Source organism: Convolutriloba macropyga, chromosome 3 (assembly GCF_964194025.1).
Source record: "Convolutriloba macropyga chromosome 3, txConMacr16.3, whole genome shotgun sequence".
NCBI lineage: Eukaryota > Metazoa > Xenacoelomorpha > Acoela > Convolutidae > Convolutriloba > Convolutriloba macropyga.
This window is the reverse complement of record NC_134470.1, coordinates 72506771-72647549: the sequence shown is the minus strand read 5'-3', so window position 1 is coordinate 72647549 and position 140779 is coordinate 72506771. Positions and strand designations below refer to the sequence as shown.

General features: G+C 33.4%; 1 protein-coding gene across 8 annotated transcripts; it reads right to left on the bottom strand.

The window, feature by feature from the left end:
• Nucleotides 1–19124: 19124 nt before the first annotated feature.
• Nucleotides 19125–124557, bottom strand: LOC142337273 (neo-calmodulin-like). 8 transcript variants are annotated; one of them, XM_075386446.1, is made up of 7 exons: nucleotides 124504–124557; nucleotides 106372–106510; nucleotides 100602–100809; nucleotides 78383–78526; nucleotides 23525–23635; nucleotides 22671–22808; nucleotides 19125–19341 (listed from the first exon to the last, which is right to left on the bottom strand). In XM_075386446.1, the coding sequence occupies exons 2-7, from the start codon at nucleotides 106477–106479 to the stop codon at nucleotides 19277–19279; spliced, it is 774 nt and encodes a 257-aa protein (XP_075242561.1). In that variant the 5' UTR covers nucleotides 106480–106510; nucleotides 124504–124557; the 3' UTR covers nucleotides 19125–19276. The 8 variants fall into 8 exon arrangements, with proteins under 8 accessions (XP_075242561.1, XP_075242555.1, XP_075242558.1 ...); XM_075386440.1 differs by lacking the exon at nucleotides 124504–124557 and adding an exon at nucleotides 114851–115082 and having other exon boundaries at nucleotides 106372–106533; XM_075386443.1 differs by lacking the exon at nucleotides 124504–124557 and adding an exon at nucleotides 114851–115082.
• Between the last annotated feature and the right edge of the window lie 16222 nt (nucleotides 124558–140779).

Sequence of the window (140779 nt, the reverse complement as noted above, 5' to 3'; positions counted from 1 at the left end):
AAAAAACTCTGGAGAAATTGATTGGAGTGAAAAAAGCTTCGAATCCGGAGTTCTATGGAACTTCAATCGGCAGATCTCTTCCGTTTTGCCCTCCCCCCAAGTTATGCTTACCTCAGTTAGAGAGCAAGTGTCATTACATAGTAAAGATTGTAACGAGTGTCACGTGTCATTACATTGTTAAGAAGGAGAGTAAGAAACGAAGAATTCAAATTGCCAGCTTAATCACTAGTAGTTATATTATTACTGATAGAAAACTATCTACAAGAAGCAATATTTGAGTAAAATTAGTTGAAAAAAATTGCAAGCTTTTCGTTGTTGCTGCTATCTCTGTCACGATTAGTCAATCAATATCATTTTTGGGGCTTTGTCCTAGCTCGAAATTATTCTTAATTCTTCAAAAAAACATTGTTTTGTATTCAGTATCGGTTAAAAGTGTAAATCGATTCACACAATAATACTTTTTTTCCTCGCAACAACTGTACAAACAGTCCTGCATAGGCTTATGAAGCCGTCAACAAATTTTACCCAATTTCACGACCCCATTAAGGGAGTATTTGTTTTATAACAGCATTCTTCACAATATCATCAATCCCAGGAGGTATACTTGTATTGACCCTGAGATCTTTTAGGACAGTATAGTTTTCGATAAAAGCACTAAATGAAAGCTAAATGACAGTACTAAATGAAAGTAAATGAAAGCTTCAATATGATTGTTTACAACACCAAGCAACATGAAATGCATAACATCTGATTCTCTTATTTTGTTTTCAATGTCTACAAAAGTTTTGCAACTCTTAACACGTTTAAATTTAGTCTCATTCATAAAATGCAGTTTTTTGGTTATTGCATAGTAGGTCAAAATTGTTTAAAAATTACATTACAGACTGCAGATGTGTACAAATTTTGCCAAACCTGATCAAGAACTGTGTTGATGTATCACCTACGCGCATTGGAGAAATAAAAAAACAGTGAACGTTTGAAATTTGTTCATAGAGGGCTTTGAGATCGTCTCGCTTCAAAAAATTAATTTTCAGCAAATACAGTTTATCATTGATTGATACTGTGAAACTTTTTCTAGGAGAGAATTAAGCGCACAAAAGAAATCAATTTGGGAATTCGGTCATAAATTGTAAAGGCATCCTTCATAAAATGTGCTACAAAAAACATGCTACCAAACTACTGCTGCACACTCGGTTAGCAATATTTTAAGTGTTATTTTAACATCGGTCACTACAAAAATTGGGGATTCGTGTACCGAAGCAATGGCGTTTGTTCGCATTTAACTTAGGAAACAATACCTACTTTTCTGTACCGAAGAGACTAGCATTCATTAGACTGGCCAACTTTGTTTCATTGAGACATACAATGGAGTAAATAAAGGAGCTAGATAGGATAAGAAACCTCAACTCTACAAAGTTTTTATCAATGACTTGATGTTCAAGTGCAACACATGACAACCGGCAAAATCAATGTAAACTTAAGCCGTAGGCTCACATAAGTTATAAGATGAGTGGAGATCCTTCGACAAGAATGACTATACGATTGAATCATATCTCCCTTTGTCTAGGATAAACATTTTACATTGCATACAAGTTTTTAAACACAGTCTTTTGTTCATTCAACTGAGACAAAACTAATTTGCTTAGGGGATTCAATTTTCAGCTACTTTCTGACTTTCTGAAGGCTTTCGTTAGTTTAGCACGAAGAGTGTTGACAAACTAATTCTACAACATTACATTTGCGATCCTTAACTTGCGGACATTTTCACGTTCGACTTGAAAAAACTTATATGTAGCCAGCACACTAGACTTCGCAGATAAGAAGTATCAGCGCTGTCAAAGAAAAGCTGATATTTGTACAAATCATTTTTATCCTCTACAACTATGAAAACATCAAAAACTGTCTATTGATGCGGCAGATGATTTTCATAAAGTACAAACGGCAAGGGTTCTCAAAATGTATCTCCGAGCAACGCTGCATTTGATTGGTTGATATCTTGATTGGACCCTATTGCCTTGAACTAACTGTTTTTATTTCCGATATAGCCCGAAAACCAATTGATTACTACCCACTGACTTCCATCTGTTCTGTTTTCAACAAATATTTTCTGTAAGATATTGTACCGAAAGCTTTACACTGCTCTGTTGGGAGAATCTTTCGTATTTTTTCGTCATCTCAACTATGACAGATATAATGTTTACATTTTTTACTCATTTTCGGATCAGTCATCAACACTTTTTTCTGAAAACGTTTCAGCAAAAAAACCACCTGGAAAAACCGCACCTGGTAAATACTTTTGAGACACTGCGTGTTTGCTGCAAACAAGGTTTCTGACCATTCAGCTCATAAGTTCAAATAATCATTAGAAAACGTTCCATTAATAGAAAAGAGTGTGAATTAATATTATACAGCTCAACATTGTAGTTTTTACATTAGTCCACTCACGAATAAGAAAAATCTTGAGAGCACTGCTCTCTCAAACAACTTGCTGACGACAAGCTGAATTGAGATTGTTCTATATTTATGCAGCACATATCATGATCCTCCTTTAAAAATAGGAGAGACTTAGTCACTTCTAAACAACCATAGAGAGACCTACTCTCAATTGACAGCTTAAATATGGAAGCCAACATTTTAAGAATAATCGGAGCCATCATCTGAAGAACTTTAGCAGTGATTCCATCTAAGCCCTGCGCTTTTTTGGAGCTCAAGGCATACAACAATCCTTAGAAGTTTTCATCTATGACGGGATTAAGAAACATAGAGTCCAATTCGCCAGAATCATTATCAGTTGTATTAGTACTAATAGAAAACTCTCTTACAGTAGCAAAGTTTGTGTTAAAGAAATTGGCAACCTTTGCTGGCTTTTCGTTGTTGTTGCTATCTTTGTCAAGATTGTTCAATCTATATCATTTTTGGGGCTTTGACCAAGCTCAAAGTTATTCTTAATTCGTCAAAAAAACTTTGTTGTGTAATCAGTATCGGTTAGGAAAAAAAATCGAATCGCATAATAATAATTTTCTTCTTCGCAACAAGTGTACGAACAGTCCTGCGTTGGTTTCTGAAGCCGTCAACGAATTCTACGCAATTTCACGACCCCATGAAGGTGATTGTTTGTTTTATAATAGTTTTCTTTACAATATCATCAAACTGATGAGGGATACTTGTATTGACTCTGAAATTTTTTGGAACAGTATAGTTCTCGATGAATGCACTAATTGAAAGCTAAATGACAGTACTAAATGAAAGTAAATTAAAGCTTCAATATCACAGTTTAGAACACCATGCAACATGAGATGCATATCATAGTCAGAAAGAATAAAACTATTTCTCTTATTTTGTTTCAATGTCTATAAAAGGTTTTACGATTTTTGACACGTTTAGTTTTTGTCTCAATCATAAAAGGCAGTTTTCTGGTTATTGCATGGTAATCCAAAATTGTTTGAAAAGTAAATTACAGGCTGAAGATGTGTAAAAATTTCGCAAAACATGAGCAAGTATTTTGGTTGAGGTATCACCGGCACGCGTTGGAGAAACAATAAATAAAAAAACAGCGAATATTTGAAAATTTTTAATAGAGGGCTTCAGTTTCGTCTCGCTTCAAAAAGTAAATTTATGTTTTGTAGCAAATACAGTTTATCATTGATACTATGAAACTCTTCTAGGAGAGAATCAAGCGCACAAAAGAAATCAATTTGGGAATTCGATCATAAATTGTAAAGGCATCCTTCATAAAACCGCAAAACACTTGCCACCAAAATACTGCTCTACACTCGGTTAGCAATGTTTCGAGTTTGAATGTTTGCAAATTTGCAAATTGGAAAATTTTCAATTACTGGTTTGTAAGACACGCGCTTGCAGCAGTCGTGGGCCAAAAAAATTATTTTACCAACCAGTATAAAGGGTTTTGGACGTAAAGGGTCAAGATTAGATGGATATTTATCATTTGATGAAGCATTCATGGAGATTGTGAGTTGCAATTGGAACTACACTGCATGTTTCCCCTTTAATAACAGTGCTTGTTTCAATGGGAACTACAGTGCAAAACCTTGATAATGAATTCCCGTACAATAGAAATCAGCGGGAGACAGGAGAAGCGCAACATGACAAACTCGCCACTTATTTAGCTTGCTCATAGCATACTTAAAATTGATTTGAAATGCTGCAAATCAGATGTACTAAAATAGGTTGACGATTTAGTATTAGGGAGCCATAGCCACAATCTCCGACAACAAGGTTTAAATACTTTAGACAATTGCTGTGCCAAAATCTTCTGAAAATCAGTGTAGGCAAGGCAATAGGAGTAAATTTTAGAGCAGCTACCCTAAAATTTGTTTCTATTGCCTGGCCTACACTGATTTTCAGAAGATTTTGGCACAGCAAATTTCTGAAGTATTTAGACCGTGTTGTCGGAGATTGTGGCTATGACTCCCTAATACTAAATCGTCAGCCTAGTATAATACATCTGGTTTGCAGCATAGACAAAAGTGTGTAGCACTGGACGCAAAATTTCTATATCAAACAGAGAAATAGAACTTACCAACATGTTCTGATATCTAGGGATAATTTTGACCACCTTCTCGATAAAATTTACAACTCAGAAACTCAAACAACAAAATTCCGTTCAGGGGTTTTCATCAAAGTTTTTTTTATTCAGCAGCAACCTATGGTCTTGAAGTATCCGTGGAAAAATATTTTAACTCGATAAAAAAGCAGAATTACAAAAAAATTGACGTATTTTTTGAAAAGCTTGTGCAGAGTCAATTAAACAGAAATTAATAACAGCAAAATTAATTAGAAATCCTATGGCAATGAATTGTCCAAAAATTTTTGCGTTCTGGATGGATTCTGCAAGTTTAAACAAAACCTGTGCGTGTGTAAATTTTGCAGAGAAACATTTTTATGAATTTTCCGAATCATCATGTGGATCATATATTTTAGTCTATCTACTCGATAAATTTGGCTGTTTTTCAGAAATATTGTAAACTCGAAACGAAGACAAGTTTCACAGTTTATTTGTTGGTACTTAATAACTAAAATTAAATTTGCCAATTGTCAATATTCTATGATTGTTAATTCAAAATTCGTCTTCTTTTCTGAAACAAATGTTTTTTTGTTGACAAAATCACTTGCATCTTATTCACATTTATTGTAGGCAAAATGAACCATTAAAACAATCATTTATTACTTTTGTTGATACGAAAATTCCATGTAAGTTACATCGAAGATAAAGTTGATAGGAAAATTTCAGTTTAGGTTTGAGAGAGAAATTGATTTAGGCAAAAAAATTGAAGCCAAATTTTTGAGTTTTAGCTAAGTGTTACTCTAAAAAAATGCCGTTCCGATATAAAAATATTCTTAAAGCATAGGAAGACTATTAAAAGTAGTCATTTACGAAATTCATTTTGATAAAATAACGTTTGAGTTTCTGTATCAAAACAGTACCTACATGTCTCCAATGATAAAAATGATAACATAACAAATATCTCTGAATAGAATTTATTTTGAGTGTTATCATGTGTTATATGTGATCAAAGTAGAGGGACAAAAATTGTATGCCTACTGTACATCAAATTGATTTCATCAAATTTTAGTCTTGATCTAGATGTTACAGGAAGCCCTAACGTGTCTAAACGGACAAAAAGTGGCAAATTTTTAATTCTCTCGCAGTTGTCTATATAGAAATTTTTACAAAAAGTATAAAGATCAGTACTTCGTTCATAATGGTAATTAGAAACAGCAAATATTTAACAGGAATTGAATGCCTTCGGGACCAGAAAAAACGTTATTTTACAGCAACGCAAAACGTAAGATCAACTGTTCCGCCTCGCTTAGATGTATTGTCCTGCTTAGTTTACTGCCGATCGTTTTTTTTGGCATTTGAGCCCTATTTTTAATTCAATATGACTTAAGTCAGTGAAACAGTTTAATTCAAGGGCCAAAATTGTATAAAACATTGTATACCAAAAAAGAGATAGAGGCTTTTTTGGATCTTTTGCAGTGCGTTCCAACCTCCCCATATTTATTGTGGACAAAATGAACCATTAAAACGATCATTTATCACTTTATTATGAAACAGGATTTCAAATACTTTATCGACAGTAAAGTTGATGTAAAGTTTTTTGTTTTTGTTTCGGACCGAGATCTTCTGTCAATTAATTGAAGTTATAAGAAGAAGTTGATCTTGATGAAAATTGTTCTTCAACAGTGCATATTTTTGTCTAACATTTTTTGACGCCTGTCTAGCAAGACGTTGTAAATTTCATCTATTTTTACGACTCGTAGAGAAGTATGGGAGGTTGATCTGTTTTTCTCATGCGTGAACATTTCGTTTGATAAGTTTACTGATTATATACAATTATGTACTGAAGAACGCTCCAAAAAGAAGTTCATGTTATTTGATTTCAATTTATGTTCTCTAAGTTAAGGGAAATTTCTACCTGAACTGAAGCTAAAATAAAGATAAGTTACCTTAACTCTACCTTAACAACGGTATACTTTAACTTCATTAAGGTAAATTTACCTTAACGTTATTTAGTGTAACTTTGTATCAGTGAGTAAAATCACCTCCCCCCGCCCCGAATCTTACATCTTTTTGAGTGGGTTTTTTGTGGGGGGGGGGGGGGGGGGGGGTAAAAGCAACAATTCCCCCTAATCCTCATTACTCCCATTACGTACATTGTCTTACATCGTTTTACCCCCCTTAAAATTACCCCCGAATCTTTCATTTTTTGTATGGTAATTTTCGGGGCTAAAATCTAACAATTCTCTCCTTACTCCCATACCCCCTGATCTTACATCGTTTTACCCCCCATGGACAATTACCCCTTCTCTTACATCAGTTGGGGAGGGGGTAATTTCAACACGGGAATCCGTGGAAAATTGGCGCAACAGAGAACAGGCAGGTTGTTTTTTGGAGTATGTGTGGAGACAGATTGGATGGTGGTAAAGGTTATGCAAAAATTGTTATAAATGAATGAGTGGAGTGGAGCAAAGTTACGGAATAGGTGTTGAACTGGTCTTGATAAGATCTTGATATCGTTGCTCTTTATGAAGTGGCATTTAGCATTCTAATCACCCAACTTTTTATTTCACCGATTAATATAAGGATGATTGTGCTTTTTTTCTAGTGTTTTATTGACGTCGTTATTCTGGTATCGGAAACTTGGCAATTTTTTCAGCCCCGTACAGAACTCAAAGAACTTGTCATACAGATTACGTTACTGTACTCAGAATGAATTTGCGGTGCCAATTTAAGAGTTTTGTCACTACAAAATTATTGGCTATTTCGCGGAACGAATTCACTATTAATTTTGTGTTTTGAAAATCCGTTTTTCTGAGTTCTAATTATGAGTGCTATTAGCGCCGCTAAGTTGGCTTTAATTTCCAAACTAGTATTTCGCTTAGCGAAATGAGGTTTATTCTGATATTGTGAAATTGAGTATTTCGCGGGGCGAATTTCGGATTGAAAGAGATGCAACTAAACTTGAATTCAGATTCGACAAGAATGATTAAATTAAGATTCGACATTAACACAAATTGCAGCAAACAGAATGACTAGACAGCATGAACAGACAATTATTTCAAGAAAATATGTAGACCAATTTAACAAGCTTGAATTGATGAAGATTTGATCTTCAAAGAGGAATTGAGTAAATAAGAACTAAAAATTGATGAAATTGAACTAGATTAAAATAATTAAATTAAAAGGATTTAGTAATCCCAAATCGATAGCCCCATCCATACTAATTCATACTATATCACATTTACCCTCGACAAAAATATACAACGAAGTATTTTATCAAGAAATTTATAACATATTTGCTGGTTACTATAAATAATACTGTAATGTTTATGAAAATTTTTAATCATATTCGCTTTCATAGGTCCTTTCCGCCTCACCAACTGTCATTGATGTTTCTGGCCCTTCATAATTCGGGGAAATATAGTGTTGGGTCGGGTATGTTTGTACCGGTGAACAAGGGTTTACTGTATAATCAGACTCTTCATTTTGATTTCTGGCTGCAGTTTTTTGAATTATAGAGACAATTGATATATTTTGTATTTGAATTTGGTTGATTAATTGTCGTCGTTTTTGACGTAAAGGTGCCGAAGATGATGACGTGGCCGGCGAACACGTTTGAGTGGAAGCTAAGGACTCGTCAGATTCTGTAATTGACGGGGAAGATCTTTTTATTTTCTGTGTTGGTTGGAAAGATTCAGTAGCTTTAGTTGCTTCTTTTCTCTTGGGTCGCGTTGGTGGTTCCGCAATTACAATTGACGTAAGCGCAAGCACCATTGGCGGCGCAAAATTAGTTACACTTTCAGTTGGTGGCTGTGGTGCTGCTGGTACTAAGGTTTTTTGGCTTAACTGGCATTCGTACTCGCAACACTCTTGTCACGTTTGAGTGGGTTGATGAAACTGCGCTGACATCATCTGCGATTTTCTTATGCTTCATCTTTTTATTGCACTCCAACTTTTTTCTGGCCTCTCTCGCATGCTGGTTAATTAAGTCCTCTGTTATCTTTCCTGATGGTATTTTCGGTCTTCTGTTGGCATAAATTTGTAAATCAGTTTGACGCTCTGCCTTCGTCCCAATTTTGGCCAAATCCGAGTTTCTAATCTTAACCTCTCGTTTCCCCGGTTCTTTGATTAATGATGTGTAAGCGTCTGTTTTGATTACTGATGATCCAGGCGCCAGAACCTCGTAGAGATCATCAATGCTTTTCTTTGATCTTTTGCTCTTGGGTTTCTTCTTTGCCAGTTTTACTGTAAGTGAGGCCGCCGTTCTTGGTACTGCTAGACCAAAATCTGGATGAGGGATTACACGAGATTCCTTATTAGAATCCGCGTTGCTCTGTCGGACTGCATCGTTGCTTAACTTGTCTTTATTTTGTTCCAGCTCGATGTCACTTCTTGCTTCTGTGTCCCAATTGTCCTCCGAGATCAGCTCTTCCCAACGGACTGTCTCCATGTCAATTTTGACACAAGGGTTGCATTTTGCCGTTTAGGTGACGATACCGTGATGCATGTACGGCCACCATGCATGTGTCGCCATGTCTGTCATTCCACAACTCTCTGGATGCTTGCATGTATCGCCTCCACATAAGCTTCCTTGATTGAGTTGGGTATGACAATGCGATCGTCAATGCACACACATCCATTTTTAACATGAAGGTCCTTCCAAAAACTATGGAAGTAAGGGCTTATCTGTCGGCATCTGTCCTCGCTTTCTGTGAGAAGACAGTCCTCGATCTCCTTTAGAATCGCGTCCTTCGAGGTTAGGCTTGCCATCAGGGTACTCGAGAATATTTTAGACAGTACGAAGTTAAAGTCGTCCGTATATAAGTCATCAGTGGACGGCGAAGTAATTGTAGTGATGTCTGTGTTTGGTGTCGATGGTGTTGCTGGCACTGTGGGAGCTGTGGATGGGCCTGCTTCGTCTGCAAACCTTACTTTAGATGATGTTGATTGCTTCACTTGCATGAGAGTTTCGTCGTCTGAGTTTGAAATCATTAATACGTTTTAAAATTTACTGGCAATTTGTTGAAAATTATTTAAATTTTTGTTCGACTGATTTGTGGAGTGATTTAAGGCAAAAAGCGAGTGTGGAATGTTTTCTGTCTCGATTTGGGTATTAGAATTTAAGTTATTCGGTGCTAATTTACCAATTGTATTATCATTTTCCGTAATCGCAGAAAATTCTCGATTTTGCGGTGCAAATTCATTGCTTAATTTGTTATTGGAATGCGGAGTATTTGAAGCTTGTTTTATAAATGAATTTCGCGCCGCAAAATCAGTGTAATTCTCCGCATTTATTAAGAAGCGATTCGCGTTGCGTTTAATCACGTCCAATTTAGCTACTATGAGTTGCTCATCATAAGCAGATATATTTGCAGCTTTTTGTTGTGGGTCGCTTGAGATATAGTCAACAAGTCCCTTTTTTGATCCGGGTAGATGATCGATTGTAAAGTCAAAAAGTAATAATCTATCGACCCAACGTGTTAATCGACTATTATAAGATTTGTTAGCTCTAATTTCTCTCATGATCGGTAGCAAAGCCCTGTGGTCAGTAATTACAGTGAATGGCTTACCTTAAAGCTAGTACTTGAAGTGTTCGATGGACCGAACAACACCTAATAACTCAAGCTCCTTGATGCTGCACCGATCTTCTACAGAGTTTAAAAGTCGTGATGCAAAAGCTACGGTGTGCCAACCATTTGGAGTTCTTTGCTCTAATGCACAACCCAAACCTTTACGTGAGGCATCGCATTTTATACGGGTTTCTAGATCGGGTTTAAAATGCTTATTTTTTGTTGTTTCAGCAATCTTCTGTTTTATCACCTTGAATTGTTCTTCATGTTCATCTGTCCAAATAAATTTTGTATTCTTCTTAGGAAGAGGTCTAAGTGGAAAACACAATTGCGATAGATTGTGGATAAAGTTTCCCAGATAATGAACTGATCCCGTAAAGGATCGTAGTTTTTTGAGATTTGAGGACGATGATAATTTTTCGATTGCATCAGTTTTATTTGATAATGGTGTTATACCTGTTTGAGTGACGCTTTGACCGAACCAATCAATTTTATCCGTTGCAAAATGGCATTTTGCAAGATTGATTCGAAGATTTTCTTGATCTAATTCGATTAAGCCTCTACTTACTATCAATATATCGTTTAGAAAACATAATGTTTTGGTTAGGCCGGCGAGGGTACAATCAATCGCTTTTTGAAATTCGGCTGGCATATCCGTAAAATCCCGTTTTGAAACGATAAGTGCCGGTCATATCTCCGCTTACTAGATTAAAGTTACAATGGCGGGCCGTATCGCTATGCAATTTTAATTGACTATAAGCATACTGCAAATCGAGTGCCGTAAAATAAGCTGTTTCTTGCGGTTTAGTTGACAGTGTTTGTGAGATCGTTTGAAGTAGCCAATCTTTATTTGGCATCTGGTACTTGTTTTTGTGAATAGCTTTGTTCAAGATTTTGGAATCTAAGGCTGGTCTTTTTTGATTGATTGGGCTTTTTTGACTGTTATAACTATTGGCGAAATGAAAAACTGGTCAGAACAGTTTGTTAATTTTTCGATATGTCCTTCCTTTAACAATTTTTCGAGTTCTGTTTTTACTTTTGGTTGAAGATGGATTAGTACTTTTCTCCCTTTTTGGTGCGTGACACGATAACTTTGGTTAAATTTTGAATTAACTGTATGATGTTTCGATTTTCCTATTCTTGAGATGAGTTCCGGAAATTCTTTTGCCAGTGAATTTTTAATGCACAAGGAGTTTATATGTTGTTTATCTCTATGTTCGGGCAAAGCTTTGGTGAAATTGTTATCCCCAATTGATCGAAAAGGTCACGTCCAAAAATGGGTCTAAAACCGTCCAAAACTACCGTGATTTTTGTTTTTTAAAATTTCCAATCCTTACAACGAACTGGCGTTTTTAATGTTCCTAATGTTTCGACTATATCATTAGAAAAAGATTTCAGTTCGAGCGGTTTTTTCTTCGACCATTGTGATTGTTTACAATTAAACATTATTTCCTTGGCAAGTGACATATTGATTATAGTGCAACCACTACCAGAATCAAGGAGCAAATGACAATCCGTGTTTCCAATTGCTATCGTCATATTTTGTAGTGCAATAGGTGGTGTGTTAGTACTTTCTACCATTGCAACGTAATTATCGTCTGAAGAATCATAGTCGGAATTAAATTGTTCATTATAATTTATATAATTAACATTTTGATTCTCCGAATGTGTGTTTTGTTCTGTAGTTTCAGCAGTTTCTACATTATGATGTAATTATCTTGACGAGAGTTTTGTGTATTATTTAATTTTTTCCGACATACCTTTGCCAAGTGGTTTCTATAAGCTGTTTCTTGCGGTTTAGTTGACAGTGTTTGTGAGATCGTTTGAAGTAGCCAATCTTTATTTGGCATCTGGTACTTGTTTTTGTGAATAGCTTTGTTCAAGATTTTGGAATCTAAGGCTGGTCTTTTTTGATTGATTGGGCTTTTTTGACTGTTATAACTATTGGCGAAATGAAAAACTGGTCAGAACAGTTTGTTAATTTTTCGATATGTCCTTCCTTTAACAATTTTTTGAGTTCTATTTTTACTTTTGGTTGAAGATGGATTAGTACTTTTCTCCCTTTTTGGTGCGTGACACGATAATTTTGGTTAAATTTTGAATTAACTGTATGATGTTTCGATTTTCCTATTCTTGAGATGAGTTCCGGAAATTCTTTTGCCAGTGATTTTTTAATGCACAAGGAGATTATATGTTGTTTATCTCTATGTTCGGGCAAAGCTTTTGTGAAATTGTTATCCCCAATTGATCGAAAAGGTCACGTCCAAAAATGGGTCTAAAAGTGTCCAAAACTACCGTGATTTTTATTTTTTAAAATTTCCAATCATTACAACGAACTGGCGTTTTTAATGTTCCTAATGTTTCGACTATATCATTAAAAAAAGATTTCAGTTCGAGCGGTTTTTTCTTCGACCATTGTGATTGCTTACAATTAAACATTATTTCCTTGGCAAGTGACATATTGATTATAGTGCAACCACTACCAGAATCAAGGAGCAAATGACAATCCGTGTTTCCAATTGCTATCGTCATATTTTGTAGTGCATTAGGTGGTGTGTTATTACTTTCTACCATTGCAACGTAATTATCGTCTGAAGAATCGTAGTCGGAATTAAATTGTTCATTATAATTTTTATAATTAACATTTTGATTCTCCGAATGTGTGTTTTGTTCTGTAGTTTCAGCAGTTTCTACATTATGATGTAATTATCTTGACGAGAGTTTTGTGTATTATTTAATTTTTTCCGACATACCTTTGCCAAGTGGTTGAGTAGACCACAATGATTGCATTTCTTACCCAGAGCAGGGCAAACCTGACGATGTGTTGTAGTCCAAACTTGGCCACATCCTCTACACTGACTAATCGCTGCTCGATTGACTGCTACTCTGCCTGATTGATTTCCGCGTGCATTCGCGCCGCGAAATCTAATGAAAGATTGTATAGCATTGATTGCACTGCCAGTTACGCTATTATTATTGTTGTTGTTGTTGTTGGATGAGATCCGTTTTTGATTTTGATGACCCATCTTCATATTTACAGCTATCCTAAGGGCTCTCTCTGGGTCAATTGCGTCACGAAGGAGTTCACGTTGAATACCATCATCCAACATTTCCTTGATGAAGATTTTTCCGATTATCACCTCTTCTCGATTTTCGAAGTCACAATTTTCCACCAATTCTTTCAAAATGCGGTAGAATTGTTCTACAGTTTCACCCTTTTTCTGTTTTCTTGAAAAAAACACATAGCGATGAAAGGTGATATTTCTTGAATGAATGAAAGCGATTTCCATCATCTCCCAGAGTTTGCGGGTAGTGAGATTGCAGTTGTTATCATGCGGAAATTTTTGTGTTAAAAGACGTCTTCCCTCTGTTCCGATACTGAGATACAGGAGTGAAACACATTTTTCGTCACATAGATGCCAGGTATCTTCTGTCGCATCTTCGATGGCCATTTCATATTTCGGCTCAAGAGGTAGTCGTACAGTTGTTGGTTTTGGTTGGAGAAGCGTATCTTGCGGGATGTTCTCTCGTGCGGGTATTGGAAGATTTACTTGAATGCGTCACTTTTCCCAACGTATTGGCGGATCTGAAGTAGGCTGTTTCTAAAACGGCTATTTTGACAGCGGTGTCTTCCGAGATTTGTGAGCTAAGTGCGCTATGTCATACAGATATCGTTACTGTACTCAGAATGAATTTGCGGTTCCAATTTTAGAGTTTTGTCACTACAAAATTATTGGCTATTTCGCGTAGCGAATTCACTATTAATTTTGTGTTTTGAAAATCCATTTTTCTGAGTTCTAATTATGAGTGCTATCAGCGCCGCTAAGTTGGCTTTAATTTCCAAACTAGTATTTCGCTTAGCGGAATGAGGTTTATTCTGATATCGTGAAATTGAGTATTTCGCGGGGCGAATTGCGGATTGAAAGAGATGCAACTAAACTTGAATTCAGATTCGACAAGAATGACTAAATTAAGATTATCAGAATGTGATCAGCAATTTGATCATAACTAAATGTTTCAAATTGCGGCAAACAGAATGACTGGACAGCATGAACAGACAATTATTTCAGGAAAATATGTAAACAAATCTAAGAAGCTTGAAATGATGAAGATTTTGATCTTCAAACATGAATTGAATAAATAAGAACTAAGAATTGATGAAATTGAACTAGATTAAAATAACTAAAATTAAAAGGATTTAGTACTCCCAAATCGATAGCTTCATCCATGCTAATTCATACTATATCACAGAACTGTCAAGTAAATGAAAATCAATTTCAATTTCAAATCAGTACCAAATCAAGGGTTGGTTAATTTCAGACTGCAGGGTTGTCAGATTTGGGTCAATTTTGCCACATGACAGGGTACCTTTGCCAGATTTTCAGTTCTCTTCTGTAGTTTCTGTATACAACAAGTTCTGTTACAACCTTCACATTTCAACAGTTAACATGTTCTGCAAAACTGCAATCGCCCAGCGAGAACAAGAAACAAAGACTTGATCTCATATCGGATTTAATTTCCTATTTTTTAAAACTGATTTTTGCAAATTAATGCACTCTGATGTAGCTATTAGTAAAAAAAAAAATGCATGTCAAAGCTCTTTAGGGACTGTTATTTGTGATAAATAGTTTTGAAATCCAATCAATCTGGTTGTTATTTTCTGTCTCTAGCGTTTCTCCTCGATAGGTCAGAATATTGCACGCCTATTGCATTATTAAACTATTTAAATGGAATTTTTACAAGGAAGTGTTATTTTTCCGCTATATAAATTCTCGATAATTCTCATGTTAATCCGTTAGTGACTTTGTTAGTAATTTCTGGTTAAATTTTAGGTACACCCTACGTATTATTATTTTCCGGTTACTTCGCCGATAATACCACCAAACCAATTGTTTCAAGTATGTTTAGATGGACATTGGCGTCTTCTGAATTTTTAACTAGGCTCAACAGTGAGGGGATTCTGTCGCCCAGAAGATCGATCAAATAATATAAACCAAAGGTTTTGAATTGGTGAAGTAAGCGTTACTTTGTTACTCTGCGATTTCCCCTCTTCCACTCTTGTATGCTGTTGCAAATTATATTGCCTTGAAATAAGTTAATTCACAATGGGGATCGTAAGATCAATTCTAGTTATATGGATAACAAAGGTAAGAAATTTACTTGCACATCAATGGAAAAGACAAATTCAAGAGAATTTGTAATAGTAATTAAAAAAATAATAACAGTATCCGTGGTTCACTTCCCAAATGAACTAAATCAAAAACGCTCACAGTATCCCAACTGGTCTTGCAATTACAAATCTTTCAAAAATTAGTCCCACTAAACTTCCAAAGTTCTCCCAAAATCTCCAAAGTCTGCCCCTCTCTCTCTGCCTCTCTCTCTCTCTCTCTCTGCCAAAATTTCTCTGTGTCACTTCAATTTATACTAAACCAATACGCTCTTATCTTAAGCAAACAAACTTTAATCTCTTTAGTAAACAATGCAACTTACACTTGCAATCTGTCACATTCTGTAGGAGAGCTTTGTTTGCTATGCAAACAAACCAATATCAAATTATGCTCTGTCATTCATCTGCTACCAACCATTGTTCAACTTTCTCCTTATCTTAAGTACACGACCGTTGGACTCTTATGTAAACAAATCCACTCCACTTTATCTCTTATTTACACTTGGCATGTCAATCAGTGTTTGCTTAGTAAACATTGAACGTTGCCCTGAAAAGTACTTATTGCTTTATTTCCGCTATCAAATTAACTAGCTGCAATCAATACCTGCCAAAAATTATGTGATGAATAAATAAAAAACTTCAACCCTAAACTAAATACCAATTGTAATTTCCATTTTTGAAACTATTTCATGCAATTCCCCAGTTAAAAACCGCCGCAAAATCTAATATTCCTAAAAGCCCAAAATTTCACCTCTAAGGGTCATCCAAAGGTCACCCGACCAAAATGAGGGATAAAGTTGAAAACTAACTATTGTCACGGAAAGTTCCCTCATAGTTGCATTTACTCACAAAATTTCATGGCCTAACTCCCTCTAGAACACGAGCAATGAATGCGCACACTTTTCATCAGCCTCCCGGATGACCCCAAAATTCACAATTTAATAACTCGCGAAGTAGTAGTCAAAACTTCTTTCAGTAAAATTTTATAGTAACTATAGGGTGCCACCAACTTGCCTGCCAAGTTTCGTGACCTACCAATTAGCCGTTGCGAATCGTTTGTAATTTGAAATTTTTAAGGAGTCGTGGGTGCCGAAACCCGAAAAATCCGATTTCGTCAAAAGTGACCGGGGTGGGTATTTTTTGTCACTAATTGTCTCAGGTTATCATATTATTACCATTTCAAAGTCATTCGGCCACTCAAAAGGGCCAATTTCCGGTTTTCGGCACTCGGGTCGTCCCGAAGCACCAACTTCAGGTCGCACCCGGAAGTTAAAAACCATTAGAAAGCCCTTGAAAAGTTACATTAACCCTCCAAAAATCATAAAGCTACTACCAATACTCCACGAGCAATTTAAATTTTATGTCCCGCAGCACCGGCGTGCGCTAGTTCAGTGCGGGTTGGTCTGGGGTCAAATCCGGCTTCAAAACCGGATTCCTCGTACCCAAATTAGTCTATCCCCCAATTTTCAGGTCAATCCGACTTCAACTTTTTGAGAAATTGCTATTTCAATTCAAGTGTTAACTACTTCTCCGCTAAAAACAGCCTATTTACCGCAGAATACACAAAAATTGTCCTAACTCCTTTTCCATGATCATCTCATAGAGTACTCTGGACTTGTTGCAACCCTTAACTAGCTTTATATCATACTCAAACAGTCAATTTTCCATTCAAAATATCGAAAACCTTCAAATCACGCCACTTCCGGTGCTAATAACTCGGAGTTGGGTGGTCGGATTGGCCCAAAAGGTATATCAGCCTGAAAGGATCATTGGTTGTACCTGACATTAAAATTTCATAAGCGTCCGCTTAATATAACTCCCAAATTTGCAGGGCACCAAGTTCTGCTACCCCCTTATCTTTGTCACTTCAAAATAGCACATTTGTTCACTTCAAATTGAATTTCCATTTCTGTTCAAAGAATCTAGTTCACTTCAAATCTTCGCTCTCTCGTTTACTTAAATCACTCACTTCGACTTTGGCCTCATGCATAAATACAACTTTGCTAATTCAACTAAATATATGGACAGCTCAATATGCTTTTGTTCATTAATTTGTTTATTTAAGATATATCACTCAAATCATCTCTCTGGCGTCTTCGAAACAATAACCCTTTAAGAAAAAAAGTTTATTTCGAACACCTAATTAACTTGTCTAATTTGACCTAAATTATATATCTTACTCTCTCTCTCCCATGTCGTTTTACAAAAATTAAGGACTACTACAGACATTTTATGTTACTGAATTGGAAGCGCTGCTGAACTAAAAGTTTCTGTTTCTCCCTGATGACGGCAAAGGCTTCAAGTCGGCTAGGGTTATCTGCTGTCTTCCTTTAGGTTCTGTATTCTTTATGAATTTCAATTGTTTGGTTGCACATATTTGGTTCCGTTACTTACATGACAATAGCAAACAATACCTAACAAACCATTACTATCTTCTCCGGTTTTCTATCCAAGGTCAAGATTTGAGCGCCGTTTCAGCGCATTATTTTGTAAGAATTGCGCAGAATGCGCTGAAATGTGCTGAAACGTTGAAAAGTTGCTGAAAATTCAATAAAATTTTTGGCGCATCTGCAACGCATTTGCAAAATTTCAGGGCATTTTGAGCACATTTTTTGCATATGTTTCAGCACTTTTTTTCAGCGCATTTGGAAAATTTCAGCGCAAATTCAACGCATCCGTGAAAAAACTTCAGCGCTTTTGAGAAAACGAGGAAACAATAAACCTTCAGCGCATTTCTTACATTTAACATTTCATCGTCATCATGACTTTCACGTTTCAAATTTGAGCTAAGGAGATTAAATCTTTTCTGTTTATCCCCTCCGCACATAATAGATCCCCCATAACAGAGCACGTGTCTTTACATAGTAAATCATTGTTCTTTTTGTACAATTGTGACACGTGGCTCTGGGGTTGGGGGTGCGTCCAAGTATGATATTATTTGTCAGGCCCGTTTGAATCTGTTTGCAGACACTTTGTCTGTAATTTCTGGTTAGATTTTCGTTAACACTACGTATTATTATTTTCCGGTTACTTCGCCGATAATACCACCATACCAACTGTTTCAAGTATGTTTAGCTGGACATTTCATGTCACTGATTTGGAAACGCTGCTGAACTAGAAGTTTCTGTTTCTCCCTGATGACGGCAAAAGGTTCAGGTCAGCTAGAGTTATCTGCTGTCTTCCTTTGGGTTCTGTATTCTTTATGAATTTCAATTGTTTGGTTGCACATATTTGGTTCCGTTACTTACATGACAGTAACAAACAATAACTAACAAACCATTACTATCATTTCCGGTTTTTTATCCCGGGTCAAGATTTCAGCGCCGTTTCAGCGCATTATTTTGTAAGAAATGCGCAGAATGCGCTGAAATGTGCTGAAACGTTTAAAAGGTGCTGAAAATTCAATAAAATTTTGGCGCATCTGCAACGTATTTGCAAAATTTCAGGGCATTTTGAGAACATTTTTTGCATATGTTTTTGCACTTTTTTCAGCGCATTCGGAAAATTTCAGCGCAAATTCAGCGCATCCGTAAAAAAACTTCAGCGCTTTTGAGAAAACGAGGAAACAATAAAAATTTCAGCGCATTTCTTACATTTAACATTTCATCGTCATCATGACTTTTACGTTTCAAATTTGAATTAAGGAGATTAAATCTTTTCTGTTTATCCCCTCCGCACATAATAGATCCCCCATAACAGAGCACGTGTCTTTACATAGTAAATCATTGTTCTTTTTGTACAATTGTGACACGTGGGTCTGGGGTTGGGGGTGCGTCCAAGTATGATATTATTTGTCAGGCCCGTTTGAATCTGTTTGCAGACAGTATTGCTATGTTATACGAAGCTTAAAATGTTTAAAAACTTTCTAAGAAATAATGTCATTTATAATTTAATTATGATACATAAACTGTGAATCTACTGAGCAGACGAAGTTGATTTGTGTAAGCTAAATTTCAGTTACTCCTCACAGTTCCGTTCACTATTGGATAAACTTTTAGTGCGATGGAGAATCGCTCAGTGTTGATCATGTGACCCTTTGGCATGCTTCTTGTACACGTCTTGAATGCCCTCTATCATTTCTGAAATGTGAAGCAAAGTTAACAAGCGAGGACCGATCAGAAGTTCTTGTTCGTGTACAGTTTCAACACGTCAATTACAACAAATTTTACGGAAAAAACGAAAACGGAAAAAAATAGATCAACGAATCGTATCCTTAGGTACATTTTGATTATAGTCTTAACAAACCTTCGTGCAAAAAGTGAAACAGAGAGCTGTTATTTTAAAATGATTTTAATGGCAATCAAAAATTTTTAAGGCAAACATAGTTGTATGTTAAGAGAAAAAGCAGAACATTTTACTGAGAGATTTTTTGTAAAATTGCCTTTTAATCATCTTTTATTCTATCGTTTATCAATCATCTAATGGTTTTTTATATCATCCCCGGGTCGAAGTTTTCGGGTGAGTTTTTGTAAGATATGCGGTGAATGCGGTGCATTTTGGTAAAAAATGCGGTCATTGCGGTGTATGTGAAGAAAAACAAATTTACCCCATTTCATCGCATTTCCTTCAAAAATTCACTGCAAAATTCACTGTTTTTCTTACAAAAATTCACCTCATCGAATTCTGTGACAAATTATTGTAAGAAATGCGGTGAAAGCGGTGAACGCTGTGAAAAAAATTCATCGCATTTCACAGCATTTCCTACAAACGTTCATAGCAAAATTCACTGTTTTTCTTACAAAAATTCACTGCATTTGCTTTTCAATGTTTACTGAATCTGATTTAAATTCACAAGAAATATCCGTGAAGTACGTGACAGTTGGCGCAGTAGAAAAGGAAGTTGGAGGCAAGAAGGAGGTAAGAAGTTCGAACCTCTGTTTGGTGGTATCTTTTTTGTAAGAATACTGAGAACGCGATGAAAATAAATAATTCACAGCGTTTCAGCGCATTCAGCGCAAAAAGATATAAGAAATACTCGGTGAAATTTTTTTTCACCGCATTTAACCGCATTGCTTGTAAAAATTCACTACCACACCTCGACCTTGGTCTTCTTTTATTAAAAACTGGCCTTGTTTTTAAAAATATTTGTAATCTGTAAGAGTTCTAGCTTTGTTCAAACCGAAAGTCACGCAATAAGATTCTATTTTTTTTGGTTTCTAAACAAGGTGGCCAATTGTCACGCGAAGAGCGTAATGTATGAAGTAGAGGTGAACTAGAAAAATTCTTTAAGTTTTCTTCAGGATTAATTCCCCAAAAACTACTTCACGTGTTCAACTAAAAATTGCTGTTGCTCAACCACTTTGATTAATAATTGCGTTAAAAATTTGAGTTCAACCCGGATAGGAAAAAAAGTTTGAAAATTTAATCAACATAAAACAATTGGTGGATAGAATCAAAAACTCGCTAAGAAATTGCATCGAAATTTGATCTAAAAATTGCCTAAATGAAAATAGTTTCAGCTAAAAAAACAATCCAACAAGAAATAGTTGATGATTTTGGACCCCAAAAACTGCGCCTAACAGCATGAAATTATGCTTCTTAAACAGTTTCGTATAAAAGAATATTAGAATCGCATAGTTAGAGTCTAGTGAGCCGAAAGGCTCTAACAGAACTTAATGCGCCCAGAAGATAGCTGCTTAGCCAGGTTCTGAGGACAAAAGTCAATAAACATAGGACGAAAAATTGACTAAGAGAAAATCATAGAATGAAGACAGTAAATTGATTGTTACTGTTTTTGTGTTAGTGCAATTAATCAATCCAATTACAATTCATTTGAACTTTTAACCAAACTTTTGTGAAATACATTAAGTTGCATTTCTGCAATCTGATTTCGTGAAGTACATTTGAAAATTAGCGCGAAGTGTAGCTAAATTTTTTATAAAGCGTACCGCTGCTTTCCCTAAAGTTTAAGCGAAACAAATTTTTTGTAACGTGTTTTACGCCATACTTTTGCAAAATTAACAATTTTTCAAGATACTGGTTTAATTTTTGTATCACATTTCCGTTTTTAGAAAAATAACCAGTGATATCATTGTCCTAAAATATTAATGCTGATTGCCCGTAGTAGAATAAACACTTTCTGATGTTTTGTGGCATTTCACTTGGCAAAAGTTTTAAATCTCAATGCAGAATCATGTGTCATTGAAGAATTCACTAATTTTTTGAATACTAAACTGCTTTCTGATTTCATATACCTAATTCTTTCTCACCATCTAGCAGTTTTTAATTCTTTTGCATAAGGGACGCACAAAATATTTTAATAGAATTCTGCGGTGACAACTGTTTGTTTTTCACCGCAAATCACAGCATTTCTTACTTTATTTGGTCAGAAAAACTCGACCAAATTGTTACCTAAAATATTGTTGCTCGATTGAATCTTTTCAACAATTTCCCCCTTTTTGCAAAATGGGAGTGTTCATGAACAAAACTTAAGCGAGCAATTTAGTAATCCATCACTGACGAATACTAATTTTTCAGGTATGCGCATACTATGTTGAACTGAATAGAATAAAATGTGCCATGCTATAGCAGTTAGCCGAATTGGAATAAAAGCCGAAAAAAATCCGACTGAGGTGTTGGTGGGCGCAAGCGCGCCGCAGCTTTGCCGCGATATCATAACCGAGCCGCGATTTCCGAATTACATCCCACAGCGCATAAGAGGCATGGTCGTGAACAGCTGTCCGCAATTGCATTTAGCTGATGTTTAGTTGTCTAAACTGTAGGCCAAGTATTGTTGTGCTAAATATAGCAGAAAAAAAGGGGGGATTCCCTATTAGGTACCAAGGCGGGATTGTTGCAAAGGTCCATTTGATTTGATATTGTTGTATAGGAGTCAGGTATTAAAATTATCAGAATGACTGTATAGCATAGTAGTATTAAAGTGAGCTAATTTAGACTATAAAAAACACATTTACAAAGTTTTAATTGCAAGATTATATCATTTCGTCATGCTTCGCTGGCCAGGGAGATGCCTCAGCGACCTGGGGTACTTGATATGAAATTATCACAACCGAACATGGGATTATGTTGTCCGCTTAAGTATCTATAGAACATGTTTGTATTACCGACTGATAGTTTGTAATGAAATATTGAACAGAAAGATGAAAAGGGAATAAATTGGATAGAATGAAAATGGGTATTTGCATCACTGGGTATTTTGGTATAGGGTATTTTGTCTTGTAATCGGTTGTGTGATAATGGAGAACATACTTGTGCCACAAAAAGTTGCATTTCACAATTTGAAGTATGCTAAAAATTCTTGAAGTAGTTACTGTTCAGTATGAGGGTTTAAAAACGTGCAAAAAACAACAATTAGAGATGTTCCTATTCTAGTTGGGGAAAAATAGACATAACTCCCTCATGCAGTTTCATTAAGTTACTGAAACTTTGTGGTGTTTTGAGGACTAACGTTCGTAGTTGATGGCGCCTTCTGAGTTGACATTGTACTCTCTCACAATCTCACAGACCTCGTCATCTGCTAGTCTGTCCTCTCCCAGCTGCTGGAATATCGTGCAGAGGTCCCCCTCACCTACGTATCCCGTCCCATCTAAACACAGCTCACAGAGATTACTCTAATTCCCACGAACAACTCAATTTCAATTTTTGGGTTTTCTTGGGCGTGAAATAACAGAATCATCATTTTGTTTTCTTGCGTTTGCGCGGAGAGTCTGTGTACTCTGATTAAGAAAGTGGGACAAAGTATTGGAATTAGTGAAACTATTTTAGGGAAGTAAAATAGATGCTTCAATGATGCTTCGATGAAATCATATGACGAAAATCTAATTCTGAAAATGAAATGAATCGGAAACAATTATTTGCAAACAGAACATGGCGACAGTCGTAAGTTCGAAAGCCAATGTAATAAAACTTGAAACTCGGCACTTGATAACTATTTGAGCAAGGTTACGTGACTGTGCCAAAATTCTGGCTTAGATCTTGAACCGCTATACGGTTATCGATAAGTACCAGATTTTCTTAGTGATTTCATCAGTCAGGTAAAGTATAATTACTAGAAATGTGTTACTCTCGAACCTTGAGAACGGGTATTATTCCAAAATCTGTTTGAGAAATCATTTTTTTCTTTCCTAATATAAAATAATTATAGGAAACCCTTATAAAACAACGGGGATCTCTTCCGTTTAATGCACGTCCGGAGGGGGGGGGGAGTGCAAATAAAATGCACCCAATAATCGGGGGCGGGGCAAAAAGGGAAAGAAGGGAAAAATGGATCCGCCAACGGGAATCCATATTACAAGAATTAACCTTGATCGAATTGTCTGAAAGCCTCTCTGACGACATCTCCGTTAGGATCTCCTTCGAAAAGGTCTTGGCTCAACACTTTCGCGAAGTCTTGGTAGCTCAGGAAACCATCTCCTGAACAATCAACAACAACCAAATTCATAAACAATTCTATTCATCAAATCCTACAAAGAGATTACACACTAAAAAAAGTTCAGGTAAAGTTACCTTAACGCAGTTAAGGTAAACCTCTGTTAAGGTAAAATTAAGGTAAAAGTTACCTTAACTTTACCTTAACTTGAGTTAAGGTAAAAAATTACCTGAACTGTGTTAAGGTAAAATTACCTTAACTTACCTTAACTTTTTTAATAACTTTCTGCAGTACATAATTGTTTATTTTTAGTAAAATTTGCAAACCAAATGTTGAAGTTTATTACAAGAGCTTTACAATGATCCTTATATGAAGCAATTTGAGCTAATATTTGTCGACCTACACTACAGCAAACCCCAAAATTACTTTCAGTGAGTGCTCAAAAAAATTCAAAAAGGCAGTAACGCACCAATTTTGCAAAAACTGGTATTTTTTTTTTCATGCGCCTCTGTTTATGTATTGGCTGCTCACAAATCGATTCCGAGTGGTACCGAAAGAACTGGTTTCAGAAAAACGGTTTAGAGAAAGTTTAAAAGTGGTTTTAAAGTGTATCAACTTGAATCCAATCACTCTTCCTTATATATTAAGTTAAAAACTATTATTCCTGCATAAAAAAATCGCTGTAAAACTGGATTACACTAATATAGAAGCGGTTTCGACATATGATCTTCATGTAGCTTCCATTAAATATAGTCTGTCAGATTCAGATTGATTTTTATTTTAGTTCGAACTGATTCCATTTTCCAACAAAAGCACTACTTCAAAACCCTATTCATCGAACTTAAAATTGTTTGTTATAATCAGGTAAACGTTTCCAAATTGGGGTTCTCTGCTATATTAAGGGGACAAAAACACATTTATGGAACAGTTTCCAGCCGTTTGTTGAGTTTCGCAAAATTACGGTGAAGTTCAATATAAAATTTTTCCTCTCTTCAGACCTACTGATGTTTCTAGCTTGACCAAGTATTGTTGGAAGCTTTAATGCTTTTAGAGGTTAACACCAAAAGTGAAGTCTCAACATAACGGTTTCAAGCAACAATGAATTCTTTAACATCAAAACAACCTGACCTGCGGTGGTTTTAAAGTGGATCAATTTGAACTGAAGAAATCTCCAATATATTTTCAACCAAAAACAACTACTCCTGCATAACGTAGATCTGCGGAATATTGAATTCTACCAATATAGAAACGGTAACGGCATATAGTTCTCATTTAGTCTCCATTTCTTTAAAGCTTTTCGGAATCAGATTGATATTCTTCTTGAATCGAACTAATTCCATTTTCCAACATGAGCAGTTCTTCAAAACCTTGTCCGTCTAACTGAAGTTTGCTTGTTAAATATGATTAAATGTTTCGGAAACTGGGCTCTCGACAAATTATGGGGGACAAAACAAACATGGAACTATTTCCTGCTGTTTATCAAGTTTCGCAAAGTTACAGTTAAGTTTAATATAAAAGCTTCCCATTCTTCAGCCCTAGTGATATTTCTAGATCGAACAATTATTTAGGAACTAATTGGCATTTTTTAAGTGAATATCAATACTGAAGTTTCAGAAAAGTGGTTTAAAGAAACTTTAATTTCTTTAAATCATAACAACAGGAAACGCAGTGGTTTTAAAGTGGATCAAACTGAATCCAATCACTCTTCCTTATATGTTAAATCAAAAACTATAATTCCCTTCATAAAGTAGATCTCTGGAAAACTGGATTACACATAAATTGAAACCGTAACGAAATATGGCCCTCATTTAGCGTCCATTTGTTTAAAGTCTTTCAGAATCAGATTGTTACTCTTCTTAGTTCGAACTAATTGCATTTTCCATTATAAGCACTGCTTCACACCCTGTCCGATGAAGAGAAGTTTCTCTTTGATGTTAGGTGCATGTTTTCGCAACTGGACTTTCTATAAATTATAGGGGGCAAAATAAACATTTATGGAACTATTTCGTGCCGTTTATTAAGTTTCGCAAAGTTACAGTTAGGTTTAATATAAAAGCTTCCCACTCTTCAGCCCTAGTGATGTTTCTAGATCGAACAAGTAATTTGGGAGCCCTTCGGGGTTTTTGAAGTGAACATCAAAACTGAAGTTCCAGAAAAACCGTTTAAAGAGACTTTAATTTCTTTAAATTGTAACAACAGGAAACGCAGTGGCTTTAAAGTGGATCAAACTGAATTCAATCACTCTTCCTTATATGTTAAACAAAAACCTATAATTCCCTGCATAAAGTAGATCTCTGGAATACTGGAATACACATAAACTGCAACCGTAACGACATATGGCCCTCATTTAGCTTCCATTTGTTTAAAGTCTTTCAGAATCAGATTGTTACTCTTCTTAGTTCGAACTAAATGCATTTTCCATTATAAGCATTGCTTCACACCCTGTCCGGCGAAGAGAAGTTTTTCTTTGATGTTAGGTGCATGTTTCCGCAACTGGACTTTCTATAAATTATAGGTGGCAAAATAAACATTTATGGAACTATTTCCTGCCGTTTATTAAGTTTCGCAAAGTTACAGTTAGGTTTAATATAAAAGCTTCCCACTCTTCAGCCCTAGTGATGTTTCTAGATCGAACAAGTAATTTGGGAGCTATTCGGGGTTTTTGAAGTGAACATCAATACTGAAGTTCCAGAAAAACCGTTTAAAGAGACTTTAATTTCTTTAAATTGTTACAACAGGAAACGCAGTGGTTTTAAAGTGGATCAAACTGAATTCAATCACTCTTCCTTATATGTTAAATCAAAAACTATATTTCCCTGCATAAAGTAGATCTCTTGAAAACTGGATTACACATAAATTGAAACCGTAACGACATATGGCCCTCATTTAGCTTCCATTTGTTTAAAGTCTTTCAGAATCAGATTGTTACTCTTCTTAGTTCGAACTAAATGCTTTTTCCATTATAAGCATTGCTTCACACCCTGTCCGACGAAGAGAAGTTTCTCTTTGATGTTAGGTGCATGTTTCCGCAACTGGACTTTCTATAAATTATAGGGGGCAAAATAAACATTTTTGGAACTATTTCCTGCCGTTTATTAAGTTTCGCAAAGTTACAGTTAGGTTTAATATAAAAGCTTCCCACTCTTCAGCCCTATAGATGTTTGTAGATCGAACAAGTAATTTGGGAGGCATTCGGGGTTTTTGAAGTGAACATCAATACTGAAGTTCCAGAAAAACCGTTTAAAGAAACTTTAATTTCTTTAAATTGTAACAACAGGAAACGCGGTTGTTTTAAAGTGGATCAACTTGAATCCGATTTCTCTTCCTTATATTTTCAATGAAAAACTATAATTCCTGCATGAAGTGGATCTCTGGAAAACTGGATTACACATATATTAAAACCGTAACGACGTAGGGCCCTCATTTAGTTTCCATTTGTTTAATGTCTTTCACAATCAGATTGTTACTCTTCTTTGTTCGAACTAATTGCATTTTCCATTATAAGCACTGCTTCACACCCTATTCGATGAAGAGAAGATTCTCTTTGATTTTAGGTGCATGTTTCCGCAACTGGACTCTCTATAAATTGTAGGGGACAAAATAAACATTTATGGAACTGTTTCCTGCCGTTTATTAACTTTCGCAAAGTTACAGTAAGGTTACATTTAGTTCGTTAGACCCGTCCGGTAATAGGGATTGTCCCCATATATATTTTAGAGGTGGTTATAATGAGTGGTTATTGGTTATAGTCCAGAAACAAGACCCGAAAAGGGTCATTTTGGTCATTTGGTACCGTACCTTTATGTTGGAATATCTCCTCGTAGAGTGAACCGATTGTTGATCTGTTTTTTTATTTGAACTCAGCTTGAGCAGTACTTGAATCCCTGTAAATGGCGTTTTGTTCCTTTCAGCCGTTTTTGAGAAATTGGCCTCGACACATACCCAGGTTGACCACCTTAGACGAAACTTTGAAAACTTACTAAGACTTATACGCTGCCCTAGAAAACTTACAAAACATTGTACGGCACCGTATAAGGCCGTAATAAGTTTTCTACGGCACCGTATCCAATTGATGTAATTGCCAATTTCTAAAGTCTACCTTCCTAAAATTGGTTTTTAAAAAAAACGATTATCTTGCACAAGTCATTTTTTCAATAATTTTTGGCACTTTTCACATCTATGAAAAATTAAAAAACTTAGTACGGCGCAGTATAAGGCCGTACCAAGTTTTGTAATTTTTCCAAAGTGTTTTTTCAGACATTAATTTGCTCTGCAGGTACACATAACGTTCAAAAATTTCACTATGAATAAGTTTGAAATAGCAAAAACATGTTACGCCCCTTGTGAGGCGGTGCAGAGTTTTGGAAGTCTAATGATATATTCTGCAGTTCATGTCATTAATCAACCAGAAAAAATTCAGTTCCAATTATCCACAGTAGCTGGTGAAAAAATACCTAAAAACAAGCCCACATTTTATAGGAAAGAAAAGAAAAATTAAAGTGTTTGTTTTGCGTTCGTTTCAATTAAATCTGTTCTGGTTTCAGAAGAAAATTTTTTATTCAAAATTTGGCTCATTTGAAAAGTCAGTTACCTTTGGGCCTTCACAACAGCAAGAGCCGTCTTGCAGATCTACAATAAGATAGTTTAAACTATTTACAAGAATGATTTAAGAAAAATCTTCAAATGCGCAACAATAAATTCATTTGATCGCTTTAAAAAAAAATAAATCAAGGTTTTATATTTTCTGGACTTCTATATAGTTTTGGCATCTAACTGGCTTATCAGCAGCGCAATTGGTGGCGCTTAAATGGTTACTGCATGCAATGTAATTTGTTTGTCTTGAAAATTTGTTATTGAACGGTTATTCAAGATTCAATCCTGAGAACAGTGTCCGATCTCAGATTCTATTGGCTGAGGTGTGCCTTTTGTAATCGAACAAATTTTTTGCGTGCAATTTGTGTTTTCCAGGCAATACTCAAGTGTCTTAATTTGACTATATCAATGGTTGTTGGTATTACAACAATTTTTCTATTTTTATTGTTTTGTCAAATTTCGGTGTATGTTGTTTTGTATCAAAACTGATGAAACACCATAACCTTCATGGCGAGGCGGGAAATTTTTTCCCATCTTATTATGAAGGTTTGTCTCAATTGGGAACGCAAAGATGGACTGAGTTTACTCCCAAAAACACGCTAGAGGTACCTTTTAACCACGTCAAGTATTTTTTCGGCATTTTTGGGCTCTAAAAATAGCTGAAAAAATGGGGTATACTTAGGGATTTGTTAAATGCTCCTGAAGTACTGATCCAAATCTGTTCGGCATAGTCGCATTTTGATAGTATCAAACAGTTCATGTTTGCCCTGCTCGCTGCTTTCTTCATTCATGCCGGTAAAAAAATTATTGACGGCCAAACTTGAAATAAAAACAATATTTTTTTATATAGATTTTAGCGTCGATAACGTGTTTCAAATACTTGTTTTCATGAAAACAGTTCAATGATCGTTTAAATAGTTCAATCCGTTCTTACCAAAGGTGATGGAAGTGGTAAACCCTAAAAAAGTCAAACAAAGGCATCTAGTGCGTTCCAGCTTATGATAAATAATTTTTTATTCGACTTTTTGTTCTGTAAAAAACATTTTACTAGTGTCCCATCGTTTTGAGTCCTTATTAGGTAGCAAGTACTACAAAAAACAATTGTCAGCAGTCAATTGAGAGTGATAAATCACATAGTGTCTGCAAAATAGTCAATCATGCGTTTTGTGTTGCGATAACATCGTATATCGCTGATAAAATAGGTACCTGCCGAAAATCCTAAATGTGAATATGTCTCAAACCTTTTAATCCCTTCTAAACTCATTCTGTAGCCGAATGGGACTTCTGTTGAAGCCAAAACAATATTGAAATGGGAATAAGGGCTCGAAAAATGGGGAAAATTTATAACACATTGAAAATTTTTTGATTTTTAAATGTTGTAAATAAGTGAGGTTAAAGTTTGTCAAGGATAGTTTTTGATACTTTTTCAATAGACTTTCGCTCTTTATGAAGCACACAAGTGAAATAATATCAACACTGCAGATATCGTAACAATCGTAACATGTAAGAACTCATTTTGTCGTTTTTTAAATTTTAAAACTAATAAGATTTCAAGTAATCTTCTTTCATCCATAATAACCCGAAGGAAAACTTTTGTATTGCAAGTGAACTCAATCATCAAATTTTCATTTCTTCCTAGTCCTCATAATGTCTATCAACGTCATGCAACTTCATAACTTCAATTGTTGAAAGAACGCAGCACTCGAACTATGCTGCACTTTAAGAACTAGAAAAATTAAGTAAAATCTTAAAAAAAGTTCCGACTGTTTTTTCAATTGTAAATGATTGTTTTTAGTTTTTTGTCGCCTCTTTCGTTTGCTATTGTTTGTTTCATCAATTTTCGTTCATTAGCTTCTTGAAAGATTTATAATAGCTATTGGTAATGGAGAACTACAACAGTTTTTTCCTGAAATGACAATTTATCAAATTTTTTTGTGTGAAAAACATTAGGACACGCTATTTAAAGCAGCTGTTTCGCAGTTAAAAGTTTCTCCTAATTGGTTTTTATCATTCCAGGCCTAAGAACAGATTATTGCCCGGGTGAATTGAAATATTTACAGTGGATGTTCTGGCAGAGTCTGCAAATGCTGAGGAACGAAGTTTGTTTCGTCGCATAAAAAAGGCACTCCGTTTTTGGCCTTTTTTCTTGTTTCTCTGTCAAATATTAACCAAAACGGTTAATTTAGAGCGCATTCTCTTCCTTTTAAGCCCGTCTTTGATGAAATTATTGGTCGCCTTCCTAAAAAGTTTTTGTGAAAGGGTAATTTAACTGTGAAAGCTGGAAAACTTAACAATTCTCAAATTTTAATCGATTAGTGGTGTTTTGCGCAAATAACAGGTTTTTCGGCGTGCAATTTGTGCTTTCTAGGCACCATTTAGGTCTTTGGAGCTACTTGTATTAATTGATAAGCTTAATTCAACAATTTTACTTTTTTCACGATTTCATCAAATTTCTGTTGATGTTGTTTTATGTCAAAACACACAAAACACCATAACCTTCATGGTGAGGTGGGAAATTTTTTCCCACCTCACCATGAAGGTTTGCCGTGACCTAGAATGTGGAAGTGGACCAGAATTACACCCACAAATACGCCGGGAACGCTGTTTCACGTTGTTTTACGTCGGTTCCGGAGATCTTGGGCTTCGATTTTAGCCCAAAAAATGGGGTACAGAACAGTATTTTCTTAATATCTCCTAAAGTACTGGACCAAATTAAACCGGAGTGGTCGCATTTTGTTAGCACTGAACCCCTCTTGCTTGCAGTGTTTGGTTCGTTTCCCAAATCGGCCTAATCAAAAAGTTATTAATGTTCAAATTTGAAATAGTTCGAATTTTCGGGCTATTCTGGGTGACCCAAATTTCGGTACAACAAAACACGCGATTTACCCAACAAGTGTTAGTGATTTAGAATCCCCAGTTAGTGGGGAGTCTCCCCATATATATTTTGTATGTAGTTTTACGTAGTCCAGGTGGTCAATTTTAGCGAAACCTGCGCCGTACTTGTCCTATTTAGTCATTTGGTACGGTACCTTTATGTTGGAATATCTCCTCGTAGAGTGAACCGATTTTTGATCTGTTTGTTGATTTGAACTCAGCGTGAGCCGTACTTGAATCCCTGTAAATGGCGTTTTGTTCCTTTCAGCCGTTTTCGAGAAATTGGCCAGGACACATACCTCCATTTTTACCTATTCGTGTCCGGGTACATTTCAGGTATGTACATGTTAGACCAACAAAAATGACGAATTTAGCCCCGCGTATTGGTTCCCTAGACTCCCCTGATAGTGAGGATTCTCCTCATATATGTTTTATAGTGCGTTTTCCGTAGTTCAGAAGGTCAATTTTAGCTCTGAAAGTGGCGTATCTCTCTTCTAGGGTCATTTGGTACGGTACCTTATTTTTGCTATAACTCCTTGAAGAATGCACGGATTGGGCTCATTTTTTAATATGATGCGTATCTCAAGCAGTGCTAATAACTGTTCTAACGGCGTTTGTTTTTGTTCGGTCGTTTTCGAGAAATTACCCTGTAAACTTGAACCCATTTTGAACCCCAGAAGAGGATGACCGCCAGGTCTGATCATCTGGTGACCTCTGAATATCTTCATTAAACTGTCCGAGAATTGGTTGTTTAGACTCCCCTGATAATGGGGATTCTCCCCATATATGTTTGGTTGTTTTAATCAGAATCGTTGATGAAGGTGTTGGGCATTTTGGGTCATCCAAGTCCTTTTTTGGTGCATTTGGCACCAACGGCTCGATCGTTAATAACTCTGCCTACACGAATTTTTTTTCCCATTGAGTTGCATAATCAGAGAGCTCGTTATGCGTGCTTTCTTATGATATAATTAAACCTGAAAAAATATTCACCAGAAGTTGTAAATTTGAGTACGAGCATGGGAAACGTCCCTATTTTCGATCGGACTCGGTCGATTTTTGCTAATAACTCTGTGTATAGAGGGAACTTTTTCATTTTGTTTAGTGATATGAACAGCTTAGTTCAAGACGGTTTCAATGGTATACATATCACATAGTGTTGTTTTCAAAAAGTAGTAAAATTAGCCCGCGAGTCGACCGTAATTTGGGTCATTTTGGACGTTTCTGACGTCCGTTCGTGACGTAACTTCACCGTAACTTATTCTCGTATCCATTGCAAAATGTATTTCCATGCTCTCTGAGTTCCATGGCAATGTTCCAGAACTCATGCCAAAATTTGGCGTTGGTCGGTTGGTGTTTTTTTGGGGGGGGGGTCGTTTTGGGGGGGGGGGGGGGGGGTTCGTCGCCGGGGGGGGGGCGGTCGCTTGGTGGGGGTGGCCGTGCGTCTTGTGTGTTGTCTTTGATGTTCTTTTATGTATACTAACAAAATGTGTTTTCAGAGTTTGTTTTGGCTTCTCTTCTGTCTGCTGTCTTCTCCTGCCAGGTGAGTTCTTCCCGCTTCTTTGCTAGCTAGCTTGGCTAGCTGTTGCTTTCTTTCGGTCTGGTTTGCTCTGCACCGCAGAGCTGCGGTTTTCGGACCGGTTTTTTCGGTCCGTGTTCCGACATCGTGGGAATGTGTTCTTGCAAAGCAAGAAGGCTCGTTGAAGCTTTGCACTCTTCTTGGATTTTCAATTTTGCGCTTTTTTTGTTTGCTTCCGCTTTTTTTTTGGTCTGGTTTGCTGTGCACCGCACAGCTTCGGTTTTTACAGCTTAGGTCTTGTTCAACGTTTTGATATTCTACCTAGGAGTGTCTTAGTCCTAGTAGGCTCTGAAAAAGGGCTAATTGTTGCTCTAACTGGTCTGAAAAAAAAGTTCTTAATACGTTGTCAAATTTCGGGCTCAAAAATTATTCTTGTGCGTTTTCATAAAAAGTCTCTTTCAGTATAGTCAAGGACTTGTTCAAATGATCTGAGGGTCTACGTAGGAGTGTCATAGTCCTATTAGGTTCTGATAGAGGGCTAATTGTTGATCTAGCTGGTCTGGGATAGAAGTACTTAACACGTTGTCAGATTTCGCACTCAAAATACCATCTTTATACAGTTTAACAAAAAGTGTTTTTCAATATAGTGAAGGACTTGTTCAAATCAATTGAGGGCCTAAGTAGGAGTGTGAAAGTCCAAATGGGTTCTAAATGAGAAGGAATTATCGTTCTAGGTGGTCTGAGATAGAAGTACTTAACACGTTGTCAGATTTCGCACTCAAAATACCATCTTTATACAGTTTAACAAAAAGTGTTTTTCAATATAGTGAAGGACTTGTTCAAATCAATTGAGGGCCTAAGTAGGAGTGGGAAAGTCCAAATGGGTTCTAAATGAGAAGGGATTATCGTTCTAGGTGGTCTGAGATAGAAGTACTTAACACGTTGTCAGATTTCGCACTCAAAATACCATCTTTATACAGTTTAACAAAAAGTGTTTTTCAATATAGTGAAGGACTTGCTCAAATCAATTGAGGGCCTAAGTAGGAGTGGGAAAGTCCAAATGGGTTCTAAATGAGAAGGGATTATCGTTCTAGGTGGTCTGAGATAGAAGTACTTAACACATTGTCAGGTTTCGCACTCAAAATACCAGCTTTATACAGTTTAACAAAAAGTGTTTTTCAATATAGTGAAGGACTTGTTCAAATCAATTGAGGGCCTAAGTAGGAGTGGGAAAGTCCAAATGGGTTCTAAATGAGAAGGGATTATCGTTCTAGGTGGTCTGAGATAGAAGTACTTAACACGTTGTCAGATTTCGCACTCAAAATACCATCTTTATACAGTTTAACGAAAAGTTGTTTTCAATATAGTGAAGGACTTGTTCATATCAATTGAGGGCCTAAGTAGGAGTGGGAAACTGCAAATGGGTTCTAAGTGAGAAGGAACTATCGTTCTAGGTGGTCTGAGATAGAAGTACTTAACACGTTGTCAGATTTCGCTCTCAAAATACCATCTTTATACAGTTTAAAAAAAAGTGTTTTTCAATATAATGAAGGACTTGTTCAAATCAATTGAGGGCCTAAGTAGGAGTGGGAAAGTCCAAATGGGTTCTAAATGAGAAGGAACTATCGTTCTAGCTGGTCTGAGATAGAAGTACTTAACACGTTGTCAGATTTCGCTCTCAAAATACCATCTTTATACAGTTTAATAAAAAGTGTTTTTCAATATAGTGAAGGACTTGTTCAAATCAATTGAGGGCCTAAGTAGGAGTGGGAAAGTCCAAATGGGTTCTAAATGAGAAGGAATTATCGTTCTAGGTGGTCTGAGATAGAAGTACTTAACACGTTGTCAGATTTCGCACTCAAAATACCATCTTTATACAGTTTAACAAAAACTTGTTTTCAATATACTGCAGGACTTGTTCAAATCAATTGAGGGCCTGAGTAGGAGTGGGAAAGTCTAAATGGGTTCTAAATAAGAAGGAACTATCGTTCTAGGTGGTCTGAGTTAGAAGTACTTAACACGTTGTCAGATTTCGCTCTCAAAATACCATCTTTATACAGTTTAACAAAAAGTGTTTTTCAATATAGTGAAGAACTTGTTCAAATCAATCGAGGGCCTAAGTAGGAGTGGGAAATTCCAAATGGGTTCTAAATGAGAACGGATTATCGTTCTAGGTGGTCTGAGATAGAAGTACTTAACACGTTGACAGATTTCGCACTCATAATCCCATCTTTATACAGTTTAACAAAAAGTTGTTTTCAATATAGTGAAGGACTTGTTCAAATCAATTGAGGGCCTAAGTAGGAGTGGGAAAGTCCAAATGGGTTCTAAATGAGAAGGAACTATCGTTCTAGGTGGTCTGAGATAGAAGTACTTAACACGTTGTCAGATTTCGCTCTCAAAATACCATCTTTATACAGTTTAACAAAAAGTGTTTTTCAATATAGTGAAGGACTTGTTCAAATCAATTGAGGGCCTGAGTAGGAGTGGGAAAGTCCAAATGGGTTCTAAATGAGAAGGAACTATCGTTCTAGGTGGTCTGAGATAGAAGTACTTAACACGTTGTCAGATTTCGCTCTCAAAATACCATCTTTATACAGTTTAACAAAAAGTGTTTTTCAATATAGTGAAGGACTTGTTCAAATCAATTGAGGGCCTAAGTAGGAGTGGGAAAGTCCAAATGGGTTCTAAGTGAGAAGGAACTATCGTTCTAGGTGGTCTGAGATAGAAGTACTTAACACGTTGTCAGATTTCGCTCTCAAAATACCATCTTTATACAGTTTAATAAAAAGTGTTTTTCAATATAGTGAAGGACTTGTTCAAATCAATTGAGGGCCTAAGTAGGAGTGGGAAAGTCCAAATGGGTTCTAAATGAGAAGGAATTGTCGTTCTAGGTGGTCTGAGATAGAAGTACTTAACACGTTGTCAGATTTCGCACTCAAAATACCATCTTTATACAGTTTAACGAAAAGTTGTTTTCAATATAGTGAAGGACTTATTCATATCAATTGAGGGCCTAAGTAGGAGTGGGAAAGTCCAAATGGGTTTTAAGTGAGAAGGAACTATCGTTCTAGGTGGTCTGAGATAGAAGTACTTAACACGTTGTCAGATTTCGCTCTCAAAATACCATCTTTATACAGTTTAATAAAAAGTGTTTTTCAATATAGTGAAGGACTTGTTCAAATCAATTGAGGGCCTAAGCAGGAGTGGGAAAGTCCAAATGGGTTCTAAATGAGAAGGAATTATCGTTCTAGGTGGTCTGAGATAGAAGTACTTAACACGTTGTCAGATTTCGCTCTCAAAATACCATCTTTATACAGTTTAATAAAAAGTGTTTTTCAATATAGTGAAGGACTTGTTCAAATCAATTGAGGGCCTAAGTAGGAGTGGGAAAGTCCAAATAGGTTCTAAATGAGAAGGAATTATCGTTCTAGGTGGTCTGAGATAGAAGTACTTAACACGTTGTCAGATTTCGCACTCAAAATACCATCTTTATACAGTTTAACGAAAAGTTGTTTTCAATATAGTGAAGGACTTATTCATATCAATTGAGGGCCTAAGTAGGAGTGGGAAAGGCCAAATGGGTTTTAAGTGAGAAGGAACTATCGTTCTAGGTGGTCTGAGATAGAAGTACTTAACACGTTGTCAGATTTCGCTCTCAAAATACCATCTTTATACAGTTTAATAAAAAATGTTTTTCAATATAGTGGAGGACTTGTTCAAATCAATTGAGGGCCTAAGCAGGAGTGGGAAAGTCCAAATGGGTTCTAAATGAGAAGGAATTATCGTTCTAGGTGGTCTGAGATAGAAGTACTTAACACGTTGTCAGATTTCGCACTCAAAATACCATCTTTATACAGTTTAACAAAAAGTGTTTTTCAATATAGTGAAGGACTTGTTCAAATCAATTGAGGGCCTAAGTAGGAGTGGGAAAGTCCAAATGGGTTCTAAATCAGAAGGAACTATCGTTCTAGGTGGTCTGAGATAGAAGTACTTAACACGTTGTCAGATTTCGCACTCAAAATACCATCTTTATACAGTTTAACGAAAAGTTGTTTTCAATATAGTGAAGGACTTGTTCATATCAATTGAGGGCCTAAGTAGGAGTGGGAAAGTCCAAATGGGTTCTAAGTGAGAAGGAACTATCGTTCTAGGTGGTCTGAGATAGAAGTACTTAACACGTTGTCAGATTTCGCTCTCAAAATACCATCTTTATACAGTTTAACAAAAAGTGTTTTTCAATATAGTGAAGGACTTGTTCAAATCAATTGAGGGCCTGAGTAGGAGTGGGAAAGTCCAGATGGGTTCTAAATGAGAAGGAACTATCGTTCTAGGTGGTCTGAGATAGAAGTACTTAACACGTTGTCAGATTTCGCACTCAAAATACCATCTTTATACAGTTTAACGAAAAGTTGTTTTCAATATAGTGAAGGACTTGTTCATATCAATTGAGGGCCTAAGTAGGAGTGGGAAAGTCCAAATGGGTTCTAAGTGAGAAGGAACTATCGTTCTAGGTGGTCTGAGATAGAAGTACTTAACACGTTGTCAGATTTCGCACTCAAAATATCATCTTTATACAGTTTAACGAAAAGTTGTTTTCAATATAGTGAAGGACTTGTTCAAATCAATTGAGGGCCTAAGTAGGAGTGGGAAAGTCCAAATGGGTTCTAAATGAGAAGGAATTATTGTTCTAGGTGGTCTGAGATAGAAGTACTTAACACGTTGTCAGATTTCGCTCTCAAAATTCCATCTTTATACAGTTTAACAAAAAGTGTTTTTCAATATAGTGAAGGACTTGTTCAAATCAATTGAGGGCCTGAGTAGGAGTGGGAAAGTCCAGATGAGTTCTAAATGAGAAGGAACTATCGTTCTAGGTGGTCTGAGATAGAAGTACTTAACACGTTGTCAGATTTCGCTCTCAAAATACCATCTTTATACAGTTTAACAAAAAGTGTTTTTCAATATAGTGAAGGACTTGTTCAAATCAATTGAGGGCCTAAGTAGGAGTGTGAAAGTCCAAATGGGTTCTAAATCAGAAGGAACTATCGTTCTAGGTGGTCTGAGATAGAAGTACTTAACACGTTGTCAGATTTCGCACTCAAAATACCATCTTTATACAGTTTAACGAAAAGTTGTTTTCAATATAGTGAAGGACTTGTTCATATCAATTGAGGGCCTAAGTAGGAGTGGGAAAGTCCAAATGGGTTCTAAGTGAGAAGGAACTATCGTTCTAGGTGGTCTGAGATAGAAGTACTTAACACGTTGTCAGATTTCGCACTCAAAATACCATCTTTATACAGTTTAACGAAAAGTTGTTTTCAATATAGTGAAGGACTTGTTCAAATCAATTGAGGGCCTAAGTAGGAGTGGGAAAGTCCAAATGGGTTCTAAATGAGAAGGAATTATCGTTCTAGGTGGTCTGAGATAGAAGTACTTAACACGTTGTCAGATTTCGCACTCAAATACCATCTTTATACAGTTTAACAAAAACTTGTTTTCAATATAGTGAAGGACTTGTTCAAATCAATTGAGGGCCTAAGCAGGAGTGGGAAAGTCCAAATGGGTTCTATATGAGAAGGAACTATCGTTCTAGGTGGTCTGAGATAGAAGTACTTAACACGTTGTCAGATTTTGAACTCAAAATACCATCTTTATACAGTTTAACAAAAACTTGTTTTCAATATAGTGAAGGACTTGTTCAAATCAATTGAGGGCCTAAGTAGGAGTGGGAAAGTCAAAATGGGTTCTAAATGAGAAGAAATTATCGTTCTAGGTGGTCTGAGATAGAAGTACTGAACACGTTGTCAGATTTCGCACTCAAAATACCATCTTTATACAGTTTAACAAAAAGTGTTTTTCAATATAGTGAAGGACTTGTTCAAATCAATTGAGGGCCTAAGTAGGAGTGGGAAAGTCCAAATGGGTTCTAAATGAGAAGGAACTATTGTTCTAGGTGGTCTGAGATAGAAGAACTTAACACGTTGTCAGATTTCGCTCTCAAAATACCATCTTTATACAGTTTAACAAAAAGTGTTTTTCAATATAGTGAAGGACTTGTTCAAATCAATTGAGGGCCTAAGTAGGAGTGGGAAAGTCCAAATGGGTTCTAAATGAGAAGGAACTATCGTTCTAGGTGGTCTGAGATAGAAGTACTTAACACGTTGTCAGATTTCGCTCTCAAAATACCATCTTTATACAGTTTAACAAAAAGTGTTTTTCAATATAGTGAAGGACTTGTTCAAATCAATTGAGGGCCTAAGTAGGAGTGGGAAAGTCCAAATGGGTTCTAAATGAGAAGGAATTATCGTTCTAGGTGGTCTGAGATAGAAGTACTTAACACGTTGTCAGATTTCGCACTCAAAATACCATCTTTATACAGTTTAACGAAAAGTTGTTTTCAATATAGTGAAGGACTTGTTCCTATCAATTGAGGGCCTAAGTAGGAGTGGGAAAGTCCAAATGGGTTCTAAATGAGAAGGAACTATTGTTCTAGGTGGTCTGAGATAGAAGTACTTAACACGTTGTCAGATTTCGCTCTCAAAATACCATCTTTATACAGTTTAACAAAAAGTGTTTTTCAATATAGTGAAGGACTTGTTCAAATCAATTGAGGGCCTTAGTAGGAGTGGGAAAGTCCAAATGGGTTCTAAATGAGAAGGAATTATCGTTCTAGGTGGTCTGAGATAGAAGTACCTAACACGTTGTCAGATTTCGCACTCAAAATACCATCTTTATACAGTTTAACAAAAACTTGTTTTCAATATAGTGAAGGACTTGTTCAAATCAATTGAGGGCCTAAGTAGGAGTGGGAAAGTCCAAATGGGTTCTAAATGAGAAGGAACTATTGTTCTAGGTGGTCTGAGATAGAAGAACTTAACACGTTGTCAGATTTCGCTCTCAAAACACCATCTTTATACAGTTTAACAAAAAGTGTTTTTCAATATAGTGAAGGACTTGTTCAAATCAATTGAGGGCCTAAGTAGGAGTGGGAAAGTCCAAATGGGTTCTAAATGAGAAGGAACTATCGTTCTAGGTGGTCTGAGATAGAAGTACTTAACACGTTGTCAGATTTCGCTCTCAAAATACCATCTTTATACAGTTTAACAAAAAGTGTTTTTCAATATAGTGAAGGACTTGTTCAAATCAATTGAGGGCCTAAGTAGGAGTGGGAAAGTCCAAATGGGTTCTAAATCAGAAGGAACTATCGTTCTAGGTGGTCTGAGATAGAAGTACTTAAGACGTTGTCAGATTTCGCACTCAAAATACCATCTTTATACAGTTTAACGAAAAGTTGTTTTCAATATAGTGAAGGACTTGTTCATATCAATTGAGGGCCTAAGTAGGAGTGGGAAAGTCCAAATGGGTTCTAAGTGAGAAGGAACTATCGTTCTAGGTGGTCTGAGATAGAAGTACTTAACACGTTGTCAGATTTCGCTCTCAAAATTCCATCTTTATACAGTTTAACAAAAAGTGTTTTTCAATATAGTGAAGGACTTGTTCAAATCAATTGAGGGCCTGAGTAGGAGTGGGAAAGTCCAGATGGGTTCTAAATGAGAAGGAACTATCGTTCTAGGTGGTCTGAGATAGAAGTACTTAACACGTTGTCAGATTTCGCTCTCAAAATACCATCTTTATACAGTTTAACAAAAAGTGTTTTTCAATATAGTGAAGGACTTGTTCAAATCAATTGAGGGCCTAAGTAGGAGTGGGAAAGTCCAAATGGGATCTAAATCAGAAGGAACTATCGTTCTAGGTGGTCTGAGATAGAAGTACTTAACACGTTGTCAGATTTCGCACTCAAAATACCATCTTTATACAGTTTAACGAAAAGTTGTTTTCAATATAGTGAAGGACTTGTTCATATCAATTGAGGGCCTAAGTAGGAGTGGGAAAGTCCAAATGGGTTCTAAGTGAGAAGGAACTATCGTTCTAGGTGGTCTGAGATAGAAGTACTTAACACGTTGTCAGATTTCGCACTCAAAATACCATCTTTATACAGTTTAACGAAAAGTTGTTTTCAATATAGTGAAGGACTTGTTCAAATCAATTGAGGGCCTAAGTAGGAGTGGGAAAGTCCAAATGGATTCTAAATGAGAAGGAATTATCGTTCTAGGTGGTCTGAGATAGAAGTACTTAACACGTTGTCAGATTTCGCACTCAAAATACCATCTTTATACAGTTTAACAAAAACTTGTTTTCAATATAGTGAAGGACTTGTTCAAATCAATTGAGGGCCTAAGCAGGAGTGGGAAAGTCCAAATGGGTTCTAAATGAGAAGGAACTATCGTTCTAGGTGGTCTGAGATAGAAGTACTTAACACGTTGTCAGATTTCGAACTCAAAATACCATCTTTATACAGTTTAACAAAAACTTGTTTTCAATATAGTGAAGGACTTGTTCAAATCAATTGAGGGCCTAAGTAGGAGTGGGAAAGTCAAAATGGGTTCTAAATGAGAAGAAATTATCGTTCTAGGTGGTCTGAGATAGAAGTACTGAACACGTTGTCAGATTTCGCACTCAAAATACCATCCTTATACAGTTTAACAAAAAGTGTTTTTCAATATAGTGAAGGACTTGTTCAAATCAATTGAGGGCCTAAGTAGGAGTGGGAAAGTCCAAATGGGTTCTAAATGAGAAGGAACTATCGTTCTAGGTGGTCTGAGATAGAAGTACTTAACACGTTGTCAGATTTCGCACTCAAAATACCATCTTTATACAGTTTAACAAAAAGTTGTTTTCAATATAGTGAAGGACTTGTTCAAATCAATTGAGGGCCTAAGTAGGAGTGGGAAAGTCCAAATGGGTTCTAAATGAGAAGGAACTTTTGTTCTAGGTGGTCTGAGATAGAAGAACTTAACACGTTGTCAGATTTCGCTCTCAAAATACCATCTTTATACAGTTTAACAAAAAGTGTTTTTCAATATAGTGAAGGACTTGTTCAAATCAATTGAGGGCCTAAGTAGGAGTGGGAAAGTCCAAATGGGTTCTAAATGAGAAGGAACTATCGTTCTAGGTGGTCTGAGATAGAAGTACTTAACACGTTGTCAGATTTCGCTCTCAAAATACCATCTTTATACAGTTTAACAAAAAGTGTTTTTCAATATAGTGAAGGACTTGTTCAAATCAATTGAGGGCCTAAGTAGGAGTGGGAAAGTCCAAATGGGTTCTAAATGAGAAGGAATTATCGTTCTAGGTGGTCTGAGATAGAAGTACTTAACACGTTGTCAGATTTCGCACTCAAAATACCATCTTTATACAGTTTAACGAAAAGTTGTTTTCAATATAGTGAAGGACTTGTTCCTATCAATTGAGGGCCTAAGTAGGAGTGGGAAAGTCCAAATGGGTTCTAAATGAGAAGGAATTATCGTTCTAGGTGGTCTGAGATAGAAGTACTTAACACGTTGTCAGATTTCGCACTCAAAATACCATCTTTATACAGTTTAACGAAAAGTTGTTTTCAATATAGTGAAGGACTTGTTCCTATCAATTGAGGGCCTAAGTAGGAGTGGGAAAGTCCAAATGGGTTCTAAATGAGAAGGAATTATCGTTCTAGGTGGTCTGAGATAGAAGTACTTAACACGTTGTCAGATTTCGCACTCAAAATACCATCTTTATACAGTTTAACGAAAAGTTGTTTTCAATATAGTGAAGGACTTGTTCCTATCAATTGAGGGCCTAAGTAGGAGTGGGAAAGTCCAAATGGGTTCTAAATGAGAAGGAACTATTGTTCTAGGTGGTCTGAGATAGAAGTACTTAACACGTTGTCAGATTTCGCTCTCAAAATACCATCTTTATACAGTTTAACAAAAAGTGTTTTTCAATATAGTGAAGGACTTGTTCAAATCAATTGAGGGCCTTAGTAGGAGTGGGAAAGTCCAAATGGGTTCTAAATGAGAAGGAATTATCGTTCTAGGTGGTCTGAGATAGAAGTACCTAACACGTTGTCAGATTTCGCACTCAAAATACCATCTTTATACAGTTTAACAAAAACTTGTTTTCATTATAGTGAAGGACTTGTTCAAATCAATTGAGGGCCTAAGTAGGAGTGGGAAAGTCCAAATGGGTTCTAAATGAGAAGGAACTATTGTTCTAGGTGGTCTGAGATAGAAGAACTTAACACGTTGTCAGATTTCGCTCTCAAAATACCATCTTTATACAGTTTAACAAAAAGTGTTTTTCAATATAGTGAAGGACTTGTTCAAATCAATTGAGGGCCTAAGTAGGAGTGGGAAAGTCCAAATGGGTTCTAAATGAGAAGGAACTATCGTTCTAGGTGGTCTGAGATAGAAGTACTTAACACGTTGTCAGATTTCGCTCTCAAAATACCATCTTTATACAGTTTAACAAAAAGTGTTTTTCAATATAGTGAAGGACTTGTTCAAATCAATTGAGGGCCTAAGTAGGAGTGGGAAAGTCCAAATGGGTTCTAAATGAGAAGGAACTATTGTTCTAGGTGGTCTGAGATAGAAGTACTTAACACGTTGTCAGATTTCGCTCTCAAAATACCATCTTTATACAGTTTAACAAAAAGTGTTTTTCAATATAGTGAAGGACTTGTTCAAATCAATTGAGGGCCTAAGTAGGAGTGGGAAAGTCCAAATGGGTTCTAAATGAGAAGGAACTATCGTTCTAGGTGGTCTGAGATAGAAGTACTTAACACGTTGTCAGATTTCGCTCTCAAAATACCATCTTTATACAGTTTAACAAAAAGTGTTTTTCAATATAGTGAAGGACTTGTTCAAATCAATTGAGGGCCTAAGTAGGAGTGGGAAAGTCCAAATGGGTTCTAAATGAGAAGGAATTATCGTTCTAGGTGGTCTGAGATAGAAGTACTTAACACGTTGTCAGATTTCGCACTCAAAATACCTTCTTTATACAGTTTAACGAAAAGTTGTTTTCAATATAGTGAAGGACTTGTTCCTATCAATTGATGGCCTAAGTAGGAGTGGGAAATTTCAAATGGGTTCTAAATGAGAAGGAACTATTGTTCTAGGTGGTCTGAGATAGAAGTACTTAACACGTTGTCAGATTTCGCTCTCAAAATACCATCTTTATACAGTTTAACAAAGTGTTTTTCAATATAGTGAAGGACTTGTTCAAATCAATTGAGGGCCTTAGTAGGAGTGGGAAAGTCCAAATGGGTTCTAAATGAGAAGGAATTATCGTTCTAGGTGGTCTGAGATAGAAGTACTTAACACGTTGTCAGATTTCGCACTCAAAATACCATCTTTATACAGTTTAACAAAAACTTGTTTTCAATATAGTGAAGGACTTGTTCAAATCAATTGAGGGCCTAAGTAGGAGTGGGAAAGTCCAAATGGGTTCTAAATGAGAAGGAACTATCGTTCTAGGTGGTCTGAGATAGAAGTACTTAACACGTTGTCAGATTTCGCTCTCAAAATACCATCTTTATACAGTTTAACAAAAAGTGTTTTTCAATATAGTGAAGGACTTGTTCAAATCAATTGAGGGCCTGAGTAGGAGTGGGAAAGTCCAAATATGTTCTAAATGAGAAGGAACTATCGTTCTAGGTGGTCTGAGATAGAAGTACTTAACACGTTGTCAGATTTCGCTCTCAAAATACCATCTTTATACAGTTTAACAAAAAGTGTTTTTCAATATAGTGAAGGACTTGTTCAAATCAATTGAGGGCCTAAGTAGGAGTGGGAAAGTCCAAATGGGTTCTAAATGAGAAGGAACTATCGTTCTAGGTGGTCTGAGATAGAAGTACTTAACACGTTGTCAGATTTCGCACTCAAAATACCATCTTTATACAGTTTAACAAAAAGTTGTTTTCAATATAGTGAAGGACTTGTTCAAATCAATTGAGGGCCTAAGTAGGAGTGGGAAAGTCCAAATGGGTTCTAAATGAGAAGAAACTATTGTTCTAGGTGGTCTGAGATAGAAGAACTTAACACGTTGTCAGATTTCGCTCTCAAAATACCATCTTTATACAGTTTAACAAAAAGTGTTTTTCAATATAGTGAAGGACTTGTTCAAATCAATTGAGGGCCTAAGTAGGAGTGGGAAAGTCCAAATGGGTTCTAAATGAGAAGGAATTATCGTTCTAGGTGGTCTGAGATAGAAGTACTTAACACGTTGTCAGATTTCGCACTCAAAATACCATTTTTATACAGTTTAACGAAAAGTTGTTTTCAATATAGTGAAGGACTTGTTCATATCAATTGAGGGCCTAAGTAGGAGTGGGAAAGTCCAAATGGGTTCTAAGTGAGAAGGAACTATCGTTCTAGGTGGTCTGAGATAGAAGTACTTAACACGTTGTCAGATTTCGCTCTCAAAATACCATCTTTATACAGTTTAATAAAAAGTGTTTTTCAATATAGCGAAGGACTTGTTCAGATCAATTGAGGGCCTAAGTAGGAGTGGGAAAGTCCAAATGGGTTCTAAATGAGAAGGAATTATCGTTCTAGGTGGTCTGAGATAGAAGTACTTAACACGTTGTCAGATTTCGCACTCAAAATACCATCTTTATACAGTTTAACAAAAACTTGTTTCCAATATAGTGAAGGACTTGTTCAAATCGATTGAGGGCCTAAGTAGGAGTGGGAAAGTCCAAATGGGTTCTAAATGAGAAGGAACTATCGTTCTAGGTGGTCTGAGATAGAAGTACTTAACACGTTGTCAGACTTCGCACTCAAAATACCATCTTTATACAGTTTAATAAAAAGTGTTTTTCAATATAGTGAAGGACTTGTTCAGATCAATTGAGGGCCTAAGTAGTAGTGGGAAAGTCCAAATGGGTTCTAAATGAGAAGTAATTATCGTTCTAGGTGGTCTGAGATAGAAGTACTTAACACGTTGTCAGATTTCGCACTCAAAATTCCATCTTTATACAGTTTAACAAAAACTTGTTTTCAATATAGTGAAGGACTTGTTCAAATCGATTGAGGGCCTAAGTAGGAGTGGGAAAGTCCAAATGGGTTCTAAATGAGAAGGAATTATCGTTCTAGGTGGTCTGAGATAGAAGTACTTAACACGCTGTCAGATTTCGCACTCAAAATACCATCTTTATACAGTTTAACGAAAAGTTGTTTTCAATATAGTGAAGGACTTATTCATATCAATTGAGGGCCTAAGTAGGAGTGGGAAAGTCCAAATGGGTTTTAAGTGAGAAGGAACTATCGTTCTAGGTGGTCTGAGATAGAAGTACTTAACACGTTGTCAGATTTCGCTCTCAAAATACCATCTTTATACAGTTTAATAAAAAGTGTTTTTCAATATAGTGAAGGACTTGTTCAAATCAATTTAGGGCCTAAGCAGGAGTGGGAAAGTCCAAATGGGTTCTAAATGAGAAGGAATTATCGTTCTAGGTGGTCTGAGATAGAAGTACTTAACACGTTGTCAGATTTCGCACTCAAAATACCATCTTTATACAGTTTAACAAAAAGTGTTTTTCAATATAGTGAAGGACTTGTTCAAATCAATTGAGGGCCTAAGTAGGAGTGGGAAAGTCCAAATGGGTTCTAAATGAGAAGAAATTATCGTTCTAGGTGGTCTGAGATAGAAGTACTTAACACGTTGTCAGATTTCGCACTCAAAATACCATTTTTATACAGTTTAACGAAAAGTTGTTTTCAATATAGTGAAGGACTTGTTCATATCAATTGAGGGCCTAAGTAGGAGTGGGAAAGTCCAACTGGGTTCTAAGTGAGAAGGAACTATCGTTCTAGGTGGTCTGAGATAGAAGTACTTAACACGTTGTCAGATTTCGCTCTCAAAATACCATCTTTATACAGTTTAATAAAAAGTGTTTTTCAATATAGTGAAGGACTTGTTCAGATCAATTGAGGGCCTAAGTAGAAGTGGGAAAGTCCAAATGGGTTCTAAATGAGAAGGAATTATTGTTCTAGGTGGTCTGAGATAGAAGTACTTAACACGTTGTCAGATTTCGCACTCAAAATACCATCTTTATACAGTTTAACAAAAACTTGTTTTCAATATAGTGAAGGACTTGTTCAAATCGATTGAGGGCCTAAGTAGGAGTGGGAAAATCCAAATGGGTTCTAAATGAGAAGGAACTATCGTTCTAGGTGGTCTGAGATAGAAGTACTTAACACGCTGTCAGATTTCGCACTCAAAATACCATCTTTATACAGTTTAACGAAAAGTTGTTTTCAATATAGTGAAGGACTTATTCATATCAATTGAGGGCCTAAGTAGGAGTGGGAAAGTCCAAATGGGTTTTAAGTGAGAAGGAACTATCGTTCTAGGTGGTCTGAGATAGAAGTACTTAACACGTTGTCAGATTTCGCTCTCAAAATACCATCTTTATACAGTTTAATAAAAAGTGTTTTTCAATATAGTGAAGGACTTGTTCAAATCAATTTAGGGCCTAAGCAGGAGTGGGAAAGTCCAAATGAGTTCTAAATGAGAAGGAATTATCGTTCTAGGTGGTCTGAGATAGAAGTACTTAACACGTTGTCAGATTTCGCACTCAAAATACCATCTTTATACAGTTTAACAAAAAGTGTTTTTCAATATAGTGAAGGACTTGTTCAAATCAATTGAGGGCCTAAGTAGGAGTGGGAAAGTCCAAATGGGTTCTAAATGAGAAGGAATTATCGTTCTAGGTGGTCTGAGATAGAAGTACTTAACACGTTGTCAGATTTCGCACTCAAAATACCATTTTTATACAGTTTAACGAAAAGTTGTTTTCAATATAGTGAAGGACTTGTTCATATCAATTGAGGGCCTAAGTAGGAGTGGGAAAGTCCAAATGGGTTCTAACTGAGAAGGAACTATCGTTCTAGGTGGTCTGAGATAGAAGTACTTAACACGTTGTCAGATTTCGCTCTCAAAATACCATCTTTATACAGTTTAATAAAAAGTGTTTTTCAATATAGTGAAGGACTTGTTCAGATCAATTGAGGGCCTAAGTAGAAGTGGGAAAGTCCAAATGGGTTCTAAATGAGAAGGAATTATTGTTCTAGGTGGTCTGAGATAGAAGTACTTAACACGTTGTCAGATTTCGCACTCAAAATACCATCTTTATACAGTTTAACAAAAACTTGTTTTCAATATAGTGAAGGACTTGTTCAAATCGATTGAGGGCCTAAGTAGGAGTGGGAAAATCCAAATGGGTTCTAAATGAGAAGGAACTATCGTTCTAGGTGGTCTGAGATAGAAGTACTTAACACGTTGTCAGATTTCGCACTCAAAATACCATCTTTATACAGTTTAACAAAAAGTTGTTTTCAATATAGTGAAGGACTTGTTCAAATCAATTGAGGGCCTAAGTAGGAGTGGGAAAGTCCAAATGGGTTCTAAATGAGAAGGAACTATTGTTCTAGGTGGTCTGAGATAGAAGAACTTAACACGTTGTCAGATTTCGCTCTCAAAATACCATCTTTATACAGTTTAACAAAAAGTGTTTTTCAATATAGTGAAGGACTTGTTCAAATCAATTGAGGGCCTAAGTAGGAGTGGGAAAGTCCAAATGGGTTCTAAATGAGAAGGAATTATCGTTCTAGGTGGTCTGAGATAGAAGTACTTAACACGTTGTCAGATTTCGCACTCAAAATACCATCTTTATACAGTTTAACAAAAACTTGTTTTCAATATAGTGAAGGACTTGTTCAAATCAATTGAGGGCCTAAGTAGGAGTGGGAAAGTACAAATGGGTTCTAAATGAGAAGGAACTATTGTTCTAGGTGGTCTGAGATAGAAGTACTTAACACGTTGTCAGATTTCGCACTCAAAATACCATCTTTATACAGTTCAACAAAAAGTTGTTTTCAATATAATGAAGGACTTGTTCAAATCAATTGAGGGCCTAAGTAGGAGTGGGAAAGTCCAAATGGGTTCTAAATGAGAAGGAACTATCGTTCTAGGTGGTCTGAGATAGAAGTACTTAACAAGTTGTCAGATTTCGCTCTCAAAATACCATCTTTATACAGTTTAACAAAGTGTTTTTCAATATAGTGAAGGACTTGTTCAAATCAATTGAGGGCCTGAGTAGGAGTGGGAAAGTCCAAATGGGTTCTAAATGAGAAGGAACTATAGTTCTAGGTGGTCTGAGATAGAAGTACTTAACACGTTGTCAGATTTCGCTCTCAAAATACCATCTTTATACAGTTTAACAAAGTGTTTTTCAATATAGTGAAGGACTTGTTCAAATCAATTGAGGGCCTAAGTAGGAGTGGGAAAGTCCAAATGGGTTCTAAATGAGAAGGAACTATCGTTCTAGGTGGTCTGAGATAGAAGTACTTAACACGTTGTCAGATTTCGCACTCAAAATACCATCTTTATACAGTTTAACAAAAAGTTGTTTTCAATATAGTGAAGGACTTGTTCAAATCAATTGAGGGCCTAAGTAGGAGTGGGAAAGTCCGAATGGGTTCTAAATGAGAAGGAACTATTGTTCTAGGTGGTCTGAGATAGAAGAACTTAACACGTTGTCAGATTTCGCTCTCAAAATACCATCTTTATACAGTTTAACACAAAAAGTGTTTTTCAATATAGTGAAGGACTTGTTCAAATCAATTGAGGGCCTAAGTAGGAGTGGGAAAATCCAAATCGGTTCTAAATGAGAAGGAATTATCGTTCTAGGTGGTCTGAGATAGAAGTACTTAACACGTTGTCAGATTTCGCACTCAAAATACCATCTTTATACAGTTTAACGAAAAGTTGTTTTCAATATAGTGAAGGACTTGTTCATATCAATTGAGGGCCTAAGTAGGAGTGGGAAAGTCCAAATGGGTTCTAAGTGAGAAGGAACTATCGTTCTAGGTGGTCTGAGATAGAAGTACTTAACACGTTGTCAGATTTCGCTCTCAAAATACCATCTTTATACAGTTTAATAAAAAGTGTTTTTCAATATAGTGAAGGACTTGTTCAAATCAATTGAGGGCCTAAGTAGGAGTGGGAAAGTCCAAATGGGTTCTAAATGAGAAGGAATTATCGTTCTAGGTGGTCTGAGATAGAAGTACTTAACACGTTGTCAGATTTCGCAATCAAAATACCATCTTTATACAGTTTAACAAAAACTTGTTTTCAATATAGTGAAGGACTTGTTCAAATCAATTGAGGGCCTAAGTAGGAGTGGGAAAGTCCAAATGGGTTCTAAATGAGAAGGAACTATCGTTCTAGGTGGTCTGAGATAGAAGTACTTAACACGTTGTCAGATTTCGCTCTCAAAATACCATCTTTATACAGTTTAACAAAAAGTGTTTTTCAATATAGTGAAGGACTTGTTCAAATCAATTGAGGGCCTGAGTAGGAGTGGGAAAGTCCAAATGGGTTCTAAATGAGAAGGAACTATCGTTCTAGATGGTCTGAGATAGAAGTACTTAACACGTTGTCAGATTTCGCTCTCAAAATACCATCTTTATACAGTTTAACAAAGTGTTTTTCAATATAGTGAAGGACTTGTTCAAATCAATTGAGGGCCTAAGTAGGAGTGAGAAAGTCCAAATGGGTTCTAAATGAGAAGGAACTATCGTTCTAGGTGGTCTGAGATAGAAGTACTTAACACGTTGTCAGATTTCGCACTCAAAATACCATCTTTATACAGTTTAACAAAAAGTTGTTTTCAATATAGTGAAGGACTTGTTCAAATCAATTGAGGGCCTAAGTAGGAGTGGGAAAGTCCAAATGGGTTCTAAATGAGAAGGAACTATTGTTCTAGGTGGTCTGAGATAGAAGAACTTAACACGTTGTCAGATTTCGCTCTCAAAATACCATCTTTATACAGTTTAACAAAAAGTGTTTTTCAATATAGCGAAGGACTTGTTCAAATCAATTGAGGGCCTAAGTAGGAGTGGGAAAGTCCAAATGGGTTCTAAATGAGAAGGAATTATCGTTCTAGGCGGTCTGAGACAGAAGTACCTAACACGTTGTCAGATTTCGCACTCAAAATACCATCTTTATACAGTTTAACGAAAAGTTGTTTTCAATATAGTGAAGGACTTGTTCATATCAATTGAGGGCCTAAGTAGGAGTGGGAAAGTCCAAATGGGTTCTAAGTGAGAAGGAACTATCGTTCTAGGTGGTCTGAGATAGAAGTACTTAACACGTTGTCAGATTTCGCTCTCAAAATACCATCTTTATACAGTTTAACAAAAACTTGTTTTCAATATAGTGAAGGACTTGTTCAAATCAATTGAGGGCCTAAGTAGGAGTGGGAAAGTCCAAATGGGTTCTAAATGAGAAGGAAATATCGTTCTAGGTGGTCTGAGATAGAAGTCCTTAACACGTTGTCAGATTTCGCACTCAAAATACCATCTTTATACAGTTTAACGAAAAGTTGTTTTCAATATAGTGAAGGACTTGTTCAAATCAATTGAGGGCATAAGTAGGAGTGGGAAAGTCCAAATGGGTTCTAAATGAGAAGGAACTATCGTTCTAGGTGGTCTGAGATAGAAGTACTTAACACGTTGTCAGATTTCGCACTCAAAATACCATCTTTATACAGTTTAACGAAAAGTTGTTTTCAATATAGTGAAGGACTTGTTCAAATCAATTGAGGGCATAAGTAGGAGTGGGAAAGTCAAAATGGATTCTAATTGAGAAGGAATTATTGTTCTAGGTGGTCTGAGATAGAAGTAATGAACACGTTGTCAGATTTTGCACTCAAAATACTATCTTCATACAGTTTAACAAAGTGTTTTTCAATATTTTATTTATTAAGTTGAACTATATGGTTCAAATTTTCGAATCATTTTAATGCCTAATCATTTTTATTTTTGAAATTGAGGTCATTTTTTGTGTTTCAGAATGAATACGACACAAAGAATCGTCTTCCGTAACGGTTATGAGTTTATTTTTTATGATAATGAAGAAAACGATGATGTGCAAACAATGTTAGATTACATGTTTTATTTGTATAGTACCATCAATTTTAGGGCTGTGGATAAATTAATATTTGTTGGTGATAGCAACATGCGCAGAGCTGTCGACAATAGTCCTAATAATTATAATCTGCATAGGTATGAATTTGAACTGCTAGCCCGAGGTGGTCAAAGAGCTCACCACTTAAGAGAACTCTATCCGCGATTAGTTCAATATAGATATATTTGCATTGTGCTTGGAGGAAATGACCTCAATAATACTGATCCTGAAGTTCTGATAAATTATTATGTTGATTTCATTGGACATCTGCCTTCGAATGATTATATTGTGCGCGTAGTTCAGCTGTTTTCAAGAAAAGATCATGATCAGGATACTGTTGTTGAGTTTAATAGAAGACTCAAAGCCAGGTTAAGCCAGTATTTTTTCCCTAACCGTATTGTTACAAGATCTAGTTTTAAGGATGAACCTATTAGAGAAAGATGTCATCTAAAACCTGAGTGCTACCATAAGTTTTTAAAATTGATGGGGCAAATTGCCAATGCCATGTTGTTCAATGCTCACAATGCTCCACAGTAAGTTGTTTTCTACAATAGTTTTTGGACATTAAAACTGTATAATATACAAAATCTTGCAAAGACTTAACTTCCTCTTCACCTTTAATACGTTCTAGTAACTGTCAGAAAGCTGCAAACATTTCAAATAATTGAATTGTTTTTAGGGTTCATGTCATTTTCACAAATATGGTTGTTGATAATATTTTAATGTAAGTTTAAAATGCAGCTTTCCGAAAGTTATGTCTCCCCTACAAATATTTATCTTGTATACAGTCACCAAACAAAAAATTTTTGTTCGAAAATCCAAAAAAATCAGTTTGTGCGCTTTATATTTATAAAGTCTAAAAACCTTTTAGTTTGCTTCCAATAGACAATATTAACTGCTAGAAAGCTGCTTTTGTTGTTCTTTGTTTTCTAACAATTAGTTCACTTCTTTGGTTTGGCATTTGACTTATTTGTGTATTAATTTAAATGGCGGCTTTCTAACAGTCATATCTTCACTACAGATAGATACTTGTATATAGTGACCAAACAAAAAAATTTTGTTCATAAATCCAACAATCAATTTGTGCGCTTTATATTTATAAAGTCTAAAAACCTTTTAGTTTGCCTCCAATAGACAATATTAACTGCTAGAAAGCTGCTTTTGTTGATCATTGTTTTCTAACAATTAGATCACTTCTTTGGTTTGGCATTTGACTTATTTGTGTATTAATTTAAATGGCGGCTTTCTAACAGTCATATCTTCACTACAGATATTTATCTTGTATATTGTCACGAAACAAAAAAATTTTGAAAAATCCAAAAATAATCAATTTGTTTGCTTTGTTTCTGTTAAGTCTAAACCTTTTAGTTTGCGTCCAAAAGACAATATTAACTGCTAGAAAGCTGCTTTTGTTCATTGTTTTTTAACAATTACTGCACTTCTTCTGTTTGGCATTTGACTTATTTGTGCATTAATATAAATGGCGGCTTTCTAACAGTCATATCTTCACTACAGATATTTATCTTGTATATAGTCACCAAACAAAAAAATTTTGTTCCAAAATCCAAAAAAAAAATCAATTTGTTCGCTTTATATTTATAAAGTCTAAACCTTTTAGTTGCTTCCAATAGACAATATTAACTACTAGAAAGCTGCTTTTCATTGTTTTCTAATTAGTTCACTTCTGTTTGGCAATTGACTTTGTGCATTAATTTAAATGGCGGCTTTCTAACAGTCATATTTTCCCTACAGATGTTTATCTTGTATTCATTATTCAAAAAACCAAAAAACCACTTTGAGCTTTATAATTGTTAAAAAGTAAACCTTTTAGTTTGTTTCCAATAGACTATTAACTGCTAGAAGCTGATTTTGTTGTTCATTGTTTTCTAACAATTAGTTCACTTCTTCAGTTTGGCATTTGACTTATTTTTGCATTAATTTAAATGGAGGCTTTCTAACAGTCATATCTTCACTACAGATAGATACTTGTATATAGTGACCAAACAAAAAAATTTTGTTCAAAAATCCAACAGAATCAATTTGTGCGCTTTATATTTATAAAGTCTAAAAACCTTTTAGTTTGCTTCCAATAGACAATATTAACTGCTAGAAAGCTGCTTTTGTTGTTCATTGTTTTCTAACAATTAGTTCACTTCTTTGGTTTGGCATTTGACTTATTTGTGTATTAATTTTAATGGCGGCTTTCTAACAGTGATATCTTCACTACAGATATTTATCTTGTAGATAGTCACCAAACAAAAAACTTTACCTTTTGGTTTGCTTCCAATAGACAATATTAACTGCTAGAAAGCTGCTTTTTGTTATTGTTTTTTAACAATTAGTGCACTTCTTCTGTTTGGCATTTGATTTATTTGTGCATTAATTTAAATGGCGGCTTTCTAACAGTCATATCTTCACTACAGATATTTATCTTGTATATAGTCACCAAACAAAAAAATTTTGTTCCAAAGTCCAAAAAAAAATCAATTTGTTCGCTTTATATTTATAAAGTCTAAACTTTTTAGTTTGCTTCCAATAGACAATATTAACTGCTGGAAAGCTGCTTTTGTTCATTGTTTTCCAACAATTAGTTCACAACTTCTGTTTGGAAATTGACTTTTTTGTGCAATAATTTTAATGGCGGCTTTCTAATAGTCATCTCATCCCTACAGATGTTTATCTTGTATTTTGTATTTATTGTTCAAAACAAAAACCACTTTATGAGCTTTATAATTGTTATGAAGTAAACCGTTTAGTTTGCTTCCAATGGACAATATTAACTCCTAGAAAGCTGATTTTGATGTTCATTGTTTTCTAACAATTAGTTCACGTCTTCATTTTGGCATTTGACTTATTTGTGCATTAATTTAAATGGCGGCTTTCTAACAGTCATATCTCCACTACAGATTTTTACCTTGTATATAGTCACCAAACAAAAAATTTTTGTTCAAAAATCCAAAAAAATTTTAATTTGTTTGCTTTATATTTATAAAATCTAAACCTTTTAGTTTGCTTCCAATAGACAATGTTAACTGCTAGAAAGCTGCTTTTGTTTTGTAAATTTTCGGAAAATAAGTTTATTTCTTCAGTATGGCATATGACTTAAAAAATGCATTGATTTAAATGGCGGCTTTCTAACAGTCATATCCTCACTACAGATTTTTATCTTTTATATAGTCACCAAACAAAAAAATTATTCTGAAAACTGCGTGGTTTCATGACCGCCAGTGCTTTTTTTTTATATTTGTGTTGAATCTTACCTCCTATTTTTTGGTTGGTTTCACACCAACCATTAGGCTGGGTGCAGCTGTGATGAGAAAAGCTAGATCATTGACTGAATTTCTAGAGACCTCTTGTGTTATTAATTGTTCTTATTATTATTATTTTTATTATTTTTATTATTATTATTAATATTATTATTATTATTATTATTTTTATTGTTATTGTTATTATTGTTATTATTGTTATTATTGTTATTATTATTATTATTATTATTATTCTTTTTATTATTATTTATTATTATTATTATTATTACTATTATTATTATTATTATTATTTTTATTATTATTATTATTATTATTATTATTATTTTTATTATTAGTATTATTATTATTATTATTATTATTTTTATTATTATTATTATTATTATTATTATTATTATTATTATTATTATTATTATTATTATTATTATTATTATTATTACTATTATTATTATTATTATTATTATTATTATTATTATTACTATTATTATTATTATTATTATTATTTTTATTATTATTATTATTATTATTATTATTTTTATTATTATTATTAGTATTATTATTATTATTATTATTATTATTATTATTATTATTATTATTATTATTATTGTTATTATTATTATTATTTATTATTATTATTACTATTATTATTATTATTACTATTATTATTATTATTATTATTATTATTATTATTATTATTATTATTATTATTATTATTATTATTATTATTATTATTATTATTATTATTATTATTATTATTATTATTATTATTATTATTATTATTATTATTATTATTATTATTATTATTATTATTATTATTATTATTATTATTATTATTATTATTATTATTATTATTATTATTATTATTATTATTATTATTATTATTATTATTATTATTATTATTATTATTATTATTATTATTATTATTTTTATTATTATTATTATTATTATTATTATTATTATTATTATTATTATTATTATTATTATTATTATTATTATTATTATTATTATTATTATTATTATTATTATTATTATTATTATTATTATTATTATTATTATTATTATTATTATTATTATTATTATTATTATTATTATTATTATTATTATTATTATTATTATTATTATTATTATTATTATTATTATTTTTATTATTATTACTATTATTATTATTATTACTATTGTTATTATTACTATTATTATTATTATTACTATTATTGTTATTATTACTATTATTGTTATTATTATTGTTATTATTATTGTTATTATTATTGTTATTATTATTGTTATTATTATTGTTATTATTATTGTTATTATTATTGTTATTATTATTGTTATTATTATTGTTATTATTATTGTTATTATTATTGTTATTATTATTGTTATTATTATTGTTATTATTATTGTTATTATTATTGTTATTATTATTGTTATTATTATTGTTATTATTATTGTTATTATTATTGTTATTATTATTGTTATTATTATTGTTATTATTATTGTTATTATTTTTGTTATTATTATTGTTATTATTATTGTTATTATTATTGTTATTATTATTGTTATTATTATTGTTATTATTATTTTTATTATTATTTTATTATTATTTTTATTATTATTTTTATTATTATTTTTATTATTATTTTTATTATTGTTTTTATTATTACTATTATTATTGTTATTATTGTTATTATTGTTATTATTATTATTATTATTGTTATTTTTGTTATCATTGTTATTATTGTTATTATTGTTATTATTATTATTTTTATTTTTATTATTATTTTTATTATTATTTTTATTTTTATTATTATTATTATTATTATTATTATTATTATTATTTTTTATTTTTATTATAATTATTATTATTATTATTAAAAATAAAAATAATAATAATAATAATGTTAATAATAATAATAATAAAAATAATAATAATAATATAATAATAATAATATTATTACTTTTATTATTATTATTATTATTTTTATTATTATTATTATTGTTTTTATTATTTTTATTATAATAATAATTATTATTATTACTATTATTATGTTTTCTTTTGTCTTTACGAGGTCTCAATGATGAAAAATCTAGTTGTCTGAGCTGCAATTTATACTTTGCATGGTTTTGTGAACACGAGTGTTTTTGGATTTGTAATTGTGTTAGCCTGCGTAGTTAAAAAGCTGTGGCTGTTATCTGCATTGATGGTTTTTTTACCCTGCCTGGTTTCATGACCAGCAGTGTTTTGGAATCGTTAACCGAATTCGCTTGGAAGGCTGAAAATTCTCTGGCTGTAGGCTGCATCGATAGTTTTTTCACACTGCGTTGTTTTATGACCACCAGTGCTTTCATTTATAGTTCTGCTTGGCTCAAGAGGTTCTCCAAGCCAGATTGTCTTGCACACTGCGTGGTTTCGTGACCACCAGTATTTCAAGTTGTTTTGTCCTTCCTTATCAAGCGAGAATTTTGAAAATATTTGATTTTTTAGCTTCACCTTTTTTTGCCCACTGCGTTGTTTTTTGACTACCAGTATTGCAATTTATTATTTGTTGGTTGAGAAAACATACAATCTGATTTGTTTGTGCTCTGCGTGGTTTCGTGACCACCTCTGGCTGTGATCTGCATTGATGGTTTATTTTACACTGCCTGGTTTCATGATCAGCAGTGTTTTGGAATCTTTAATCGATTTCGCTTGGAAGGCTGAAAATTCTCTGGTTGTAGGCTGCATCGATAGTTTTTTTCACACTGCGTTGTTTTGTGACCACCAATGCTTTCATTTATAGTTCTGCTAGGCTCAAGAGGTTCTCTAAGCCAGATTTCTTCGCACACTGCGTGGTTTCGTGACCACCAGTATTTCAAGTTGTTTTGTCCTTCTTTCAAAAGCAAGAGTTTTGTAAAGATTTGATTTTTTAGTTACACCTTTTTTTGCCCACTGCGTTGTTTTTTGACCACCAGTATTGCAATTTATTATTTGTTGGTTGAGAAAACATACAATCTGATTTGTTTGTGCTCTGCGTGGTTTCGTGACCACCTCTGGCTGTGATCTGCATTGATGGTTTATTTTACACTGCCTGGTTTCATGATCAGCAGTGTTTTGGAATCTTTAATCGATTTCGCTTGGAAGGCTGAAAATTCTCTGGTTGTAGGCTGCATCGATAGTTTTTTTCACACTGCGTTGTTTTGTGACCACCAGTGCTTTCATTTATAGTTCTGCTTGGCTCAAGAGGTTCTCCCAGCCAGATTTCTTTGCACACTGCGTGGTTTCGTGACCACCAGTATTTCAAGTTGTTTTGTCCTTCTTTCACAAGCAAGAGTTTTGTAAAGATTTGATTTTTTAGTTACACCTTTTTTTGCCCACTGCGTTGTTTTTTGACCACCAGTATTGCAATTTATTATTTGTTGGTTGAGAAAACATACAATCTGATTTGTTTAAGCTCTGCGTGGTTTCGTGACCACCTCTGGCTGTGATCTGCATTGATGGTTTTTTACACTGCCTGCTGTCTTAATCAGCAGTGTTTTGGAGTCTTTAATCGAATTCTCTTGGAAGGCTGAAACACCTCTGGCTGTAGTTTTTTCACACTGCGTTGTTTTGTGACCTCCACTGCTTTCATTTATAGTTCTACTTGGCTCAAGAGGTTCTCCAAGCCAGAGTTTCTTGCAAACTGCGTGGTTTCGTGACCACCAGTATTTCAAGTTAATTTTTTCCTCTTTAACATGCAAGAGTTTTGTAAAGATTTGATTTCTTAGCTACACCTTTTTTGCCCACTGCATTGTTTTCTGACCACTAGTTTTGCTATTTATATTTTGTTCCGTTCAGAAATTACTCTTGGCGTTTCTAGAGCATTGCAGGGTTTTGTGTCCACCAGATTGTTTGCGTCTTTAGCTTTTGCGGTTATTGTTTTTGCTTTTCTTTTTTTTCTGAAAACTTTAATCTTTTGTTTCGCTTCTAGATACCATTATGCCTTTGACAGACTTCGTTGATGATATGGACCTTGATGGCCAGCAAAAGTCTTTGCTGAAAGAAATTATAAGGAAGTCGATGCTGACACCGATTTCTTTTAAAGCTCTGTCAGATGATGTTCTCGTAGGATTGGGTTTTCCTCTGCCTGCGATCTATGAATTGAAATTGTTAGTGGGCAACAATGAGGCGAGTACTCCGAACTCATCTTTTAGTAACAGAAGTGAAGCTACATTAGCTTCAGCTTTGTCGACTGGGAATATAACCCCTATAAGAGCAGCTGCATTAACAACAACTGATACGCTGAACGTTGAGGAGTTGAAGACCCTGGCTGACCACCTGAACCTTCGGTCTAAATCTGGCCAAAACCAGCTGGTCAGAATTGTGGTCGCTGAAATGACTAAGGTTCAAGTTTCTGTTTTTTTAAACATTTTATTCTCATTATTTACAATGCAGAGACTTTCCTCGTTTTTCCTCACATTTGCGAAGCGTGATTTGTTCTCTTTAGCGCGAAAGTGGATCAGAGGAGGAAAAGTTGAAGCCATCCACAGAAACTAAAGCTAAATATGCGAAGTTGATCATTGAAGCCTATCCAGAACTGATTTCAGTGGACGAGAACTGTCCTGAATTTCTTATTTTTTTGTTCAGGGTATTCTTTGTAAATTTTTGTTATTGGCTTCCCTGTTTTTTAGTCGTTGTTCTTCAAACCTTACTTCAAGGAAAGTTTGGCTGGGGGAATTGAAAGGAAGCATCCCCCAACTGGTTTGATTGAGGAGAACCTCAAGACTAGGAGGGCAGATCGGAAGTCAAAAGAGTCTGCTCGTAGACGGAGCCAAGGTTTTTTTTCAAGTTTTTTCTTCAATTGTTTAGTTTTTTCCTGATTTTTCCTTGTCGATTTTAAGGACTGCCTGAGCCTGCCAAGAGACAGCGAGTTTCTCGGGAGAATGAAGTCGAGGAGGTAGACATGACGGATCTCATGGGAAAATTCGTCAACGTTGATGAGAGCAAAGAGGTTCTTAGATGTAGGACTGTTGTTGAGAGACAAAAACTGCTGGCAGGAAAAGGCAACATCAATTATGCAAATTATTTGTACATAATTGGTCTAGATGTGTCGAATTTTGAGGAGGTTTGTGTCTGATTATTTCGGCAGATTGTAAAAAATTGTTTTGGATTTTTAATCGAATTGCTTCTTTTTTCAACAGCTTGATGCCGAGTTTCGTCTGTGGGTACCGGACGCTTCAAATCAAAAGTTCTCTGAATTGTTTCTTCGCTTCATGACCCCGTTAATTAAAGCAGCTGAGACACAGCCACCCCGAGAAGCGGCAGATAAGATTCGGAGCTTAAAACTGCGTAACTGTAATTGCTTTAATTTCGTTTTTCTTTTAAATTTTTAAATGTGGTCTCGATTTTTGATGTTGTGGGTATTTAGTACCTGATTCCGAATTGGCACTTCGGCTTCTTCCATTGTTGGCACCCGTGAAGCTAGGTGCCGGATGTAAAAACCGGCCAACAACTATTGAAGCGCTAACAGCTGCCAGAGATAGTTTTATCTCTGACATCGCGGTAATTTGTTTTGTTTTGTTTTCTGTTTTGTATGTTGATTATCTGTGCGAACTTTTTTAATCAAATTTAGGACGTAAGCAACATCAGGGATGAATGTGCGCAAAAAGTATTCGGGTCTATTCTGAAGTCATCGGGGCAGGTATGAATTTTTGTTTTAATAGTTTTGTTTGGCTCTATTTGCTTGAAGTCGTTTTTTAGACTTTTGTTGCATCTCCTGTTGGTCCATTGGAGGCTAGGGACACTTCGAATGCCATTGATATTGCCTTTCGGCTTTTCTATGTATTCAATCTGCGCTACCCAGAGCAAACTTGTATCGTTTGGTCCTTCCTTCAGTACTTGGTCTTCAAGTTACCAATGTTGCGAATTCCTCGCCAAGTTGACGCGCTGGCGAAAATGTTGAATAGCACTCAAGACGCCAATGACAGTGAAGAACGTAATTGAGTTGGCTGGTTGCTATGAAACTCGTTCTCTAACAAACTTTTGCGCAGTTCATTTACCTAATACCTGTATCTAATGTCAAATTCTTTGTGTCAATCTTGCAGTTGTTCCCTTTTCACGATGTTTAATTTTAATATAGCTGTTGCGCTGCAAATGCATTGCTTCCTAATTTTGTCTTGACTATTTAGGTATCTACTGTATTTCATTTCCTAAGTTATTACAATATCGTACAATATTTGCGTTGTTTGCAATGTTATAATGGTTTTTGAATTGAACTGAGGTCGCCTTAGTTTTATAAATTGAATTCGCAATGCATTTATTGCGCAATTCATTTAACTAATACCTGTATCTGATATCAGTTTCTTAATATGTCAATCTTTCAGTTCTTCCCTTCTCGCGATGTTTAATTTTAATGTAGCTGTTACGCTGCAAATGCATTGCTTCCTAATTTTGTCTTGACTATTTAGCTATCTACTGTTTTTCATTTCTTACTTCAAGTTATTACAACATCATACAATATTTGCGGTGTTTGCTGTTATGTTGTTTTTTCAATTGAACTCAGCTCGTCTTAGTTTTTATTCAATTGAATTGAGCTCGCTTTAGTGAAGATAGATCAAATGATTACGTTGCATTCCAATTTCCAGTTTTGCGTCTTTTAAAACATTATTCTTCTTTCAGATCATACTGATTTATTATGAGTTGATAAAGTTGACGTGCGCCCTGTTCAAGAGATACTACTACTAGTCTGAGGTTAGAAAAATCTTCAATGTCTAATTTTAACGAAATTGAAAGCGTAGTACAAAGCTATTTTGAAGTTGCAAGCATTGATTGGCTTCTTCTAGAACAACTAATTGATAAGAAAGATTTAAAAAGTCATCGCGCTATAAGAAATGATCAAAGAATCAGCATTAAGCAAGAAAACGTTTTGTATTGTTACATGAGAAATCTTTTTGAGTTGGCTTTGGTAAACGTTGCTTTTGAACCTGATTTTAGGTTTGTGGAAGACAGCAACAGAGGGTACTGTGGTTTCAAAGTTGTGGCAAAATCTATCCTTGATGCCAATAAGTTGATAAAAGGGTTGTCGGGTGTTGTGTCATCTTGCCCGGAAAACATAGATGACTTTCCAGAGCTCAATTTTTCCGTCTTTTTGAGATCTGGTTCTGCTTTTTCTTTACAGGGTCCCCTATCTTTTGTAAATCATTCGTGTTTACCAAATTGTAAATACGAGTCCCCCCGAAATAAGAAAGGTGTGTGCTTTTTAAGGACTTTGAAACCAATTGCTGTAGGTGATGAACTGACTGTGTTCTATGGGAGTAAGTATTTTGGTGAAAATAATGAAAATTGTCTCTGCCCTAACAAGAAAAGTCATGGGAGTAAAATTGTTGGTTCAGTAATATCAGTTCCTGAGAAGTCAACGAGGTCAGGTAGAACTTTTTCAACTGTTTTGAATGATGTAACACCCACCAGTAATTTTGATGCAGGCATTGAACATAGTGATATTAACGAAAATAATGTAACAACAGGTACTAGGAATTTGGAGAACACTAGTCAAACTGTAAACAGTAGTTCCTTTAACTCTGCCGACGATCTTATAGATAAGCAGGCTGGTAATACGGGCGTCAACCATGAGGGTATAAATGAAGCTAATGGGGTAAACAACAGCAACTTCACTGTACTTAGTAATGAAACTGTGGACGCCGAAAATTTTGACTCTCCTGATCACGTTGTAGAACGCCCATGTTCTCAAATAATACATAGTAGGCCGTCGGAGTTTGGTGCGGAGATTGATTTGACGAGAGGCAGTACCCAACCTTGCAGAAGTTTTAACTTAAGACAAGCGCAAGCAGTTGAAGCTTTCTCTGATGAAAATTTTGTTCCGTTGTATAATACCATTTGTGAATTTTGTAGAGCTCAGACATACTTAACAAACGAAAATTTCCGTCCCCACATGCAAAAGCACCATAGGTTTGAAGCCGAGTTTACCTGTTTTATTTGTAAGCGCTGCTTTTCTGGTTTCAAGAGCTTCATCAAACATGTAACCCAGCATGAAGAACAGTTGGCTACAGACTCGGTCAGGGAAGTTAATGAGATCATATTAAAATCAAAGAAACCTAAGCTGAGTGAACCATCTCCTGTATTTCAAGAATTTACGAATGTGATAGAGTCAACTGAAACCGTGTTACCTACTCAATCCATTCCCTTCATTTCTTCTGCTTTAGGAGAATGTAAACCCAAAACTGCTCTCCTCGAAAAAAAAAAGTTCTTCTTTCCACTTGATCCTAGCGTAACCTATTGCTGCAAATTCAAAAATTGTACTAACATGCTTTCTCTTGCTAATTACAAATCACATCTTAGTGACTATCACGGGTCTGCCTTTAGTTTTGAGTGCGTTTTTTGTTCCAAAGAGTTTACAAGCATTCGTTATTTGAGTAGGCATGTGAGGAGCCATCACTTATTTTTGAAAAAGAACGCCTCCTTTGATCGTGATAGTGATGAGTTGAAGCTTTTAAAATCTACAGAAGAATCAATTATTAATGAGAATTCTGAAGTGGTAATGGAAGAGCGTCCAAATTTTGAAATGCGATTTAAAAGGTTCATGGATGGTTGTGCTGGGAGGGATCTGTTGTTTGGCTTATTAGACAGTCCTAATACAACATACACGCAGGCTTTAAGTTTTGTAAATTCAACAGCAAATGTGGCAGATGACCTTCTAAGAACTGTAAGTTTAGCTCTCAGTGAAATAGAACATGAAATTCCGAGCGTTTCAGGTAGTCATACCTTCAATAAATTATTAAGTGCAAGTAAAAATTTTAAGTTAACAAAAATTGAGACACAGTATCAACTGCTGCGATATTTAAGACAGCAAAATTCGTTTGTAAGTCCCCGAGAAATTGTGTTCGGCGAAGAGTATGAGACAAAAAAATTTCAAGGCAAACTAATTTACAAAAAAATTTTGCGAACTGGACAGTTCATTCCTATTTCCGATGTCTTAAAACAGGTTGTTTTGCAACACGATAAAATATTTGAAATTTGCCATGCATATAAACAACTGTTAAGTCAACTAAGTTTAAGCGGTATTGTTTTGGATTTAATGCAAACAACCGGAAAGCTGGCAACAAAAACGGAGAACAAAATTTTAGAAGTTGAAGCGGGAACCATTGAAACAGAAAACAGTCTTGATGTTGTGTTACAGCTTTATTTTGATGAAATTGAACCAGTGAATCCAATTGGTTCTCGAACAACTATTCACAAAATTGGATGTTTTTATTGGAATCTCAAAAACCTCCCCCCCTGGTTAAACAGTGATATCAAATGGACTTATGTTGTTGCTCTAGTTCAATATCTGGATATAAAGTCATTTGGTTTTGGTGAAGTGCTGAAAACTATCAGAGATGATCTCAAAAAATTAGAGTCCGGTATGAATATAACCACTAAAAGCGGAAACTTTTATAAATTAAAGGCAAAAAACTTGACTTTTGTTGCTGATAATTTAGGATACCATTCCGTGTTTGGCTTCAATGAAAGTTTTTCTCTGGGAAAAGTTTGTGAAAAATGCACCGTTCCACAATCAATGTTCAAGTTAGTGTTTGAAGAAGATGAAAGTCAACTGCGGTTACCAACTAGAATTAAAAAGGATGCTTTAGCCAAGACTAATGGTTTAAAAAGAGTTTGCGAATTAGAAACTAATTTTTTTGATCCCTACAAAAATTTTACGGCTGATTTGCATCATGACATTTTTCAAGGCAGCTTGATGAAAGTAGTTCGCGTTGTTTTAAACCAGTTGATTCCGGAATACTTTGATATTAATAAGCTGAATTCAAGAATAAATAATTTTGGTTATGGTAGAGATATTGATGGAAAACCATCAGAATTTGATTATGAACGAATTAAGAATAAGTCGTCCGGCCCCTTGAAACAAAAATATGATCAAATGTTTACGTTGTTTAGATTTCTGCCTCTTATTATCCATGACCTCATTCCATCAAATGACGAGAATTGGACTTTTCTGCTTCAGTTTTTCGATCTGATTGAATTTCTTCTGAGCCCCACCTTTGTCGAATCAGACTTCTTTGCATTGGGTATTAAAATTTTTGAACATCTTCAGCGTTTCGTGACCTTGTTTCCTTCAGAATCAATTTCGTTCAAGCAACACAAATTAATTCATTATCCGCGTGTTTTAAGATCTTCTGGACCTTTCATATACCAAAGCGTTTTGAGGTACGAGCGTAAGCATCAATACTTCAAGCGATTAACTCACAATATATGTAATTTTAAGAACGTATGCAAAAGTTTGGCCCTGCGACATCAAATCAGTCAATTTCATGAATGGTCCGATGATTTACCTATTAAAAAACTCTTGCTAACTACTGCGCATATTCAGCCCATATCAAGTTCCTTTTTGCATGTAACGCATGAAATTTTCCCCTCAAAAGAGGCCCTTCATGCTACTAATGTCACCATTTATGGTACACGTTACTGTCAAAATGATGTTCTAATAGACTCCCTGACGGATCACAGTTCGCCCCAACCCAATTTCGTTTTAATAAAAAATATTTTATTATCATCAGAAGAGTGCTATTTTGCATGCCAGAGACTTTGCGTAGACTCCTATCATAATCATTCGCGATCCTTCTTAGTGACTGCAGACCAAGAGAACTTCTTACTAGTTTCGCAAAAAAGTATTTACGATTATCATCCACTTTCGCTGCACAGATGTTCAGAGGTGGGTTGCACCTTTGATCATATTGTTCTGCGAAATAACTTGCGGTACAATAATTATGCTGCAGATCTCTCTAACATCATTGGAAAAAATTAATGTTAGATTACAAACTGAAAAAATATCTGATTGACCTAGTTTGTAATTTTAAAACTCAAAGTCGCACTGGTGACAATTGTTTATTGTCTCTAGGAGCTAATGTGAAAGTTATCTTGCGTTGTTTTGCGGTCACCATGGTTTGTATTTATAAAATTTGAAACTGCTCTTGTTGCTTTATACGTCAATTCGGCCCCTGATGTCTCAACTCAAAAAATCAGAAACTGATCCGCCTGCGTGGTTTAGTGACCACCAGAATTTGTACTTGTAAAACTGAAAATTGCTCTTGGTGTAATTATGTAATATCCCTAGCACCTTTGTTTTATCACACAATCATTCAAAGTTGCTTTCTCAGCGTGGTTTCATGACCACCAGAGTTTTTATAGCAAAACTCAAAACTGCTCTTATATGTTCTCACCAAACAATAATGTGGTGATCAAATGACTCTTTTTGCAAGAACAACTAAAATTGATCTATTGTTGATTTCTTTTTTGTAAATAATTATTCAGATGCATCCAAGTATTAATCGGTTTTTAATTTAAATTTTTGTTGTTAAAAAAGCAGCTGTGATGATAAATCCCAGAACATCAACTGAAATTTATGAGCCCCCTTTTTTTCTTATTGTTTTTATTGTTATTATTAGTATTATTATTATTATTATTATTATTATTATTATTATTATTATTATTATTATTATTATTATTATTATCATTATTATTATTATTATTATTATTATTAGTGTTATTATTATTATTATTATTATTATTAATAATCTTATTTATTTTTATTATTATTATTGTTTTTATTATTATTATTATTATTATTATTATTATTACTAATTTTATTTATTATTTTTATTTTTATTATTATTTTTATTTTTCTTATTATTATTTTTATTATTATTATTCTGATTATTATTATTATTGTTTTTATTATTATTATCATTATTATTATTATTATTATTATTATTATTTTTATCATTGTTATTTTTATTGTTATTATTATTGTTATTATTATTATTATTATTATTATTATTATTATTATTATTATTATTATTATTATTATTATTAATATTATTATTATTATGATTATTATTATTATTATTGTTGTTGTTGTTGTTATTATTATTAGTATTATTATTATTATTATTATTATTTTTATTATTATTATTATTTTTATTATTATTGTTATTATTACTAATATTATTATTATTATTGTTATTATTATTATTATTCTTATTATTATTATTATTATTATTATTATTATTATCATTATTATTATTATTATTATTATTATTGTTATTGTTATTATTATTATTATTATATTGTTATTATTATTATTATTATTATTTTCATTATTATTTTTATGATTTTCATTACTTTTATTATTATTATTATTATTTTTTATTTGTACTATTATTTTTATTATTATTATTTATTCTTTTTGTTATTATTATTTTTATTATTATGGTTATTATTATTGTTATCATTTTTTTATTGTTATCAGTATTATTATTATTATGATTATTATTTTCATTATTGTTATTTTTATTAATATTATTTATTTTTATTATTATTATTATTATTATTATTATTGTTAGCATTATTATTATTATTATTATTATTATTATTATTATTATTATTATTATTATTATTATTATTTTTATTATTATTATTATTTCCATTATTATTAATATTATTATTATTATTATTATTATCATTATTATTATTATTATTATTATTTTTAATATTATTAGTATCATTATTGTTATTATTATTATTATTATTATTATTATTATTATTTTTATGATTTTCATTACTTTTTTTATTATTATTATTATTTTTTATTAGTACTATTATTTTTTTATTATTATTTTTTTTGTTATTATTATTGTTATTATTATTTTTATTATTATGATTATTATTATTGTTATCATTTTTATTATTGTTATCATTATTTTTATTTTTTTTATATTTTTATTATTGTTATTTTTATTAATATTATTTTTATTATTATTATTATTATTTTTATTGTTATTATTATTATTATTATTATTATTATTTTCATTATTATTAATATTATTATTAATATTATTATTATCATTATTATTATTTTATTATTATTAATATTATTATTATTATTATTTTTATTATTATTATTATTATTATTATTATTATTATTATTATTCTTTTTATTATTCTTATCAGTCTTATTATTATTCTTATTATTCTTCTTATTATTATTCTTATTATTATTCTTATTATTATTCTTATTATTTATTATTATTATTATTATTATTATTATTATTATTTTTATTATTATTAATTTTTTTATAATTAGTTTTATTATTATTATTATTATTTTTTTGTATTTTTGTTATTAGTAATACTATCATTATTATTACTATTACTATTATTTATAGAAATTATACGATAAGTAAATTTTAAATAAATCATATTGAGAGTAGTACTAAGTTAAATTCTTTGTTATGTTTGATTTTGTCTTTACCGGAGCTCAATGATGAATAATATGGGTGTCTGAGCTGCAAAAAGATTTCTAATTTTAATCAGCTGCTTCAATGCATATACCTTTTATTCACGCTTCTTGGTTGTTTTGACCACAAGTACTGCGATTTGTTCTTCCTCAGTGTATGGTCATTGCCTTTTTATTGCTCTGGTAGCTCTTTTTTGCGTTTTCTTTTTGTCTGTGTTTCTCTCCCGCTTTTGTAATTTGCTCTTCATTGCTCTGGCTGTTTTTGAGGGGTTTTGGATTTTGTTTTTATTTCTGTTGGTTGTTCCCTAGAGGTGCTGTGATGGGAACGTTAAGTTTCCTGAGCGTATACAAGGATATCCTCCAAAGGAATCATGAGAAATGATCTTTTATGTTCCGATTTAATTTTCTTAGCGTTTCTTACTATTGTTTGTTATCCGACTTTTCGTTTTTTCCTTTTGTCATTGTCGCTTTTTTTAATTTGCTCCTGGCTCTGTTTGGTTTGCTCCCTTCCTATTTTTGTCTTTGCTTTTTTTGGGTCTCTTTATTTTCTTTGACGTCTACAATGCATTCTGTTTTAGGTGCGGCTCCCTCGTGGGCCTCAGCAATTCACCTTTTCTTGTGTCTCTCGCTTTTTGTAATTTGGTCCTCGCTCTGTTTGGTTTTCAACAGTTTTGTTTTTCTGTTTGACCTGCCTCGCCCCTTTTTCGCTCTTTCTGCCGTCTGCGCTCCTCTTTTCTTGCTCCCTTTGTTTTTGTCTTAGCTTTTTTGGGTCTCTTTCTTTTCTTTGACGTCTAGACTGCCTTCTGGTTTAGGTGCTGCTCCCTGGTGGGCCTCAGCAATGCACCCTTTCTAGTCATCAAAGAAACTAAAGATTCTCATGAAAAGGCTAAGACTTCCCCATCCTCCTTTGTGGAGCCTACACAATCCAGTTTTTTGTGCCTTTTCTCTTTTTCTCTCGCTTTTGTTGCTGCTCGCGCTGTTTGGTTTTTAAGAGTTTTGTTCTTCTGTTTCGCCTGCCTCGCCCCTTTTTTGCTCTTTTTTCGTTTTTTTGTCGTCTGCGCTCCTCTTTTCTTGCTCCCTTGCTGCTTTTGTCTTCGCTTTTTTGGGTCTCTTTCTTTTCTTTGACGTCTAGACTGCCTTCTGGTTTAGGTGCTGCTCCTCGTGGGCCTCAGCAATGCACCCTTTCTAGTCATCAAAGAAACTAAAGATTCTCATGAAAAGGCTAAGACTTCCCCATCCTCCTTTGTGGAGCCTACACAATCCAGTTTTTTGTGCCTTTTCTCTTTTTCTCTCGCTTTTGTTGCTGCTCGCGCTGTTTGGTTTTTAAGAGTTTTGTTTTTCTGTTTCGCCTGCCTCGCCCCTTTTTTGCTCTTTTTTCGTTTTTTTGTCGTCTGCGCTCCTCTTTTCTTGCTCCCTTCCTGTTTTTGTCTTAGCTTTTTTGGGTCTCTTTCTTTTCTTTGACGTCTAGACTGCCTTCTGGTTCAGGTGCTGCTCCCTCGTGGGCCTCAGGAATGCACCCTTTCTAGTCATCAAAGAAACTAAAGATTCTCATGAACAAGCTAAGACTTCCCCATGCTCCTTTGTGGAGCCTACACAACCCAGTTTTTTGTGCCTTTCCTCTTTTTCTCTCGCTTTTGTTGCTCCTCGCTGTTTGGTTTTAAACAGTTTTGTTTTTCTGTTTCGCCTGCCTTGCGCCTTTCGTTTTTTTTTGTCGTCTGCGCTCCTCTTTTCTTGCTCCCTTCCTGCTTTTGTCTTAGCTTTTTTGGGTCTCTTTCTTTTCTTTGACGTCTAGACTGCCTTCTGGTTTAGGTGCTGCTCCCTCGTGGGCCTCAGCAATGCACCCTTTCTAGTCATCAAAGAAACTAAAGATTCTCATGAACAAGCTAAGACTTCCCCATCCTCCTTTGTGGAGCCTACACAAACCAGTTTTTTGTGCCTTTCCTCTTTTTCTCTCGCTTTTCTTGCTCCTCGCGCTGTTTGGTTTTTAAGAGGTTTGTTTTTCTGTTTCGCCTGCCTCGCCCCTTTTTCGCTCTTTTTTCGTTTTTTTTTGTCGTCTGCGCTCCTCTTTTCTTGCTCCCTTCCCGTTTTTGTCTTAGCTTTTTTGGGTCTCTTTCTTTTCTTTGACGTCTAGACTGCCTTCTGGTTTAGGTGCTGCTCCCTCGTGGGCCTCAGCAATGCACCCTTTCTAGTCATCAAAGAAACTAAAGATTCTCATGAACAAGCTAAGACTTCCACATCCTCCTTTGTGGAGCCTACACAACCCAGTTTTTTGTGCCTTTTCTCTTTTTCTCTCGCTTTTCTTGCTCCTCGCTGTTGGGTTTTAAACAGCTTTTTTTTTCTGTTTCGCCTGCCTTGCGCCTTTCGTTTTTTTTTGTCGTCTGCGCTCCTCTTTTCTTGCTCCCTTCCTGCTTTTGTCTTAGCTTTTTTGAGTCTCTTTCTTTTCTTTGACGTCTAGACTGCCTTCTGGTTTAGGTGCTGCTCCCTCGTGGGCCTCAGCAATGCACCCTTTCTAGTCATCAAAGAAACTAAAGATTCTCATGAACAAGCTAAGACTTTTTCCCCAGTCGGCTGTGTACACATAATTTACCTTAATTTTTCAGGTAATTTTACCTGAAATTTTTTTACCTGAACCGGTTCAGGTAGTTTTGCCTTGCCTGAACTTTACCTTAACACACCTGAACGCACCTTAATTTTACCTTAAATCCGTTACTTTTTACCTGAAAATTACCTGAAAAATTAAGGGGGCACCACCTGAACTTTTACCTGAACATACCTTAAGTTACCTTAAAAACACCTTAATTTTTTACCTTAATTTTTAAGGTAAATTTACCTTAACTAATATAATTTACCTTAAAAGTTCAGGTTAAATTTAAGGTATTTTTAAGGTAAATTTCAGGTATTCATTCAGGTATTTTTACCTTAAATTTTAAGGTGATTTTTGCGCGTTTTTCAGGTAAGTTTAGGTAATTTTACCTTAACTGTTCAGGTGTGTTTTTCAGGTAAATTTAAGGTATGTTCAGGTAAAAGTTCAGGTGGTGCCCCCTTAATTTTTCAGGTAATTTTCAGGTAAAGTTGAGGTAAGTTAAGGTAAGTTCAGGTAAGGCAAAACTACCTGAACGTTTCAGGTAAGTTAAGGTATTTTTTCAGGTAAATTTACCTGAACTTTATTTAGTGTGTAATTGATTCAAGCGAGAATCATATTTGGTTTTCCTGATTTTATTCAAAAATCATATTTGATCCTTCTACGGAACATAGGAAGTGGCGACCCGGGAAGAGAAAAAATCGAATACGTATTCTAGAACTGAAATATTGGCTTGTAAAGTAAATTGGCATCAAGTACCTTTGATTCTGGTCATATTTTAAAGTTAATTTTGCCAAGGAGAGTTGCAAATTATCCGCCATACCAACTGAAGTAAACTTACAAAAAAAAAAGATTTAAAAAGTTAAAACTTTTGACAAATGGATTGAGAAACCCGCTGTGCCAAATCATACGGAATATTGAAATTGACTAAATCTTGCAACGAAGGCAATCAAAATAATTGTTTCGATCATTATAACTAATTGGTCAAAATGGGAAAAACATGAAAATTTAAGCGCAGTTTTTCAAACAAAAGATCACCAAACTATGATATTGTTCCACACGTTTTGAACAGTTATTTTGCTAATATAGATTATGAAAATTTAGCGGAATATTTTGATAACGGAAACATTGTCTTTGGTGAACATAATCTCAAAAGCTTTGCTATGTCAACAATTAATGAAAATAGAAGAGCGAAATGTTTTAACAATTGTTTACATCAGAAACATGGCAACAACTATCAGATTTTCTCAACGAGTTCCCCTGATAAAAGAATTGAACAAATAATAAAACTTTTTTTTTCAAAAATGGCTACAAAAAAGATGCAGAAAAACTGTGATGCAGTCATTAGTCTTCAATGCTCTTTCAAAAACTGTTGGAAACAAATTGCATAGGAGAAGACGAATCACATCAAATAATTTGAGATAGTGGACTCATTCATTTTCTGTTCTAACGGTCAATTGCCTACAATCGCCTTGATTTCGTTCATTAATTTTTAGGCAATCTATGGATAGATAGACGATAGGGGACTAGAATTTTTTGTGAGTTCAAAACTAAAATTGTTCATATTTTCGAGAAAAAAACTAGTGAAAATGTTTGACATGAGCATTTTCCGGAAGATGATCTTTAGACATATTAATAAGTTTTTTGTAGATCGCAGCCAATATGTTATATATAACTAATCATCCTCTCAGAATCTGAACTTAATGTCTCGATCTTCATAGCACTTCGTCATGTAATCTTCCTTCTAAAAATGTGCTTTATATAAAAGTGTTTGTTGATTTTTCAACAACAATCAAAGAAAATGAGAATCACAACCTAATGACAGACGAAAACAAAGTTAATCTGGTTAAATTGGGAAAACATTCAAAATATCAAAATTAAGCTTTATATAAATGTCCAAAACATGAGCATCAATCTGCTTCTAAAAGTTATTATAACAGATCGCAAGTTGAATTTCAGGTTGCATATTGAAAATATTTTTGGCGAAGGCAAAAATTTTCTTTTTTTGGGTAAAAAAAGTGAGTTTTACAATTTAACGAAAGCTACATAAAATGAGTAGGAAACGATTCTCATTGTTTGTGTGAACGAAAAGAACTAAAATGAATGAATTATTGAAAAGTTTTCAGGGCGCTTTTTTTAAATTTTTTTTCTCAATTAGTCTATTATGAGGAAAACTAATTAGCTCAATTTTGTTCATCTAATGTCTTCAAATTGTCGCGAACGACTACAACTGAAAGAAAACAATTCATCAATTTCCTAATTTGGACATGTTGTGCTCGAGAAGAACGAATAATGCTCAAATTGTGGCTTTTTTGTAGTTCATGAAAACGGTTCTCTACAAAAATCTGAGACAAAGCCAGCTGCTAGCTGAAAATTTTGTTGAGCATAATAATCTAGTACCTGAGAATATAACTGAAATAAACCGAAGAAAGAAATTGTATTAAAAATTTAAATACTTTTTTTTCGAAAACCAAAACATAATCGATAACTCTAATGAACGCTTTATGTGTCCTAGAATGCATTGCACCGCAGATGTATACCTCAAAACTTCTGCATTAGTAAAATTTGCCCGAAAGTTAGATACATAAATTGAACCAAATTAGGAGACATCTTTGTATCCTATTTTTTCGGAAAAAAGGTTGCGAACTTGAGGATTTTTAAAAAAGGTGACAAGTCTTGTAGCACGTTTCCGCTCATTATAGGTATTTTTCGCATAAAAATTATCTCTAATCCTCAATTAATCCTAATTAAAAGCTCGCATTTTGAGCGTGCAAAAGTGATTTAATACTTTGTAATAAGTACCTTATTAAAGATTTAATTGAAGCTTTTAAGCTTTGAAGCAATTAAAATACAAAAAAACTTAAAGACAGAATCGAAAAACCGATCCATTGATATTTTTCCAAAAAATCCCTCGCTCAAAAAAAGCCTTGTGTATCAAAGTGGGACTGACCGATTTTGTATTAAAGGACTAATTTATGAAATTGGTTGGTTTTTTTATGAACTTTAGTTATTTGAAATACAGGGCAAATAATCATTTTCTACGAATAACCGAGGATAAGAGAAAAGAAAAGAAAAAAAGAAATAATTAAGAAAAAATACTTTATTTAAAGATTTAATCAAGTTCTGTTCGCTGACAGGCTTAATACAGCGAAATCTAATAGTACTGCCAACAGCCAGGTCTTTTTTTTTTAAATATAATTTCAGAAAAATTTGTTTTGTTTTTACTTCAGTCTCTTCTCCTCGGCATCTCTCTCCCTCTGAGCTGTTTTCATCTCCTCCTCTTTTTCCCTCAATTTTTTCCCACTTTCTCCCTGCAACAGTTTTGCTTCTTCCTTCAACCTGCAAAATCTCTGCCAATTACACATAAGTATCTTGATAAAATGGTACCGAGTATCCCCTGTGTAGATAGTGTTTAGAACAAACAAAGTTCTCGCTATTGTTTGCCTAGGAAAAAGTAATGTTTTCATACTAAGATTTGCGAATTTTGCGATTAACGAACTTGAAAAATAGGTCTGTTCCATTGGGTCAAGAAGTTTGCCAAATTGAACCAAACTTGGCATAGAGTATCCCCTGTGTACATAAAGTGTAGAAGAAGAAAAGTTTTTGCCTAGGAAAAAAAATTAGGTTTTAATATGATTTTGCAAATTTTGGGAATAACAAATTTTAATTATATGTATTATTAATTGGGTCGTTGAATTTCAGGTTGCACATTTTTTTTGGGTGAAGCTAAACCTTTTCTTTTGATGAAAAAGTAAGTTTTGCAATATAAAGAAAACTACATATTGTCAGTCGTCAAAAATGGTCTCATTGTTTTTTGTGCACGAAAAGAACTAAACATAATGAGTTTCATAGGAAAAGTTTCAGGGCTTTTTTTTCTTTTTGATTTTTTTTCTATTAATCTATTATGAGGAAAGTCAAGTAGTTCAATCTTGTTCATCTAATAAATTTAAATTGTCACGAATTACTACAATTAACAGAAAACTATTAATCTTTTTCCTAATTTGGACATGTTGTGCTCGAGAAGAACGAGTTAGTGCGCTCAAATTATGGCATTTTTGTAATTCATGGAAGCTGTTGCCTACAAATTCTGAGATAAAGACAGCTGCTAGCGAGAAATTTTGTTGAACAAAAATAATCTAGTACATGAAAATATAAATAAAATGAACAGAAGAAAGAAATTGTACTAAAAACCCAATTACTTTGTTTTTTTTGAAAACCAAAACATATTCGGTAAATTAAATGAACGTTTTAGGTAACCTAGAATGCATTACACTGCAGATGTATACCTCAAAACTTCCACCTTTATAAAATTTGCCCGAAAATTTGATACATAAAATTTATCAAATTAGGAGACATCCTTGGTATCCTATTTTTCAGAAAAAGGGTTGAGGCAATTTTGCGAAACTTAAATACTTTAAGATTTGAAAATAGGTGACAAGTCTTGTAGCACGTTTCCGCTTGTTTCAGGTATTGTCCGCATTAAAAGGATCTCTAATCCTTAATTAAGTCTAATTTAAAGCCCGCTTTTTGAGCATGCAAAAGTGATTTAATACTTTGTAAAAACACTTTATTAAAGATTTAATTGAAGCTTTTAAAACTGTAAAGCGATTTGAATAGAAACAAATTGAAAAACAAAATTGAAAAGCTGATCCATCGATTTTTTTCCAAAAATCCCTTGATCAAATAAAGCCTTGTATATCAATGTGGGACTGGCCGATTATGTCATAAAGGACTAATTTATGAAATTGTGTTTATTTGTAAACCAAGGCAAATAATCATTTTCTAAGAATAGCTGAGAATAAGAGAGATGCAAAGAAAAAGGAAATAATTAGAAAAAAATACTTTTAATCAAAATTTATCAAGTTCTGTTCACTGACAGACTTTATACAGCAAAATTTTAGAGTACTGTCGACAGCTGGCTCCTTTTTTCTAAAAATTTCATTTCAGAATTATCAATTTTATTTTTCTCTCCCTCTGAGCTCTTTTTATCTCCTCCATTTTCATCCTCCGACAGTTTTGCGTCATCCTTCAATCTGCAAATTCTCTGCCAGTAACAAATAAGTAATTTTATGAAATGGTATGAAGTTTCCCTCGTGTAGATAGAGTGCAGGACGAAAAGAATTCCCGCTAATATTTGCGTAGGAAAAAGATAGGTTCTCATACGGAAACTTGCAAATTTTGCAAAAACAAATTTGAAAATTAGGCCTGTTTCATTGTGTCAAGAAATTATTAAAATTGAACCAAACCTGGCGCGCAGTGTCTCCTGTAGACATAGAGTGTAGAACAAACAGAACTTCTGCTATATCTTGCCTAAGAAAAAAATTAGGTTTGATACGATTTTGAAAAAATTGCGAACAATGATTGTTACTATAGTTTATTTTGATTGGGTTATAGAGTTGTCCAAGTCGAACCAATCCTAGCATGGAGTATCCCCTGTCTGCGAAGAGTGAAGGACAAAAAAGTTTTGCTTTATTTTGCCTACGGAAAAAGTTAGGTTTTCATACGGAAATTTGCAAATTTCGCGCAAAACGAAATTTAAGTGTTTAGTGTTATTTTTGATTTGGTCATAGGGTTGTCCAAATTGAACCAATCTTGGCAAGGAGCATCCCCAGTGCACAAAAATATAGAAGAAAATAATTTTTTACCAAATCTCGACTAGGAAAAAGTATGGTTTTTATACGGAAAATTGTAAACTTTGCTTTTAACGAATTTTAACTAGAAATTTTGTTTAATTTATAGTGATTTAAAAGATTAAGAGTCATTTTATATCCTTTATAGTCATTTAACGATTTATTGTGCATTGTTTTGTATGAAGATAGATTTTGAGCTTGGTTTTTTAGCTAGTACTCTTCTCAAAATCTCCTATAGTTGTTTGTTTGTAACCCCTCGCGTAATCATTCCCCAGCCCAGTTAAAAAAGGAGGAGGGGAGCAGACCTCAAAACATACTGGAAAACATTTGAGTTGTTCGTTAGTTCAACTGTTGATATTTTTGACAGTTTTTTACCTATTTTAACAATTAACAATATTTTTTTTACTTATTTTAACAATTCAGCTGTCGAAACATCCTCTAATCAGACTTTCGTGCGTTCAAAGTTGTCAATGATCAGAGTTTCGTGCGTTCAATGTTGTCTATTTCCAAACTTTCGTGCGTTCAAATTTGTTTATTATCAGACTTTCCTGCGTTCAAAGTTGTCTATGTCCAGACTTTCGTGCGTTCAAAGTTGTTTATTATCAGATTTTCCTGAGTTCAAAGTTGTCTATATCCAGAGTTTCATGCGCTCAAAATTGTCTATGTCCAGACTATCGTTCGTTCAAAGTTGTCTATGCCAGACTATCGTGCTTTCAATGTTCTCAATGATAAAACTTTTGAGCTTTCAAATTTGTTACAAAACTATCAAATTGACGTTATATATTGTGAAAAGTATATTTCAGAATATACTTGACAAAGAAACCAGTTCACATAAAATAAGGTTCCTTTGATGTGGGATGAAGCTCTGTCTCCATTCTTGACTATGAGAAACTTGATGCAAGCCCTTATATAAAAACTTTTGTTATCAAACTCATTTCAGAAGTTTTGAGTTTTATGAGTAATTGTTATATATTCCTTTGTTTATGTGTCTTCTGTTCAGGAAGGAACTTTTCATGCCAAAATGGGCCAAATTTAAAATAATGCATTGCCAAATCGTCTGCAAGATTACATCATATGCTTTGATGAAAGAAAAGTATTTCGTTCTGGTCTAAAATTTGAGCTTTACTCAACCACATTTTTGTTTTCTTCCGTCGCTTAAAAAATATTGAGGGATTTCAAAAAAAAAATTCAGGGATTTTCCAGAAAAAGTTTCATAAATCAAATTGTTTTTAATTCACTTAACAAAAAATTTGCTTTGTAATTGTGTGAAGCAACATTAACAATCAAATGAATGTTTTTTTCCGTGACAAGAGATGTTTTACAAATAAAAAATGAGCATCTGAAGATTGCATGTATTCTTGAGTAAATAATCGGAAATTCAAAATTCAATTTAAGACATTTATTTCATAATTCTCATTTTAACCATTTGATAAGTAGTAATAAAGTAGTAATAAGTACTAGTAGTATAAATTAAACTTGAATGTTCACTTTTATGCTCAAAATGCTCATTAAATTAGGCTTAATTGTGGATAATAGTGCGAAATCAAGTTACGTTGCGTGCGATGTTACGTTACGTTACATAAACCGAGCAGATTCGTGATACATAGCAAGCGAAAAATAGGATACATAGTTCGCACTTTAACTTCGCGGGTAAAGTTTGGACACCTTTGCGAACACGGGTTGCACAATTCCGTTCATTTTTGCCTGTTTTTGCTAAAGTAGCTATATTTCGCAATATTGTTGCATTTTCATTGTATTAACATAGGCAAAACGAACAAGAGATACACTGATCGGGCATTTGCCCGTGACGATTTGGATATACCTCCGCGGCGTAATGTGTACACTCTTAGCTCCCACGTGACTAGTTAGAATTATTCACTTTGTGTAATTTATAAGATACTTTGGCAGTAATTTTTAAGATTCTTTGTTATTTTTGATTTCTGCTCTGTTCAATTTTGTCCAGATTCTTGTTAGAATTATAATAATTATGCAGGATTAATGTCAGATATGTGTCAACTCAGATAACAATGGAGCACGTAATACGGCATTTATATATTCAAAGTATGGGGGTGGGAATTCCACTCTAACAGGGAATTCCACCCTTAATAAGGGGGGCACTAACGGTGTAAAAATATTATTTTTACACTCTTTACACTCTTTTCCCCGTTATTTTTGGGCAAAATCCTCGGCCCGGGGGGTGTGCAATAAATTGAACCCTAGTCTAACCATCAGAGTCGAATTCAAAGATGAGTTCTGAGAGTTCTGCGCTTGAGGATGACATGCCGATGAGTCGCATGAACTTAGACAGGTCCTCAACTGATATCTGACCGTCCTTGTCCTCGTCCAATAAATCGAATGCCTCCTTCATTTCTAAAAATCAACATCCCGACCTAATTTTCCTTCATCAATCTACCTTTTCATCTTCATCCACATCAGTTTATTAGAATTAAAGCCCTGTTTGAGGGGTCGAAGTGTGAATAGAGCGCGGTTGACCAATATTTGGTCATTACCAGCGAGCACCCCTACTAATTAAAAAGGACTACTCGGTCCACTTCTACCTCTTAATTTTACAAAACGTATCTACGTACATGTAATAAGGACCTCAGTTTGGGATAGGACAACAAAGGAACGATTATACAAATTGGCAATTATACAAGGTCTTGGTCACTTGTCAAATTCCACAAATAAGCGAAAAATTAATTAAAACTAGGGCCGCTGGCTCGCAATGGTATGAATAGACGGACTTTGGGTTTTACAAAAATAAATGATGTCGGCCGATAATTTTTGGGGGTCGACTATGGTTTCGACCAAAAATGGTGATTATCCGCCATGGGTTAACCGAAATGCTGGGACTTCATAATTGGTTGGCCATCACGAACCAAAAGACCTTCATTTTGGAGTGCTCAGGGAGCTATTCCAAAAAGCAAAGGTGCCAGAAAAAGATACCTTACTTGATTGGATTCTAAACCAGCATTAATCCGTCGGGTTTTTCTAGGAAAAAAGACAAGACTGGTTTTAAAAATGTGTAGAAAAAAGGAACTTTCAAAAGTGTTTTTGTTTTTCAATCGAAGACATTCCTCTAAGCAAGTCAAAATTAAACTCGAAGGCCTTAATGTACACAAGATTGAAAAAGTGACAATATTTAGTCCAGTTTGTCTAGAAGAAAGTTAGATTTTAGTATAATTTTGCTACAAATGTCGCTTTTTCAATTTTCAGAACAACAAGAAGTCGTTTATATCAAACCTTCAAAATTTATAATTTGTTACACGTTGACTTTTTGCATTCGTCTCGGGTTATGAAACTGTTTTCATAATTTACATAAAAAGACATAAAATCACTGTAGGTCAAAATGGGGTCGCAAGTAGTGGATAAAACAAGGGATTCAACCACCAGTAAAATTTGTCCCTTTCTCCTAACGCTAAGCGCGCATGTCGAATCGGGCCAAGTTTTACTGTTTGTTGAATCCCTTGTTTTATCCACTACTATATATTAGCTCTAAATTCAATAAAAAAGTCAATTAAAATCAAAAATGAAACAAAAAATCAAAAAATCAAAGCAAAATTTACATTTCACTCTTTAAGAGCGATTCACTCTTATTCGGAGTGATCCACCAGTAGAAAGATCGCTCTTTTTCGCTCTTAAAGAGTGATTCCCTCTTTTTGATTTTGTTTTATACTTTTTATTTCAAATTACCTATACTCTTCAATAAACTTAAATTTTCTTTTACTTTTTCTATATTTTTTCCATTATTAATAAGAAATGATACAAAAATATAATATTTACATGAACAACTTTCCTCTGTTTGGACAATAACTAAAGGACTTACAGCTCTAGGACTTTGTCTTTTATCTAATAAGCTTCTACTAAATCCTCTAGTTAATTCTACAGCTGGATGTTGTTTCTTTACATGAGCCCGTATCCCTTCATATCTCACAACAGAAGTACAATATGGAAATTTAACTTTAGCTGAAGTACAACTTCTACATGTATACTTACTCTCATCAAAATCAGTTAGTGGTTTTACATAATTACATTTATAACAACTTCTAATTAAGACTTACCACAGATACATTTATCAGTTTTATCTTTATGACATGATTCATAATGATATTTAAAAACAGCAATGTTTCCATATTTATGGTTACACTCTAAACATTTTAAAAGCATATATAATAGGGTAAACTTTAATATTTACCTAATCTATTTGTGGGGTAATATTTAACCATGATTTCAATTAAATCTTTAGTATTATCTTTAGATGTGATACACTCTACTAAATGTTTATTTCCTAACGTATTGAGTGTATTAGTTTTACATCTCTTATCCAAAATGAATTCAAGGTCTAATTCTTTAACAAAATTTATAATCTCTTCTCTAAATTCTACATTATTTCCATATAGCCTGGTTAAAAATTTTCCTCCCTTTCTATTCAAAATTCCCATCTCTTCATTGACGAAGTCACAGTTACACTGATTTATATATACCTCTTTTATTGTATTTTGTGGATCAGTATAACCACTTCGTAGATCCTTATCCAACTCTTCTCCATATCCAACGTTAACTTACGTATTTACTCTACTCAACATTGTGCTTGCTCCCATTGCTACACTCCCAGCATTTCTTGATATTATATCGGGATAATTATAACTAAATATATTTAAACCTGAGCTTATAGTTCCACCAATAGTTGACAAACTTTTTATACACTTTCCCATAATCATTACTTTAGTTAGAGCATCATTCTGGATTTTAATATTATTTAAAGTAAGAAGTGTATTAAAATAAAACTGAAAATTATCATGATTAATAACATTTCTATCTGTTGCATTAATCATTAGTGGTTTCATATATGCTATAAGTTTTATTATATCTTCTCTTTCTAAATCATCTGACATTCCATCTGTACGATTATAATGGTTGCTATTCAACTCATTAATTATTTTAATAAAGTCATGTTCACATTTATATATCTCATTAAAGTTTTTAAATAGATCCATTATATTTTGTTAAAAAAATAGTATCACAACTCATTCTTGCTGTTTTAATTATTTGAGCTGGTTTATGACACATTACAATCATTTGAATATTATAATGTCTACCTTCAGTAAAATAATAACCTATATCCTTATTTAACCTATCACCCATACCATCAAGTACTATTACACAATTTTGAAATTTATGCACATTATTTTTTGTGATCATATTTATATCACATTTATTAAACCCAGTATAAAATTTATTAGACTCAAGATCGATCCAGTCTCTGTCATATTTACACACTATAACTATATTTTTAGCTTGGTCTTGGTTTTGGTTTTGGTCTTGGTTTTGGTTTTGGTCTTGGTTTTGGTTTTGGTCTTGGTTTTGGTTTTGGTCTTGGTTTTGGGTTGATTGTAATTTTAAGTATTGTCTAATAAAATATGTTTTCCCTGTACCAGTTCCACCATAAACAATAGTATGTAATGGTGACTTTTCATATTCAAATCTAACTAGATTCCGATTCATAAATCCACCAAAAGCTTTCTTCTAGTTTTGTATATTTACTTGGTATTGAATCATATAATAAATAACAAATTCCAAATATAATAATAAGAAAAAAAGTATACCACCTTTATCCATTTTTATATATAAAATTTATTATATAAAAATGCTTATCCTAACTTTTGAGGAATTCAATAATAAATTTAATATTGATAATAATGCTATGAGTGATATCAGAATAAAAGATATAGGTAAAGATATAAGTCTAACACCAATTGAAATTGTAATGAGAGATCAAACTCCAGATAACAAAAGTGAACCTAACTTCAACATTATTGTCAATCTACATCCAATCTATTTAGGTTGTAATGTTAATGTTAATGATAATGATAATGATAATGATAATGATAATGATAACGATAATGTTAATGATAATGATAATGATAATGATAATGATAATGATAATGATAATGATAATGAAAATGATAATGATAATGATAATGATAATGATAATGTTAATGATCTACGAAGTAGCTTTGCTAATAATGTTAATGATAATGATAATGTTAAGGATAAAGATAATGTTAATTATAATGTTAATGATAATGATCTACGAAGTAGCTTTGCTAATAATGTTAATGATAATGATGATGATGATGTTAATGATAATGTTAATGATAATGATAATGAAAACGTTAATGATAATGATATATATCAATTTGATGAAAAACATGGCGAAGCATCGGTGGAACCGGTTCCCGGATGGACGAAGTCCTATCAGAAGGGCAAACCTAACAACAAAGAACGTCTTAGTAACAATATTTCTATAAATATAAATGAAGATCTACAATCATGGCTAAATGATGATGATATAATTACTGAAGCCGCATTCCCAGATAACTTTATATGTATAATATCTGGTCCTAGTGAATGTGGTAAGACATTCTTATTAAAAAAACTAATTCTAGCTAGTATATATTTTGATAAGCTCTACATCATTGGACCTATTGGTGATCAATACGATTAGAAAGAATAAACCCAAAAGCAATTATAGAATTTATTAAAGATATAAAAGATTTACCATCTCCTGATAAACTACCCAAAGACTTAAAGAAACTAATGATATTCGATGATGTTAGAGCCAAAGAACCAGTTATTAATGAATACTTTTGTAGAGGTAGACATAATAATTGCAAAATGATATATCTTAATCAAAACCTGTTCTCTCTGGATAGGCAGAGTGTTAGAGAGAACTGTAATCCATTTATTTTATTTGAACAGAGAGGTAAAGTCCTAGCATCGATATATCAAGATTTCTTTAATAATGTTGAACTTAGTTATAATGATTTTGCTAATATATGTAATAAGGTATGGAAAGAGCCTTATAATTATATTTTAATTGATATAACTAAAAATAGAAATATTAATGGTAAACTAAGAATTAATTGGGATCGGAGAGTTTTGTAATTAAGTTCATGTTTATGTTTATCTTTTATTCTATATCTATATCTACCCAAAATGTAAAGTAAAATTTAATACATCGCCATTAAAGCCTATAGGTCTTCCATGCTCATCTTTAATTTGAAACTCTATATATTCTATTCTATCTTTAAATACATTTTGATACAAGATATTAGTTGGTATAAAATTTATCAAGTAACCTGGTGGTTCAGTTAGATTAAAAGTATATAATATATCTGTATCTTTACAATTATCTTTAGCTCCAGATATAATATTGCAATGAATGTTAATATTATTGAAACCGATAATATCAATAATATTCTGAGATTTATTTTTACCTTTTTTTTTAAAATTATTTTTCTAAATCCTAGTAATGAGGCTATTGAGTTTTTTATATCAAAGCTGAGTGCTCCTTGTTTTATTTTCATTAAACATTTCATCGTATTCTTATCAGGTTCTTTTATAACCTTACCATCAATTTCTTCTTTTATTAATTCTGCTATATCAATTAACTCATATGCTCCCGGTGTAATAGTTGAATATAGCAATGGGATTCCTTTATAATTGTAATTGAGTATAGATGTAATGTTTGGGCTTGAGGTAGAGATAGGGTTAGGGTTATGGGCAAAGTTAGGGTCAGAGCTAAGATTCTGAGGTAAAGCTTCTTCATCTTCTATAACAGTACTAGCATATAAGAATTGATTATTAAACACATTCATATTAAACACCGAATTATAAACAGATAATCTAATTAAACCTAATTTTGTTGTATTAAGTATAGGTTCACAAAAGTTAAACTTCTCTGTTGGCTTTATCATTCTAAAGTTAAGCGTATACTCTTCTTTAGTTTTAGTTAAAGCATCATGTATCGTTTGCAGTTCCCATAAGATTAAATTTTCTGTCATTTTTTATATTCAATTATTAGATTATATTTATGGTTATAGTCATAATTATGGTGAAAAATCGGTGGAACTGCTTCACGGATGGGCGAGGCCCCATAGTCTTAGTTATAATTAAAAGTTAAAATTTTATCTAATAAAAATGGATTTTAAATTGGATACAACTTATGGTTATAATAATGATATACACAATTGTAAGATTATAAAATATAAACCGAATAATCTGGCAACAATGAATACGGTTAATACCAATATTAATATCATTCTCTATAGAGAAGAGAATCACTTAAATTTGCGTGATTCCTATCTAGAGATAGAGTTTGTTGTATCAGATGATGCTGGTGGTGTATTTGCTAATGATGCTGATATTAGATTAGTTAATTATGGTATGATGGCTTTATTTAGTTCAGTTAAGCTGGAAACTAATGGTGGTAGGACTATTGAATATATAGATCATTGTCATCCTAATCTATTGATGTATAAGTTATTAACTAGTACTGATGATGAATATGAGAGTGGTTTCGTTAGAAATCAAGGCAATAGAGATAGTCAACTTAAAGGTGACCATATTGCTGCACAACGAGGTCATTTGTATATGATGTTTAAGATGAGTCATCTATTTGGTTTCATAAATGATTTAGAAAAGATTATATATGGTTTAGGCTTTAAACTAATATTAAAAAGAAATAATAATGATAGAGCTCTATATAGAGTTATTGCTAATCCTGGTGCAGTTGCTAATGATAGTAATATAGAAATTAGAGATATATCATGGTGTGTACCTAGTATTGATCCTAGTAATGATAGTAGAATTATTGTGCAAAAGGGTTTAATTAAAAAGAATAATGTAGACTTTAGCTATTATGAAAGAAAGACATTTAATAAGAATGTACCCAATGCTACTAACTTCTTATTTGATCTAGGTATGGAAAGTGGGATGGAAAAACCACAATATATAATAGTTGGTTTTGAAAATAATAATGTTAATGAGCAAACTCATGATTCAAGTACATTTGATATAATGAACGTATTTGAATGTTATTGTATGATTGGTAGCGAGTCTTATCCCGAGGATAGAATGAATATTAATTATGATACTAATATTTATAGTGAGGCTTTTAAAGAGATTTTTAGCTTTAATAAAGGTTATAATGGGCTACCACATAATATAAAACCATATATAAATCATAAAACATTCAAAAGAAGTTATAAAATATATGTATTTGATACTAGATATCAAAGTGATCTTATAGGTCCACAACCAATACAACTTATTTTAAATTTAGTGCTGCAGTTGCAGATGTTATATGTCATGCATTAGTATTAACTAGAAAGGTTATTAGTGTGAATAGTGATGGTAATAAGATGGTTGATATAGGGTCGTAGACACTAATAGCCGGAGGCTTATAATCTCATAGACATAGTCTTAGTTATAATTAAAGTCTTAGTTACAATTAAAGTCATAGTTATAATTATAACTATAGTCGTTGAAATTATTTCCTACTAGTCTTAACAAAACCCTTAGCATAAATAATATCTAATTTCTTTTTATTCTCTAGAGATAGGACTCCGTCCATCCTGGGTAACCCTCCAGCTTCAAGTTTAGTTTTGGGTTTGGATTTTGCTTTAGGTTTAACCTTAGGCTTAGGCTTGGGCTTAATAACAACAAAGAGATTATACTTTTTTTTTATATATAGAAATGACTCTTTTAAATAAGTTCAAAACTGATTCTTATTGTGTTGGAGGTAGACATTATAGTGGTACTAATAACATAAGAGGTTTTATTACTTCAAAAGGAACTAAAATGTTAAAAGGGTAATTGTGTTAAATGTGGAAGGAATAAATCAATGACAGTATCTGATGCAACAATAGAAGCAGAGGGATTGAAAGATTTCTTTAAAAGTGTTGGTAGGGCTACAGTTAACTTTGGAAAGAAGGTTGCTAATAATCCAGTAAGAGCATTAGAAATAGCAAGTAAAATAGGAAGTGCAGCTGCATCTAGAAACCCTAGAGCTGCTTTATCAGCCACACCTGATTTAATTAAATTTGCAACTACTGGTGAAGGTATAAAGGCAGAACAAAAAGGAAGAGGGTTATACTTAGGTACTAAGAAGAGATAATTGTTTGATTATGATTATGATTATTTTATATTTATGATTACGTTTATGATTATGATTATATTATAGTCATGATTATGATTATGATTATGATTATAATATATTTATGTTTATAATTATCGATAAATATTAATGCTAATATTATTTTTACTAAATATACTAATATTACTAAACGCTAACAACTTTAGTTTAAAAAAACACGCAGCTTGTTTTTCTTGTTCTTCTTATAATCCTCATATACCTTAACTAATTCTTTGTACTCATCATTATCTATTTTATTATCTTTCATTGATTTAGTATATAGTCTATTAAACATATCACTAAACTGTTTACTTAAAATATACATTTGTGAATACTTTATAATTTTATTTCTAATTTTAGTTTTAATTGTTTTTGATAATGAACCACAAACAGTTGCTGTAGCAAAAGCTGTTGGTATAGAACAAGCTAATCCTATACCTGATAATGCAATTGATGTTGTTGCCGTTGTTGCAATTGATGATAATACTATTTCTGTTATCTCAGCTACGTTTATATAATTTTTATATCTACTTAGCTTCTTATTATAGTTATTAGTTTCAGTTTCATAATAAATTCTAATATCTTTTATAATGTTAATATTGTTGTTAAATTTATTATTAGCTTGAATCTTTTCGTTTATCAATCGTTTTGATAATGATTACAAATCTGGATATAGTAATCTCTCACTCGGTGCTGTTGGGTTAGTCATAGTTTCGGTTATTTTAATTAGTAAAAATTCTTTCTATTTCTTTCATTATATCTTCTTGTTTAAAACCATAATGCTTCTCTAGACTCTCTTGTTCTTTATTATCAAGTAACGCACTTCGTATAAGCATAGCAATTATATATTGCACTATTTTCCTTTTATTCTTGAAAAGGGTTTCGTCTATAAAAGAATTAGTCTTTTTATTAACTTCTTTAAATTCTTTTAGCCCAGTAGTAATCCTTTCATCTAGTTGTACGTTAGTGATATTCTGATTAAACTTATTATTATCAAATTCTTGTTTTAATTGATTATATTTAGAGATAGTATCTGCAGCAACTTTTTTTTACAAAACTTAACAGTATTTCTGACTTCATTTGTTGATTCAATAAACTCATTAATTAGTTCATCATTAACTTGAATTTCTTTTAGTTGTAATGTTTTAGTTGTAACTTTATCAAAGTCACCATTTCTTAGTTCAGTTATGTTTCTACTTAAAATGTCTATTTTATTAGAAGAGGATAATAAGTTATTGTCACAATACTATTTATTAACAAAATCTTTTTCATCTGTAGGAGTATGTACATTCGTCATTTTATAGGTATCCTCCATATCAGTATTATCATTATCTTCTAGGAATAACCCACGAGCCTTACTTAGTGTTAAGTTGTTTATTGGTGTTGATGTTGATTGATGTTTAGCCTGATTAAATCTGTTTCTTGTCATCTTTGTATTTGTTTACAGAAAGATTTATATTTAATGATTCTAAAACTTTATTATTAGATTCAAAGTCATACTCGGATTTTAATAATTCCTGTTCGTTATATTTACTTTCTATTATCTCACCATTAGTATCTTCTTTTTAATATGTTGGTGGTTGTGTTTTATTAACTTTATTAACTTTAAATATTTCTCTATTCCAATTAGAAGTGTAACCTTTAGAGAAGATATTACGTTTATCTACATTTCTAACATAATCACCAACTTTAAGTTTAGGTTTAATATTCTTAAAACTAAAAGTGTATTTAACTTTATCAGGATTATTAGAAGCATCAACTGGTGTCATATTAGTTGTTGAATGAATGTTATTGTTATATGTTATGACTGCATCATTTAATATATTTACCCAATTACCATCACCATTGATGAACATAGGTTCATTTATTATGTGTAATAATGTTCTATTAAATCTCGCTATGAATACAGCCTTTAAATCACTATAAGTAGAGTATAGTTTTGTTTCATATTCTTTAAGTAAAGACTTAAATGTTTTATTGTAAAACTCACAACCTCTATCTACCCATAACTTTTCTGGTTTTCTAGGTTCAGAGCCACCTTGTGGATGTTCACTTGATACTATTTTAAAACCATTAGTTATAGATAAACCAGATTTATTCTTTAATGGAAAAGCCCATGCATATTTTGTGAATATATCTATAACAGTTAATATAAACTTATAATTATTATTGTATTTACTTAGAGATGACTTATCAATTAAATCAGCTGACCATGTTTCATCTTTATATAATGGTATTATTCTTTCTCTTCAAAACTTTGTTATTCGAGGACTGAAAACTTCTTTAGCTAGTTGTTGTTGTTGTTTTTCCATCATTATTTATTTATCGTAGTTAAAAACAAAAATATCTAGTTGCTCTTGATTAATAATATTCATAGATAATAGTTGCTTAGATATATCTAGCATTTCATCATATAATCCATCATGGCCAGCTTTTGTTTCTAGTATTAATAATTCTATTCTTTCTATTAAACTATTTGGATCTGCAAAGCAGGTTCCGTGATCCACGTAGTGGTTGCAACTTTGTTGGTTAGGGTTGCTATTTAATCCCCTACCATATACATCATCTTTTATCCCTATTATACGTTTTATTGTTCTATATCTAGCGCTTTGCTTATCCCCGTCTCCTAAATCATATCTAATATCCTTTAAAAACCTTTTAATTTTGTTTTCATTTTCCTCGATTTCGCCATGTTTTATATTAGGGTTAGTAAGAAAGTTTATTAACTCATCTGACAGTTCATATACATTATCCTAAACTAAAAACGCATTTTCTTGGTAAATTAATTTAACACCGTTCATTTCAAATTCACCAATATCTAAATTTCCGAACTTTAACTTTAATTGGGGATTAGATTGAACTGACATTAAATTAATAATTTGAGCCGTGTCTTTATCTACTAACATTCCTGGTTTATCTCGAGCTTCCTCTACAGCTTCGCCATTGGACTTCATTAAAGCTTCATTAAACTGGGATCCAGCTTGCTGGATCATCCTAGTTTGTTTATCTAACTTTTTATTTTGCCAATCTATTGCTCTTAATGTTTGTTTACTTAATGCTAGATTGTGTTCAGTGTTTGCATTTAGTGTTTTAGTTAAAGGATCAAATAACTCTTCTATTTCTCCATAATATTCTTGTTGTTTTAATTTATCTTCTGATCTATTCTTTCTGTTTAGTGTTTCTAGATAGTTTAATTCTATAAGTGTTTCTTGTTTAGTCATTTTTTATAATTATAATAAATATTTATATAGTGTAATGGCGGCAAGGATTAACTTTCTATCATCATTGATGGTTAATTCTTTAATATTATCTATGAACGATTCTAATGATTCTTTACTTACATCTAACCCTAATTTTATTAATAGCTCTATTGGAGTAGTATTAATCAGGGAACCTGCTTCGCAGATCTTTTTTATTAAATCTCTTTTGAATAGATATAGATTCTCATCATGAGGATAACTTTTTATATTGTTTACATAAAATCTTTTATCATCAAATATATTTAAACTAATCTTACTTGTTTTTGTTGTTGTCATGTTATTGCCAACTTTTTGTATTCTGCATTCATCTACTGTTCTTTGTGTATTATTCATTAATGCATCATAATAATTTATGTGCCTAGCACTATTATGCTTCTTTATTTCTTTTTCTTTAGTGTTTTTAGGATAATTTTTGAAGCTATATGTTTTGGGGGACAATGCTATAAATTCCTCCATAATCTTACTCTCCAGCTTGTGCTTAAACTTGCCGGGGACTTTATTATTAGTTTTTATAGGTATGTCTAGATTATTTAAGTCCATATGCTCATCACTAACTTTACCTTCACTATAACTAAATACGAAACTGTCCGTATCCTTATAGTGAAGTGTTAGATCTTTGAGGGATGGTTGTAGAATATTATAGAATACATCAAACATATGTAATTTGCTACGTTCGAGTATTGTTACTCCTACATATACAGGTGAGCTATATTCTGTTTTTTTCTTTATATATTCTATTTGGCTATAATTTCTATATCTAGTTATATTCTTAGATGATGGTTTACTTACACTTATCATTATCTTTACTTCATAATGCAAGAACTTGCTTTGAAATAAGTGTAGAGGATTCATGCACATTCTTCCATATAATGAGTTATTCATTAATTTCCTTACATCCTTTTCTGCTTCAGTTTTGGCTGTTGCTCTTTTATTTATATTGTTTTGTATATAATTTCTACATATAAAATCTTGTTTAAATTTAATTACTCTATGTATTTTTGTTACTTTTACTCCCATCTTAACATAGAACATTAACATCCTATAATGAACCATATATTCTGTTTTGTTGTTTTTGTCTAAGCTTAATTTCTCTGATCTTGCCTTGCCTCCATCTCTTTCTCTGTAACCTAAATCATTATCATTTATCTTTCTCTTATTAGTTATTAGTGCTAACTGTTCTGTTATCTCTTTACATTCATTAGTATAATCAATATCACAAACTATATAGTAACCATGATCACTATCATCTGGAGTATTCAATACTACATCTAGAGTAGTAGTAGTAATAAACTCAAAATCATTATAAGGTAACTTTTGCATCATTGCATAACCATATAGGTTGTTTGCGTCTATGTACCATATGGACCTTTGGTCATGCTCTGCCATTGGTGAAACCACTTCGTGGATCTGCGAAGCAGTTTCCCTGATGGACTTACCATCACTGTTATCCGCGAAGCGGCTTTGCTGATTTATATATCTATCACCCATTATTCCTTATATACCACCACTCTTTGCTCCAACAAAATTATCTAGCATTTGTTCATCTTGCAATGTATCTAATGTAACACCACTTGACATTAACCAACAATCAAAACTATAACCTGGTAGACTAACGTAATGAAGTGGATTGAGCTTGAATTCTTTCATGCTTAATTTATAATATTCATTCATGCAATAGTCTAATATTTCCACATCATTCTGTAAATACTCTATAGTTAGATCTTTTCCAGTTTTATGACTGTTTTCATTATTAAAGTTATCTACTTCTTCTTGTGTTGGTAATTTATTATGTAGTGAGGATTTGAAGTATTCTATTTTTAGATTACCTATATTTTCTTGGTAAACCAAAGTATTCATATGAAAATAATGCTTTAGTTTTACATCCGTATATCTTTGCCATTTGATCTAGAGGCGTAGCTAAGAAGCTATAACTATCTAAGAGTTTGAGACAACCAGTGCTAAACATCTTAGACTGACCAGCAGCTAGTGGTATGTTATCTGCTTTTCTTTAATCATTATTCTGTTTAAAGAGTTCACTGTATAGTAGGTTGAAGTCATAGCCAGAGCCATTATGGAATATTATTAGAATGAAGTTTTGTTCTTTGTATCTTAGATTACATATTTTACATGCTGGTCCTCTATAATTACCAGTTTCATGACAGTGATCTCTTACTTTATTAATACATGTTTTGCTGCAGATATGACAAGTGTTATTAGTTTCATGATATAATTTATATTCTTCTGTGAATATCATTTGTTTGTTGCGCTTGAAGTTATTCCCAGTTTCTATTTCTAATAGATCTCTAGCAAATCTTTTGATGCAGCCTAGAACGAAGTAGTGTTTGAAGTTACCTTGCCAGGTGTAACCCACAGCTATTGGAATATGTTCAGCTATTACATATTTTAAATCATTAGTTGAGACTTCAACAATGCAGCATTCTATATCGGCAGTTATAATATTTTTTATGTTCTGACGTTTGTGTTCATTTATAAAAGTAATATGTTTTTTCTTAGGACAAACAATCTCTGGTTTTAATGAGTTGTTGCATTCGTCTTTATCATATTTAATTTGTGAGTTAAACCAATAGGTACACCTATCACAATAACAAAATTTAGTGTTGTTTTTATTTTGTCCTTCTAACAGGGTTTCTATATTTTTCATTAGGGCACAGTGTTCTATTTGATCATTACTCCAAACTAGTACTCTTACATCTTTTCTATCTTTATTAAAATCATCCACTTGTTTAAACAATTCTATTTTGCCCCCACCACAAGGTGTGTATACCCAAATATTAAAATTATACAATTTCTGTATTCCTATTATATAAGCAAAATCATCTTCATGTTGTCGTCTTGGTTCAATTAGTTTATTTACATATTTACTTTCTCGAGTTGCATGGTGTGGGGCGGGATGTAGCCAAGCAGTTATAGTTAGTTGTAAGCAATTATAGTTATAACTACGTATACTTAACATCGATTTAGAGTTATTGAGATCGGGAGGGAAATCTATATAACTACCAATAGATGCTTTAGTTGGTTCAATGTTTAACTGATTACTTCCTATTCCAAGAAACTCGAAATCATAACCATAACCTTCATATATTTCCTTTTCGAAATCTAGCCACCGATTGAAGTCATCATATTCATATATTGCATTATTATTAATATAATCAGTATTGAAAATTATTTTAGTAGTTTTAACTTCTGCTTTGGTTCTCTTCTTATAATCACATTCAGCCGTGATCTTATATTTAAAACTCTTAACTTTTCTGAACTGGTAAAAGTTTTTAATTTCTTCTAAAGAGTAATTAGTTGCTTCATCTATATCTTCAATGTAATTCCCGCCTTTATCAGTAATATAAAATTCTCTCATGCTCTGACTGGAGTTTATATCAAAGTCTTCTGTTTTTTCTAGATACTTACGATTATGACTATATGAGTGAGTAGTTAGAGCTATTTTATTCCTAAATTCTTCATGACATTTTTTACATTCATACTTAATTTTAGAGTAGATGTTGTTTTCGGGTTGGGGTACCCCTTTAGTTTTAGTTTTAATAATATCTTTAGTTTTAATAATATAATCATCTTCATCCGAAATATACACTTTCTCCAAGATTTCTTCTTCTTCAGACTCAAACATTTTCTCCAATAGTTCCTTATGTTTGAGATCGTATGATTGATGTCTGTGTAAACCCTTCTTTGTTTCAAAAGATAGATTACAGACATCGCAGAAGTCTATGACACTTGTATTATTTGATTGAGACATGATGTATTTATTTAGGGAAATAATCAAAAAAAAATTTCGAAAAATGAAAATGAAATGCGATAAGTGTATAAATAAACCTTGGAAAGAATGTTGTAATAATTGTAAAGGATTAGAATATTCTTGTTATGTATGTAAAAATATGGTTAAAGTGAAAGATTATATAGAACATTTGGGATATCATTATTCTGATCCGAATCAATATCTAACATGTAGTATGTGTAATGTTTATAAACATATATCTTTATAAAGATTTAGAAATAGAAATGTAGACTACGTATTTATCTTCATAGGTATAGATATGGTCATACTAGAAATCAATTCAGAGAGCATGTTTATAAGTTCGCTTTTTTTTGATATTTAGCAACCACTAATAGTACAAGAAGTCAGCAGGCTTGGTTTAACATCGCATTCCACATCAGTGAAACTGCTTAGCAGATCGAATGAAAAGTGCATGTCATGCGAAAATGGCCACCACCATTGATAAAGAAAGCCACCACCACTAACAGAATGAAATCAAACAAGTGAAAATTTCGAATATATGCACTTAAAAATTAGCTAATAGGGTGAGTATTTATTAAAACTTTTAATTAATTTTGAATAAATTATACAAAGATTTCAATTTAATAGAAGGATTTAAATATTACTTTACTTTCAAACAGGTGATTACTTGGGAAAAGTTAACTAATTTTAACTTAAAAATCATGTCAGAATATTCTAGAAAAAAGAATGTTCTAGATTATTTCTCCATGAGAGGACCTTTATTCTCCACGGCACTTTTTGGCTTTTCATCATGAGTTTCACTTCACTACAAAATTTAGCGAAAAATTTTTAACAATTTTCGTCATTTGACGAGACTTCAGTAACTGGAGCTTTATCATGCGCTTCTTTATCTGAAGAAAATCTAAACCAGTTGACTAATTTAACAACTCAAATGATTACATTTTGTAAGGAGAACAAATGCATACCCGACAAAACCGCCGAACTTGAAAGTGAGACTGGAAAACGAACTAAAACAGAACTCTTCCAGTTATTCCTCTCCAAGTTCAAGAGGGACCTACTACGTTACGAGCATCAGGAAACACTGGACAAGTTTGAAGTGAATGTGCCGGAATATTTTTATTTCCACAATGAAATCAGGAATTCATTCAAATTTTGTGAATTTGAGTCTTATCTCACCACAGTCAATAAGATGGAGGGAATGCTGAATCTTTGACTGAATATCTATTGACAATTTCTGACAGAGGATACATATGGGGGAAAGTGAAACAAAATCATCAAGAAAACAATAAGGATATTCCCTGGAAAAAACTACTGAACGATAAAGGATTTTCCTACTCTAGTGTCCAGAGTTATAGCAACTTATCTCAAGCGTGTGAAAGCTATCCCAGGATCGTAGTCTCAACAGACTACTACTCAGAATGGAAAAAGTTTCTTACAATGTTTTTGGCAGAAGTTCAGAAGGATAGCCAGCTACAATCTAGGTGCATGACAGAACTACAATTTTCATAAATGATAAACAAGTGATTGGTTATTGAGAAAAATATTTAATATTAACATTGATATTGATATCCCTACAAATGATACATTAATATTGATATCCTTAGTGTTAATACATTAATATATTCACCTGATTATTAAGAGTTCAGTCAGCTTAATAATTAAAATTAAAAGTGTTCAAGCATTCTGTAGTTGCACCCTCCCCCAGAGTTGCCATTAAGAAAGGTCGAGCAATACTGCCGTAGCGTGGTAAAGGCGAGTCAACCTTTTAGCAAGACCTCTCAAGACTCGGCTCAAAAAAATGTACCCTGGTACATAGAATCACTCAGTTAAACATCATAGATCAATCCTCTCCAAGGGTAAAGTCAAAATTTTTAAAGAAAATTGTTTCTTATTATCGATTTCTAAGCAAATTTGAGTTATTTTCAGTTCATCCGATTCTATTGAAAAAAAACTTTGTGAGATGATTAACCTGATTTATTTCAGTATAGTTTGGCATATTAGATACGAAATTAGGCTTAAAACTAGCTTTGAGAACTTTTGGATATTAGTGTATGAAGTGCATAAATTATACTAGCTATGTACATTTTTGTACACAAAATTATGCGTGTAATATGCATTTATAGTGGTGAATTTAGTAGCGGATAAAACAAGGGATTCAACAAACAGTAAAATTTGGCCCGATTCGACATGCGGGATTAGCGTTAGCAGAAAGGGACAAACTTTACTGGTGGTTGAATCCCTTGTTTTATCCACTACTGTCGCACATTGACTTTGTTACCCAGGTGGCGTTGCCAGTCCCAATCGACCTGTGATCAGACGCTATCAAGACTTTTTCTTCTGATCAGACCGTGCCTGACTAAAATGACCTCTGATTAGCTGCGTACGACTTAATTGTTTTGTGTAACCTTCGTTCGTCTTGACTTTTTTGAGCAAATTTGCAGCAAACCCACGCTCTCTCTGATCAGACCATTATATAATACAGTGCAACTTACGTGAACTTTGTATAGAATTTTCAACTCTGAATTATAATAGTGAACCTTAGTTGGCATAAGTTAGTACATCGTGTTGTTGTTTGCCCAAAATTAACTGACGACATTATGTTTGCTTCGAAATACCTTTAATCTGGTTTTTCTGCCAACAAAATCAGTGGCGATAAAAACATAGGTCACATAAAAACGGTCTCTTATTACTCTGTGATCAGCTTTTTGTGCGACCTGTGAAAAGAATATTTCCAGTTTTTGTCTGTGACCAGATTTTTGTTCGAACCATGTCCAGACTTTTGTGCAACCCTGTCTATGCTTTAATGTGACTTATGATCAGACTATGTCCAGAATTTTGTCTCTGATCAGACGTTTGTGCGCCATTATCCAGAATATTTTGCGGCCTTGGCCATTTAATTTGGGCCGCACTATAGCCTTCTTTTGTGACCCAATTGGTCTAATCAGAGGCTGCTGTGGTCTTGCACCTCAACTTGGGTAGTTTTTGGCAAAACATAAATTTCTCGACTAAAATGTGAAATTATTGAAATACAGAAAATGAAACCTCCTGCAAAAATATTTTGCAAAAATACTTGCAATTTAATAAAAGCGAGGTTGCAAGACATTTTCTTGTTAAAACCGATTGCATTTCCATTTAACTCTGCAGATAAACATAATTTAGCTCTTGTTAATGTAGGTTAATTAAATGTTCCATTGTGACTGGTTATATAAATTCACATATTCCACTGAGGCAGGGGAAAGGGTGGTAGTCTCATTTCCAAGTTTGCAAGGGACTGCTCACTCTCTTCTGATTAAACTCAAGCTCCAATTTTTAACTTACTGATGTGGAGAACAAAAAATAATTGATATTAGATAATAGTTTTAATTTTTTGTGGAATTTTGCCCCAACATGATCAAGTCGATGATCGGTTATCGGCCACTAATAAAATACACAAAAGACTGTTTGAGTGAGTGGGCAATTTTTTCGTTTCAAGCATTTGATGGCAGAGTCTTTTGCTATAAACGAGTGAGTTGAATTGCACACCATTTTGAATTCATTGAAAAATTTATATTGGACGCTAGCAAAACCGTTATAAAACAAGGAGGCACGTTAATGTGCGTTCGCATATGATGTTCCGACCCGAGCTTATCAACATTCTTTATTTAATTGCCAACCAAATGACGATATAACAAAAATAGATAGAGTTTAAAACAACCGTTACACAATCTAACCACTAATTGAAATACATAATGCCATGCCTCATTACAGTGCCAACGAGATCTGCCGTTAAAGAGACTACGGGAAAAAAAACAAACAACAAAATTAGCAAAAACAAAATTTTCACAGCAAAATCTGAATATCAAAATTTAAAAGCACCTAGTAACAACGTCAAAATGCAGTCAGATAAATTCTTAGCTCCATAAATTTCTCATTTCCAAACTATACAGCAGATGAAATTTTTTCTTAATGATACGAGGTTACAAGTCGACAAAGAGAACGAATAATGAGGCGAAATTCACATTTAATCAATATTTTTTAAACCAAAAATAACAAAAGTCTTAAAATTCATTAGTTTTTAACTAAAAAAACCTTGACAAATTACTAAAAAGTCATTACGAAACCAAAAGGACCTGTTTTTGGTTAGACTAAGCCGTAGAAACGGACTGAAGACGCAGAAAAATTCAAAAACTTACAGACGATATGCGAATACACAAATTATTGATACCATTAAAATCATTAGCTTTTACTGAATATTTTGTATTTTTAATTCAATTGTTATTTCTACTATTTCAACTAAAGGATTTATACTGAGATTTTAACTAAATTTACCAAATTTGATAACTATTGGGCCACATTTTATAATCATTAGGATCTGTTATTACGCGATTGTGTTGAAAGTAGAGAAAAAGAAACACAAAACTGACTACTCAAAAAACGTTTATGAAAACGCATATTGTTCAAAACAAAACGTCAGTGCAAAATCATATAAGTAGTTATGTTAATTTTTGAAATACAAGAAATTGGACGAGACCTCTCAATGATGAAAACAAGTTACAAGTTGACAAAAACAGCAAAAACTGAAAAGTTTGAAAAAATTGAAAATGTATATCATAATCTTTAAGACTATTCGCTATAAATTGAGTGCTTTGATGACATCATTCATTCAATCTGCAATTCAAAGCTTATGCAACCGGTCAGCAGTTTACGGCTACCTAAAGAACAAAAAAATAGGCAAAAACAGCAAAATCAAGAATAAAATTGAGCGAGAAAAGTGTCGAAGGCAGTGAACTTTTCAATAAAAACTTTTCTAGTTTGAAATAGTTTTTCAAACAGCAATGATATTCTTCTTTTTTAACGATATTATTTCAAAATATCACCAAATATGAACAAATATATTAGAACAACGAAATTTTTGAGAAAACTCGTAGTATCAACGCAAAAAAATTCAACAGCTTTCTACAGAAGCCAGTAAATACGCTAAATTGACGGGACGACAGGATTGTTTGCCATTCATATTTCATCAATAAACCATTACAACACGTCATTGACTATGAAAACAACAACAAATACAGGCAAAAACAAAAAAATCAGTAGAAAACTGCCTGATGAAAGTTTCGAAGCAATTTAAATCATAAGCTCTACTCTGAAAACTTTTGCTAAGATCCATTCAACGTCTTTCCTAAACCAATGTCAACAACCCGTTTTTAGGATAATGTGATAAGATTTCAAAAGGAACCAAAATAAAAAAGGGTATCGAAAAATTTAAAAAAAATTGAAAACCCGTGGCATTGATGTCCTAAACCTATTAGGTGGAAGATAAAACCGGAAACCTGATTAATTTTTGTATGCAGTAGAAAAGATTGAGGTCCGGTCAATATTGTGATGAGTGACTAACATTTCACGAAAAAATTTTTGAAAATGTTATAAAAAATTTTCGAAAAATTTTTTTATGGACTTAACAGCCATTAAAACCAATAGCTTTAAATGGAAGTCAATAAACACACTCCTATATGCCCAGATGGGACGAAAAACGTATTTGTTTCGCATAATTAATCAAAAAAGCATCACAATGAGTCTTATGTCAATGAAAACAACAACAAAAACGGACGAAAACCAAAAATTCAAGAGAAAAGTGCGAGAAGAAAGTGTCGAAGCCATTTAAGCCAAAAACTTTTCTCTGAAAAATTTATCAGTGATCCACTAACGTATTTTCTAAGCTAATGGGAGCTATCAGTTTTTGGTTAAAGTGACATGAGTTCAAAAGTAACCAATAATACAAAAATAACAAAAAAATTTTTTGAAAAATTGAGATCTTGTGTCATTGAAGTCATATATCCAATAGTTAGTAGATAAAACCGCTAACCAGATAAAATTTGGTGCAGTAGAAATGAATAGGGTACTGTCATTACTGAGACTGACTTACAGTTCATGAAAATAAGTTTATGATTGGTTAATAATCCAAAAATATTTTCGAAAAATTATTAAAATCTTAACAGCCAATAGCTGTCCTTTCAAAGCACTAGATATCTTCACTTAAAGCTCATTATGGAAAATATTGCGCCTTTAGGCAATGAGGACATGCCATAGAGCTCCAAAAAATTTGTAAATCCTCGAAAAGAAAATCAATTTTTCATTTAAAATTACGAAGACTCATTGTCGAAGCCAAAAAAAACTGAGCAACTCCTTGAAAACGATATTTTTGTTCATTCGTTAATAGAATTTCGATACGAAAAGTGACTAGTTTTTAGTTGACTTAATAAACAAAAAAAACAAACGTTTTCTAAAAAAGAGCTCTCAAACAGAATTCGAATTTTTTTTATAGTGAACTTCCCTATGAGACCAGAACTAGTCTTTTTATCGCCTTCAGTCTATTAAGAACACACAATTGGTTCATTTTGCGGCATGAAATTTAAATTTGAAATTATATTTTTATAGAAAATATCTTAATTTGAAGAAAAATTACGCTAAAAGTGAACAAATCATGCCAAATATCCCGTGTTCACACAAAACTTCAATCCTCGATAACTCCTCGAAAAATTCTAAATTCAAAAAAATCTTTTTAAATTTGAATTCTACGCTGGAACAGCTTTTTAATGATACCACTCACATTTCTCTACGATGAATATATCGATCGATCAAAATTGACTGAACAAAAAAAACCGCATTTGAGTATATAGTTCCTCCCCCCACAAATGGGTCGGAACGAATAACCTCACAAATGATAGTGCTCAAACGGCATTTTTGACTGCATTTACGGTTTCATGATAAATTGCAAATCCCCTACAGAAGACTAGCTATTTCTGGCTCAAAACAGTGTAAAAAGAGAATTTCCTAGATGAACGAGGACGGTTGTCTTGCAAGATCTCGCAAGATTGCGATAGTCATACTAGAATCTTGGAAGCTAGACGTCACGTCTAACAAAAATACAGACGATGATTGGAAATTTTGATATTTGTTCCACTAAGAATTGAAAAATAAAAGCTTTTGTAGCCAAAGCTTTTATTTCTCAATTCTTAGCGGCAAAAATATCAAACTTTCCAACCATCGTCTGTGGTCGTCGCAGAATAAACATAAGAGGCTAATGTATAAGCTGAAACCGGGCTGAACATTCGCAGTCGGTTTTGCAACCTGACATATATCTTGCAAGACACTTGCACTTTGAGCCGTTATCTTGCAAGGTCTTGCAGGATAACCATTCTAGTTCGACTACCCAATGAAACAAATCTTGATACACCATGCCAAGACATGCAAGATTTTGACAGTCTTTACAAAACATGGATTATCCTACCAAGATCTTGAAAGGCCAAAAATTCTTGATACATCTTGATAAGATCTTGTGCGTACATATCTTGATCTTGCCATGTAACATGGCAAGATCTTGGCAAGATTTTCCATGATTAAGTAAGTTTCTTATCAAGGCTATCAAGTTTCATTTCACTGGGTAGGGTTGTGGATATTAACCAGTGAAAGGAGATTCGACTTGGTTGTTTCTTCCTCCACCTGATCCATCTCCAGTAGACTGTTTGGCATTGTCTCTGTTGTGCATGAATGCTATTGGGTTAAACTGGCCAGCCAGCATTTTTGAGATATGGGGCACTGTGTTGTGCGATGCAGACGATGAGCCAGCTCCTCCTCCCCCTCCCCCACCCGGCACTCCCTTTTTATGGCCCTGTAAACAAGGAGGATATATTCTCGATTGTTTCGCCCCAGTGCCCCTTATGACCACGAACAGCAAATTATCTGTTGTTATTTATCATGTTTCCCAAATTGGCACAAATTCAATTCCCACAAGAGTGGTGGTGGTGGGGGGGGGGGGGGATAAGAAGAATAGCATTTTCAATTCCAGCAATTTTGAATCATAGCTGACCAATAAAAATCTGGAGATGGTGTTTACTGTTGGTTATTTGTTAGTCTTTTATTTCGAACGTGTTGACATCAAAAATGTAGCTTCACCATCAGAAAGCGCAATAAATAAATAACCAAAACAAGTCTGAAGACAATAAAGCGCTCGCATGATATTGCACGTAACGCACGGGAAGTTCCAACGTTCACCTTGTGTACACACTGCCTCTTTGTATTTTGCGAACAAAAATATGAGACGAAATCAAAATCGTCCGATTTATACAAACTATATGGAAAAAATATTCAAAAGACTCCAAAATTCAAAAGATCAAAAACGAATCTAAGATTTTTATGTTGAAAAGCACAAAAACAGAAGTAATTTAAGAGTTTTTTCAGATTATGTTGTACTGACGCGACGTCACATTTTAGATTGCAATCAAGATAAACCGTGAAGAAAATCAATTTGTAAATAGAAATTTCAATCAAAAACCGATTTCTGCCAACCCTAGAAGATTTTCATCTAGAAACAATTCTCCCGACTAGGCAGATAAGCATTTCCATCCAAAACAATTCATTAAACTGCTTATGGAAGATTTTGGGCCGCTAAATGTTATTTTATACATTTTACTTTTAGACAATTTGCTATCAGCTGACTTTGCTTTATGTATATTATGCGTCACCAAGCGTATGTGATTGGGTATCAAAAAACATAAGAAACTGCAGATCAAGTGGATTTTAAACAAAGTGATTGGATGAGCAGTCTCACTTTCACATCAAAGGTATCAAATACAAGTAGAATATTCTGAATACACGAAATTAATTAAATTTTGTTTTCCTTGGTTTAACTATGCAACAAATGAAGCAAAACGATTCCGCTTGTTGATACAATTTGTAAATATTTTGCTATGTTTTTTGATCTTGTTGTCAGTAGATCTAATGAAAATGATAAGTAAAAAACTTTTTTTTTCTGTTTTCAACATACAATTCAATTTTGACCGCCTTATTTTTTTAGTTGATATCCAAAATTTCACGAGCCTTATGGTACAAGTACAAAATTTAAAGTGGTCGGTTTTTTCATAACAGATCACAAAAATCGCAGTTTTTAGACAGAATCACTTTTTTTCCAAGTTTTTTTCAGTTTTTCTTCTTGGATTTCTTTTACCGCAATGACTGGTTTTAGAAAAATCAAGAACAAAATTGTATGCACTTAAGAATCAAAGCCTCAAAATGAAGTATGAAACATCGTGTTGTTTGTTATTGTCATTTTGATTTCAGTCAACTGATTGATTTTGGATTTATTGGAAAAAGATCACTATAAGTTTTTATTTCAATTTTTTTTCTGAATTTGATTTCATGCAAGTTCCCAAGTTGATAAAAATAGAACTCATCAATTGGCATTAAACTCCTGTGAATATCCGGCCATGTGGGTTTCCACCGAACGTGAGATGGAACAATCCGCAGTTTCTAAAGAGATTGGAATAATCAAATGGGTTAATTTCAGCTGGAGATGCATATACTTTTTTAATGAAGACATAAGCTGTATAGGAGAGTTGTGATTGAACTTTCAACTAAATACTAAACATTTTGCAGGTTAATTATTTCTAAATTTTGCATAAAAATTGATCTTTAATGCAATTCACATTACATTACCTGCAATTCCAGGTAAAATTTTCGGCCAGTTGCCTAAAATTTGCAGTTATAAAATGCTAGAACATTACCTGCAAAAAAATTTCTAGATAAATTTACCTGCGAAAGATATCCGCAATTTGCAGGTAAATTTACCTAGAATTTTTTTCGGGTGATTTTAAGGTTGTTTCTAGGTGAAATTAAATGTAATTTACCTACTATTTGCGCGTAAAAACACGTAAAGTTTTACCTGCAGAAAATTTAGGTAAGGTACAACGAGATTTTTATGCACATGGCAGATTGTTTATTAACGTGACATGGTATCCCTATTTCATTCAATATAGATTATTTTTTGCCTGAATGATCCAAAATACCCCAAAATCAAGGTTTTTGCTTCCACTATGTTTTGCTAAGCAGAGTATTTTCCATTCCTCTCTCTCTCGTGGTTTGATGGTCTAAAGTCGTCCCTCTTTGCTCAGTTTTTTTATTTTTGTGACTATAATTTTTGTGTTTTAGCTTATCGTATTTCAGATTGCATTAACTTACATTTCTCTATATTGAACATAAATTTGGTTGTGGATTTGTTACACGAAATCTGAGAGTCTTTCAATTAATCAGACAGCTTACCTCGAGCTACTAGAAGCTATTGCAATAAAAATTTGGCCATTATTAAGACATATGAAAAATTTTTGACGATAAAAAATCTTTTTATCTTTTTTAAAGCTGTACTGTTACCTGCAATTTTGCTTACATGCTAAACTTAGAGATAAATTTACCTGAAAATATTTTAGAGCGCGCCAATAGACTCCGTTTGTCATGATATTTTGCAATGAATTAGAAAGTTCAAAGTTTTCTGATGCAGTCCATAATTACCGCATCGTTTAAAACAGCAAAAATGACATCAATTGAAACTGCAAATGACATCAAAACTGCAAATAATTCTGAGGCCTCTAGTCAAATATCTTGTTTTTTCTTCATGTATACAAATTATTTAATATCTACTTCTACTTCTTAGCATCATGTCACATGTCTGGAAAGAGTAAAATGGTTAGGGGTCTAAGCTGGCCTAACTACCGTTCAAGTTGTCCGGTACTCTCTCCTCAAACCAAAAGTATTTTAAACAGCACGCATTTTGAGTTCTACCACGTTGTATAAACTATATTCGCAATCGAATTTGTGTGTATATTCAGTTGTAATTTTTTTTTCTGTTCTTCTCTCGTATTTCAAGGCTTCACGTCTTCACCAAAATTCACTTTGAACAATGGAAAAGTCCTGGAATTTTTTAGAATCTTATTTATTGAGCAGACTACAGTTGGTGTCAATTATACATTCCCACAAGTAACATGCAAAAAAGCAAAAAAGAGGGAAAAATGTGGAATTTGCAGTTGAAAAACAACTAACCTTTAAATATTTAGAAGAACTTGACAGATAATGTGTTGATGTAATTTGTTCTAACTTGTGCGAGAGAGACTAACTACTGATTAGGATCAAGTGAAAAGCCGAAAATCAATTGGAATATACTTCATTAAAACCAGAGAAAAATTTCGTCTCTGTTTTCAAAATAATGTCCGCTAAATTTTCTGAAATAATCCAATAATCTTTTACTGGTAAAAAAAAACAAAAGTAATGAAAAACTGAATTTGACTGCCGGAGTTGTTTTTTCCGGAAACCCGAGACAAGCGAATTGATTAAAACAATGGCAACGCGAGGTCAGAAATCGGAAGGGAAAGTATAAATGCAATCTCTAATTAATCATTTTTCGAATATAGCCAAATTGTCATCATATATATAGCTCGTGAAAATTGATCTCAACCAGCCGTGCTTGGTTTTCGTTTAAAAATGTTGTTTGTACATGATCAATTCTCACTCGTAATTTAAAATGAAAGATGAAATGAAATTCTTTCTGAATTTCAAAGAATACTAACAAAAATTTGTGCGTTATTTTGAACCAACGCGATTTTTCTTTCAAACAAAATCAACAAGTCTTCAATTAAACAACATTTCCATGCTTATTATTTTTGAAAATAATAGCCTGGAATACGTCATGTTTTCTTCAAATATTCTGAAAATGTTTGAAAAAAGTTTATCACAAAGATAACTTTGAAAGATGAATGTTTTCTCGGCTAAAGTTGTATGGTTTTGGGGGAGCCGAAAAAAGACTTTTGGAAAAGATTGAGCGACTTGTAAGTATTTGGTTTAAAATGGACGAGGAGGCTACGTAAAGTACGTTTGCACAATGTTCCGTCAGCAACTTTAGCAATGCTAAAATCAATTAAATATATTGGTTTCAAATTTAAATAACAGAAATTTTTTCAAAGGTTGTGTTTCAAACAAAAATTTACTCAGTGCACCATTCTGCAGTTATGTGAAAAAAAAATCATCAAATCACTTTTTGGACCTCTATCTGTTCAATTTTATGAGATATAGACAATAAATATACCTTTTCTGAACAGAGCAAAAATCTATCATGAAAGGATTTCATGATAGATTTCGGAAAAATCTATCACATTATTCTTGAAAGAATTGTGTTCATTATTTTTGTCCTAACAGACCTTTTAACAAAAATTTAAGAAACCACTCAAAAATTAATATCAGCAAAATTAAAAATCAATTTAACGGGTGGTCTGGAGAATTTGCCAACATTTTGGAACAAAAATGCATTAAATATTTTTTGCCCAAAAACGTTTTGAGACGCAGCTATTATTGATTGGTGAATGGCATGAAAAACAATTCAGAAAAAATATTTTCAAACTTATAATTCATCAATCTTTTTCTTAAAAAAAACGACGAAGCGTTTTCTTTCCTGAAATTTCAAAATTTAAACTTTTGAAATTACAGGATTTACTGCAGTAAATAAGACCATTTCTGCAAAGTTTTTTTTTATCTACTAGTTTCGAATTGTTTATTGTAAACTTACATAAAATTTTCTCTGATCAATTTCTGCGTTTAGTTGTATAATGCTCCAAAATGGTGAAAACAGCAAAAACAAGAAGAAACTGGGAAACGATGAAAATAATTGAAGTTTTTTTCAGTCAAAGCATCCCTGTGCACACTCTTAATATGTTTTATCAATGTTTCACAAAATTCTGGAAAAATTACAGAAAGAAATGAACCAACGTGTGATAAAAAGCCAAAGCCCACTCATGTTTCCACCATTAAATGACTCATTTTTCCACCATTAAATGGAGTCGAAACAACTAAGGAAACTACTGAAGGAAAGTTTTTTGAGCAAATTTTTTGTACCGGAAGTATCCATTTTTTATTTTAATTTAGTTGAAAAACGTTATAAATATATATTTGTATATATATAATTTTTTTTTCGCAGCGGTCTTTACAGGAAGTTCTAGGTATAACACATATAAATTTAGCTAACGTTTGTTTTTTTTTGACGCCAAGTTGGCTCCAGTCTCGGCGCAAAATCAGCCAACGAAAGCCGATTAAAAGTGGTAAAATAATTGACAAATTTAAACCTCCATTGTTAGTATAATCATTTACAAACATTATAAATGATTATACTAACAAAAATATTAGCATATACCCCCTCCCCAACACTAAGTGCAGTTGGAACAAAAACATTTTAATTAAAAAATTTTTTGATGCGCTTTCTAACGCCACCATAAAACCGTTGTCGATTTTATAAACTGAATCGCTCAGCCAAAAACAAACTAAACAAAAAATTAGTAATTGACCGATAAAATTAGACTCTACCATTAAAGAGTGTATCGGAACTAATGGTGCTGTAAACTAGGTTTATAGCTCAAACCTTGATAGAAGTCTTTCCCATTTTGCGAGAGGGCAGAGGACTTCCTCCTCCAGTGGGAGACATTCTGCCTGTGGCCCTGCCCACGCTGATCTCGTCAATTCGTAACATCTCCTCTTTTCCTTCCTTCTCCCCTTCGAATCTTCCCCGCCCAAATACAGAACTCTACAGTATGTGTATTGTAACCCAGAGAAAAACTTAAGTATAGTTTACGTGACCGCCTAGGTTATTGCCTGGATGGGTCTGTTCAAGTCAACAACAAAAACGAGTCAAAAACGAGCACGTATGAAAAACGAGCTAAAGTCTGATCATGGCTGATTATCGTCTGGATGGGTCTGATCATTAACGCACACCTCGACCTGGGTGTGCTTGAAGTCACTAAGAAATTCGCGTATCAAACTCTCAGGCAAATTCAGTACTGAGTCAGAGTTTAATTCAGGTCACATTCTGCGCTGAATTTGTCTGATTCAGAGCTAATTCAGTGATTGATTCTGAATCATCTTCTGTTTAAGAGGAATGCTGAATATTTTCTCTGAATTTCGCCCTGATCACAGTTGGTTCTGATATCCTTCTGAATCCGTACCGAAACTTAAAAATTCTCTGAAATTATTCTGAATCAGTACTGATTGTTACTGATCAGGTACGGGTTCTGGCTTTCATATTTGAGATTTTAAGCCAGAATTTTTGAGTGAATTCTTCACAACCAGTGATTTCTGCACCTTGCTTAAAATACTTACGTACAGGTTTGAAAATCCTGATTATTTGTGGAAGTCACTTTCGGCTATGTATATACGCTATGTTCTTCTGTTCTTTCAATTCCTGGCACTGAAGGCTTTCTGCATTTTAAAATTTACACATGCGTGTTATAATATATTACCAGTGGATTTCAATTATCAATAACCGTAGATTAATTAATTCGACAGTAATAAATTACACTGTCTTTTCTCAATAGGCTCTCATAATCAGCAAACATTTAAAATCTTAGAGATAAAATTGTAATTGAGGAAAACTACAAACACGAACAAAACATTTTAAGAAGGTACTCGATTGCTTATTTCAAGCGAGGGAACGCTATATTTGAGCTTCGGTTTTCAATATTGTTGTTTTGAGCTCAAAAAGTTAAATCGGTTTATATTTTTCAATCCGTTAACCAGTTATTTAGATGATCAATCTTGATTCTGGTGCATCTCCTGTTGAAACGGCGAAAACTATGCATAAGTTCATTTGAGACAATTGTTTTTTGCATTTGCATTGACTTTGCTTTTTTCTCATCGAGGAGGCTCGGTAAAGCGCGTATGCACATAAGGTTCCGCCCCCGCTCATTCCACTTTTTTGACTTCATTGGCTAGCAAATGATAAAGAGACAGAAAACTTTCAAAAAGATATATATCGTTCAATAAACACGCAATGGAATAAAATAATGCCACTCTAGAGGGGCGATGAACGTTGTTGATAATAGGACTACTAGAAATGACAATAATAAAAATATCAAACAACAAACATTATATACGAATAAAACTCCATGTCTATAATTGAAAAACTATAACAAATCAAACTTGCATCAGATAAAACCTAAACAAAAAAATTTGGCCTATACTACAATAAAAAAATATGGAACCTGTATTCAATGCGACTGGTTAAGAGGTCGACAAGAAAGAGCAAAGAGGTGCGAAATTCAAAAATATTTCCCATTTTTGAAAACAATTAGTTTCACCGTTATTTATGTCATTGGATATTAAAAGAAATCCCTAAAACGTTAATTTATATTGGACGCTATTGAGACATGTCAATATTCAATATTCAGTTTCAAAGTCAATGGGACCTAAGATTATTGTTATATATTAAAGCGAAAAAAAATCCCATAAAATGTAAAAACATAAAGACTCTTTAACAGTTTATAAAATCTCGCAGCAACATTAGTATCAAAGCCGAAAAACAAGTGTTTGTTTAAAGCTAAAACTATTGTAGAGAATAAAAAAAGCTCACTAGAAACGGGTTGTGACCTGTGGTTAACAGAGACTGAGCTACAAATTGACCGAAAAACTATTTAAAGAAAAATGAGGAAGCTCGAAAACCAAATATGTTTTTGACAACAAATGTTTTCAAAAATCATATTAGACTTAAGATTTCAACAAACAGGGATGCATTGAGCTGCAGCAACTCAGGAAGCCAATCGGGCCTGTTAATAATGAGACTAAGTCACGACCCCTGCAAAATAACAAATATATAAAGAACAACAACTTCAAAGATTTTTACGAGAGCACATTATTCGAGGCACAATTATTATAAGATTTTACATGCAAAAACTGTAAATGGTCAGTTTCTCTTCATCTTAACATCATAGAATCTTCCTTATAGAAGGACTATATAGACATGACAACAACAAGAAACCCAAAAAAATGAACAGTATGGCCTCTCGAAAGTTTTTTATGAAACCGTCGGTCGAAGCAATCAGCCACAACTCATAACCTAGCGGGAAAAACGCTTTAAATAAATAAACATTGAGACTTGTAATAAGTGAGATTGATTTAAATGGTTACGAAAAGGAAATCAAAAAAGATACAGTTAAAAAAAAATATACTTTTTAATGAAATTTGAACTTCATCAAAACAAACAGCTATAAACTGAAATCTCTAACTAGGTTTAGTTAAACGCCCTGAGGAAGCAAATGAGATCTATAGTTATCAGTTATATGTTGTACATCAGCAAAATTAAAGACAAACATAGGCAAAAACAAAAAAAACCCATGAAGTTTTGCGAGATAATTTTGTTTCAGAACAAAAAGCTTAAACTAAATAACAAAACAAATTAACATATTCAGATAAGCCTTCTTCAACGCTGTGCACTTTCACTGTTATGCTTTCTTTCGATTGGTCTTGTCAATAGTGCGATATTTCGACAAAGAGCCAGAATGAACTCATAAAAAGTGCAATTATGCTCAAGAATAAAAGAATAATTGAAAGCACGGAGTATCAAAATAAGGAAACCATTAGTTGAGCATAAAACCGTTACGGACATTAATCTGAAATCCACAGCAAATCTTTGACTGTTTTTTCATGAGACTGCCCCCGAAGTTGAGAGAAATACGGTAAAAAAGTGTAAAAGTTCAAAACAGACTTTAGATAACAACTGAAAGAATTGTCTAGGTTCGTTTAAACCTGGTAGAAGACAATTGGATCTTTCATGGGTGACAATTAGTCATTGGGCTACAAAAAAAACAAATGAACGCAAAACTCAAAAGTCCTTAAGATCCTTAAGAAAACATAACTCAAGATCTTTTTAAGAAATCAATTGGTCAGAGCCCTAAAAACCTTGACCAAAACTCTGCAACTGTAATGTAATACCGTTGCGCCTCGTTTATTGTAGATTGTATCTGTCAATAATTGAGTCCTGATTTGAAAATCTTGTCAGTAATTTACAAGGAAAACATTTACATAGCGGAAATATTTTAAAAAAAAGATCGCGCCCCATTAAAATCTATACAAACTTTTGTCGTAAGGGTCCATGTTAAGATCAAGATCAACCCAGTAGTTGCTGCGCGTCTAACCAAATACTCATTCGTTCAAATGGTTGCGAAATAGATCAATTTATAAACAAAATTTTTCAGTACGTCAAATATAAAAAATTATTTTCTGTAGTTATCGAGTTTAAATTTGCAAATATCTGGCAAAATTATGATTCCTGAAGACTTTCAAAGCCAGCGGCAGTACAACTAACTCGTTTGTCAGCTGAAAAAGAATATGGACCGAGTTTTAGGGTATCTATTTCCAGCAAATTTAAACCAAGTGGACTAAAAAAAAAGCAAATTTGTTCCCAAAAATTTTTTTAGAGAATGTTTCGGGCTCCAATTTTGATATTAGTGAATTCAATGTGTGTGCTAACTTAATTCAATGTGTGTGTAAGTTAATTTCTGCTTTTTTGACGTTTTTTGGCCTATTTAGACCTACTCAGTACTGATATTGACTTTCCGTTAGGTTCGGCCTTCTAAAACGTCCGCATTGCTTTGTATAATTTTCCAAAAACTTTACGGGAACGGTAGAATAATCTTGGTAACTTCTAGGTGATATAATATTGAACAAAGATTGCTGATAATTTGAGATGAATTGATATAAGAAGGTTTAGTGGAAACCAAACTCCTAGTAAATGTATAAAACTCAATCTGCAAGGTACAAGAAAATAAAATTACCAGGGTCTTTCCTTGCTAATATTTTTATCTGCTAATATTTAATACAATAAGAATTTTTAACACTCCAGTACAAGAATTCTTTTTGTACTCAAAAACGATAACAAGGATAACAATCTCATAGTTGATCACTAGAAAATGCTGCATGATATTTTTTTCAATCGAAGTTTTTCAAATTAAGTAATCAGATAATAATTTCCAATATTCAATAATAAACAAACCAATGAATATTCTGAGTACCAAAAAGCTTTCTACGTATCCACTTCTTTTCAATTTCTAATATGAGTAACTGGTAATCTCAGCAAGAGCAATTACTTTAAATTAATTGAGATCAAAAGGTTAATTCCTACTCTACCTGGCGTACGGTTTTGTGAGTGACGGAAAAAACTATCCAGAGCTCACTCAGTTATCTCTGGATTAATCTACCCCCACTATCCAGGCAGCAACATTTATTAACAAGTGTGAAAAATAGTTAGGTGACTTTTGCTAATTTCCCCGTCTAACGTCAATTATATACAATGGCAGCACAGCAACAAATTTCTGGAGACATTTTTCCGCAGGAGTTACCTCAATTTCATTGATTTTGAAATTTTGCTACTAATTACTGAGAATTCAACTGAGATACTGAATAGTGTTTAAGCTGTGACATGCGCCTGTTCTACGTCATAATTTGTTCATTCAGTTCGCGTTTAATGCAAATAAGACCAGAAACACTCAAAACTGTTGAAATCTTGACCACTTCATCTCCTAATACGTAGATTTTATTCTTAGTTTTCATTTCGTTAGTCCTCAGCACTCAATTCAATTCTTATTTCATCACAAAAAAAAACAAAAACCCCTCTCCGCTAAATCGATTGACAACAAATGCTACCAAAGATGTTTGACTTGTTTCAGTCTATAAAATTTCTTAGGTTTTTGTGCCAATTTTTTTTTTCACGTTCCTCCAATATTCACTATTTTGCAACAAGGAAATTAGTTACTATTTGCAAGATTGGTTAGAAAATTGTATTCATATGTCACTATTATCCGATTTGAATGTTTTTGTAATTTGAACGAGGAAAATAGTTATGTCAATTAAATTTTAGTATTAAAAATTAGCAATATATACAGAAAATTGCAAGGATATCATTTTCTTAGTACTGAAAATGATAAGTTAGAAGAAACATACAAATGAAAACATACTTTTGTATCAATGATTAATCAAACGTTTCTTGAACATAATTTAGGAACTTTTCTCACCAATTTTAGTGGATCAAATGTTTAATCAAAACAGCAAAAAAAAATGGGTAGCGACCTCAGAATTTTAAAAAAATTACTATTATAATGAGTTTTTGCTCCACCCGTAAAATATTTAAAATTTTAGTTTCCGAAATGAAAAGAACCATAAATATGATTATATTTTTATGTCGGAGGGAAAAATGCAGGCTCTCTGTAACATTTTCTGCTACAACAAATTTTTTTAAGAGCGAACTGAATTGCAGTTGAGATTGTTTTCTATTTGAGTTCTATACATTTCAGTTTTCTTGTTCAGTTTTCTACTTTTCTTGCCTGTTTTTATTTTCGATTAAGTATGATAAAAATTGTTTAAAAAACATATTGCCGAAGTTAAGTTGTTTCTTTGTAATCTCAAAACATAAATTATATCAAATAGCTAAAAACATCAGGACAACACCAATTTGGTTTTTTGAAGAAAAAAACAGTTAAAAAGCATAAAGTGGTATTGAAAAGCTACGTACACTAGATGAACCTTTAGAAGCGCAACAAACGAAAAATAATACAAAATTAGAGTTAAAATTAGATCTCTAGTAACGAGTCGTTACGCCTTTGGTTTCTTGAACATCCAGTAGCTTTCTTTTCTTGTTTTGATACAAGTTTCTAACGAATTTGCGTAAACTTTTGAAATTTTGGACACCCTGTCAGTCAAATTGTCCTAAACAGATGCAGGGTTCGAAATTTCTGGCTCACAATTGCCTGTACACTTTGATCTGGATTCAGATTGGGACTTTTTATTTCTCAATCCAAAATCTCCCGTACTTGTTTGAAAAAAGAGTTGCTGAAAATTTTACATTTATAGACAGGAGCATTATATTGTTGCAAAAAAGATTTATTAAATTTTTAAGCAAAATTTTGTATAGGCCTTTTTGTAGGTTTTAAAATTTCTACTTGAAATAAAAATTTGGATTGATTGTACCTCTAACAATCAGTTTTAGTTCATCTCATTGTATTTCAGCCCCTAAACACAAGTGGTCGCTTGTACGAACGAATTCTTTGTGATGTTTTTTACCCGAAATCTTTTTTCCATTTGGTCGACGAACTCAAACAATTGCGTCACTGGGTGTTGCCTTCAAAATTTTGGAGAGCAACAGCGTAAAAATAGAACAAAAAGCAGTTTAATCGTTGTTCAGTGTAAGCTGAGAAAACTAGAATTAAGTACTTTTTGAAACTTTCAGATTTTTTAGCATAAAATTACGCGTAAAGCAAAGCGCAACAATTTTGATGAGCGTAATTTTCTCATAGCATAGCGTATGTAAAATGAAAGAACCGCCTCTTAAAAACATTACATGCGGAACTTAAATCTTGGAGAAAATTACTATTATGCTAAATTAGAACAACCCAAGGTTTGGGATTCGAAATAACCTAATAAAATCTATTTAAATCCTGCTACAATGCTGTCTATTGGAAATCTATTGGGTCATTTAAGCATTTCTGCTGTTATTTTTCGATTAAATTTGATTTATTCAATCAGTGTAAAATAGTACCCAATGTTTCAGCGCCAAATTTACCTAAAGCGCTTTACCAAAAAGTGATGCTTAGGAAAACTGCCTACAATAAACAATAAATTTAGGAAGAAAAATAGCTACTGACCTTTTGAGAGAAAACTTTCGCTATTGACGTAGTCACTTTTCAACTTTTACGTATCAGCTAATTTGTGGGAACAAGAATATTGAGAGATAATCTTAATTTATGGTAAGAAAACGTTAACAATAGATGACTTGGAGATTGTAAATCAATATTAAGAGTAACTTCAACCGGAACTTAGTCAGGAATCCACGGGATGAAAAATGTCAAACGCTCTACTAACGAGACGAAGTGAAATGTTGGCACAATTTACTGTTAAAATTTAGTATCTTTTAAGAAATTGCTGCGTTTGACACACGGCTAATGCACTTCTAATCAGCCGCACGTAAATTACCTCGCTCCACTGGATTTGGGGGCTTAGAAGGAACCACCCTTTGTAAAAATGAAATTGAAATAGCGGGTAGTTGGATTAGCTTTTTAGCTACTAACTCATTCAAACCATGAAAGTAGAAATTCAACTCCAGAAATCGGTTTAAAATCTAAAGACAACACAAGTAACTAGTCTAAATACATACACCACTTGAGAAATTTAACCCGTTCTAGTGCTATAATAACGTCTTAAATGCAAAAAATCGTTTAAAATATTAAAATTTTTGCTAAATTTATGCAGAGCGTATTGTAAAATGTAAATTGCGGTGAAATAACAAGGCATAAGTAAATGCACTTCTTACTACGTGAAATCAGTAATGAGAAAAAAATTGGACTAAACTGACTTTAATAGCCCGCTTTGGGAAACAGAATAAAATACCTTTTGGCTGCTATTACGTATAACAAAAGCAGTTTAAGCCCAACTTGCCCGACCGCAAAACGAGCAATTTTCATGACAATCTTTAAAGAACTGAGGATTGATTTTGGGAAAAATTTGTGCCATTTTGAAGAAGCAATTAGCCACGCTTAAGGGCTTCAAAAATGCGAATAACAGGAAACTTAAACCCGTTATGGGCCGCTGAATAATGAATGGATACCTACAGTTACGTTACATTTTTTCATGTCAATTTGCGGTAAGATTTTCCTTGAATTATTGAGTACAAAATGTCAAAGTCTGAAGGAAAACGACAAATTTTTAAGTCAAATTAATTTCGGCAGCATGTAAAAAGCATATAAATCTATTCTTCAACCCCCCCCCCCCCCCCCCCCCTGTTTTTAACCTCCAATTTACAAATTATGGAGTCTTTTCCATTATAGCCCCCCGCTTGGTGTTCAGATAACCTACCGTAATCATGGTAATTATACCATAACGGGGGGCTATAATTTCATGGGGGGCTATAAAGGGAAAGACCCAAATGATGTATTGTTATATAACGCGTTACTATGTAAAAAATTAAGATGTGCGTCCGGGGGAGGGGGAGGTGGGGGGGGGGGGGGTTGTACGTTCACTAAGCCTGCGCGGGTGGGGGGGGGGGGCAGAATATTTCCGTTAATTTAACAAACAGCACTTACCTTGGGTTCTGATAATTTATGTATAGAGATAACACCGTATATTGGTATACTTTAAATTAGTCGGTATAGTGGTTAAAAATTCAGTCTTATACTATTACATTGACTTTATACATTTCTTTACGCAATGTTGACTTTTAATTAAATCTCTTTCCGGGCGCAGAAATTGGGTATTTCAAAGAGCTCACACTGCCGCTGTTTTTTGTTTGGACCCGGGCTATATCTCATGCTAGAATTCAATTTCGCCGTATAGAATTTCGCTCGCCGGCCCCTTGGGACTTAACGTACTGTTTTCTGTTCAAATAAAGAGAATTACAAACCAATGAGCTCATTAGCTCGCAACGTTAACCAGTTCACCATGAAAGGGTAGAATATTTGCATGGTTTCAAATGATAATAAACTTCAAAGACGGTATATTTATTATTTAATCAACAGATTACTGTTATTAATGATTAAACTTCAAAAAAATCAAAAGAGCGCAGACTCAAAGTCTGTATCTACTAATTACATATAGGTCTCTTGTGAGTTGCGTACGATGGCAAAAATGTTTCATCTTAAACTAATTTTAGATAAAAATCGAATGCCTTAAGTTTCATATTTAATTGTATTTACAACAAAACTGCTTAGTAATACAATTCTCGCCAAAAAAAGTAAAACGCAATTTCGTTTTCAAGAAAATGAGATCAATCGATTTTTTTCACGTTGATTTCCATCAGCTCAATTGATCAAGCTTTTATGATCAAGCGAGCGTGAACTGTTTAAAAATTGCTAAATGAATAATCAAAGGTCATTCAATAGAAGCAATTACTTGTGAAATAACAAAAGTGAACGAAGTAAAATTGAAAAAGCCCGAGCAGAACTATTAAAGATCAAGAATGACACTTTGAATGCATCCCTCATCGCTCCATTATATAATTGATGGGGCCCAACTTGCGTCCATCAAATTGAACGAAATGAACCCACCAAAAAATCTCAACTCCCATTGCTACAAACGATGTATACTCTGTTTTTGTATTTGCTCCATCCCACCAATTAGTGGGGGAAGGAACTGTTTACTGAATGGTTTTTTTGTTCGGTCAACTTTGACCGATCTACATATTTGATGGAAAAAGATGTCAATGGTATTACGAAAAAGTCCGTCCAGCGTAAAATTTATAAAATAGCAAATTTCCAGTCAATTTTCAGCATGCTTTCAATCGATTTTTAACTTTCTACAAAAATTGAATGAAAATTGTTTGTCATAGAGTCATTGGAATGTATTCAAAGATTAAAAGTGACGGATGAACACAGTGAACCATTTGCCTAACTTCTTTCAATAAAATTAGGATAATTTTTGGGTCATTCATAAAACAAGCAGAGAGCATACCCGTACTGAGCCTCCAGAGACCATCAGGCCTGATTCAGAAAAAAATCAGGCAAGCTCCCAGGCCTGATTCAGAGTCTGATCATGTCAAATACAAGGCTGCTAAGAGAACACTCCAGAGTCGATCTCAGAGGTTTCTATTGACAGAGAAAAATCAAGACTTGGGGGTCTCTGCCCAGAGAAATCCCAAGTCTTGGGTCTCTCTGCCAAGAGAAGGTCCAAGTCTTGGGTCACTCTGTGCAGAGTACAACCAAGACTTGGTGACCTCTTGGCAGGCAAGACACAAGACTTGGAATTTCTCTTGGCAGAAAGGATCCAAGACTTGATTTTTTCTGGACAGAGGGTTAGAATGGTTCATGGGCACTTTTAACATAAGTTTGAGTACCCTAATGTACAAATAAAGCTCCAATTATGATTATGAATGCTATTTAAACTATGTTCGTGGCTCTTGGTAAAGTATGGTTACCTTTTCAAGGCCAAAGAGGTCCTTAAGAATACAAATTCAATACTCACTGTTGAAGAGAAATGAAGAGCTATAGCTAAAAAAAACCAATGCAATACCTAATATTACATATATATATATATATATATATATATATATATATATATATATATATATATATCAAACATGCTAAAGCAAAAAAAAATGAGTTGGATTTTAAGGATATAGGGGAACTTCGATTTGTAGTAACTCTCAATATGAACAACTCCTTGACTAGCTTGAAAAAATATATTTTAAAAATACATTTTGCAAAACAACGAAAAAACCGTTTGAAAATCTAACTTTTTTCCTAAGCAAATTAGGTCAAAAATTCTTTTTGACTTGGATCCCTGTGATATAGGGGAACTTTGATTCGTAGTAACAATAGATTTGAACAACTCCTTGACTAGCTTGAAAAAAATATATTTTAAAAATGCATTTTGCAAAAACAACGAAAAAAACGAAGATATGCAACAAAAGTCTTTGCTGAATTCTTGAAGGTGACAAAGTTTCAAAAATAACTTTTCACAGAAATTAGAACAGATAATAAATTAATCGACCGCAAATGAATTAAAATAATCTTTTTGTTAATTTCTTAATAACTTTTGGCTTAAGTTTTAGGATCTATTTGTCAGCTGTGTAAGTTTCAAGGACAGTTTATTGTTTAAAAAAGTCCATAAGGTAATTTTATCCAGTTAATCCGCAATTGTTTTTTTAACTTCAGTTTTCAGCTAATTTTTTTGAGACGTAAAATGTAAGCATTGGTCCAATCTGACCATGAATGTTTCAGTGGAGATTCTCTCATTGGTTTTTCATAACTGAGCGTTTTTCATCTTCATTTATAACAATGACTGCAAAAATTATCAATATTGAGAGATTGAGTTACTTAACAATCTGTGAAATTGAGAAATGTGATTCTCTCTACATTAGGAATCAAATGAAACTCAGCTTATAATTCCCCAACCGTTGGTACACAAAACACAAAGACTCAGAGGAGAAGATATGCAACACAAATTTTTGCTGAATTCTTAAAGGTGACAAAGTTTCAAAAGTATCTTTTTACAGAAATTAGAACAGAATTAATTTAACCGACCGCGAATGAATTAAAATAGTCTTTTCGTTTCGTTACTTTCTTTGTAACTTTTGGCCTAAGTTTTAGGATCTATTTATCATCTGTGTAAGTTTTAAGGACTGTTTATTGTTTAAAAAAGTCCACAAGGTAATTTGATCCAGTTAATCCGCAAACGTTTTTTTGAACTTCAGTTTGCAGCTAATCTTTTTTGAGACCTAATACATAAGCATGGGTCCTATTTGGAAACAAATACTCAGTTTTTACGTCTATCATGGGGATATTTTGTATATCAGTGAACGTCAAGAGAAGAAACCGATTCTAAGACTTGGCAGAGAAACCCAAGACTTGGATTTTCTCTGCCCAGAGAGGCCCCAAGTCTTGGGGTGAAGTTCACGAATTTCACCTGCAAATGTTTTTCTTGACAGAAAACGTAAAAGTGGGCACTAAATTTATAAAAAAGTTGCCCTCATTAAATAAAAACTTCGGCTCCTCATGATGTCAACCTTAACTCTGCTCAGAGAAACCTAAGACTTGGGGTCTGCGCTGCCCAGAAAAACCCAAGTCTTGGCATCTCTCTGCCAAGACTTGGCCTCTGAAAAATCTCTGAATCAGGCCTGATGGGCTCTGGGGGTTCGGTACGGGTATACATATTTATTCATTTTGGTGAGCAATTTGTTTAGAGGATCCCCCGTAGCTAGTGACTCAATCTTATTTATACGAAGTGCGGGCCAATTAGGCTTCCGTTATGTAGCAGAGTGATTTGAAACCAATATTTCACCTTTTGTTCATTTAATTCGGACTTTGAGCATTGCGAGGGCTTTTTTAATCAACATTGCCGATTTTCAACTTTTGACCTGTCTCGGCTTATTTTAATTTTAGTGGCGACCAAATAAGACAAGTAGATACCTAAATTTTAGCTTGAGGAATGTCTCTTTAAAAATGAAATCACCGGAGAAAACGTTACGCTACTGTTTATTCTGTCCACATCTTCTGACATTAGGTGTCCAGCTCATGAATTGTTCATGATTAACTTATTGCACTAAACAGTCCCTTTGACAGATATCAATTTCCATCAATTTCAAACAAATAAAAGAAGTAACTAGACTTTTTAACCATGATGGAAGTGTTGCCTTGAAAATGTTTCTCTAATTTCCGCAGCAGTAACAGTTGTTAAGGCATAGCAACGTTAAGGGAAACAGACATCTTTTATAGAATTCTCAAGAATTCTTGCAGGTGATCTGCAAAGCATTAATATGGATAATATTCAAAGAGATCGAAACAAATTCGAGCAGCAGAGCAGGACTGATTTTCATCCACTTTTCAAGTAGTTATTCCATTTGAATTACACTTACTTACTCTAAGAAGAATGACAACCCAGAATGAAGTCCTCGACCCGAGACAGAAATGAACAAGACGGACCTGGGTCGTGGACAGGGGCAACGATACGAACCAGCTCATAATCTGGACTAAATTTCGGTGGCGCTGCTCCGTCTCGTCCATACCTGAATTGGATCTTTTTGGTCGGGCCCATACCTGAATTGGGTCAGTTCTGTCTGTCTCATACTTGAATTGAGTATGATTGGTCTAGCCCATACCCCGTCGTCGATCTGTTTCCTCCCGACCATATCTGAATTGGGCAAGTTCGGTCTTGCCCATACCCGGTCTTTGGTCTCTTTTGTGGGGCCCATACTAATTCGAACAACACTTCCTAGGTGCATCTCAAAATCGGCTCAATAGCCCAAAAAATAGTACTCTCAAAGCCCCCTTTACAACCATAACTTGATTCAGTGATCTTGCGAGCCCCACGATGAAGAAAGAATAGAGGTATTTTAAGCTAAACCCGTGCCTAATAGAAATCAAACCTGGTGGTGAATAATAAAAATTGGATTGGCGATCATGGAAAAAAGTTATTGATCATGGCATATTCTGTGTAGATAAAATTTTTTTTGGATTTTTTCTGTGCTCGGTCTTATCCACAATAACGGCTACACAAATAGCAAAGTTGAAATATTGTTTACAACTGAAAATTTCGACATTAATTGAAAATGTTTTGACCAAAAACTGTTTCTTGAGACCAAAAACTTGCAGGGCAAATTCAATTGAAAACGAAGAGGCGGCATTTCGTCAACTAGGAACTGAACAGCAGACAGTTACACCAAAAGTTTCCATAGTCATTATATTAGACATTAAGAGACGAAAAGAGTTTTTATATGAAACAAGTGACACGCACTGCGCCTTATCATTTAACATGGAGACAGATATTGGCTTGTGCAATCACCAACAAACGATTTCCAAAACACTAAGCCGCCCCTACGAAAATTCGAACAAAATTAATTATCAAAATTTAAACTTAATCAACATCTATCTCAAAATCAAGTTAGAATCAAGTTAAATCTCCAAATTTAAACTTAATCAACATCTATCTCAAAATCAAGTTAAATAACCATGTAAGTGTTGGAACTTCTGTAAAGAAAACGACAACACATTATAACAAAATTGAACCGCGAGAAGAAAAATATATAGTGATTAGTTCGGTAGAGTTTGACAAAAAACAATAAAACTGCAAAAACATCGAAAAAGACGTTCGCAAACAATCGAAAATTATTGATCCAATTATTTTTCGAATCAATGAAACAACGTTGAAAACCTACTTGACTGCAGTGAGCAACTCGTTCAAAACAATGTTCCGAAGAAACATGTTTTGCAACAATTTAAAATGTAACTACAAATTAACAGAACCTCGGTATTGCAATTATAGACTGGGAGATCATAAAACAATTCAACAATTCCTCACATTTTAACAATTGGCCAGCAAACTATCAAGTGAGTTGCTGTCATAAAGCTTATCGGTTAGAAATACTCTGTTCTGAAGATCTTTAAAACCTTATGTAATCAACTGATGGAAAGGACTGATCCAGATCCATTATCTTACAAAATTTATAATTTGCAGGACAGATTATCTCACATTTCTCACACCAAAAAAGGGGTCTAGGAAATAAACCCCCACGGAAAAAAAACCCCACCTAAATTTAGATAGGAAATAAACCCCCACGGAAAATAACCCCCACGGAAATAAACCCCCACGGAAATAAACCCCCATTTGAAAATTGAATTTCGGTCGTCATAATTTGTTCGGTTGTGATAGTTTCATATCAAGTCCCACGGGCCGCTGAGGCATGGCCATGGCCCGCGAGGCATGCCAAACGCGCTAAATGCGCAGCTCTTTAATAGTAAAGTGGGGGTTTATTTCCGTGGGGGTTTATTTCCGTGGGGGTTTATTTCCGCGGGGGTTTCTTTCCGCAACCGCAAAAAAGCTCACAATGGTATCAGATGTCCTATTCTCATTTCTGCGTTAACTTCACGAGAAGACAAATATCTAAAAAAACAGGAATTGCCGTCCTGATGCGCTGATATGTCGGTGGAACTTCGAAAAATTATGGACAATACAAATAGGTCTAGAACTACATTATTCTATGATTACTCACGGATCAGAAAAAGATCGCTTGGAAACTTTTTGGTTGCTTAACTTAATTAAATTGTGTGAATTACGAAATTGTCTTTCAAAAGACAATTTTGCAAGCACAGAAGGTGAATGTCTGAGAATCAATTAAACAAAAATTGGTATCTCGACCCTTGAATCGGTAACAATATCAATTTTAGCAATGTAAACTGATACCTAATCCATCTACACATTGTCACCTTGTAGGACTACTATTGAACAAATGCAAAAAAGTGTTTTGACTAAAGATAACCAACATTGATATATTCGACCTATTTCAAAATATTCTGAGCGAATTCAGGTCTATAAAAAGTTTTGCAAGACTTTCTATCAAAATCTTGCAAGATCTTGCAAGGCAGTTTTATCTTTCGAAGATACAAATTAATGTTCAATTTTTTTTGTATTTGCACAAGAACAGTGTACAAGACCAAGGGCAAACTTCGACAACGTTTAGAATGAAAAAGACAAGGAAAACTTTAGCAAAAAAAAACAAACAAAAAAGCAAAAATTACAAAACACATCAGTTTTCCAAATTAAAAAATTGTTAAATAAAACCTTCTTTTAAAGTATAAAGTTGTTTTTCGCAGAAAGTTGTAACAAAACTCGAGCTCCAACAATTTGTTTCCGAGCATTTTATTATACTTTATTTGCGTACAATAGAGCACAGCTAATATGGTAGAATAAGCTAATCATATTGTTGTCATATTAGTTTTGTCAATTGAAGCATCAAATGTAGAATATCATTTTGCTAATTTTGACCAAAATTAGCTTTAAATCGATTGAGAAGTTCGAAAACGATCACTTTATTTAAATAAATGATACTGAAAACGCCGAAATTTGGTCAATCCGAACAGAACCTCGCGGGGCGAACTGAAAAAAGTTTTGATCAAAAATTTTCTGCAAGTAAGGTCGTGCAATATCCTGTATTCTTGCAAGCTACATCTTTTGAATTGCAGGATTTTACAAGTTTCAGTCTTTTATAAGAATTTTATAAGCTCTTATTAAATACCGTTCTGTTCTTCACTAGGGCACACAAAAGCTCAATTTCCATTTAAACACCAAAGAGATGCTCTTAATACTAGATAACTGTAGGACAAGGGAAGAGTGCGAGACAAGTAAGCATAATTTTGTTGATTGAAGCACGCAGCAGTGTTTTTAATAATAAGTGTCATAATTGCAGGAAAAAATCACTGCTAATTTGAGCGCAATTATAACGTACCATTCACGTTCACATCGTTCACCGCTAATGACGAACGATTTTTGCTGTGAAAACATTTTTTTTCTGAATCCCTCCGCTTCTTAACAGTATTTGGCCCAGTAGTTTTAACTTGTTTCGTCACTTCAATTAATCGAATTGTTTCAATTTCTTGCTCCGTTTCATAGATGGAGAAAAATATCTTGGTTTCTGATTCAAAATCAAATACCTTATAGGAAAATTTTTAAAAAATCAAATTTTGAAGATTTTTGGTCCAGTCAAACCAATGAATACGAAGGGTGTGCTACCCTCATGTATAATGATAATTGCACCAACAAAGAAATAAATCAGCTGAAATGAAAATGCAGAGACTTCAGTTTTCTTTTTCTTTACCTAAAGTTTGATATTGGAATTTAGAAAAATATAGACGGTAAGGAAGAACTGCGCAATTAAATGACCATTCGAATTTGATTTCTTCACGATAAAAGGTCCAATACTAGGCATTAGCTAATAATATTGATCAGATCACAAATATCAGACGTGTTGTTAAATAATAAAAATTTAAATATTGCAGTTATTTCATTTTCTGAGAGTTTATCATTCGTGAATAGGCTCGAAACAAACAAAAATAAAGTAATAATTTGCTAAACACGCTTAATATACAAAGTTAGATGTAATTTGAATAGAAGTTATATTTATAAAACCAACTGCAGTGATTAGATACTAAATGTTTTTCTAAGTTTATTTCGTGATAATTTTCTCAGACTGTAGAGATTGCTACTAACATGAATTTAAAAATACAAGCAACTTAGATTTTGAGGAATTACTTAGAATTCACTGCTTTTAACCAAACAGAGTGACATTGAGAAGCGTAATTTAAGGTTAAATCTAATTTCTTTTTGCTAAAAACAAATAAGAAAATTGCTTTGCAACTTAATTAACTCGACAGAAAAACGAAGAATGAAGTGCAGAGGTTACTGTAAGCAATAATTCCAATTTGGTTACCAAAAATAAAAGGAAGGAAGATTTTGCGAAAACCAATAGTAATTTTGATTCGGAATACCTCTGGAGACGCTAAAATTGAGTTTCTACGCCCAAAACTGTTTTGAAAATTGAGCTGATTGTTCCGTATAAGTAACCCTGCAGTGGGAAAACTAGCAGGTGTTTGTCTCAAAATACAAAATTTATCTTTTTATTGCCAAATAATAGACTTCAAAAAGGCAAAAATCTTAAATTGCTCTTTCAAATATTGCTGGCCATATTTGGTTTTCTCCAAGAGATTGAAAATCACCTGCTTACCAAAAAAATATTATAAATGGCAAAGGTAGAAAACATTTAAGGATGAATAAAAGTTTTGGTGACAACCTTTATTGAGAAAAAGTAAAGCTAACTGTATGTGGAAAAAAGCACCCTTACTTTATTTTTTGTTTATTTTTCGCCTATGGTTTTAGTTAAAATTTTTTGAGATCTTTATAACCTGATGCTTTCATGGTGTAATTATTTCGGTTTTTATGTAAAACTTCCAATCTTGCTAGGCATCAACACAAATCTACGTATAATATTACGGCAGTTCAAAAAAATTGAAACTGAAAAAAACATTGAAATTGGAGCACAGTTTTGTCGATTGAGAAAGTAGTAGAGATGAAATAGATCCTGGTTTCTGATTGAAAATCATTTAGCTTCTAGGAAAATTTTTTAAAAAAATCGAATTTTGAAGAATTGTGGTCCAGTCGAACCAATAAATACAAATGGTGTGCTACCATCATGTATAATGATGATTGCACCATCAATCAAATAAATCAGCTGAAATGAAAATAGAGAGAATTCAGTTTTTTTCGTTACCTAAATTTTGATTTTGTAATTTAAAAAATGTAGACGGCAAGGAAAAACTACGCAATCAAATGACTATTTGATTTTGATTTGTTTATGATAGCATCTTCGATATTAGGTATTAGCTGATAATATTGATCAGATCACAAATATCAGATGTGTTGTTACATAGTAAAAATTTAATTATTGCAGCTATTTCAAGTTCTGAAAACTTACCGTTCGTGAATAGTCTTAAAACAAACAAATTTAAAGTAATAGTTTGATAAACGTCCTTAATATACAAAGTTTGGTGTAATTTGTATAAGCGTTATATATAAAACTGACTGCAGTGATGAGATACTACATTTTTTTCTAGGTAATTTTCTCAGACTGTAGAGTTTGCTACTAAAAAGACATTAAATATGCACGCAACTTAAATTTTGAGGAATTACTTAGACTTCACTGCATTTTGAGCTAATCAGAACTATTTATTAATAAACCAAACAGAGTGACATTGAGCAGCGTAATTTGTGGTGAAATCTAATTCCTTTTTGCTATAAAACAGGAAAGAAAATTGCTTTGCAATATAACTAACTCGACAGAAAGACGAAAAATGAAGTACAGAGGATAATGTAAGCAATAATTCCAATTTGGTTACCAAAAATAATGGCAAGGAAGATTTTGCGAAAACCAATGGTAGTTTTGATTCAGAAATAATCTCGAGACGCCAAAAATAGAATTTCTGAAAAAATGAGCTGATTGTTCCTTGTAAGTAACCCTGCAGTGGGAAAGACTAGTAGATGTTTGTCTCGAAAAATGCAATTTGTCTTTTTTTGAGAAATAACAGACTGCAAAAAGGCAAAAATCTTAAATTCCTCTTTAAATCTTGTTAACCTTATTTGGATTTCTCCGAGAGAATGAAAACTACTTGCTTACCAATTAAAATTTTTAAAAGAATATGCTAAAAACAATTAAAGATGAATATAAATTTTTGTGACAACCTTTATGCGGGAAAAGCAAAGCAAACTGTATGTGGAAAAAAAGCACTTTTACTTTATTTTTCAGGCACGGTCGGAGTAAAACTTTTTCGAGATCATTAAAACCTGATCCTTTCATGGTGTATTTCTGCATGTTTCCGGTTTTTATGTAAAATTTACAATTGCGCTAGGCACCAAGACAATATTAGGTATAAAAATAAGTCAGTAGAATGACTTGAAATTGAAAAAAAAAACCGAATTCAACTCTTCTTACTATGTCAATATAGCAGTTCAGCTTTAGATCGAATGATTGTAGGTAGATTCTGAGAGCAACCATAGCAGAGATAATTCAGGAATAACTTTGAACGGCAAAAAAAATCCAGTATAAATATTAGGAAATAATGCAAACAGCTGTTGAAGTTCTTTTATTCAACTTGGGATCCTCAGTCATTTATATCAGGTAAAATAAAGGTGTAAGGGTCAAGAAGTCTACTTGAAACCTAACCTAAGAAAAAGTAACGTTACGTTAGTTTATTGGCAAATTATGTTGATTGAAGCACGCAGCAGTGTTTTTAATAAAACGTGTCCTGATTGAGGAAAAAATCACTACTAAACTGAGCACAATCATAGGGTCCCATTCAAGTTCACACCGTTCAGCGCTAAAGACGAACAATTTTTGCTATGAAAACTCCTTGTTTTTTAATCAAATTCATCCGCTTCTAACAGTATTTAACCCCGAAGATTTTATTTGGATCCTCACTTCAATTAACAGTTTCTTTTCACTTTGGAGCACGGTTTCCTAGATTGGGAAAATAGTACAGATGAAAAATATCTTGGTGATCTTATTGACAATCAATTAGCTTCTATTAAATTAAAAAAAAATGGGAACTTTTTTCGTCCAGTAAAACCAATGAAAATGAATGATGTTCTACCCTTATGCATAATGATAATTATACCATCGGACAAATAAACCAGTTCAACTGTAAACGCAGAGACCGCAGTTTATTTTTCTTTATCTAAAATTTGTTTATGGAATGTTAAAAATTTAGACGGTAAGGAAAAACTAAGCATTCAAATGACCTTTTGATTTTGAATTGATTATTATAGCAGCTTCAATACTCCGTATTAGCTAAAAATATTGATCAGATCACAGATATCAGATGTGTTTTTAAATATTAAAAAATTCAAAAAACTCGGTAATTTTAAGCTCTGAAAGTGTACCGTTGGTGAATAGGTTCAATATAAACAAAAAGAAAGTAATCATTTGCTAAACATCCTTAAAAACTTAAAATTTAAGTTTAGTGTAATTTGTGTAGACATTATATGTATAAAACGGACTGCAGTGAAGAAATACTAAATAGTTTTCCAGGTTTACTTCCTGATAATTCTCTCAGACTGTGGAGTTTGCTACTAACATGAGTTTAAATATACCAGCAACTTAAAATTTGAGGAATTACTTAAATTTCATTGCAGATATAGCTAATCAGAAAAACATATTAATTAGGTAAGCAATAAGAGTGACATTGAGCAGCGTAGTTTGTGGTGGAATCTAATTTTTTTTTGCTATAAAAAGAAAAGGGAAATTGCCTCGCAACTTAATTAACTCAACAGAAAACGAGGAATGAAGTACAGATATTACTGTAGGCAGTAAATTCAATTTGGTTAGCGCAAAAAAAGGAATGAAAGATTTTGCGAAAACCAATGGTAGTTCCGATTGGGAATTCCTCTCGAGAAGCTGAATATGAATTTCTACGCGCAAACTTGTTTTGAAAAATGAGCAAATGTTTCCCTGCAAGTAACACCTGTGTGAAAAGGATTAATAGGTGGCTGTAGCAAAAAAAATAGTGTATCAAAAGAAAAAAAAACAGACTGCAATTTTTTTTTGCGCATGGTCTGCGTATACACTTTTCGAGATCCTTATAAACTGACGCTTTCACGGTTTATTTCTGTATAGTTCTGGATTTTATGTGAAGATTCCTACAGTGCTAGGCACTACGTCAGTATTATGTATAACAGAAAGGCAATTGAAGGAATTGAAATTGAAAAGGAAATCGAATTGAACGTTTGTTTGTTTGTTAATATAGCAGTACAGCTTTAGTTCAAAAATTTGTAGATAGTTTTTGAAAAAAACTTTGCAGTAATAATTCAGGAAAAATTTTAATTTGCCGATGAGATCCGGTATAAATTTTTGAAATAATGCAAACAACTGTTGAAACTCTGATATTCAAATAAGGATCCTCAGTCAATAATATCAAGTAAAATATAGGTGTAGTATTTCAGCAAATTTTGTTGATTGAAGCACGCAGCAGTGTTTTGAAAATACCTGTCTTGATCATTAGAAATTTAGCTCAATGAACTAAGTTTGAAGATAGAGTAAGATATAACTGGGCTATTTGTTTTTAGATTTCATATTAAGACTCAATAGAAACGTACAGAATAGCACAGCACAAGATTTGTTTGAAAGATTTTTTGGTTTATTGCTGAGAAAATAGACTTCTCAATTTTTGCGAACAGCCCCCGCTAACAGCTATAACCATTTTTTATCATGCTCAATCGGAACTAAAGTTTATGATTTAAGGTAATTTTAAGCTCTGAAAGTGTACCGTTCGTGAATAGGCTCAAAATAAACAAAAAGAAAGTAATCATTTGCTAAACATCCTTAAAAACTTAAAATTTAAGTTTAATGTAATTTGTGTAGACATTATATGTATAAAACGGACTGCAGTGAAGAAATACTAAATAGTTTTCCAGGTTTACTTCCTGATAATTCTCTCAGACTGTGGAGTTTGCTACTAACATGAGTTTAAATATACCAGCAACTTAAAATTTGAGGAATTACTTAAATTTCATTGCAGATATAGCTAATCAGAAAAACATATTAATTAGGTAAGCAATAAGAGTGACATTGAGCAGCGTAGTTTGTGGTGGAATCCAATTTTTTTTGCTATAAAAAGAAAAGGGAAATTGCCTCGCAACTTAATTAACTCAACAGAAAATGAGGAATGAAGTACAGATATTACTGTAGGCAGTAAATTCAATTTGGTTAGCGCAAAAAAAGGAATGAAAGATTTTGCGAAAACCAATGGTAGTTCCGATTGGGAATTCCTCTCGAGAAGCTGAATATGAATTTCTACGCGCAAACTTGTTTTGAAAAGTGAGCAAATGTTTCCCTGCAAGTAACACCTGTGTGAGAAGGATTAATAGGTGGCTGTAGCGAAAAAAATAGTGTATCAAAAGAAAAAAAAACAGACTGCAATTTTTTTTTGCGCATGGTCTGCGTATACACTTTTCGAGATCCTTATAAATTGACGCTTTCACGGTTTATTTCTGTATAGTTCTGGATTTTATGTGAAGATTCCTACAGTGCTAGGCACTACGTCAGTATTATGTATAACAGAAAGGCAATTGAAGGAATTGAAATTGAAAAGGAAATCGAATTGAACGTTTGTTTGTTTGTTAATATAGCAGTACAGCTTTAGTTCAAAAATTTGTAGATAGTTTTTGAAAAAAACTTTGCAGTAATAATTCAGGAAAAATTTTAATTTGCCGATGAGATCCGGTATAAATTTTTGAAATAATGCAAACAACTGTTGAAGCTCTGATATTCAAATAAGGATCCTCAGTCAATAATATCAAGTAAAATATAGGTGTAGTATTTCAGCAAATTTTGTTGATTGAAGCACGCAGCAGTGTTTTGAAAATACCTGTCTTGATCATTAGAAATTTAGCTCAATGAACTAAGTTTGAAGATAGAGTTAGATATAACTGGGCTATTTTTTTTTAGATTTCATATTAAGACTCAATAGAAACGTACAGAATAGCACAGCACAAGATTTGTTTGAAAGATTTTTTGGTTTGTTGCTGAGAAAATAGACTTCTCAATTTTTGCGAACAGCCCCCGCTAATAGCTATAACCATTTTTTATCATGCTCAATCGGAACTAAAGTTTATGTGACGCTTCGTTGGACAGTTGAATAGGCATTGGGAAAAACAGCGAGCTTTTTACTATAATCGAAAGCATTTTAATTGTCTTTCTTAGAATAAACAAAAATAGAATAACTGAAGACTTTTTAGGGTTCTTTTATAAAAAACAAGAGTTTTATCATACTTTTCTTGTAGAATCAAACTCACACGTGCAAAACTCAAGTTTGTTGTTTTTTAATTTAACTTTTAAAGATATTCTGCAAGGAAAATGAGTACTGAGAACTAAGTTTTCCCTGATTTTTCCCCAAATAAGGAGCCCATCATGAGGACTATTGGAAATTGTTTAAAAAACCGAAAGGGCATGTAAGCAAAATATCCATATTTGGACAATCTAGATGCATGTGTTGGCACCAGGATTGAGGAATAAAAAACATGAAATTTTTGCATCCTGAAGGAAACATAGTAATTGAACTGCGGAACTCCTGTCTCCTCAAGGAAACATTTGCATAAGATAAGGTGCAACTCTGATTGACCTTCTATCTCTACAATTGCATTTTTGCTTTTAGTAAAAATGCTATAATTGAAACCACACTTATCTTATGCTGATAAAAATCGGATGTTTTTGAGCACCCTTAGGGACAAAAAAACGATGAGAGCGATATTTACGAGGCTGAAGAACAGCGGTTTGTTAGTCGACAGTTTTGTGAGAGTTCGATACAGGAAGTTAAGACGTGAGTTTAACTTGCTTGGTTCAAGAGTGGTATATGAGAAGTGCAAAACCTTTTGACTCTATGATAAGTTGAATTAATCTGACTTAGTTTTATCGGGATTTCTCCAACTGTTGTAAGTTATTTTGGGTTATTTTTTGATTTTTCGTTTCAATTAAGGTTGTAATTTTTGAATATTTTCGTTACTCTTCTGCAGATGTTGAAGTACCTACCTGTACCTAGCTGTTTTGATTTTTATACTTCAGTAGAGAGATAATTTTACTCCTTGGTTTAGATTTTAATTATTACGTGCATCAGGCATTCCTTAAACAGAGAGCAACATTATTTGGGGACAGAACAGCACACTCCCAACAAGTAGACGAACCACCAAACAAATCTTTTGTTATTTTTGAAGATTTTGCAAGTTTTGATCACATATTTTCATAGTCGCAGTGACTAGCAATGTTTGACCAAAACTAGTATTCTAGTTCCCGAACTAACAAGTAACATTTTAAATCAGAACTTAAAATTAATTCTTTTCTTTTTTGTTATAAACTCTGGTGACACTGGTTTCATGGTTTTTGTTATAAACTCTGGTGACACTGGTGCAAAGCAACAAAGAAGTTAAAAAAACTCAATTTGGATAAACAAATCCGGATGAAGTCTTATGCGGATGAAGTATCATCAATATCAATGCGGATGAAGACTCATCTCTATTAGTTTCATATGATTGTGCTTATTTTTATACGTTTGATCTTGTACACTTACTTTATGTAAAAGAGTTTTTACAGCACAATACTAAAGGAATTAAGTGTCTGATCCAAAAATAGTCGCCAGTAAATTAACAAACGATAGACTTATAAACCATTTTTGAAGTAAAATTCACTTCACGTTGAAACTTAAGTGCCAATTCCTTGCAGAAGTTTGTAGTTGATTATCGCCTCAAACTGTTTCCAAAAAAGAGCAGTTAATTCACGAATACTTACTGCATCAACAGCCTGAATTATCAGATTTGGTTTTTAATTTTGGGTCTTTACTTTTATCTGCATTCGGACCGCTACTTGGAAGTAAAATCACTGGTAACAGAAAACAAGCCGCATTAAGCAATCTGTTTTGCCGATCAAAATTCTCGAGTCAAGCTTTGATGATGTTGCAAAGATGGGGACTGAGTCGATAAGTTTTGTAGGCCTGGTCCGAATCTCCAGATGCCGTTCTGCGTGGATCAATTGTTATTGATGATCAGTTCATTGTTAATTTATCTACGGAAAACATTTGAAAATTTTATTTGCTGTAATGTCCACACTTTATCGCTGCCTTCTTCTTTGGATTTTTTTCGTACACTCAACAAAATCATGTAAGAGATTTTTTTAGAGACAAGGAGGCTCAGAAATGTGTGTTCGCTCATAAAGTTCCGAACCCGCTCATCCGCATTTTTGACAGCACTATATTGGTGAGATCAGCCATTATTAAAAAGCAAGCCAAGAGAACAGCAAAATCAAACAACAATAGCAACAAACATTAATTACATCCAAAACCTTATGTCCATTTTAAAAAACACTCATTAACCAGGTCAACAAAGTCAGGTAAAACTGAAACTAAACAAAATAACTTGTATTTGACTAGAAAAGATATGGGACCACTCCATAACGAGGTAACAATAAACAAAAAGAACAAAAAAGTTGCAAAGTTGAAAAAATTGGCTTAAGTTTTTAAAAAAAATTAATTTCAAAGGAATGAAAACCGTTAGACAGCAGTTGAAGACATCTAACATGTTTATGGTCACATAAACCTCTATAGGGGGGCATTATGACCTGTTATCATTCATTTTTGTAAGCGGTTACCAAAAGAAGAACAAATAGAGAAAACAAGGAAAAATTCAATTAAGAACAGCATGAAAGCGCTGTCGAAGCCGTAAAGCCATATTTCCCCCCCAAAAAATGTCAATTGAGACTTCTTCGAATGCCAATAATGTGGTATGCGAGCTCTCATTAATGACATTAGAAAACAATTAATAGATATTGTACACTAGCACCAACCCTTGTCGTAAGTCACTTGCTGTTAACGAGACTAAGTAACAAATAGACAAAAAGAAGACAAAAATGCGAAGTTGAAAATTGTTTTTCTTAAAAAAATTTTGAAAACAATCGCTTTCAAAGTCAAGAAAGCCATCAGCTATCTACTCAAATCAGAATATAGACATATTTATTCCTATATAAAAAACCAATGAAACCTATCATTATCCAGGAAACTCATACGACTAAAAAGACAAAATAAAAAAGGACTTATAGAAACAAAAGTAAAAATTTTAATTCAATTCTTCGAGAAAGGTGTGTCAAAGCCGTTAAAACCTTAATTTATGTCTTAAAGGACTTATATATTTATTTTCAATAATTCTTTATTTTGAACGCCAATTAAGTAATATGTGAGCCGCCAGTAATGTGATAGTGTATACAAAAAAAACGTGAACAATGGGCCCATGCTTAAAAGTAAAGAGAACGGTGAAATCTAGTAGTATCAAAGATGGAAAACAAAAACCTAACGGCTAGAACCGTGAACATATTGAGTTTCAATTCAGTAGAAAGAAGAGGAGGATGAAGCTTTTTTTGTTGGCTGACATTGAACTTCAAGTTGACCAAATTATGACAGTAATAGTGGCATAGTTCAATAAGCCATTGTTTATTTAAAAATCAAACAACTGGAAAAGTCAAAACGACCACAATCTTTCGAGTAAAGATGTAGATAATTTATGTTGGAATTGTTTAAGAAGCCAAATGGACCTATCAAGAGATTGTTGAGCTTTGATTTGAATTGTTCTGTTCTCTAAGTAACATAAAGAAAGACCGGAATCGTCTTGAAAAAGACCGACTGATTACAATCGATTTATATTTGGATTGTAACAGTCCAAGATTGCACCAAAATCAGCCCTGCTACTGCTGTTTGTATATTACGAACGATCAATTAATTCAAACGTTTTAGACCTAGATAATTTATTAGTTAAACGATCGAAAATAAATGCTGCGGTTTTGATAATCAAAGAGGAAAAATAGCGGAAAATAGCAAACTTTTAATTCCAGACTACTTTCAATGAAAAAGAAGTAGGAATAGCTCCCCTTGTAGCTAAAAATTGTGGTAGTTGTTTATGGGTGCTTATTTCCGGCAAATTTAATCAAAGTGAACTAAAGAAGCCTATTTTGGGCAATTTTTCTCAAAAAAAGGCTGAATTTTGAAATATCAAAATGGTCATCGAAAATTTTCTGCCTTTAACAATAAGATCAACAGTACCATTGCTAACAATTTTTGCTTATTCCAGCGAAATCGATGAAATTTTAGGATTTAAAACCCGAAAAATGTGAATAAAATTAGCGCATATCGGTCTAAATTTTCACAAAACTTGAAGCACGATAGCTCGCTCTAGGAAACGAATTTCAAAAAAATAGTTCTTATTCCATATTGTACGATGGATGGGCGTTTTAATGATACCGCTCACAACTCTACGATGAATATATCTATCGGTCAAAATTGACTGCTATAAAAACCATTTGAGTATATAGTTCCTCCCCCCTCATAGGGGCTGGAAAGAAAAAAAAGTTAATTTACTGATGAGAGTGTACTAATTATGTGATGAAATTTTTTTGATTGATGATGAAATGTATTTAGGCTCAATTATTTTTTCAAAACTGGTTTTACCTGTACTCAAACAAAATAACAATACTCCTGTACTGGTTATACCTGTACTCATACCTGAACTCAAACAAAATAACAATTTTTTTTTCAAAATAGAGAAGAGTGTTTCAAGTAACTTTGATTGCTAGTTGTTGGTTTTATTAAGGAGAACTGACGTCACAGCATCAGCGTGTGACACAATAGGAATCACTGCATCCATTTTAAAAGGAAACACCGCAAAAAACCAACAGATCACTGAGATCATGTGAATTTTGACTATACCAGTATTTTATACGCACAGATCAATTTTCGCAAATTCATTGAAATATGAAAGCAAATGAGTGTTTCAGTAAAATCTAAAATGTCTTTAAAAAACGACTGCTCAAAAATGCCAATTTTTCAGATATTGTTAAAGGACGAATTTTATTAAAGAAGTTAAGTTTTAACATGTTGTTTGTTTTTTGGTTTTTTGAAGAACGGGTTCTTCTAATCTTGCATCTAACAATAACGGCGTTTTTTCCAATTAGGAATTTTTAAGACCTTTATTGCGTGATACTCATAATAGGCAAGAATAATGTACGGCAAGATACGGCAAGAATAATGTAAGATAACTTTCAAATTGGACCCAAGCCATACATTTTTGATAATCCTTTTTGTGGCTTTATTTGATCGGCAGATGATCTGCAGATAATTTGCTTTAATTGATCTCCGTTAAAATTACCTTAACTTTATTTAGTTTCTGCTTAAGGTAACCAAGTTAGCTAAATAATGTGATTGTTTTTAGCTTAGTTCTTGGACATTTTTTAGGGCATCGTTTCTCAAGACAAATGATACGCAGGCAGAATTGAGAGAGAAAAAAGCTTGCCGAACATGATTTCTCTGCACATCAGAGGTCGGTTTAACTGATTTTATATAAATTGAACTGGGAATGAAATATAGCAACTTACCACCTCAAAATTAACATAAATTATTGACATAAGTGTCGAAAAACCCACCTTCAAGTTGATTGATAATTTTCTTTTTCTTCTGCTTTTCTTTGTTGCATAAATTGGTAAAAATTAGACTGTTACAGCAAAAAAAACTGATCTATGCGTTTATTTCTATTATTTCCAACCACTCTCCACTGCTGTCATTTTTCCAAACAAAAAATTGTACTGTGCGGATTGGTTCCGCTCTAATCTATCATTTATATATATGTACATTATGCCAACACCCTTTTGAATGAAAGTAGGCACCGCATCTTAAATTTGAAACACATACATGGTTGATATAATGGATATTGGATATATTTTTTTAAACTTTTCAACCTAAATCAGATTTAAAAGTTCTGCACTTTTTGGAAGCTACAAGATTCAAAATTCCAATGAGTTGTCAACAAATTTTTTAAATTGCACTATAAATTTTTTATTTCAAATTTTTTCATATCATCACGACAAACGTACTCAAACAACACTGAGATTTCTTACTAGATTTTATTCCTTCAAAAGGAATACAAATCTAACAAATGTGTACCGTGAGTTTGTGGTCTTTTTTCTCTACAAGTTTACTCTAAAAATCCACAATAATGAAACTCTGGGCAAAAAATTGGATGTATGGGAAAATTAACTCATCTGATTGTTCCACTTACTTTCGATAATTTTTTTCGTACCATTTTTCTGAGTACCAAACAAGTGTTTCGGCTACTGTTGCTTTTAATGCTCGGCTCACGTGATCAACAATAAGGTTGCAAATGGTTTGTCACATTATGGAAATGACAAATGGTTCACCATATTGTTTTCATCCCGCTTGTCTCGACTATAACCCAAGATAAATTAAATTTAAATTTGGAACACTGATTTAAATACCGACAAGACTATATCTGAAATGTAGCAGAGTTGACTGAATACTGATTCTTATTTATTCAGCAATTGTTGGTTTTGATATTTTTAACGATACATCCCAAACATATATGTTGAGGGAATCGAGAGCTAATGTGATGTATTTTATTTATCCGAGGATATTATGTACTGAGTTCTTTTATTTCAAACGTGGTCAAAACTGTGGCGATATATGACAATCATTTCAACGGAAACTATTCTAGCTCCGATATCACTGATCCATCCCACAAAAAATTCTTAAACAAAATCTGACATCTGTTTTCTAGTCGAAACGACTCTTCGCTGCTTGACTTTCATCAATGAACAATTCATTCAATCATAGATCACTATTTCATTTAATTTTTTTCCAACTTTAGCAATTTTTGCTGTTTCGGAACCGTTTTACCTTGCTAACCATTTTTTTGCCGTTATTGACACTTCGTGAGAATATGTGCACCAGGGCAAAATTCCACGTGACAGTATCAAATCTCATTTATGATTGAAAATTTTGAAGTGTTATGTAAAATCAGTAATGTTTGATATTTCAAAAGCTTTTGTCGCTCACAGACCGAAAAAGAGATTTTGCTTTCTAGGACCTAATGGTTGATGATATATTTTTTGTGTAGGTTTTGAATCTTTTTCTTCAAGCTGGACCGATTTCCTTCAATCTGTTTCTGTGATGTCGTTGATTTTAAGCGTTAGGATGTGCTTTGTTCAATTTTTATTCGTACAAGTCAGAGATTTTTTCTAATAAACAGAAGGCTTCTCAAATTTGCGTTATTTCTCGCTTGAAAATGACAAAGTATCTATTGCAAACTTTTGGGCGGACTCGAAAAAGTATCTTGGAATTATTTAGAAATTGTTTGTTTTTTTTTTCAATTTGATTGCAAGTAATCTTCTTCAGCGCATTTTTGAAACTTCTGGTTTCAAAGGGAGCATTGTATTTAAAATTTTGACGACAAATTCATGATCAAAAGTGGCAATTTTATCATTTAGTTTTTTCATGGCTATGTATGTAAAAACTTTTGTGTTGACAGAGTTGGAGGTTTGATGGCCCAACTTGAACTAAGTGGTTGCTTCTTGAAAGATATTTGCGTTTTTCTTTGAGGTGAGTTTCTATACCAGCTACAAGGTTGATAGTGTATTTTTTAATCAAACTTGCGATAGATTACTACTCCTCCGCTTCGGCAAGAAAAGTGCCAATCGCCGCATTGAAAGCCACCACAGGAAATCATTTTTGATGTAGCTTGTAACCAACGCTATTTTTGTTTAGACTCTAGTTTTCGTTCATCTGTGGTGTATGTACTTCCATGTTCTAAAGTTTGGAAGTGTTTTTGAATATTTGGGACACACTTGCTTGTCATTGTGAAAAACTGAATAGGCAGATATAGTTGATTGTGTACTAATTTTTTGAAAAGCGTTTGCAAAATAGTTCTCTGGTACTACTAGCTTCTCTATAATGTTAATGCGAGCTAAGATGTTTGCGGAGTGGTGCTAGTTGGTATTAATTCGCGCTAAGTGGTGAAGTGTCAATAATTTGCATAGCTTCTTTCGAACTGTCGCTGGAAATCTGCTTGAAAAACCGCTTTACTCGAAAAAGTCGCTGGTTTATTGGAAGAGCAATGGCTGTAACACTCTGTACATAACCTTCGGAGCATATGCAGATGCGTCACATATAGCATTTTAAGAGTCTGACAAAAACTAAAACTGAATTATAATTTTATGGACCTTTTTTGTACTCTATGAATCGACTTGTTGCTTTATGTTTCAGTTTTCACTCACAGGCTTGTTAGAAAACAAACAAAATGCCAGTTCTCCTACACAGACTTGAAATCTGAAAGCGAACAGTGTAACGGGTGGGCCTTCACAACTTTGCTCGATTGCCGCGATCTGTGTATTAGAAACGAAGTTCCCCCTCATTGCAGGAGACTGGGAAATAGCACATGCAACTTCTTTATGTGGAATCACCATGCTAACCAATTTAATGGACATTGTCATTTGGCTAATGTTCAGACGTGTGATAAGTTTATTCCCTATCAGGGTTATGATTTATATCGGTTAGATCAAGTGCCGGCAACTTCAGTAGAAGAAGCAGGTATGTTCACAAAAACAAAATCAGAAGCTTTACGTAGTTTCATCTTTAATGCATAATGGATGTGCCCACCTGGAGTTATGAAAAGAACTAATAATTCTGGGGGTGGGGGTCGAGGCTATGTTCTTTTCATAAGTCTCTCCAAATTCTGCCCATAACCCGAGTCGAGATGAGAGCGGGTGTAAGCGAAAACTTTTGTAAGAAATGCGCTGAATGGGCTGAAATTATGTAAGGAATATGCTGAATGTGTTGGCAGTATTATTCTAGGCGCTGAATGTGCTATATAATAACATTTTCAGAAATTGTCAACACATTTCTTACAAAATTTCAGCACCTTCTCAGCGCATCTCTTACATAATTTCAGCACTTCTAAAATTTACGGGTTCAGCACTTTCAACACATTCTCTACATAAATTCACTTCAAATTTCAGCACAGTTTTAACATAAAATCATCACTTCAGAAAGTGAGAGAATTTCAGCGCTTTCAGCATATACCATACAAAAAAGTTAAAGTTTTACATGCAAGTTTTGTTGCTCACTATTGCTTATAACGGAGTCAACATGTACGGTCCTTCATCTTTTGCCATGCTGTAGAGCCATTATTCAACCAAAAATCTGCGCTAATTTTTTAATGCTTAATCATTTTTTTGAAAAATAGAACAACTGAAAAGCGTCACAATTTCATCTTATCTAACAGAAGAAAAAGAAATGAAATTAGGCTGCCTAGTTTCATTCAACCAAATAAGTAATTTGGCTATGTACTCCAGCTGCAAAAACTGCTTTAAGAAGTGACAAAATTCTTAAGTCTTTTGGCAAATGTCCAACTGTTTTTATTTTGGACTGCTCGCAATGCTGTTACGTCTTGCTCCGGTTGTTTAAGGAAAGTGTTTAAATTGCGTAAGGTGATTTTCAGCGGATACCTTGACCGACCCGGGAAACTTTGGTCCATCCTAACTCTTTTCATAAGTCAGATCCTCCACACAAATTTCTTGTCATTTCTTGTCACAATCATGGGTCCTCGTAAGTTTTTTTAAAAACAAATCTGAGATCATCCAAAATTGCTACATGAACAAATCTGTGTCCGTCGAAATGCTTTTCATATTTATATCTGGGTCCATGTAAACCCTTTTCACACAGAAACTTGGGTCCAAACTCTTTTCAGTCGAGCAAAAGTCTTTGCTATAGCATGTTTTCTTTGTGAATTTGGAATTCTGTTTTTGGAATTTGGAAGACTAAACATCATGGCACCAGATCAACCCAGCTTAAAAAACAGTTGGAAAACTGCCAAAGAATAATTAGGAATTTTCAAGATACAGCAGTTATCGCAGCTGGACTAGATTGCCACAATAGTCCATCGAATTAAACTAGGTAGTTTATTTGTAGTGGTCTTCTTCCCATTAGCCATTATGAAAATGTGGAGTTATTTTTTTTTATTCCTTCAAATTTTATAAAGTACTTTTTTAAAGAAAACACGAGGCTTAGTCTTAGGCTTACGATTTGCCAGCTTAGGCGGCAACTTTTGAAAAGATTATTCTCAAACCTAATTGCCTATTGAAATACGTTAGCTCACTATTAATTGTCATCTCGACCCAATTTTTTTTGACTTATGTACCTCGACCCACTTTCCTGCATCTGGTTTTTAACTTGACCAAAATTCAATGATCAACTCGAATTCGATCCAACACTTATCGCTCCACTTTGATTTCACCGCAGTCATGAGTCGAGGGCAAATATCTTCCTCCTCGCGAAAAAAAAATTATTTATAGTGGAACTCAATATTCCATCGAACTTCTGAAGTAGACCAATGACATTATTTTAGTTCTATACAAACCTACCAATATCAGTGAGTTACGAAAATATATGCACAGGGTTATAAAAATTCTTAGCAAAATTGTGCTTGTTTCTTTAATGAATCCTTGTTCAAAATATTTTCCGTGAAAACAGCTAAACAAATCAGTCGGTTCAAAATGTTGAATAACGTAGATTGAACCAAATCAAAATATCAATAACTTAGAATAGAATATTTCAATTGTTTAGACAGAACTCGATCGAACCTCACTTTTTGATTGCAAACAGTAAATGTCTGATAAAATAAACTCGCAATGGAAAAGAGTAAAAAAATTGCTGCAATGAAAACAGCTATACATTTTAGTAAAATTTTTGTTTAAGCAACTTTTTGAATAATGAAATCATTGTGTTTGTTTTATGAGTATGTGCGCGTACGTGTGTGTGTATATATATTTATGAGTGCCTCTGTGTAAGTGTGTTTGTGCGTGCGTGTGTGTGTGGGTGTGGGCGTCTGTGTCTGCACCTTTGTGTGCGTGTGTGTGTGTGTGTGTGTGTGTGTTTGTGTGTGTGTGTGTGTGTGTGTTTTTGTGCCCGTTTGTACGTGTTATTGTTCATTTGTTTGCTAAAAATTTTGCATTTGTGTGTGTCAGAGAATGAGAGACTTTGCGAGTGTTGAAATATGACAGATTTTATGATTTTTGTCTATTCGAGTTTGGAAAACTTGAATTATTTTGTTTGTGTAAACTGATCATTGAGTAAACTGAGCAAAGCAGGCTTGACTTGATGTTTTGAACTGTGTTTGTTTAAAGCCTCAATTATGAAAACAAAATAATTAACGGTTAATGTTACATGCTGTCAAATTATCAAACTAACATAAAAATACACCAATTATTTTTTTTTCGAAAAAACACTAAAATTTCGTTTATTGCGTTGTGAAAAAATAGCTTAGCAAAAATAGTTAGAATGAAATGATCCTATTGTAATTTGAAACTAATTAGGATTTAATAAGCATTTCCTCGTTGGCATGTAATTAAATTTTTTGTCAGTTTACAAAGATTTTGGTTCCACCATCTCAACATTTACCAGCTGATACTGCAAAAGTTTTATATGCTACCAATGTTTCAAGAAGTCCAAAAACTGGAAGATATGTTGCTTCAGTGATAAAAGCGTTTAAATTGTCAATTGACTGCTTAGGTGCATTACTATATTCAAAAATTTGGTTTAGAACGACTCCTGTAACTCGAAAAAATTAATTTAAATTATGTTTTGTAACGAAAATGAACTGATCAGAACTGTCAGGTAACCATGTAGATTATCCATAAAATGCTCAAAATACACGTCAAGATCTCAGTGTAGAAATGAATTTATAGTCTAATTTCAGATAAAGCCTAACCAGTGTTATTTTATTTAGAAACGAAATATGTCAGCATATAGTGGTTCTACTTTGCGTTGCAAGCTTATCTAAATTTGTTGCTTTAATAAAGTGAGGCTTTGAGGAAGTTATTA

What these genes read in the sequence shown, in the direction of transcription:
- LOC142337273 (XM_075386446.1), bottom strand. Translation starts at nt 106,479, where the DNA reads ATGTTACGAATTGACGAGATCAGCGTGGGCAGGGCCACAGGCAGAATG. An exon ending in TGGGAAAGACTTCTATCAAG is followed by an intron (nt 100,810 to 106,371) that starts GTTTGAGCTATA and finishes CCTTGTTTACAG; the next exon opens with GGCCATAAAAAGGGAGTGCC. An exon ending in AGGCGCCATCAACTACGAAC is followed by an intron (nt 19,342 to 22,670) that starts GTTAGTCCTCAA and finishes TTCACATTTCAG; the next exon opens with AAATGATAGAGGGCATTCAA.